The 144,179-nt window shown below is 38.2% G+C and overlaps 7 protein-coding genes and 1 pseudogene across 14 annotated transcripts; 5 read left to right on the top strand and 3 right to left on the bottom strand.

Annotated features, from left to right (window-relative positions):
* Positions 1 to 8,239: 8,239 nt before the first annotated feature.
* On the top strand, positions 8,240 to 10,165 carry LOC143858584 (putative GATA transcription factor 22). The gene is made up of 3 exons (XM_077369256.1): positions 8,240 to 8,528; positions 8,639 to 9,004; positions 9,571 to 10,165. Exons 1-3 carry the CDS (start codon positions 8,337 to 8,339, stop codon positions 9,883 to 9,885), a joined length of 873 nt encoding a protein of 290 aa, XP_077225371.1. The 5' UTR covers positions 8,240 to 8,336; the 3' UTR covers positions 9,886 to 10,165.
* Positions 10,166 to 24,708: 14,543 nt separating this feature from the next.
* LOC143858688 (cytochrome P450 90D2-like) lies at positions 24,709 to 30,377 on the bottom strand. Of its 6 annotated transcripts, none has more exons than XM_077369397.1 (10): positions 30,239 to 30,377; positions 29,791 to 30,044; positions 28,958 to 29,282; positions 28,202 to 28,351; positions 27,867 to 28,112; positions 27,172 to 27,261; positions 26,905 to 27,090; positions 26,654 to 26,775; positions 25,799 to 26,014; positions 24,709 to 25,030 (listed from the first exon to the last, which is right to left on the bottom strand). In XM_077369397.1, the coding sequence occupies exons 2-9, from the start codon at positions 29,991 to 29,993 to the stop codon at positions 25,861 to 25,863; spliced, it is 1,476 nt and encodes a 491-aa protein (XP_077225512.1). In that variant the 5' UTR covers positions 29,994 to 30,044; positions 30,239 to 30,377; the 3' UTR covers positions 24,709 to 25,030; positions 25,799 to 25,860. The 6 variants fall into 6 exon arrangements, with proteins under 6 accessions (XP_077225512.1, XP_077225514.1, XP_077225515.1 ...); XM_077369399.1 differs by having other exon boundaries at positions 30,219 to 30,333; XM_077369400.1 differs by lacking the exon at positions 30,239 to 30,377 and having other exon boundaries at positions 24,709 to 25,042; positions 29,791 to 30,190.
* Positions 30,378 to 38,559: 8,182 nt separating this feature from the next.
* LOC143858421 (signal recognition particle subunit SRP54 2) lies at positions 38,560 to 48,192 on the top strand. Its single transcript, XM_077369076.1, has 9 exons — positions 38,560 to 38,858; positions 41,111 to 41,210; positions 41,442 to 41,595; positions 42,368 to 42,518; positions 42,615 to 42,763; positions 44,408 to 44,508; positions 44,647 to 44,804; positions 46,770 to 46,884; positions 47,636 to 48,192. Exons 1-9 carry the CDS (start codon positions 38,628 to 38,630, stop codon positions 47,956 to 47,958), a joined length of 1,482 nt encoding a protein of 493 aa, XP_077225191.1. The 5' UTR covers positions 38,560 to 38,627; the 3' UTR covers positions 47,959 to 48,192.
* A 1,687-nt stretch (positions 48,193 to 49,879) lies between these two features.
* LOC143858422 (thioredoxin-like 2, chloroplastic) lies at positions 49,880 to 54,881 on the top strand. Its single transcript, XM_077369077.1, has 4 exons — positions 49,880 to 50,249; positions 52,121 to 52,306; positions 53,025 to 53,189; positions 54,484 to 54,881. Exons 1-4 carry the CDS (start codon positions 50,079 to 50,081, stop codon positions 54,622 to 54,624), a joined length of 663 nt encoding a protein of 220 aa, XP_077225192.1. The 5' UTR covers positions 49,880 to 50,078; the 3' UTR covers positions 54,625 to 54,881.
* Positions 54,882 to 56,328: 1,447 nt separating this feature from the next.
* Positions 56,329 to 100,210, bottom strand: LOC143858572 (DENN domain and WD repeat-containing protein SCD1-like). Of its 2 annotated transcripts, none has more exons than XM_077369238.1 (31): positions 99,739 to 100,210; positions 99,128 to 99,221; positions 96,046 to 96,247; positions 90,114 to 90,255; positions 89,824 to 89,924; positions 88,355 to 88,418; positions 88,001 to 88,114; positions 86,509 to 86,729; positions 84,676 to 84,730; positions 84,509 to 84,589; positions 84,041 to 84,236; positions 83,654 to 83,783; positions 83,215 to 83,275; positions 83,074 to 83,118; positions 79,503 to 79,578; positions 79,294 to 79,367; positions 79,156 to 79,206; positions 76,171 to 76,328; positions 72,634 to 72,681; positions 70,845 to 70,902; positions 70,652 to 70,735; positions 69,569 to 69,830; positions 69,263 to 69,471; positions 67,038 to 67,102; positions 62,817 to 62,940; positions 59,785 to 59,966; positions 59,592 to 59,663; positions 58,809 to 58,969; positions 58,599 to 58,640; positions 57,942 to 58,150; positions 56,329 to 56,644 (listed from the first exon to the last, which is right to left on the bottom strand). In XM_077369238.1, the coding sequence occupies exons 1-31, from the start codon at positions 99,910 to 99,912 to the stop codon at positions 56,549 to 56,551; spliced, it is 3,651 nt and encodes a 1,216-aa protein (XP_077225353.1). In that variant the 5' UTR covers positions 99,913 to 100,210; the 3' UTR covers positions 56,329 to 56,548. The 2 variants fall into 2 exon arrangements, with proteins under 2 accessions (XP_077225353.1, XP_077225354.1); XM_077369239.1 differs by having other exon boundaries at positions 69,599 to 69,830; positions 99,739 to 100,209.
* LOC143858742 (multiprotein-bridging factor 1b pseudogene) lies at positions 73,014 to 74,935 on the bottom strand (annotated as a pseudogene).
* Positions 100,211 to 104,028: 3,818 nt separating the features above from the next.
* LOC143858573 (CRM-domain containing factor CFM3, chloroplastic/mitochondrial-like) lies at positions 104,029 to 114,790 on the top strand. Of its 2 annotated transcripts, XR_013238980.1 has the most exons (10): positions 104,029 to 105,197; positions 105,840 to 106,287; positions 106,393 to 106,523; positions 112,052 to 112,402; positions 112,889 to 113,045; positions 113,146 to 113,438; positions 113,525 to 113,584; positions 113,728 to 113,814; positions 114,157 to 114,544; positions 114,642 to 114,790. XR_013238980.1 is itself a non-coding variant. In XM_077369240.1 (9 exons), the coding sequence occupies exons 1-9, from the start codon at positions 104,088 to 104,090 to the stop codon at positions 114,253 to 114,255; spliced, it is 2,736 nt and encodes a 911-aa protein (XP_077225355.1). In that variant the 5' UTR covers positions 104,029 to 104,087; the 3' UTR covers positions 114,256 to 114,790. The 2 variants fall into 2 exon arrangements, 1 of the variants encoding a protein (XP_077225355.1); XM_077369240.1 differs by having other exon boundaries at positions 114,157 to 114,790.
* An 18,258-nt stretch (positions 114,791 to 133,048) lies between these two features.
* Positions 133,049 to 137,692, top strand: LOC143858608 (ent-kaurene oxidase-like). Its single transcript, XM_077369300.1, has 8 exons — positions 133,049 to 133,231; positions 133,809 to 133,969; positions 135,721 to 135,882; positions 136,053 to 136,193; positions 136,283 to 136,537; positions 136,648 to 136,809; positions 136,892 to 137,086; positions 137,177 to 137,692. The coding sequence occupies exons 1-8, from the start codon at positions 133,105 to 133,107 to the stop codon at positions 137,492 to 137,494; spliced, it is 1,521 nt and encodes a 506-aa protein (XP_077225415.1). The 5' UTR covers positions 133,049 to 133,104; the 3' UTR covers positions 137,495 to 137,692.
* Positions 137,693 to 144,179: the final 6,487 nt, after the last annotated feature.

The following is a 144,179-nucleotide window of genomic DNA, read 5'->3' as shown; positions in this document are numbered from 1 at the left end:
GAATTTGCATGATGTCACACTCCATTTTCAGATCATAAGGCAAAAAAGAAAGGTGATAGTGTATTTTAGTGTAACTGGTGTACCTGTATGTGATTGCTAAGAGTTGGTAGTTGAATGCTTTTACCATGTACATGACTTTTGTGAGTGTGTATCTATGCATGGATTGGATGCAACTCTGCAAATTTTGGGCATCTCTATGCAGCTGCAGCTACTCGACCTGTAGGTTGACTAAAATTTTAACTGTCAAGAGTGTAGATCTCTGTATGGATTGTCTTTGCACGTCAAAATTCATATTTACTCTTTGATGTATCAATGCAGAATAAATTGGCAAGTGTTATTTCCATACTAGGAGGTGTGGCTGATAACACAGCGATAAGAATTGCTCGTGGCTTGGGTAAAGTCATCTGACTGTATGGTACTTATGAGATTTTTGATCCACTGCTCATACATTCACAACCTTCTTTTCAGTAATGAAGAGTGATCTTAATATAATTCTGGCTTGCAATATTCCCAAGAACAGCCCCATGCTTGAGTTACTCTCTCTCCTCCCTCCCTCCCTCTCTCTTTATAGGTGTTTATGTGTCTATTATTTCAATGGTACCATGTGATATCTCTTTTTCAGGCAGATGCAGAGCGAAAGCTGGTTCAGAAGCTAAGAAGTCTGGGGTACATCAAACCAATATCTGGGGGTTCATCCCATACATCTTCCGCGCATAACGATCTTGCGATAACATAGTAAACATGAGACAAACATTGCCTTAGTTGATTTTTTGAGGGATCAATCAAACTAATGTGTATTACCATCTTTTGGCCTTTTAGGTTTCTTTTGTACCATAATTAGCAGCAGCACTATATAGTCTTGGTTTAATGAATTATTTGGATACCCATTTGGATTCCCTAGAATCATTATCCATAGCATAACTATAGTAATGTTGTCTGAAAGTGTTATATCAAAATAAAATTAGGCCACGTTTGGATACCTCATGTTTTTGTATTTGCATTTGGATTTGAGTTTTGGATACAAAATACATCCATTATCCTCATGCTCATGCTGTACGAGGGGGGAGGGATGGACGTCTTGCTGTTGCTGCAGCAAGGTCGAGGAGCAGCGAGGGTGAAGGTAATTGCCACAAATATGGATTTCCAAATAATGTCTCGCAGAAAAGATTTGAAAATCAGATTTTTTTCCCATCAAGTTCCAAATCTCTAACTGCAAATGTGAGATATCCAAATCCAAATCTTGTGGTATCCAAACGTGGCCTTAATTCATTTCTGCCTGTCAACCAAACATAGTGGGCAGGCATCTGATACGTGCCATTTTCATCTACATATACCTGTTGTTATGTTCTGATATTTGTGCTTTCGTGTACTTTAAAAGAGTTTGAAAGAGTGAAACCCAATTGTAAGGAAGGACACCATAATGATAAAATTCTGCCTATTCAAGTAAACTCAAGCGGGTTAAGGAAATATGACTGATGAGACACTGGGCTGTGGCTTATCCATGGTAAGGCCCATTATGAATAGTCCACATAAAGGAGTTGGGGTTGTACATAGTATTTCTTCACTTAGTATCCTATTTTCTTGTAAGTTTATAGGTTGGCACTTGCCTGCCATTGACGTGATAGAGGGTTAGAGATGGTGGAGTGGGCTGAATGTAGGGTCAGAAAGTGAGCTGGGCCAGCCTTTGGGTTCAGTTGTAGGCCCATCGGCCTGAACTAGACTGGAGTTTCAGGCCTGTCTAATAGAGTTCGGGCCCCACATATGTTGATCAATTTCATGCTTCAATAGGGCCCAATATGGCATATTTGATTGATCGTAACTGTATATCTGGTAGGGTTCAATATCCCATAGTGGGTCCCACCATTGATTGATCATAACAGCTACATATACACGTTATCGGATGGTAGGGTTCCATGATTGACATAATTTTTGGACCAATGGAGAACCGACGAAAGGCCCATCAGATGGATGGTTCGGATCTGTCAAAGGTGGGTCCCACTGTGTAGTAACTGCACGTCATTAACTCATTATATTATCCATAGCCGTTGATTGAATGGTTAGGATTGATCGCTGGAATGGAAGGTCCCGCGGATTAATGGTGCCACCGCCAAACACGCAAACCCAATCTAGGCACACATGCCACGTGCATGGTGGAAGTTGAAAAGGCTACTAAAATCTTACTCACGCGCATGCCCTTAGCATTTCTCACCCCAACAAGCCTCTTGGCTTTTGCTAAAAAAATGAATTTGAATCAACAGTTAACCGATCCAATTAGGGGTGTAAATGGATATTCGAAAATTCGATTACCGTCCGCATCCGAATCCGTTTCAAGCGAATATTATCCGGATCCGTTTCAAGCGGATATTATCCAAATCCGTTTATGAGATATCCGGCTCTAAGCGGATGCGAATCTGGTAAATGGTATATCCGATCCGTTTAACATCCGAATCCGAGAAGTAAATTCTTTTTATTTATTATTAATAATATCATTAATATTTATTTTTAGTAATGACACACTATCTTTTGTTTCTAAAAGAAAAGTGAATTTTCTGTTTAGAAAAAAAAAACAAAAAGTGTTTTGGGTAGGAAATGAAGTAATCTCTCAAGAGACAAATGGGTGGTGGTGATTGAAAGAAGATGTCATAGGTTCTAGAGAATTCTAAAGCAAAAAGGCCATCTAGGTCATTGATGGTAAATGGATGGCTCAGATCAATTTCCCAACTTATGGTTATATAAAAACCCAAAATGCAATTAAAAGAGGGGACTTCTAAGGTTTACAAAGAGAAGCAAGAGAGAGGAAAAAGGAGGAGGCTGAGACACAATCTTCGGCATTCCTTGGTGCCTCCAACCCACCAAAATCCACCGCCGCCCCTCTCCACCTTCTCACAGCTACCTCCATCACCGCCAATCACCTCCATCTTTAACCCAATCCCCATCTCCATCATCATTTCTCTTCATCTTCCACAATCAGCACTCCCACTTCCCCTCCCACTTCAAAATAGCCCAAACCCATTCCATCATATACAAAAAAAAAAAAAAACCCAAAGACCACTACCAACACCATGATCCATCCCCATCGCCTCTCTCTCTCTCTGCCTTTGTTTTAAAAGGAAGAAGAGAATCTCATATATTTTAGTTTGAGAGTTAATTTTGTGAAGAGAAAGTAGAGGTCTGGTTTTAGGGTTTGGAAAATTCATTCGAAGGGTAAGAAGGAGAAGAAAGATAAAGTGCTGGAATAAAATGTTTGAATTTACCGGATAAACGGATACGGATAATATCCGAATTCGAATAATATCCGGCGGATACGAATTCGGTAATAGATATTAAATATCCGTCAAATTCAAATCCGAATCCGAATTCGGATAGTCTATACTGTAATCGAATTCGGATATAGCCATATCCGATTCGAATTCGATCCGTTTACACCCCTAGATCCAATCTTATGGTAAAAGCTCAAACCGAATTCCCAAAACTAGACCCGAGTTGCACCCTATTGATTATCAGCCGATATTTTCATTTTATCAGCCAATATTTTTTCCTCTCAAGATAATAAAAATAGGGAAATGATTCCAACACATACATGTTTTGATACAAGACGCTCAAGTTTCTTGTCTTTTAGTATTTAAAGAGCTGTGGAAGGGTTTTTACGGTTCCCAAAAAACACTTACGTGACAATTAAATGCTAAAAGACAAGATACATGAGCACATGTATCAAAACATAGTTGTGCTGAAATCATTTCCCTAAAAATAAAGAAAAAATGTGAATGAGTAGATATCGGATTTATCAGTATCGGCCATGGGCCAGTGTAATTGAGAATTCAGCTCTTAAAATCTTTCTTTTTTCTCCATTTGTTTATGTTTATTCGTTACCATTATTTGACAAAAATCTATTTCTACCAGGACCTCTTTCAAAATATTTGCATATTTTGAAACAATTCTCCAAAAGCTTAAGCTTTTAGAATTGGTGTTATTTAATCATTTATACTTCAACACATATGACCTCATATATAAATGGTTTTGGAGTTAAATGTGATTATTTGCAAATAATGGGTATAATAGCTTTGGAAATAATGAAGTTAATAACTTAAAATGGTTTTGAAGTTCAATGAGGGTCCGTTTGGATACCTTATATATTGTATTTGGATTTGGAATTGAGTTTTGAATACAAAATGAATAGATCTGAGGGAGTGAGAGAGGGAAGGGGGTACTTCCTATGGAGGGGAGAGGTTGAGGAGCAAAGAGGGTGAAGGAAACTCCCAGATATGTGGATTTCCAATTTCTTATTTGCACAGCTTATTTGGAAATCTGATTTTTTTCACTGTCAATTGCTGAATTGGAAATCCAAGAATTTGATCGGATCCAAATTACAACGCAAAAAGGGCTGCAAATGTGAGAAATCCAAATCAAAATCTTCTCTGCATTCAAAATCCTCTTTGTAGTTAATGACTTACTATGAGCAATTTTGGTGTGGAGGCTATTTCACCTCTGTCGCCACTAAGCGTGTCGCCCAGAAATCAACCACTCACTCTCTTCTAAAGGGGTGACATTAAAAACCATGGAACCGTTTGGATACATTGATTTATAATACAAGATCGTAAAATCCTGGATTTTACAAGCTAAAACCTAAATTTTATAAGCTAAAACCTGGATCGAGTGACTGGTCAACTCATGAGTCATTTTTGTCAACATGGCTGCTAGTACTGGACTGGTTTTATGTGTTTGAACTGACTATGACCAAAGTCGTGGCTAGGAGATTCAGGATCTGAAGCCGTACTAGGTAAGCCCTATATTAGTAAGGGGCTACTCCTACAGTAATTGGGGGCTTCTTTTAAGCTAGCCAACCCCTCTATCAGACAATCCCGGATCTTACTTAATGAAAGCAAGCAAGAGCTCAAACTTCAACCATGAACGTTATAGCAGTAATGTAAGATCTAGGCAACAACATTATTAGAACATCTCGAGAAGGAAAGGAAAGCATTATCTCAACGCTTCTTTTCTCTGGCTTGCTCTTCAAAATCTCATTTTGGCCTGCTATAATGTAATCGAATTTCATCTCCTGAATGGCTGATTTCAGGGCCAAGCACTTAGTCACAAGACTCACAATGGGGTGAAAGGGGCTCATTTTGTTACCATCGCCCCTTATTTTTTTATTTTTTTTGGATGGCCAAAGAGTCCTACATTCTTCCATGTCATTTTACAGGCAAAAGTCATAAGATAAGCTGAAAACCATAATTCGAAAGTACATTTTTTGTAGTACATGATATTCACCCTTCTTAAATGACATTCATTGAAATTGTGTACTTACACGTACGTGAAAATGATGTAAACTCGTTCAGTTCATATAGTAAATGAACTGAACTCTACATTTTTTGTAGTACATTGTTTTTTATAACTTGTGCTAAGGAAGAGCTAGAAATATAATTAGCCATTTATTGAGTCATTCTAATTTAGAACCTGAGTACAGAGCAATTACCACACATTAGAATACTTGAAAAAGTCTATGTTGTAAAGTACCCGTAAGGAATCGACCATCCCAATAGAACCTGAAAGCAACGTCCCATATTCAACTAACAAAAGTCACAATTAACAGAAGGTTATCATCGTTAAATAACAGCCATCTATTTGCTATGGTTCATTCACCCATGGGCCCCATCTCTCTCTCTCTCTCTCTCTCTCTCTCTCTCTCTCTCTCTCTCCTCCCACTGGGGATACGTGTTTCTTCAATATCCATCCGTTTAGCACCGAATATAGTCCTTTAAATTTGTGACGATGTGAGCCACATAATCACAATCAAGAAAACGTAAGGGAAATTAATGTTATCAGCACTACTACTGTATTTTGATGATCACACTCCTCACTTTATTAAAAGAACGGTATGGCCCGCACCATAGGATGATCCAAACTGTCCATTAGATGGGCCACACCCTAAATATGTTGTGACCCAAAAATCATTTCCATAGGTTGATCCTAACCATGGTTTTAAATTTCGTCGGTGGAGACTGACACCGAAATCACCAACAACCAAAACGGTATTTTATTTCGGTCGAAATTTAAAACCATTAGATGGGACCGTGTCGTGTGTTGGGGAGATGGTGGGGCCGCGAATGATGGCCCACAATTACCCGTACTAGAGCAACCCAGAATAATAATAAAAAAAAACCTACATCAAATACATTCTTGTCCATGATTGTGTGTGGGGCTGAAGTATGGGGCCTTCTGCCATCGATGATACTGTCATTTAGCACAGTGCAATGGCCCTTTAGATCTGGAAGAGAAGCTGTGAAAACTACCCATCTTTGGACTTACTCTATATAATTGAGATGTACCTCATAAATTTGTGACACTGTCTTATCACTAGAAACATGCACGGGAGTGATTCACAAGCCGCGTACGTAGCCTTGCTCGTGATCGGAAAAAATCCGGTAATATTTTTTCCGATCAATGGATATTATTGAGTGTTTGATCGGATAAGGAACTGTCCAGCACGCAAACTGGTGAATTAAAGCTTTCTTCAGGCTTTCATCTATCCTCTCTTTTGCAACACTGGATATTTGTGTCTCTTATTTTATTTATCTGTACTAATTCACGCGATTACATGTTGATTGCTAATGGTAAAGTAATAAATGATATATAGATATTGGGTTATGAAAGAGACAGAAACTTTCATATATGGGAGAAATTTTAAGCTTTGGATCTTAGGAACATATAAAATCTCATGAATAGAATAGACACAAATTTGTACAATGTACCTGATCGCATACCTACGGAACGATCCTAATTGTTGAATCTATTTTGATAACATACCTATCTAACGATTCTAGCTAATTGTTCAACCAATGCGACTTTTGCACATTCATGTAATATCTTTGCTATTTTGGGTTATCCAATTATAGGCTTCTGATCATTATTAGAAGACCTTATATGGGCAATCATTAATCTTAGATCAATGGTCTAGATTGATGAATGATATTAAGTGGGAAATTATTAGATTTACCTATTGACCAAAGTGATCAGAGAGGGGTATAAGAATTACCAGTGCATCTTATCCTATTAAGACATGATATTTAGTGTAGTCCTAAGTTTAACTACATCAAGATTAATAGTTGATTAAGTTATTACAATTCTATTATGGGTAGAACTCAAAGTGGTATTTTTCTATACATAGAGGGGTTACGCTGCCATCTAATTGAATATAAAGAGATCTTCCCCATCAGAGATCAGATCAACCAGAGAGGCAATAGAAGATCCAGCTCAAATCCATCTCTACCTTGGCCGATCGAGGCAAACTTTTCATTCTTCTTTGTACTTTAGTTTATTTGTATGGCTAGATTACAATCTTTGAGTTGTTTGGGTAGTAGCCTATCCAAGGTGGGTCCTACCGTGATGGATGGTTCAGATCACCGTACAAGTGGGCTCTACATTGTAGAATAGGGTGGGCTTCTATCTTTGGTAGCCCCAGGATTAGTAAACACGGCCTTTCTAGTGATTGTTGGAAGACACGTAATCATTGATTTCTCATGTCTGCTACTCGGCAATTTTTTTTGAAAGAAGGTAAAACAGTTGAAACCTTAGTTGGTTCTATTCTACCACAGTAAAATTCCTAGTTCTTTGTCCAATTGGGCTTTCAAGGATCACAAGAAGCCATGCTTTCCTGATTTTGGTCTGTTTTGTTTGTCTGGTCTGGGTCAGTTTGTTTGCCATATTTTGAGTCTTGTTGGCTATGTTGCTAGGTTGAAGATAACCTATTATCTTTTGATTAGTTAGTTCTATAGTTCAAATAAGAGAAAAGAAAAGGATGAAAGAATGAAAGGCTGACAAAGTTCTGTAATTAGCTGAAGAAAAGCAGATAAATGATAAAGGTGTCGCTCTCACTTTGCCTGTCCAAGCATTGAATGCCCTCTGGCAAGGCTAAGGAGAGAGATGCTCCCATGCAAAATCTAGCCCAACTTCCCAATCTGCACATACCCCTAAAATTCCCCAATAAAGCCTCAAAATACCATTTATTGGATTGCAACTGATCAATGTGAAATTTGCAGATAAGGTTTTGTCATTTTGGAATATGCAGTAGTGTAGTACCCTCCCTTTCTCCTTTTCTTTTAACTGCAAGTGTTCGGGTCTCCCAGTATTAGTAGTCACGTGAATGCCTTTTTAGCATTTTTTCCTTTGTCCCTTTTCTATTTCCCTTCTTTCTTTCTTTTACTTATTTAAAGAGATATTTACAACCCTATTGATTGGGACTTTTTAGCATTTACACCTCTACATTCCCCATCTTATATTTAGTTTGTTATTTGTTGGACAAGACTAGTCTTTCTTGATCCTCTCATCCCCCTCTCTCCATGAATTCAATTTATCTCAAACCCCCCTCTTCTTTGCCTCCTCTAGAGGGCAATGGAGATCAAAAACATATTCTATTCAATCCAACATCCCAAACTACCTCATCTACGCGTCCCTTCTTTTTCAATCCAACACAAGAACTAGAAAAAGGAGATCATGATAGAAATAATCATCATCAACAACAACATCATGAGGTAAGAAGAAGTGGGAATATGTAATTAAAATTTAAAGCTTTTATTGATGGATTTTAGCCTGTATTTGCACCTCTTGGAATTCTGAACTATAAATCTCTTGTTGATTGTAGGGTGATCTGCAATTTTCAGCAAGTGGGTCACTTCCAACCATGGACTATAACAATAACAGTAATCCTAGCTTCAGCCTCAAATCTTCTATCTCTAAGGGAGATGATAGATTTGGAGATCAATTGGATAATGGTTCAGTTAAGTGGATGTCTTCGAAGATGCGTCTAATGAAGAAGATGATGAGATCAGATACTTCACTTGAAAACAATCAGATCAATAACACGCAAATGTGTCAAAATCAGCAGCGATCACCGCGTCCTTGTGAGGAAGACAACAGTAACAATTCACCCAGCGACAAGATCAGAGTCTGCTCAGATTGCAACACTACAAAAACTCCTCTATGGAGGAGTGGTCCTCAAGGACCCAAGGTAAATTCCCTGTCCACCTTTCAATCTACTTTTGTTTTTTGACAAAAAAAAAGAGCCATGTAAGCTCTAGTAATCATAATTTTCGTATTGTGATTTCTGAGCTCATAGTATGTTTTCTATACGATTTGCAGTCTTTTTGCAAAGTGAGCCAAAAAACGCCACAGCACACCCTACAGAGCACTGCCCCATGAGTTTTCAATCTACTTATTTATTGTTGGAAATAATGTACACGTCGATCAATTAATCCTTAAACCTTGAATAACACTTCTTATCATGGATGAGATAAAAGATCCGTGTTTGCGTGGTGTTTTTTTTTTTTTTTTTCCTCATTCCTAGAAGCATGAACGATTTGGCTGATTGTGTAGCCAAATCAGGGGCATCTAGCATCTCATTTTATATGAGGCAATCTTTACCACGCGAAATGCAGTTGTAATCTCTTCTTTTTAATGAATTTGGTATCTTTATCAAAAATAAAAATTAATACTTCTTATCTATAACTCAATTACTTCTTATCTATAACTCAATTACATCTCTCCAACTCCTAACACTACTACTTGATGGTGCAGTCACTTTGCAATGCCTGTGGAATCCGACAAAGGAAAGCAAGGCGGGCCATGGCGGCGAGCAGTGGACTTCTACCTGTTAACACATCTATGAGCAGTAAGAAGGTGATCAAGGAGAAGAGAACTGATACTGAGTACACCACTCAATACAAGAAGCAGTGCGAGCTCGACTCCCCTCGCCCGAAAAAGAAGCTTAGATTCAATGAATTGATAATTAGTTTGAGTAAGAATTCGGCCTTCCATCGAGTTTTCCCGCAGGACGAAACTGAAGCGGCGATCTTGTTAATGGCACTTTCTTGCGGTCTTGTTCAACGTTGAATTTTAGTTATTATTATTTTTTTGGTTGTTTTCTGTTTTTTTTTCAACAAGAGGGTTGTGTTCTAGTTAGTGTGGGGTGTGTGTTTTATTGAGAGAAGGAAGAGAATATTAGGATCTGATGAAAGGGACGACCCAATAACAGAAATGAATGTTTCTGGAGATTGCTTGAGTGTGTAGTAAAATGGTGTTGTTTTTCTAAACCAGGTCGGTAATGAAATTAACGATCACATAAGCTTGATTATAAACACCAAATAAGTTTTTGGGTACTCTTTTCAGCTCATTCTGGATTTTACTGCTTGGTTTCATCCCTCTCTCTCTCTCTCTCTCTCTCTCTCTCTCTCTCTCTCTCTCTCTCTCTCTCTCTCTCACTCACTCACTCACTCACTCACACACACACACACAGATATGCAACACTAAGAGTGCCTATACTTATAGTGCTTAATTACAGTTTCTAATGTTGTGATCTTGTAAGTCACAGTCAACCCTAAGCTTACATACTGTGCAGGCATTTTCTAATGCAGCAATCTTGAAGTCCTACAGCCTCTAAGATCAGATCTAATGAGATCTGACCATTGGATAATCAAGTATTATATGAGAGTTAGATGAGTGGTAGTTAGAATAGATAAGGCAACTGATGCAGATTAGGAGACTCTTTTTCATGTTTATCTCATCCTCCCTTACTTATCCCCCAAGTGGTCTGTACAAGCACAGTTAGGGCTGATTGTAATCATCAAAGATATCTCTCAATTCTCTCTCTCTCTCTCTCTCTCTCTCTCTCTCTCTCTCTCTCTCTCTCTCTCTCTTCCTTACAGTGGTTTCTTTTATACAGAAAATAGCAGTTTTCAGGAATGTTATTAGCTTTTTTTCATGATGTTTTAAGAAATTTGTATATTTCATTTCTAGACAAGAAGAGAGGAAATGATTTGTTGAATAAAGATATGAGAAGCTTGAATATTGTATCTTTATTGGAGCAAATACATGAGAACTTAGTTTTCAATTGTTAGGATTGTCTTAGTAAGATATGTACCAAATTAAGTTGCAACAATAACTATGGACTGTGTAAGTTGGACATGGAAAAAGCTTATGATAGAGTGGATTGGGGATGTCTGGATTACTCCCTTGAGCGTATGGGATTTGGATGTCTATGGCGTTCGTGGATGAAGAGTTAAGTGTCATCTGCTTGGTTTTCTATTCTCATTAATGGATCTCCAAAGTGTTTCTTCAAGTCGTCTAGAGGGCTTAGACAAGGGGATCCTTTATCCCCTTTCTTGTTTGCCATTGTGGCGGAAATCCTTAGTAGGTTACTCGCGATGGGAAGTGGCCTTGATCTTTTTAGAGGATTCAGGATCGGCTTGGAGGAGGTGGAGGTCTCCCACTTGCAATTTGTTGATGATACAATATTATTTTGTGAGCCGGAGACTGGGCAAGTGAGAAACTTTAAAGCCATTTTGAGATGCTATGAGCTCATTTCAGGCCAAAAATCTAATTTCCACAAGTCAAAATTTTTTGCTTTGAATATTCCTGAGGAGAGGGCTCAGGAAATTGCTGTGATTATGGGATGTCAGCTGGATTCGTTGCCTTCCTCGTATTTGGGCCTTCCGTTAGGGATTGGTAGACCGAATAAAGATTTGTGGGATCCTATAGTTGAGAGGATCGAGAGAAGATTGGGTACATGAAAAAGGAATCTTGTTTCTCGTAGTGGTAGGCTTGTGCTGGTTAAGGCGGTATTGTCCAATATACCTATATACTTCATGTCTTTATTTAAATGCCATGTTAGTGTCTCCCTTATGATCGAACAGATCCAGAGGAGATTCTTGTGGGGTGGGAATGAGGATAAGAGAGGAATTGCTTTGGTAAAATGGGAGGAGGTTTGTGTCCCCATCAAGTTGGGTGGTTTGGGTATCAGGAGAATTAGAGATTTTAATCATGCGCTCTTAGGTAAATGTTTATGGAGATTTGGGGATGAGCATGATCGTTGGTGGGTCAAGGTCATTAGTAGTAATTATGGATGCGATATGGGGAGATGGGAATCCTTGGACTTGTTTGCAAAAAAAGGGTTGTCGGTTTGGAGAGACATTCTAAAATTGTCTTCTCTTTTCAAGTTAAAGGTTAGATTTAGAGTGTATAGGGGTGATAGAATATCATTCTGGCAGGATGTGTGGTGTGGGGATGTGTCCTTTAAGTGTTGATTTTCGAGATTATTCAATATGGCTTCAAATAGGGAGGCCTTTGTTAGCGATTGCTTTGAGTGGAATGAGGGTGTTCTTGTGTGGAACCCTGGGTTTAGAAGATCATTTTTTGAGTGGGAGGTGGAATTGTTCTCTAGCCTGCGAGCCCTTCTTGAGGGTTATTACATTAAAAGGAATGGGGAGGATAAAAGGCTTTGGATTGAGGAACCTTCTGGACCTTTCTCGGTTAAATCTTTCTATAAAAGTATTATGCCCATTTCTAACCCTTCATATTCGGCAAAGGTATGGAAATTTCATTGCCCACCTAGAGTTTGTATCTTTGGTTGGGCGGTTTGTCGTGATAGAATACAAACTACTAACTTTCTGAGAAACCGTGGTATGTGGCTTATTGATCATTGCCCACTATGTCTGCATGATGGGGAATTTGTGGATAATTTGTTTATGCATTGTTCGTTCACTATGATCATATGGCAGTTCATCTTCATGAGATTTGGGATTTGTTGGGTTTTTCCAAAATCTATTCCGTCGCTATTGCACCAATAGGGAGGGGTTCCTTGGAAGGAAAAAGGAAAAATGTTGTGGAATTTTTGTTTACTAGCTACGTGGTGGTCTATATGGAAGGAGAGGAACTCTAGAGTCTTTGAGGAGAAAGCCATGAATCCTCATTGGATTTACTTGAAGATCATCACCTTGGTTATATCTTGGGTGAGATGCCTCCCATCATTCTGGTTTGTATCGGCTTTTGATCTTTGGGAAGGATGGCGGGATGTGTGCTTTAGTGTTGAGCGCATAGATCTTATTTTGCAAAGGTGGAAGCCCCATGCTCAAAACATGTATAAGCTTAATTTCGATGGTGCGAGTTCCGGCAATCCGGGTCCGCAGGAGTGGGATGGGTTTGTCACAATGATAAGGGGGATGTTGTGTGGGCATACTACGGCTCTTTTGGTGTGTCTGATTCCTCAGATGCGGAAGTGAGGGCGGCACATTTTGGCATTTTGAATATTGATAGAAGGTTGATGGATCAGACAATTGTTGAGGGAGATTCGTTAAATGTGATTTGTTGGCTGAAAGGTGGGGTGGCTCCTCCATGGAGATTTCTTTCCATTTTGATGAGATTGAGGACTTAACTGCGGGGTCCGCTATTGGCTTTCAGCATGTTAGAAGATCGGCAAATGATAAGGCGGATGCACTAGCTAAGCGTGGTGTTTCCGGTGGTTCAATTATGTGGTTCGACCACCTTCCTCCCTGAGAAGGGGTTTTCTCTGTATTTTGTTTTTTCTTCTTTCCTGTTTCTTTCTTGCTTCCTTTTGTAGATATGGGTGGTCCATCTCGACCTCCTTAATTTGCTATGATATATAATTATTGCCATTTCAAAAAAAGAAAACAATAACTATGGACTAGCAAAAATGCCTATGATGGGTGCATGAGAACACGACCTTCCACTACGAGAAAAAAATAATTAAGGATTAAAAAGGGAATATGCTACAGACACGCAAACCCGTAAACTAGAAAACCTTTCCCTCCTCTCTCAACCAAGACCGTACATGAGAGTAACCCTAGATAAAAACTTGTGAAGAAAACTCATGAGAAGAACCAAAGAAGAAACTCTCTATGACTCTATGTAATAGGGACATCCTTAACACGGCCGTGTTTATACACGCGATACACAAGATACATACACTTTGAAGCCAACAAACTATGCCTTTCTAAGAAGATATGCTAATAGTAATAAGAGACGCGGTGTTTTTAAGCAAATACGCATTTTATTTATCATTATTTATCCAGCCACATTGAATTATTTGCCTTCAGAAGACATAGGGAGAAAATGTGACTTAACAGTTCCTTAACAAGCTCTTATCTCCATCTAATGAGAGAGATAAGGGATCCCCTCTCTACCACTCAAGAGATGCCTCCACGTTCGATCCCTCCGCTACTGCCATTTCCCCCACGCCCCGATCCATAGCCACCTCCACTACCAAAACCAGAGCCAAAGCCACTCCCACCATGATCGCCACCTCCTCCTCCACCTCCTCCTCCACTACCACCACCTCCAGTGCGACTTCCCCCCTTCCCCACTACACCTGACCCACTACCACTACCAAAACCAGATCCTGACCCACTTCCACTGCGAGAACTATTGCCTCCCCCGCCCCCACCGCCTCCCCCGCCCCCACCGCCTCCAACACTTACATTGAGTGGAGGAGGAGTCCCTTGTGGGGGAAGTGGTCTGCCCGTTGGTCGGGCAGACTGAATGAAGGTAGCAAGGAAGAAGAAAGCAACACATACTAAGAGGAGACGCGCCATGTCAAGCAAGTAATGCCAAGCAAGTAGCAAAGCAAACTAGTACTCAAGCTTGGGGAGAGGAGTCAGGTATTTATAAGGTTAGAGTCTGCAATAATAGTGTTGGAGAGTGTCCTTAATTGGATTACGTGTTAAAAATGTTGCACAAAATGTGTGTCCTTATTTGGTTTTTGTCAATTGTATGATGACATAAGTTGTTGAGCCAGCTATGATCAGTATGCAACTTCAAGCTCGTTTCAGAGGGAATCCATGTTCATTGTCTTGATTTTTTCCCAATGACCAAATTACCCATCTCGATTCTTTGTGTAAATTGCCAATTCTTTTTTTACATGGATTGGGTTTGATCTTTGATGAGCGCTCTACGCAGAAATTTCTGATATTCCATGCCATGGTTGGATCTCATGTTTTCTTCCCCCATTTGTTCCTTTACTATTTTTTCTACTGTTTTTCTTTCTTTCTTTTAATGGCAAAGAATCATAGTGCAACAAAAGAGAATCTGGGGTTAGCCCGGCTATCAGGATGATCAGAGGAATACAACTAAGAAAGAGAAAACAAAATACAAAGCAAACACGCGTGTGTGTGTTGTTGGGGGGGGGGGGTTCAAATTTCTAAGGCCGCTCTAGAAACCCCATCTCAAGGGGAGACCTGCACTCCCAAATTTGATAGGGGCAGCAATTAGCTTTTTACGGCTGTTACAAACCTCAAGGTTGGATGCAATCAATATTCAATCAAAAAAGTGTATAACAAAGTGAGTTGTGCCGTTATCAAAATATGCATTTATTATGGCATGAATTTATAACAAGCTAAATACCACCTCCTAGGGGTTTAGGATTTCATATTTAGGGTTTAGGATTTCGGATTTAGGGTGTAGGGTTTTCTCCCATGCTCGTTAGCGTCAATTTTTAACCAATATGCGCCGTGCCATTGGCAAGATGCACATTCGCGCCCCCCCCCCATGAAATTTCAATTTGTTTATTGCATTGATGGAAATTTGTACACCAATCTGATATTTGCAGCCCCTTGTGTTTGATATTTGAACCTTTTTCTCTAATTTTTTTGAACTGATTGAAATTTATTCGAAAAATAAGCACACGTCCTATAGAGTCGTTGCAAGAAGGGATACAAAGGAGAGAAAAGCACAAAGAAGATACCAACACAAAGCACCTCCCAATATTATGGGGGAGAAAATCAAATAGTTCTAAAGCCACATGAGAGAGTACTCCCTCCCTAGCTATAACTAATTTGCCTCATTGTTTGCCGATCTCTTGACATGATGAAATTGGGCACGGTGTTCTTCCACACTCAACCGCGGATCTTATCAATGAACTCTAAAAATCTCCAAGGCCTGATAGGTCCCCTTCCAGCCATCTAATAAAGTTAAGGGAATCTCCTTCCACTACAAGATTATCCAAGTTGCCACCCAACATAAGTCGAACACCCTGCAGAACTGCTAGACCTCAGCCTCGTTTGAATCCCTGATTCCGATTGGACTAGAGAAGGATCACTTGGTGCAACTTTTTCCAACCCTAAGAAGCCCTCCAATACCTGTCAGACTCGGGTTGTCCATGCTAAATCCATCAAATTTTAATTTTAACCATCCGAGTCCAAGGGACTCCATCGAAGCGCAACAGAATCCTCGAACTCCCTGCTAAGGCAAATCTCCTTTCAGCATCGCCTAATATATGTGGCTAAGTAGAGGTTGAAGCTAGGAAGGACTTTGGCGCTAAAGATAACTAGAGATAATATCCTTGAGAAAGAAGATAAAAGACTTTTGACTACATTCTTAAAAGTGCGAGCATTTCTCTCTTTCTAAAGGACCCAGATAAAGGCTAGCAAAATCAACTTCATAATATCCTTCTCTTACTAGGGTCATGACATCAAAAACCAACTGTTAAGGTGCTCTTTGAAGAAAGCAGGAAACACCCATGAGGCCCAGAACAAATTTGGGATTCTACTCCAGACCTCCTTAGTATACCTACAATGAATGAACATACAATCTACTGACTCACTCACCTCATATATAGGGCACAGTGATCAACGATGAGCATCTGCAATGACGATTATGATCAATTCTTGTTTTAATTTTTTCTTTCTTAAGACACTATTTTTAACTAGCCATTGAAACAAGGGCGCAAGCAAGTGTGAACTCCACACTTACAATAATTGAGTAGAATTCGGGCAAATTAATGATAGATGGTTGAAGATAGGATAGATCGTGGACCATCGGTTTAACTAGCTACCTCTAAGTGACACAATAGTTCTAGGAACAATATTCAGCGGGATTCACTATGCAAGATCAAGGCTTACAAACAATCAATGGTTAAGAATTTCACTATGACACTTTCCATTAATCTTGGTCAAAGGACCATGACAGTTCTATAATTATGAGATAAAGGCTACTTTTGATACCTCTATAAGTTATTTACATATAATCTTGTATGAAAATGTTTTTTAAGTTAAATATATATTTATTTACAAATAATGTACATTATATAGTTCTAAAATTAAAATCTTAATTATATGCAAATGTTTTTTTAAGTTAATTATGATTATTTGAAAATAAAGGGTACAATAGTCCGAGAATTGATATAGTGAATGACTTGCAAAGAGGCCTTAATGTCTCATTTGAAGGATAAGATTAAAATACAGTAATAAAGGGGGGCGCATAATCCTACAGGGGGTGAAAAAATCATTTCCTTATTTTTCTAAAATAAGGACCACATCCACATTTGGTGGATGATCAATGCGATAAAAATAACACCTTGCACGATGTAGTCCCTATTTGTTTCATAAAAATCGGGTAATAAACATATGGGTCAATCCCTAAAATGAATAGGGCTATTTTGTCATTTCAAAGTGGTCATAGGTTACACTCATTGTCAACCAAGAGCCACTCGAATCCCGGGGATTCAAACGTTACAGATTTTTTTCGGTTTTTTTTGCTTTTGAATAAACAAAGGGAATATTAGAAGGGAGAGAGAACAGCCATGATCTCAAGTCTCAGCTGCCAAGTGCCTAATTTTATTATTTTTATTTGTTTTTGCAGCTTTGGCAGGGGAACAATTGATTCGGACGATGGTCAAGTCAGTCCTCTCCACTTATCCAAAGTGGAGAGGACTTTGGATGTAATGATCTATGCAAACTAAATGTGGTCCTTGGCAGCTTTCTTCCCCTTTCAAATTGTCCTCTCCACTTATCCGAAGTCATTTGTTCCCTGCAAACCAAATGTGATCTATGCAATCCAAAGTGGAGAACAATTGATTTTTGCAGCTTTCTTTCCGCTTCTCCAAAGGCGACCTAACCATCAGCCACACTCTTTTTGCACGATGTAATGATCTATGCATGATCTGCAGCAGGGATCATAAATTGCCTTGATTCATTCAAATTATGTTCTGGCTTAGAATTTAACTCCAACAAAAGCGAAGTCTTTTTTGAAGGTATCCAAAACAGCATCAAGAGAGCCATTTGCAACAACCTCAAGATTGAAGAAGGGAAGTTTCCCATCAAATACCTGGGTTTACCTCTAATTACTTCCAAGTTCACCTCTCGGGATTGTCAACCCATCATAGACAAAATAAGGCAAAAGATCTCCTCTTGGTCCACTCGTCATCTTTCCAGAGCTGGGAGAGTTGAGATGGTCAAGTCAGTCATCTCCACTTATCAAGTCTACTGGTCTGCAGCATTTCATATCCCCAAAGAAACTCTCAACAAAATAGAAAAAATCCTCAGAGACTTTATTTGGTCTGGTTCCAAGCTAGAGAAAACTTACCATCCAGTATCTTGGAACACAATTTGCAGCCCCAAATCTGAAGGTGGATTAGAGATTAGAAAATTGACTGATTTGAACTTAGCTTCCTAGATTAAACAACTGTGGCATATCTTATCCATGAAAGATTCTCCCTGGGTTATATGGTTTGATCGGAAATACATCAGAGGCAGAAGTTTCTGGAGCCTCCCTGTGCCTGTTGCTCCTTCTTGGGCAGCTAGGAGTATATTTAAAGCTCGAGACTTTGCTTCCAAACACATATGCTACATTGTTGGATCCCAGGCTCCTCTTAAATTTTGGACGGATCCATGGCACCCAAAGGGTGCCCTCGTCTCCCAGTCTTCCATTGGCTCTATCATTAATTTCATCCCTCTGAAAGCTACCATTGACGAAGCTAAATCTCAAGGGTGGTGGGATATGATACAAGATCATCCCTAGCTCTTTGATCTAAAGCAGTTCATTAATTCCAGTCTCTTCTCTGAATCTGTTTTGACCTATCCGATATGGAAGCCAGAATCTGATGGAATTTTCAGGCTTAAGAGTGCCTGGAACTCCATCAGGACTCTTAATCCTAAACCTCCTCGGACTTCTTCCATTTGGTTTGCAGGGCACACCCCGAAGTTTAGCATCACCTCTTGGCAAGCAATGTAAGATAAACTATGCACTAGAGATAAACTCCATTTCCTCGGTCCCAACCATGACCACTCATGCCTCCTCTATAACTCTATTCCGGAAAGTACCAACCACCTATTCTTCAACTGTTCTTACTCGGTCTGGATTTGGCGCTGGATTCTTCGCTGCATCTCTGTTAGGAAGAAGCAAAAGAAATCACTCTCTGATGAGGAAAGCTGGATCCGGAATAAATCTAAGAAGAAGGGGCAGACATATGCACTAATCAGAATTCTTCTCACTGCTTCTATCTACCTAATCTGGCTAGAAAGAAATGCGAGACTAATCTAACTCTCTCCTTGCAGTCATGGTTATTCATCGCCTGTGGCCTTATCCATGGAGGAAAATCCCATCCCTTGAAAAACTCAGAACCATCCTCAATTCTCTCGATCGCTGGACTCTAACTCACATTTGGAGAGAGGGCAACAGAGCTGCTGACTTCCTATCTAAACCAAATTGTATCTGTAAAGGGGACCCAATTCCTCTTTGTTTGGCTCCTGATGAGCTTTTAACCATTGTATCGGAAGATTTTTCCGGCATGGCTTATCCAAGATTGTAATTCTGTTTTATTTAATATAGCTAGTGGGGCTCTGCCTAACCCCAAATTACCGAGCAAAAAAAAAAACAATTGATTCGGACGGTGCAATATTATGAATTTAGGGGTGCAACTCGGCCGGGTTAGGGACTAGGGTCCAGTTGCGGCCGACCCTGACCCAATCAAAGGTGGCATTACCTCAACCCTAACCTGATCCAACTTGACTTTTGGGTTAAGAGGCTCAAGTCTAACCGAACTCGCCTTTAAATCTCTCAACCCTAACTCATCTAACCCGATTTTCCAAAGAGAAAAGTACGGAATGGTGGCTGCAATTTTGAGAAATTATGGATTTTATGTACTTTTTAAAACAATTATCAAACACAGGTAGAAAAAGACCCCAATACCCTTCTGACATGATCAGAGTCCTCGTATCTCACTTCTCTTTTGGATGAGAACAGCTACGTTATTGAATATTTTATTGTTTACACTTCTCTTTTGGTAGAAAAGAGCGACGTTATTGAATATTTTATTGTTTCTCACGTCTCTTTTGACTGAGAATGCCGCCGGAATATCGAGTACGCTACCAGATTTTCTGGGTTCAAACATGTGTTCCAAATTTATCGAATACGCCGCTGGAATATCGAATACGCCACCGGATTCTACAGTACACCGCCGGAATATCTAGAACGCCACCGGAATATCAAGGTGTACACCAGCGAAAATAAGGTGTAAGCGGAAATAGGGTGTATGCCGGCAGAATTCAAGGGTACGCGGTGGAATCTCATACAGAGAGGCGGTATTATTTAATAAGGCGCCACAGTTCCATATTGATGTTCACGTGTCGTGGATCCGACCGTCTATGCATATTGGTGACGACCTATATTTAAACGAACCCAAAGGACTCTGGGTTCAAAGGAAAATTTCAAATTCAAACCAAACCAACTGTGTATAGAGGCACCAGCGTTCCAAAAAGTTTTTTAACATGTGTAAAGCATCCATCCGTCTCTTTATTTCCGACGGCCAAGATAGAAACGAACCCAAGGTTCTGTCGGTTCAAATACACATTCAGACGAACCAAAAGAAGCCTTGTAAAGCGCACCAATTTAATGGCATTAAATACAGAGGGATTTTCTGTAATGAAAAAGGAAGCTGAAGGAGATTTCTGTTGATGTCAGAAGGGCATTGGGGTCTTCTTACCACCTGTTTTTGAAGAATCACCCGTGTTTGATGCTTGTTTTAAAGATACCCAAATCCGTAATTTCTCGAAACTATCACCCCATTCCGCACTTGTCTCTTTTCCAAATTGGGTCTTGGGTATTGGGAACTGGGGCTTTGGCGTCAAGTAAGGTCAAATCAGGATTGGGTCACAATAAAATTAGGAGGTCATGGTTGGGTTCGGTTGGCCATGGCCTCAATCCTAGCCCTACCCGGAATTAAATTGTTGGATTTTCCCAACCCGAGGAGAGGGTCAAGTTTTGGTTGGACTCTACCCAAGTTGCTGTAGGATTTATTTGGGCAATCATTGATCCAAGATACTTACTGTAAGATCCATGTCTAAATTGACGAATGAGAATAATAGTTAAATTACTGGAGTTGTACCCATTGACCGAAGTGTTCACTAAAAGGTAATTAGGGTAGAATTGCATCAAAGGTCAGGATAATGTACTTGGTTAAATGCATTAAGCCAATTAGAGTTCTTTTGTTGGTGGAACTCTAGGAGGTATTTTCTATTAAATACCGGGTTACTCTATGCTACCATCTAACTTACTAAAGCCCCCTCCCCCAAATTTTAAACTTTTGCAGCTGCCCTCTTTAGTATTTTCAAATGTGCAAGATGAGATTGATGCATCTCCTAAATTTTCCTTTTCGCCTGACCCAAAAAAGTTGCATAAACATTGGTCTCATTCTAACTATTTCCCTATCCATTTGCACTTTTGGATGGAAAACGTGACAGATTTTAAAGCTAAAACTCATTTAACTTTTTCTCACTATTTCACTCATCAAAGTCAGGATTGCTTACAGATAATTCATGACCCATTATTTTACCTTCCTTCAAACTGTCTATTTTTCCTCAAAGGCTCTGTGAAATGGGTGTAAAATAAAACAAATTTTACTCCTAAATAATGTCATAGGCCACATCAACTTCACCACCACAGTGAGAAATACGTGAGTGAACAATAGTAGAAGTGGACTTTACTGATGAATTATCGCAAAAGGAAGCAAAGTGGGTGTCCCTACTAATAGTGGGGGGCAGAACATCACCTTGCTTTAGAAAATTGGAAAGGCAATGCTCCTAAAATCAAAGGGTTAGAATAATCTCATGGTAGAGATTTTTGTGACATGGCTCCATTCTATTTTGACAGGATTGGAATAATCGGACTTTGGCGATTGTGTCTCTCAAACACGATTTTCTCGTTTTACACATTCTCCACACAGAAAAACAAGAGAATGTGTTGCCTAAAGGTTAGAGGTTAGATTTGGAGTGTATAGGGGTGATAGAATATCTTTCTGGCAGGATGTGTGGTGTGGGGATGTGTCCTTTAAGTGTCGATTTCCGAGATTATTCAATATGGCTTCAAATAGGGAGGCCTTTGTTAGCGATTGCTTTGAGTGGAATGAGGGTGTTCTTGTGTGGAACCCTGGGTTTAGAAGATCATTTTTTGAGTGGGAGGTGGAATTGGTCTCTAGCCTGCGGGCCCTTCTTGCGGGTTGTTACATTAAAAGGAATGGGGAGGATAAAAGGCTTTGGATTGAGGAACCTTCTGGGACTTTCTCAGTTAAATCTTTCTATAAAAGTATTATGCCCATTTCTAACCCTTCATGTTCGGCAAAGGTATGGAAATTTCATTGCCCACCTAGAGTTTGTATCTTTGGTTGGGCGGTTTGTCGTGATAGAATACAAACTATCAATTTTCTGAGAAACCGTGGTATGTGGCTTATTGATCATTGCCCACTATGTCTGCATGATGGGGAATCTGTGGATCACTTGTTTATGCATTGTTCGTTCACTAGGCTCATATGGCATTTCATCTTCATGCGATTTGGGATTTGTTGGGTTTTTCCAAAATCTATTCCGTCGCTATTGCACCAATGGGGAGGGGTTCCTTGGAAGGAAAAAGGAAAAACCTTGTGGAATTTTTGTTTACTTGCTACGTGGTGGTCTATATGGAAGGAGAGGAACTCTAGAGTCTTTGAGGGGAAAGCCATGAATCCTCATTGGATTTACTTGAAGATCATCACCTTGGTTATATCTTGGGTGAGATGCCTCCCATCCTTTCGGTTTGTATCGGCTTTTGATCTTTGGGAAGGTTGGCGGGAGGTGTGCTTTAGTGTTGAGCGCAGAGATCTTATTTTGCATAGGTGGAAGCCCCCTGCTCAAAACATGTATAAGGTTAATTTCGATGGTGCTAGTTCCGGCAATCCGGGTCCGGCAGGAGTGGGAGGGGTTTGTCACAATGATAAGGGGGATGTTATGTGGGCATACTACGGCTCTATTGGTGTGTCTGATTCCTCAGATGCGGAAGTAAGGGCGGCACATTGTGGCATTTTGAATATTGATAGAAGGTTGATGGATCAGACCATTGTTGAGGGTGATTCGCTAAATGTGATTCGTTGGCTGAAAGGTGAGGTGGCTCCTCCGTGGAGATTTCTTTCCATTTTTGATGAGATTGAGGACTTAACTGCGGGGTCCGCTATCGGCTTTCAACATGTTAGAAGATCAGCAAATGAAAAGGCGGATGCGCTAGCTAAGCGTGGTGTCTCCGGTGGTTCTATTCTGTGGTTCGACCACCTTCCTCCCTGATAAGGGTTTTCTCTGTATTTTGTTTTTTCTTCGTTCCTGTGTCTTTCTTGCTTCCTATTGTAGATATGGGTGGTCCATCTCGGCCTCCTAAATTTGCTATATATTATTATTGCCATTTCAAAAAAAAAACAGTTAACACAACCTAAAAGGGGATAGTTTCAAATAAAAGAAGGCTACTGATATTGGCACTACCATGTTTTAATAATTCCACTAACTTAACTTGTCTTTTACTATTTAAACAGCTGTCAAAGGTTATAACAGTTCGCACAAGGCTCTCATAAGCTAATACAGAAAAGACAAGATGAGTTAGTGCGATTATTAAAGCATGGTAGTGCCGATATCAAAAGCCTAGAAAAACACAACCTGAAAGGAGAAAATGTGGGCCTACATTGAATTTGTAAGATCACCAGCTCTAGAGATCTTCGCCTTCATCATCTAACATGGGCCACTTTACAATTTTCCCCAACTACCAAACCGATACAGGGACAGGTTTAACCCGATTACAGCTCTGGTTGGGTTGGCATTACCTCGGCCGGGTTGGGATAGCTTAGGGTTGGGAAAAGCCAACATGATATAATTTCGGATTAGATTAGTGTTGAGTGCTTGGGCGACCCGACCCAACCTGAAACCCGACTTCCGTGTTCAATTTCATTGTGATTTTCAAAACCTTTGATTTATTTATTTTTGTGCATTTTTTCGCATTAGGCTAACACGTACTCAACCTGGCTAAATTTGGAAAAAAAAAGGGGTTAGACAGGTTGGGTTAGGGTTGACCATCCATGATCCAAGGCTCAAATTGCGTCGAGTTAGGGTTGAGGGAATGCTATCTTGGGTTGGACTAGGTTTAGCCTCAACCGGCCCAATGTGGTCCCAGTCGCACCCATAACCATTGTCGTAGCCTAAATAATTACCAGTAAGGCTTGGCTTCTTTCAAACTAAAATGGGTGTGTCACACAACCAATTTGATTGTTTCACATGGTATCAGAACAAATTTTATGCCTATGCGGCGATGCACAAAAACAGAGATTTCACAAAGGAAAACGAAGGGGAAAAAATGAAAAATGTGTGCAATACAGGCACAACCTCACACATTTGCACACATTATAGTGCGATCTATGTTTCTCAAACATTGGGCTCAATTCATGTACACATGGTTTTCATACTACATTAATTGCAACCATGTGAAGAGCCCAATGTTCGGTTCTTAAATTAGTGGAAGACTCGCAATAAAGAATAATGATATGGTAACCGAGTTGGGGAACGGGAGTGGAACCGAACAAATAGGCTCTTCACACGATAGCAATCTTGTTTCTTGATTTTTGGCTTTTTTTTCTTTAAAATGACAGAACTACCCTCCCATGCCAAGTGGCAAGTGGTTCCATGCTCAGTCTCCTCAGCAGCACTCTTTTCTAAATAATAGAATTCTGAGTTTCCTCCCAAATCATGAGGAAAGGGAATGTAAATATGATTTTTACTTCTACTTTATTTTTACTTGTAAAATGACATCAATTTTCTTTTCTTCTACTTCTACTTCTACTTCTACTTAACATGCATCCAAACAAACCCCAACCTTCTAATTTTATTAAAAGGTGACATTGATACAATGGGCCCCACAAAGTTTTGTCTGTAAAAATGTCCTTTCCAAGCTTGTGTAAAGGCAACTCTATAAACTACAGTAATACAAAAATATCAAGATAATGAGACCTAATGAAAATTAATTACAGTATGATTTATTTATTTATCTACAACCATGGACAAAACTAATTAATAGCATTATTGTGTAGTCGTTACCCATCCCTTTTGAAGTGGGGACGGAGAGATGCGGATCAAATGCAATATCAGAAGCCAACCCACCTGTCTCCCCTTTATGGCTTTTGTATCATCTGCCAAAAAAGCTAGAGAAAGTAAAAACAAAATATATGAGTAAATTATAGGTGTGATTTTTTGCTTCTGATATCCGCACTACCACAGACTCACCTTATTTTTTTACTGTTTAACCAGCTCTTACAATTCCTAAAAAGCTCTCAGAGCCAATTAAAAAGTGTAAGATCGCCCCATTAATTATCAAAAAATGGTCCTTAGCATTTTGCTAGGTAATTTCATGGGACGCCATTTCGAGGCTAACTTTTGCATGAGAGTACATCCACACAAGCTCACTTTTTAGTAGATTTTGTTTTCTTCATTTGATTCATCTGAGGTGGAGATTTCTCTCATGCAAAAGCCAGTCGCAAAATGGCCTTCCACGAAATTGCCTAGCAAATATTCTACCGACGCTGGCATTACTTTGTTTTGATAATTGCACTAGTTCATCTTGTCTTTTATTATTTAAACATCTGTCAAAGGCTATTACAATTCCCAAAAAGCTCTCAGAATTCAATTATAAGGGAAAAGACAAGCTGAGTTTTTTGCAATTATTAGAACATGATAGTGCAAAAATCAGTAGCATATGTATTGGAGATGATCAATTGGAAACCTTGGTTTAGTAGGAGCACCCTCTTTAGTGTGTTTATAATATAAAAAAACATGGTTTAGTAGTGAGGAAAACATGGGAAGGCCACATTTATGGTTGAAAAGGGGTTGTATTTCTGATAGGATATTTTATATGTATGATAGAGAGATAGATAAGAGAGATGTAAGAAGTCGTGTAGAACCTTTGATGCCATCTTGTGACAGCTTGTCGTATGCCACACGTGTGGCAACAAACAAGCTTTTTCTAATCTTTTGGGATTTGGTTGTTATGCAGCTGCTGTTGGCTTTCCCTAAGCAAAAAGCAAGAGGGGTCCCTTCTCCTTTTAACCCTTATGGGCATTCTCCTCTTCATTCTTACTGTTGGGAAGTTGACAATGGAATCCTCCTCGGCTTCCCACCTACATGTGTCATCAATAAACAAAATCATACAATCATATCTGTAAACATAAGAAATCAAATCTTATATTAGGGGCCTCACGAAAGTCACTTCGTATTTGCAAAGAAAGACTTTCAAAAGATGTAGGTAAGAAATCAAATCGTAGAGTAGGGTCTCACCAAAGTCAGTCCGTATTTGCAGAGGAAAAGACTTTCTAAAGGGGTTCCATTATCAAACCTTGTCATCATGACTTAAAAAAAAGTAAAAATACCATTAGATACCTAACTAATACGGCAAAAAGCTACGGAACATTATGCCATGCCCTTAAACCACTCAGGATCGTAACATCCCTCTATGCCCCGCAGTTGACTTCCCCGACGACCCACTCTGTGATGGCTTTCTCTCTAGTTGTTCTCCAGGTTGCCTCTGTCACAGTTTACCCTTAACGTCAGTGGCCTACTATGTGATGGTTCTTACTATGGTCGGTAGCCCCTTAATTTCACAAGTTACCCAACAAGTTGGGTGATTATAGTTAAAAACCCCTAGCTTTTAAGGTACAGACAAGGGAAGTGGTGTTCTTTTAATGAACAAGGGACCCATATATTCATTTTTTCAATGTACACAAGTTCACATGAGAGAGAGAGAGAGAGAGACCCCTTACGTGAAACGAGTGACGAAATGGTGGAGGAAAATGGAAGCTTCCAGCCTGGCCAAGTCTATTCCAGGACAAAGCCTCTGCCCACCTCCAAAGGGAGTGAAATTACAAGTACCCACGTCTTTGTCCTGTTTAATTACAAAAGAAATTACTACACGAGAGTCATTGAATCATAGTCAAATTCAAAGATGCTATTGTTAATAATGCCACTCTTCTCTTCATTAACAATAAGCAAAGAGATTAGGAAGTGTTCTTACTCTCCATCTCCATGGGTTGAATTGATACGGACTCTCATAATGGTATTCATCAAGATGAACAGACCTAAAATAAGTGAAGACACACCATCCCTTAGGTATCAAGTGACCTTTGATCTTTACATCTTTCATGGCCTTGCGCATCACACCGACGATAACGTTCCCCATCCTCAATGTCTCTGTTATAACCTGCTAATCATGATATAAAACATGGCTTATGCCCATTTTTCCTTCTATATTTTAACTAAGGTCAATGCTATAAGTACTTACATCTTGAGTAAATGATAAAGAGGCATAGTCGCTCAAACACATCGGTTCGCCAAGTTCATCTTTCCGCCTTTTCAACCTCATGTTTTCCTCCTGATGTTCAAATGGGTTTGGTTAAAAAGAAGGGAATTACATATTTCTTCATATATTTGGCGCCTCTTTGGATACCTCTAAGAGTTATTAGCATATAATCTCATATACAAATAGTTTTCAAGTTACCATTCAAACAAAAGGACGATGATAAGCCTAAAAAAACAAATAGTTTTGAAGTTAAATATGATTTTTTTTTTGGAAAAAGATACCATTAATTAAATAAGAGAAGATTACAAATACACTTAGGAGGAGAGACTGCACCATATGCAAGTAAGTTCTAGAAGCTCTCAATTTGGCAAGAGGTACTTTTAGGAACGAGTGAAAAAGAAAAATCCTCAAGCAGACACAGATCTTTTATCTCATCCAATAGATTGACGAGTCTCCATTGACCAGTGTGCTATTCTTTTGACCCACGACAAAGTATTGGAAGAGTGCTTAGTTTCCATATGATAAGAAAAAAGTACTGATACATAATTATCGCGTTTCATTCAGTAATCACAATGATTTTTTGTCATATTTCCATCTTTTTGTAAAATTAATCGATTATCAAGGGAAAAAAAAAAGCATTTCAAAGAAAGATCATTAGTTATTAGTAGTGTAATTACCAACAAATGCTGAAGAGCAAGAGGGCAATCACTGAGATATTTTATTGCCAAGGTCATTAGGACCGGGACCGAGTCCTCTCCCGGTATCATCAAATCTATCATGTTGTCCGATATGAGATCGACTGTTAGTTCCTCACTAGTGTCGTTGAGCAAGACATCGATCACGTCTCTCGGACGGCATGTTGTGTTCCTCTTCCTTCTCTCTTGGATAATTTTATGTACCAACTTCACCATTCTCTTCTTTGCCTGGATTTTAAGAATGTTTTATCTTCATGAGTCAGTTGTAGTGAGAAGTAGAAATCATTTTAGTTTTTGGGATAGATTTCTAAACTTGCCTGTAATGATCTGTAAAGTCTACTCCCTGGTAGATTTATGGGTAGAGAGATCAAGCCTGCAATGAATTCTTGAAATTGTTGCTTTAGAAACTCCATTTCTTCACCTGGGTCCAAACTAATCAATGCTTTTACCAGTATTTGAAATGCAATCTGATGAAACAAATAGAATACCCATGAGATATAAAGGGCATGGATCATTGAAGTATTATTGTATGCTTCAAAAATAATGTAAATGACTAATTAAAGATATCAATATGTTTTGTAGATCATAGACATTAGAAACAAACTAGAAGGATAAAAAAGTGCCCAATTTTTTTTAAAAAAGGATTCAAGATGGAAGTAGAAAGCTCATGCCTGAAAGGCTAAACGTCTATAACTTCAAATCAAACCCCAAGTGGAAAAACATTATTATGCTAACAGAAAATGGGATTGGTGAAATTGAGAAACTGGGTGTGATGAGAGAACACAAAGTTTGAACAATATAATTATACTGTAACAAAAAATAAGAGATGGGTTACATGGGCTAAATTAAGTAGATGAACTTTGAATCTTGCAACATGAAAAAAGTGAAATCAAAACACTAATTTCAAATGATCGATCCCCCACAAATTAGCTACAATCAACCCCAAACACATAATCAAATTCTATTATAACTTCATTAAAATAAAAAAAATTAGATTGAAGTTTTATTGTCTTCCATTAAAAAAAAAATTAGACTGAATTTGATATAAAAGAGAGATAGAAAGGGTAACTGACATGTTTTGTTTCGTCTTGGATGTAGACAAGCTGGTCATCTTTCCAATTCTCCATGGTTTCTTGCACGTACTTTTGCATGTCTTGCGTGATCTGAACCTTTAGATGTGGGGATTTGAAGAAGGCTCCGATGAGTCCATGCACCCTTCTTTGTAAGCTCCCATTGATGAGCAGAATAGAAGAATTCCCCATCAATTCAGTGAGTGATTTTGGGTAGAAGGGCACAAAATTCTTAGCATCGCTTTGCAGAACAAATCGACTAACCTCCGCATCTATTGACACGATTGTCGGACTCCCAAAGATGTGAGACTTGAACACCTTCCCGTACCTGCATGCTTGAAAAATCCGAATCACCTTCGCATGTTCAATCCAGAATCAACAAACCCATATATTATTTTCATCTTTAGATTGATTGATAACCAAACGTTAAAATTTATCTAAATAAAGGATGGAGAATAAACTGACCAAAGATTGGTAAACAGAACTGAATTCTCGGAAATAAAAGACTTATGACATCACTCATTTGGTAAATAGGACCCTATAGAAAGCATAGCTTCATCTAGGCTCAATTGGGTTTCCTAAAATAACGAGTCATAGTTCTTCAGTTCTTCTACATGGAGTAAAAATTAAACACTTGTTTAACAAGCAAAATAGCAACAATTAATTCAGTAGCTTATCAACTAACCAAGCTTAGGTGAGAATTGAATTGTGTACGGATTTTGCTGAGAAAAACTACTAAAATTTCCGAAGCAAGTCTATATGAGAATTAAAGAATCAAAGAATCAAGAGAGCATTCAACAAATTGCATCAGTGATCTTTAAAGGAGGAGAGCTTACATGACACGACGTTTATCCATAAAGCTTTCGGGGCGTGGTGAGTAGGCACAGGCTATAAATTCTAGTGTCTCCCCAATCAAAGGCCATCCGAGAGTCCCCGGTGGAAGCGGATCTCTGCCACTTCTTCTGATTCTCCAGCTCCTGTATAGAATTATTGTCGCCAGAGAGATTATTGCCACGCACACGAGCCACGAATTGTCCATTCTCCGTAGCTTCGATTCGCGTTCGGCTTATTATCTCTAGTACTAGAGCTCCTAAATACAATTATCATTACGATAATCGTATATTAATTAAGAGTTAGAGATGATAGCCTAAAGATTAAGATATGATAATGTAGTGTATTTAACTATAAATCTACTATTTTCTTTGGCTGTGGAGAAAGTAAAGTACAGAAAGATTTTAATGGACTTTGAAATGTCCCCACATACGTTGCAGTGCAGCTGCTCACCTCGTGCATACATGTGAAGTCCATTCAATAAATCCAACCCACGCCCCATCATCATCTGACGCCCCTTTTGTCCCTCTCTCTATCTCTTTTCTTCCCCAAAATCATCGCCCAATCCACACTCCTAAAACTATCCTCTCATGTTCCTATCACTCCATCCTATCTTCTCTTTTTTATATTTCCACCCTTCTTTTTTTATATTTGCACCCACATGTGGCTACCATTTATTTATTGCATTCTTATTCCATTTTACAGCCCCCAACCCTCCTGTGTTTTTCTTTGACTATTCATCACTCATATTGAAACTCACGCTTGACCCTTTTTCTTCTTTTATTCACCATCACAATTTTGCCTTTTTCTTTTAAGTTTCCTTAATTATAACCCCCATTCCTTTTTCTCTTTGCTTACCTGTGGGAGATTTCCTAACTCAAGCTACCTTTTGTAGAATTATTTCTTAATCAAGGGTTAGGAAACCCCATCAAGCAAGCTAGCTGTGGCAAATGCCTTTTTCTTATGACCTGCTACTATATGGGGTCCCCTCATGTTCTTCCTTGAAAAAGGTGATGATAAGTAAACCCACTGTTTTGGCCACCTTCAATTTAGTATATTGTTGACTAAGATATCTATGGACCGAGGTGGTCCCATGGATCCAAAGGATCCGAATGTTAATTGACAGGAATTGGGCGCAATAGCTGGTACCGGCCGTGTCCATTGGATCTACATCCTAAGATTTGAAATCATTTTGGATCCTGACTTAGCCACAAAATCAGATGGAGCGACCTAGAACTGAATGGTTGCTAATGTACAAAAATTCCCTTTTCTAACAATTAAAAACCCTACTTAGAACTTCAAACAACATCTCATTTGCTCTTTGATGACAATTTTTTCTTTTTTCTAATCTTTCTAATCTTAGACATTCCTACAAAGAAAAGGAAAAGAAAAGGCTTTTCTAGGAAAGTCTTTCTACGTAGAGAGTCCTTCAAACCAAACGGGCCCTAAGCTCTTTGTGTACGGCGTTAGTAGGAACAAGGAACCAAGGTTTAAAATTTCAGTTTGGGTACCGGCTTCGGACCCTGAAATTTTGAAATTTCGGTCGAAATCTGGTACAAAAATGGAAACTAATATTTTATTCAATATTAAATTTCGGTAAGTGATATATTAAATTAATTAAAAAAATAGATTTTTTGGGTCAAATTTCAGAAAAACCGAAATTTCGGCCGAAATAAATGACCGTTTCGGATTTTGGTGGTTTCGGTGTAGGTCTCCACCGAAATCCGAACGGTCCGAAATTTCGGATTTCGGTCGAAATTTAAAACCATGGTAGGAACTACTCTGATAGATGGTCCACTTCACAATTAGAAAGTAAGATCCGAAAAAGCACCCCGATAAGGGATGTGAATGGATCGTGACCAAGACAGAGGTGGATCTGATCCGAAGTGGAACCATTGACAGCCCTATATCCCTTATATAAAACCACTACTAGGGGACGACAGCTAGTAAGGAGGTAGGTTTATCACTATATCATTTCCCCTTTGAAGTGTATTAAAGGGCAAATAGTATTAAGGTAATCGTTAGTTGCACAAAAACAAGTTCACATTTTGGTGCAGACTTTAGCCATACTTTGGGAGTTAGACCCCCTCAAGAGTAGTAATATTTGACTCATATAATCAGTGATCAAGAGTGTACAATCCTTCTGATGGGTCCTGTCAGAGATTGCCCAATGCCCATGCCCCCAAAAAATTTTGGTTGCCGGTAAAAAATTTTGTCCGTTTGGTTGCCGGTAAAATTTTTGTCCCATTAAGTTTTAGTAAAATTTTGGTCCCATCCCATGTTTGGTTGCCTTTTAGCACAAGAATTTTTTTAATCCTACTTTTGTAATGATTGCCTTTTCATCCCATCCCAAAATAATCCCAGGAACCAAAAATTATCTTGAGAAGAATTTTTTTCTTCCCAACAGTTTAAGCAACCAAACAAAGTTTTTTTTTTCCCACCATAGTCTGGTCAACCAAACATGGGATTTTTATTTTACCGGGATACTTCTAGGACTTTTTTTTCCCACCAATCTCCTGGGATTTTTTTTCTCCCACATAAATCCCAAGAACCAAAAAAAACCCGGCAACTTATGTTGGTTATTCTCACCAAAACTAGATTGTTAATTTTTCAAACACATGTACAATCCACAAATAGAAGGTTAGGATCATCTGTTGGGAAGATTTCCAGTGGCCATGGCCTATTCGTAACCATGGTTTTAAATTTCGACCGAAATCCGAAGGAGACCGAAACGGAAATTCACCGAAATTCCGAATTTCGCCAATTATTTTGGAATTTCGGAATTTTGGAGTCCGAAATTTCATTTTACCGCCATTGTTTTAATAAATAAAAAATTGCTACAAAATTTTGGAATTTGGTCCAAAATTTCGGAACCCAAATTTCGACGCTTAATACCAAATTTCGGATCGAAATTTCAGATTTCGCAGAAATTTCAGTTTTCTGTGGGGTCCTAAACGGTTACCAAAACCGAAATTTTAAACCATGTTCGTAACTAACAGATGGATGGTTTGAATCATTGAGCAAGTGGTTAGAGAGAGAGCATGGATATATAATAATAGAGAAATTATTTTGAGGTGGTGTCTATCCAAATTATTGATTTGGATAGGCGTGAAGTACTACCAGGCATACAAAAGTGACAGGCGAATGGATCTATATGTTAATTTAGTTTCCCAAAGTATTGCCTCCGGTCCCACCATGATCGGATGATCCTATTAGGGTTTGAAAAGAAAAAAAATAGTTCTGACCGTTGATTTGTGTCAAACTGATGAGAACTTTATCCAAAATGGGACTTGAGGGCCAGTTGTCCATCTTTTCGATGTTTCCAAACATAAAAAAAATGTGTGCCACGTGTATAATGAGCCATACCTATCGAGACTACTGTTGATTGTTCTAGTAAGAGGAATGATAAACAGAAGGGTGCCCTCGAAAAATATCAACCATGAGGGCGCCCCGTTGGATCCATGTCACCCAACTACAATTAGCATTCCTTTAATTTTGCATTCTTCAATGATGCTATAAATGCGGTTGGCTGTCGTAGATCCAATGGGGTGCCCTTGTAGCTGAGCTTTTGCATGGGTGCCCTTCAGTTTAGCATTCCTCAAATAATAATAAGAGTGACTGCACGATTTTACATGAAGCCTTCTCGCTTTTTAAGAGAGAGGAGCCACCTCAGAGCTGAATTTTTAATTCATAATGGATGCTAACAAATTCCTAGTAATAATTTTTATAAAAAAAAAAACGCTAATAAACATCTTGCACACAAGGGTTAGGTTATAATACATACGTACGCAATCCAAATGCGGAAGTTAGGATTTTAGCTTGAATTTACGAGCCCATTTATATCGCAGCCAATCCAATGATGATCTCAAACCGATGTATATTTCCATGTACATATTTGATCTTGTTGGATGTCGTAGGAGAGGCTACTAGAGTTTCACTCATATTCTTCACGATCACAAGTTCATGACCCTACGGATTATAGGTCGAGAGAGTCTAAAAATGGCTCTTGAGAGAGCGAAACATAGGAGATTTAATATCTCTTTCTCTTACGTATGGATTGTATATGTAGGCTAACAAATCACCAGAAGTCTAGGAGTCCAGAAGTCCAAGAGTCACACTTAACATGAAAATCTAGGGGTCCATGAGTCATATGGAAGTCTGAGTCCAAGAGTCCCACTTGAGTCAAACACTCTTTGTAATGGGGATTCATTCATTTAGCTGTTGGGGCACACCAACACATGTGGGCGGACCTTGGGTTCGGGTCCCAAAAACATGACCCATATTCCAACAACAACAACGCTGATTATGATGATGAGGAGGAGGAGGAACTTGCTAGGCAATTTCATGGAATACCATTTTGCAGTTCGCTTTTGTTGAGGAGAACAACCACCTCGGGTGAATTAAATGAGGTGGCTATTTGCCAAATTGCCTAGCAAATCCATTTAATTCGAAAGTGAACAGGGTTTTTTCTTATTCGTTTAATTCATTTGTTTTCCTGAAAAAACCGGCTAATGGTTTTTGGGTTTTTTTTTTTTAATGACGTACGATGTCCCCACCCCCTTCGGGAGTAGGACTAGTTCCTACGGATATACGTAACGACCCACTCGGGGTACTCATTAAGGTGCATTGGAAATGATATTTTACATCTGAGAGTGACGTTTTAATACTTTTACTTTGGAAATGAGTGTAAAATATCATTTCCAATGCACTTTTAAGGAGTGCCCTAATGGCGCTTGTTAGCAAAATCCATGGCTTTTTGCAAAATTGTCAAGCCAATCCCTAGCTGGTGATTGGCATTAAATGTTACGATTACAGTTTTAAAAATCCTAGCTACACAACAAAAAATCCTAAGAAAAGTTAATTAGAGTGACATTTCCCTTTCATACTACAAGTTGCATTAGATTTTATTTTTTTCTTGGTGTTTTTATATTGATATTTTGACAAGGCTGAGTGAAATTGTCCAATCCCTATCGGCATCAGCCATTGGAGATGCCCAAGAACTCTTTTATTTGATTAGACTCGACCTTGATCTACTTGTTGTTACTAGTTTTAATATGTTTTCCAAGGAACAATGCCAAGAAATGGAGCTTTCATGACTCTTTAGCTCGGTTATAAATTCTATACCCGCCTATTTCCAAGGAAAAAAACAAGGGCTTTTATAGTATCTTCACGTGCAATTCATCTGTGTATATATATATATATATACTAGCATTCTTGACTCATGCTATGGGTGTAAGACAATGTGCCCCATGCCATCAAAACATGAGGTGTAAAATGGCGGGTCCCTCCCTGTGCCACCCCATCAAAACATGAGGTAAAATGGTGTTCCCCTTATGATGCATGGATTTGAACGGAATTAGTGACACTCATGACCCACCCTATAAAACCATGGTGTAAGATGGTGGGCCACACCCTATGCACGGGTTTGGGTAGATGATGGTTGCAGCCTTGCAAGATGGAGCTAATTAGGAGAAAAGCTTAGATCAAGCTCTCCAATGTCCTTCTCCGAGAAGATACAAATGGAATCTCAGCTTCCAAACTCTATTCAAATTCAAATTCTTGCCAAAAGTATTAAAGTACGGGCCGATTGGATATGCAGATTTTAGAATCTTAGATTTCCTCAAAATTGTAGATGGGAGATCAGAGAAGAAAGAGACCAGCCGTTGTTTTCTGATTTCTCGCCCTTCTTTCTGATAGCAAGAGAGCAGGAGATCGCCCCATGTCCCATAAAAAGAATACATGTTTAGTATATTATGTATAGGCTACTAATATTGGCACTACCATGTTTTGAGTATTGCACGAACTCAGCGTACTTTTTCCTTTTTATGTGGCTTCCGAGAGCTTTTTGGGAATTGTAATAACATTTGACTCGTGGTTAAATACTAAAAGACGAGTATGTGTTTTTAAAAGAAATACAGTATAGTCTACATTGATCTAAATTATACATTTGTTGGGCCCCAAGTTGAATAGGCTTGCTCCAAAAATCATCTCCATAGGATGATCTAACCCTTTGATCTGTAGATCAGAATTATATGATGTGTCATCACTTTACACCGGGCACTAAATGGGTATGGGTTCGATTCTGATGTCGAATGGAGATCTCAATTGAAAGATTGAGGTGCAAAATAAATGATTTGAAGACATCTTAAAGAACTTTTTTCATCACGCTTGATCGAAGGTCTAGAATCATGTGATGAGAGTGGGTCCAAAGGCAATGGGCTGGATCTGTGATCGCCAAAAATAATTATGGACCAGATCACCCTATGTGCGGTCGTGGTCCTATGCCTTACGTGATCATTTTCCATGCTCATCTTAAAGTATTTTTCCATTTCGAAATGCACATTCAATGTACACAATTCCTATAATGAACGGTAAAGATTGTCCGATCAGATCAGTTTTTGGGCCATAGCCGATCCTGGGTGGGGCCAATTGGATGAATAGTCTAGGTCACCCTGCCGACACCGTAAACTCCTATTAATTCCATCACAAACAACAATTTAAAGTGCGTAGTTGTGCTAATGGTAGGTGAAGGAGGACATTTTAATCAATCAACCAAAACCGTTGCGTGATTAATTACTATTAAAGCTGTTTTAATCAAAATTTAATAAAAAAATAACAAAAGATCTTACTATTTTTTACAACCAAGCAGTATGAAAGAATATAACATAGATATAGGGAAATGATTAAAACATAGAACATAAAACTATAATATTCCACTGACAACCCTTTAAATACTACACGACAAACATGGGAGCGCATGTTTATCAATACATTGGAGTGCTGAATTAAGTTCCTTAGATATATGGAGTGTGTGGAGGGCGGCCTAAAATATGTGGGTGCCTTCTGCTGTGGCAACCTTTTATATTCACCCCCCTTCTTCTTCGCCGGACCACCTCGCACTTTAGTACTGTGACTCCTCTTTTCACACTACAAGGGAGTGGCAAGGGAAAGTAAAGGGGACAAATATATCATTTTCCTTTTTTGCATTAGTAAAAATAAGTGGGCCAATATTGACCTCCAAAAGATGGTCGAAGAGAGGACTTAGTAGCAAAGCCATGATGATTAGAAACCAACCTTGAGTCCTCAACCACATGGTTAAAACAATGCCTTTCGGTCACATTTTAAGGGCCCACTGGATAAATAATCCACCAGAGATATCGAGATATGTAGCTGAATTTCACGATCCAATGGTTAAATATCTACCAAATTTTGTTATCCCATCTCTTCCCTTCCCACCCTACTTGCATGACCTAGAAATTGGCAAATGTAGGATATGAAAATGGGAGAATTCCGCTATCCCTGAATTCTCTAATATCAGTGCAGAACAGTCCCATTAGGGTTGTTCTCTAAATGGATAGAAATCCTTGGATAAAATGTCTTTGGATTGCCTACCGTGCTTGGATAATTTTATCTTGAATAAACCCTTAGGCTTGTCTGCTTGTATAATATACCCTACCCTACTCGTGTGGACCGTTCTTGAGGTGAATCGAATGCCTAATCCAAGGATAGAATAAATCCCGTGCGGTATGCCATCCCATTGGAGAACAAACCCATCGGGGACCCCGCCGCGGATATAGAAATCCTTATATAAGTTGTTCTTGGGATTTGCTTAATTGCTTCCCTGCTCGGATAAGTTTATCTTATTGGTTGTTCATTTTTTTTGTGACATTTTATCAAAGATTACAGGTCAACGTGAGGATAGTGAGTCTATCCAAGGATAAGATAAAGACAAAGTTGCGACCCATAGTGAGCATCCCCATTGGTGCAATTGGTGAGACCCATGCTGCATAGAAGTGTTGGTTGGTCCATTTCATATTTACAAATCCTATTTTGTCACATTCTCACCCACTAAGTTAGGTGGATAGACCAAAATTGTTTAGATCTTTGAACAAGGTACAACATCAGTATAATACACACTAGTTGACCGGTTGTAGTGATATCTCTCTCCCCCCCCATGAACCTTCGGTGAGGCCCAACAAACTAAATTGTTTTGATCTCTGAACAAGGTAGGCCCCACCTATACTTATTCCAACAACTAGTAATCTCTCTCTTTGAACACAAATCCTCAGTGGGGCCGACAATGAATGGTTTAGATCTTTGAAGAAGGTGGCCACCAAAATCACTCGAGCTCACTTTGTTAGAAGATCCAACCCGTTCATTTGTTCCAACCCAATGTACATACACCTTGCAACCCGTTCATTTGTTCCCCCGTTAATTTCGCCGGTTTGCCAATTTTGCCCCTTATTCCATTCGTTTTTGTTTGTCGGAACAAATGCCGCGGCCAGAATTGGAGTCAAGTCCCGATTCCAATATTGGGTTAAAAACATCTAATGGAATGAATTCTGCCCGGTGACCTATCCTATCCATAGCAAGGCCTAGGAAATAAATGGTTCGGATCATTGAGATCTTTTGGAAGGCTCTTTACACATACAAATAGACACTCGTGTTTGGTATTTTGGACCGTTGATCTTGTGGGCCAACACAGCGTACTGCAAATCTCCGTTATAGGAAAGAAGATGATAAATTCGCACCCCCTGTAGGATAATTCGCACCCACTGTAACGTGAATTGTGGCAGACTTTTAACACTTTTCGACGTCGGTCAAATCACGTTACAAGCGGTGCGAATTATTCTGCATGGGGTGCGAATTATTCTGTATGTATGCATTCTCCTTAGTAGTATTTCCCGTAAAACAAAAGACAAAATTACTGAAACCCTTTTCCCCCTCGCCCTCCTCAAAGGATCAGATCTCCGTTACAGAAACCCTAACCCTAACCCTAACTTTAGAAATCTCTCTTTCATATCGAATTACAGATCTCTGATTTCTCCCAAAACCTGTAACAATGGTGTTAGCTCAACTAGGCGGGAGCATCTCCCGTGCTCTTCAGCAGATGAGCAACGCAACAATCATCGATGAGAAGGTTTTGAACGAATGCCTTAACGAGATCTCTCGAGCTCTCCTTCAATCCGATGTTCAATTCAAGATGGTCCGAGACATGCAGACCAACATAAAAAAGATCGTAAACCTTGATGATCTCGCCGCGGGCCACAACAAACGGAAGATCATACAACAGGTAATCAATTCATTTCGAAAACCGTAATTTTTTTTGCCTATCAAAATTAGATTTTTGCCAATTCATTTCGAAAACCCTAATTTTTTTGCCTTTCAAAATCAGATTTTTGACAGTTCGTTTCTGAAAACCTAATTTCCTTGCCTTTCAAAATCAGAGTTTTTGCAATTCATTTCTGAAACCCTTTCAAACTCAGGTTTTTGACAATTCATTTCTGAAACCCTAATTTCCTTCCCTTTCAAAATCAGTTTTTTGACAATTCATTTCCGAAACCCTATTTTTCTTTGCCTTTCAAAATCAGATTTTTTATTCATTTGTCTGGTATCAATGTGTTCTTCCTTCTTTACATTTTTATGGAAATTGGTGGATGAGTCCGGGATGTAGGTTAAATTAGAAATTGAAGTGTTGATTTAAATTTCAAACAGTAAGAGAATTCTGCATTTTAGAGGCCATAATACTTTAAAGCAAAATTAAGTTGTGTAAAACATCATATGCCTTTTTATCCTGAATTGTATCTGCAAATGAAAAATAATAGGAACCTAACATGAGGGTAGATGAAAATTTACAAATCAAAGAAGAATTGTTGCAGTAGATGCGTTACCCAGAAGAGGTAGAGAATATTTGGGTCCAAAGATTGTGTGAGACCCGTATAAAGTAGTGCTGTCATGAGTAATTCACCTGCCTCACAAGTTCTTACATTAATGAGCTTGATATTGTGGAGGTTTCTGATACCAGGACCCTTAAACTGAAGATGGTTTTACTTAAGTTAACTAGATGAATACAACTTGTATCCTTGCCGGACAACAGAAATTTCAGAAGACGAATTGCATCTCTGTTTGTTTTTTCTTTGACAGAAAACAAATTGCCACTCTAGATAGGGCAGATTTTATTCATTAAAAAAAAGAAGCAGAATTTAATGAATTAAATCATAAATCTAATCCAAAATGGAAAAGAGATGTTGGTTTCCAATTCTTTGAAGATTACAATAATGTAGATCATTTTTAGTCATCCAAGATGATGTTTGGTGATAGTCATTATTGAGGAGGGTGTATCTTTTATGTTTCAAAATATGAAGTTAGCCATGTTTAGCATGACTTAAGTAGTATATAAACTAAAAAAGAAGAGCGTACCTGGTTAGATGACCAAAGGGCACTTTTTGGATAGTTAAGGATCTATGTCATTTTCAACACCATACAAAGCACACCTGCTGTTAACTAGTTTTTTGACTTTCAAGTTGATCACTTGATATGGCTCTATTTGCCCATTTAACAAGATGCAACTATATTAGAACAAGGGAAAGATATACATAAAAGGGCCATCCGGCCATGGTTGCCCACACAAGACGGGAATAAAAATGAGAATAAACTCAAAAAACATCCAAGTACGAAACAAAAAGGCTACAAAAGGGGCAATCCTTCACCAATAACCAACTTAGTCATATCGACACCCTCCCTAATAGCCATCCAGGTGAAGGGAAGGGCTTGAACTGGGCAATGGTTGTTTTGGGGAAGTGGGGTGCACAAATTCTAGATCTTCTCTGGGACACTAGATTACCTCAATTAGAAGTTTCTATGTAGAAGAATCTCACTAGAAGACTCCATCGTGTTATTTGCCCATATTCTTGTATCCCTCAGCTAGAGGTTTCTATATATGAGAAACCTTATATATTGAAATGAAGAAAAACCATTCCCTCTTTTTTAGTTCTGAATTTTTGGTTGAGCGTGCATGATGATTTTCAACCATACAACATTAACATTCATCCAACACCCTCTGCACATGAATGGATATCTTATGTTGAGAATAATTCAAGATAGCGTAGACTTTGCATTCACAATTCTCCCCATATTTTATTTTCTACATTCCTAAGTTTGGAATGAACATAATTTTTTTCAAAAAAAAAAAAAAATTGTAACGGAAATATTAGATTGTCACTTGAACAAATCTCTCATCTGATGTCTTATGCTGTAAACAATGAAAGATAACTTACTTTGATTGTCACTTGAACAAATCTCTCATCTTATATCTTATGCTGTGAACAATGAAAGATAACTTACTTTGACAATTCTCCCATAGCATTTCCCATATTAGATTGCTCGCACCGAAGAACTAGGGAATCTCTGAGCGCTAGTTTGGGTGCATAATGTAATTGGATTTTGGCTGCAATTTGCTCCCAAAATCCAATTAGATTGGACACCCAAAATATTTTGACAGGCCTAAACGTGATTTTTTAAATAATGTCGGTTCTTTGTTTTCAGGCAATATTCAATGAGCTCTGCAAAATTCTAGATCCTGGGAAGGCTCCATTCACGCCAAAGAAAGGGAAAACGACTGTAGTTATGTTTGTGGGTTTACAGGGTATGTTGGTTGTGAAGTTAAATGTTATCATCACTAGTGTGGGCTAACTTATTTTCACATTATTTCTATTATTTAGTTATGGGTTTAAATGGTTTAACTGTTGAATGTATACCTTAGTGTCTTAGTGATTATGTCCTTGTGCTTGCTGATATTTAATGTGTAAACCATAATGGTTTCATTTCATTAGCTAATTTCCTTTTGAAAAAGTAAATTTGTAATTTTTCTGTACAGGTTCTGGGAAAACAACAACTTGCACGAAATATGCATATTATCATCAAAAGAAGGGGTGGAAGCCAGCTTTAGTCTGTGCAGATACGTTCCGAGCTGGTGCTTTTGATCAGTTGAAGCAGAATGCCACTAAAGCTAAGATTCCTTTCTATGGAAGGTATTACATCCATATCTTTTATTGGTTTTTTTTCTATCATGCTAGTATCTTAGAAGAAGCTTGATAGATGTTGATATCTTAACTGATGTTACTACTATTTATTCTGGCCATTGACTATTATCATGTATATCATAGTGGGAAACCTTACAATTTTCGCTGAGGGTTCCAAAGTTCTGACTTCTGATAGAGCTAGTAGTCATTGGTAGGATTTTCATTGCGGATCGTTATCCAGATTATGATGCTTATACATATAGAATCCATCATCGGGGTGTGCAGCAGAAGCAATTCCTGGCAGGTGGTTGGGTGGGGGCCCGTTGAATCAGTTACAATGCCAGCCACTTATTTATTTAGAGTTTCTAGAGGAGTTCGTTATGTGTATTATCCAACTAGGTTTTGACTTTTTTTGTGCCGAGGAATTCACTTCTTCATGTTGTGTTGTGATGGAAACTGCAGACACTTATTTGGCCCCTCCCTTGATTTCCTTGCAGGAAAGGAAAGTTGCTAGAAAACCTTTAATCGTCTTACCAGGCTCATATATGAAGTTCGCCATGGGAAAATTTATTGCACAATGTATAAATTGTGGGTTTACCATGGAAAATCCATACATAAAGTTTACCTTCAGTTTTCCATAATGTTTATGGCACACTAATTTGCAGCATGTTTCATTGTTGGGTTTATTTTTCTCAACCTATTTGAGTATCTATGCAATTGTTCTCATTAGATTCTGTGCTTTGGGATTTTCATGTGACCAATCATTTGCTTTGTGCTACAGCTACATGGAGTCGGATCCTGTAAAAATTGCGGTGGAAGGTGTAGAAAGGTTTAAGCAGGAAAATTGTGATCTTATAATTGTTGATACAAGTGGACGCCACAAGCAGGAAGCTGCTCTCTTTGAAGAAATGCGGCAAGTGTCCGAAGCAACGGTATCTAATACTATGCTCTAATTTCCATCGCGTATCATGTTTATCTGTTTATGTTGGTTCCAAAGTGCACTAACTTTCTTTTTCTCAATGTTCCAGAAACCCGATCTTGTTATATTTGTTATGGATAGTAGCATCGGCCAAGCTGCATTTGACCAGGCTCAAGCATTTAAACAAAGTGTTTCAGTCGGAGCTGTGATTGTTACAAAAATGGATGGTCATGCAAAAGGAGGTGGTGCACTTAGTGCGTAAGTGTTGATTTTTATATTCTTACACTTTTTCGCCATTATTTGTACAAATTCAATGCGTGGACGTAACTTTCCTTGTCACTGTTACTGAAATGCCACAATGCCTTAGTAAATGTATTGGGCTTTTTCATCAATGTTAAGCATCTTTCATTGGTTTAATTCATTTTGATGTGCATGAGAATGTCATTGTAGAGGGTTTATGTGTTTGTGTGTATGCCCACTTATTAACTTGGGCGGGTGGGAAACTTGTTTCCCCTAAAACTTGTTTCAGAAACTTTTCCGAAACATGATAGTAAAAATTGGGGAAACGTTTCCGAAACGCATGGGAAACTTATGGGAACTCATGCTAAACCTTGAGAAAAACATGTGTGAAACTAATGAAAATCATTGGAAGAAACACACCAAAAAATTGTGGAGTAGATATTTAAGAGGAAAAAAATAGCATATATTTTAATAAAAAATAAAATGAGAAATATTCTTTCAGTATGTTAGAAGATCGGAAAATGGTGTTGCCGATAAGTTAGCCAGGGATGTGGTGGTTAAAGACTCCCTGGAAACGTTCGATTCTTTGCCCCTTTGAGGATTTTCCTTCGGCCTCTGTTTTGGGCCTCTTTCCCTTTTTCTTTGCCTTTTCTTTCTTCTTCCTTTTCCTTAGTATTGACCATCTCGGACGTCATCTTTTTTCAATTAATATAATTTGCTGCCATTCAAAAAAAAAATGGAATTAACAAATTTGAAATTTACAAAACTGTATATTATGTGTTTTCATTTGTGTTTCTCTATCTTTTCTGAAATGTTTCACAATGCGTCTCTCATGCGATTTTCTAACATTTTCCCGTTTCTCTTTTCCTCTCTATTTTTTTTTGCGTTTTCCGTTTTCATTTCACGTTTCGCTTCCTGAATTCGTTTCCCACCCTGGTAACTATGCTTTTAAGCACCTACACGCACAATGTAAACAAAATCTGGTATGTTCTTTTTGTTGGATAGAACTGCAATTATTGGATTTTTTATTTTTATTTTTTTGGTAAATCGCCACATCGTCTTCCCATCATAGTATAATAATTTTGTATTGAGGTCCATTTATTTTGTTGATGAAAGCTCTCCAATCTGTGTCTCTACTAAGGTTCTTGTTTTTGGATTTACAATTTTTTGAAGGGAAATGATAAATGCGCCCCTTTTCATCACATTGGACAACCAACTGCAGTGTACGTGGCAATCAAATCCGTTGAATCCTTCTGACGTGAAGTACAACAGCCCCTCTGCAGTCATTGATACAATGCTGCTGGGTGTTCCAAGCGATGAAAAGAGGCGCATTTATCATTTCCCTTTTTTGAATGGCGCATTTGCAATATTTATCTATTGTCATATTGTCACTGACCCTACGTGCATCATCAGTCATATAAAATACCCCTACCCCTACTAAAGTAGAAAATTCTAGTACAAAATTTAACAAATTATTATACAAAATAGGATCGTTATAAAGTTATTTAAATAATTTTGTACTAGAATTTTCTACTTTAGTAGGGCCAGGGGTAGGGGTAGGGTTCTAAACAGTGTGCATATTGTAGTTAGAACCCTAAGCCCCCTTTTTTGTCAGTTTTTTAGTGGCAAAGTTTAAATTACTGATCAACTTTATGTATTCAGAGTTGCTGCCACGAAGAGTCCTGTCATTTTCATTGGAACTGGAGAACACATGGATGAGTTTGAAGTTTTTGATGTTAAGCCCTTTGTCAGCCGTCTTTTAGGTGAACTGTAACTCGCTTTGCTTTTTATTATACTGGTTTTTTATTAGTTTGTTACCTTTTAGGGTAGTTCTGAATACTTTCAAAAGATTTCTGTTGTGTTTTTTCAAGTATTTTCTTTTCATGTTTTATTTGAAATAGGCATGGGTGACTGGTCCGGATTTATGGACAAAATTCATGAAGTTGTGCCTATGGATCAACAACCAGAACTTCTACAAAAACTTTCTGAAGGGAATTTCACCCTACGTATAATGTATGAACAATTCCAGAACATACTCAAAATGGGTCCTATTGGCCAGGTAAAGTTCGTTATTTTAATCCTTTTGATGGTTCTATTTTTTCTTCATCCTTGCTCCATACTCCAAATGAGTTGCCAGCTTCCTCTTTTCCTTGCAATATTTGAATTTCTTGCGTATTTTGATTCAGTTACCCAAGAAACCGATATGACTTGGACGTTTAGTCCTTGTTACTCGCCATATTGGTGGTTCGGTTTTGGTGGGGTTTTAAATTGTGGTGTCGGATACTTGTGGAGATCTAACATTTTTGTCCGACACGACACGATACAATACCAATACTCATACCGAATACTCCATTGATACCTTTATTTGTACAAATAGATATCATGTTTCAAAAATATGTCACTAAAGAAACTGATATGACTTGGATGTGTAGTCCTTGTTGCTCACCATAGCGGTTGTTCGGTTTTGGTGAGGTTTTAAACTATGGTGCCCGATACTTGTGGAGATCCTACATTTTTCTCCGACACTATATGATACCAATACTCATACTGAGTACTCCATTGATACTTTTATTGGTCAAAATAACTATCATATTTTTGCATACACGCTTGAAAAATATGTCACTCTCTTTGAATTAACTATCATGCTTATCATAGCGGATACTTGATACTTATATTGTTCAAAATAACTATCATGTTTCCAAATATCACTCTCTTCGAATTAACTAGTATGTTTTTTTCTTGTTCCTATTGCATAATTGCAAGTCTAGGTTTATTATTCATTTCAGCTTCTAAGTTAAATTCTTAGTTTTATGATATTTTATTTCTACATATCTTATGTCTATCTCATGGTATGGGATACCCGTGTCCATATTTGTGCCATATTCTGCTAATTCATATCTTTGCTATTTAAAATCTGTCATAGGTTGTGAAGTTGTTCTCCATTAATGCTATCGAATTTCTTACTATTAAAAAGAAAAGCGAGAAAATGGCACAAATAAATTATCAAGTAATTTTTTTATTTAATAAGATTTTTTTGGAATAACTCAGAATTTATTTTAATAAAAAGGTATACAAATGGGTGAAAAGAAGAAACCCATCTCACTTATTTAAGGGTCCCACAAGCAAACTTCCTTCAAAATTCTATATTTTGTTACATAGTGTCTACATGATATCTGGGAGCTGGTACTTTAGGAAAAACAACATGTGTATTATTTAGTGCCGTATGGTGATGCATTGGTGTAGGTTCATCTGTCATGCTAAGAATAGCTAGGACTTCCAGAAGATATGGCATTCATTTGGTGAGAAATAAGTAGGAATTTTGAAAATTCCAGTGGCTGAACCTGAATCAATTTTTTTATTCAATTATAGATTTATATTATTTTATATATTAATATGTAAATTAAGAAGGGGAATTAAAAAAAATTCTAATTCCATTCAGCAGACGAATATTATAAGAAAAGGAATCAGCAGAACAGAATTGGGCGATTGGAATGCAGAAAGTTCTCTTATTATTGTTACAAGCATATGATTCATGGGGAGATAAAGAAATAGATCACATTGATATTTTTGCTTCAACATGCTATTGTACAATTTAAGATGCTCTTGTGGTTGAATTGATTGACACAGACTATACTTGCTCCCTTGTTTTTGTGGTAACATTAATTTACTTGATTGCTTCTTGTTCTTTCAATGCTCAGAATTTTGTTGATTGTGTCAATATTTTTACTATTTGAGCAGAAATGTGGGTCCCTTTGTGGCCTTGGCTGTGTGTGTGTGTGTGTGTTTTGTTGCATCGAACTTTGTATTGGTCTTAATAACGACTTAATCTACTGTCCTTTCGTACTTGAATTGCCTCTATTAGTTTTTCTTTGTGTTGTTCAAACCTTTATTGGAGTTGATGAGTATCTCCATGCATGCATCATTTTCTTATACCCCCTACATGTTATGTTCTTTCTATTGATTTTCAATAGTGAGGGGTGCATTTAACTTTCTAAATACATTATGAATGTTTGTTGCTTTGTAGGTCTTCTCTATGCTACCTGGATTTAGTTCAGAACTAATGCCAAAGGGCAGTGAAAAGGAAAGTCAAGCAAGGATCAAGCGTTTCATGACTATGATGGATTCTATGACAAATGCAGGTATTGGTAGTTAACAATATGTGGTTTTTGTCCGTATTATTCCATTTGTTATGTTTTTTCAAGCCTCTTAAGAGGCATTGCTTGGGGCTGTTTATAACTTTATATCCATCGACAGATACATTATCTTTGATATTCTTATATCTTTCATATAAAGCTGCTAGGAAGATGTGCCTTGCCTGGGTCAACAATTATTATGTCTAATAGATGGCACATAGAGGAACCTAAAGATGGGCCTCTAATACAACAGTAAGGCATCCCTTCCCTACTATTATTTGTAGAGAGAGTTGTGGTTGCATATCCCCCATGTTGAGTAATGAAGAAAACCTTCGGTTTGTAGTCTTTCTTGTTTGGGTAGATGATCACTGTGAGCTTTAGGGTTTGGGGAATGCACTAAATGGATTGAAGGAGGGAAAACCCACTTGTAGAAACTGAGTGCTGAGTCGATACACTTGATATCATCATATAATTGGTTTGGTCTGCCTTAGGAGAGGTTGCAAGAGTAGAAAAACAAGAAACATGATGTCTGTCCGGAAACCAAAGTATCTGAATGTTACAAAAACTGTGTTTCCATTCTCAGCCCAGTGATTCTTTGCCAGTATACTATCAAGTTTGTGAAATAAATTAACTGTTTCACTTTACTACTTCATGTTGACATTTGCACATCTTTCCGGGTTTTCCATTTGAATTTAGAAGAGAACTTTCTACATCATTCAAAGGTGCTTCTGATCTGACTGTTTTTCCAAAACTGTAGAGTTGGATAGCTCGAACCCAAAGCTTTTCAACGAATCCCGGATTGTGCGGATAGCAAGAGGATCGGGCCGTCCCGTCAGAGAAGTGATGGATATGTTGGAGGAGTATAAGCGCCTTGCCAAGATCTGGAGCAAGATGAAGGGGCTCAAGATTCCAAAGAAGGGTGAAATGAGCGCATTGTCACGAAATATGAATGCACAACACATGAGTAAAGTCCTTCCTCCACAGATGCTGAAGCAAATCGGCGGCATGGGCGGTCTACAAAACTTGATGAAACAAATGGGTTCAAAGGATATGGCTGGGATGTTTGGAGGGGACAGATAGTATTCGGTCTTAGCCGCACAGTCAGTTTCCGATCCATTCGAATCTGACAAGCATAATCTTTGTGTTGAGTCATTAAAATCATACAGGAGGTAAGTGATTATGTCTGAAATGTTCCTTAATTGTAATCTCATTGCTTGTTATCAGAATGCCCATGCAGCTTTTTTTTAAACTGTATTATCCCCTCCTATAATCTTCAGTATAAATATCACCATTTTTAGCATTTTTACTACTAAAGCATCTGTCATTATATATTTACTGTGAAATCCATGGAACAAGTTTGGTGAGTACAGATTGAAGCAGGCCAAGTATTGTGTGTACAGTGGGCCATCTTAATGAGAAGAGTACTGGTAACAAGCAGTCAAGCACCTTCTTTGAATCTTCAAACTTCATCTCTACCACATGTATGGTGATCGGGACCGTTGGTTTGGTGGGCCACTATCTGATCATGTTACTGAAATCTGATGGCCCCTCATTTATTGTGGAATTGTTGTGCTTTATCCTTACCGTCAGATGGTGTTAATCAATGATACATTATTCTCATCTCTATTGCATTGGGGAAAACGATATGAAGGCACACCTGTTTTAGGAATGCTCGAAACAGCGATCCTAATGTTGCCACGTGTACCAAAGTGGTATGCTTGCTATTTGTGAGAAAAAGTAAAGGATATTTTTTAGTAAGGGATTTGCTAGCGTACGTCGCAGAATTCATTTCGCTGAGCGTCTGCTGCATGAGAGAGCAGCCGCATAGGCTCAGATTTTGTCATATTCATTTAATTCATCCGAGGTCGCTGCTGTCTCATGCAACAGACACTCTGCAAAATGCCTTGTGCGATGGGCACTAGCAAATCCCTTTTTAATAATCGCTGCAATATAAGAGGGCTGTTTGGCACAGAACTGACACAGGTGTGTCTAAAATGGAATGACAAGGGAAACTAATGGCATGTTTGGTCACCGAGAAAACAATATTCCATGAAACATTTGTGGGGCCACTTGTGAGAGATGGGCAGGGGAGGGAGAGACTTGAGTAGGTGAGGGTTAGCCGAGCATGAATTCCTAATAATCTAAACCGGCATTTTTTGTGCTATCTCCACTCCCGCCAGCTTACTTCTCTCCCACTCCATCCTTCTCTGCCCCTCACACCATTGGGCCAAAATGACTAATTCATTTGAATAATTTCTTCATGGTTGCCAAACATGGGATATGGTTATGTCTAGCAGTCATTAAAAAAATTTCATGGAATATTTGTGGGCACAATTATCAGAGAAGTTGAGAAAGCAGGAGAGCGATGGTTTTGAGAGGGCAAAAAAAAAAAAAAAATAGAATAGGGCTGGTTGCTGCGGAGGATCGCCACGTGAATCATGGCCATTGATCTAGTGTGGGTCCTTCATTATTGGCCCCACTATAATTGGATGATCCTACAAGACAAAAAAAAGACCATTCCTTCTTCTGCAGGAGAGGGTTGTCGGATAAAACAAACCAAATGCTAAACTGAAGGTTGCCCTAGTAAAAAAAAAACCAGCATTGGATCCATGTTACTAAAGTGCATTGATTGTTTCTTTACATTTACATTTTTTTCAGTACCATTCTAAATTCACTTTTTGATTATTGGATCCATTGGGGCGTCCTTGCGTGTGGTTTTTCCAAGGGTACCCTTCACTTTAACATTCCCCATCTCCACAATGTGGCACCTCCGCTACATCATAAGAGTCTGCTACTGTCCTAAGTGGGGCCTGCCTAGGTATGGGACTTGGTGGGACCTATCATGGTATGGGACAGGTTTAAAGGGCATAGCCTCATGCATTCCATCAATTCTGGAGCTTTTGGCTCATAGATTAGGTACCTAACAGGGTCCCACCTTTGATTGATCTTCATCATTCGTTTGATATCCCTTGCTTTGGAAAAGAGAGTCTCTGAAAACTTTCCTCCAAGGCTCCAACTAGCAAAGGGGCCGTATCTACGAAAAAGAAGGGGGTGTGAATATCACTTTCCTTGTTGTTCTCACATTCCCGATTCGCTCTCTTAATTTTTTTGGGTGGTCACCAAGTAACTCAGAGAGAGAGGTCTGAATTGATGGGTGAGAACGTTTGAGTTCAGACCATCTTTTTTTTTTCTATCCATCAATGGCTGATGTTATTAGATTATTCCACACCTTTCCTCCACCCCTCATTTTTCCCCTTCAATCATCTTCTACCCAATTAGCAGTCCTTCCCAAGCAGAACCCAAATAGGAGAATTTGTTCGGTTGCAGAGGCCCTTGGTTTAAACCAGAGGAAAAGATTTTCTTCTTTTAAGGTATGTTCTATTGGGAAGCTCCGATTTCTGCAGTGTATGTGTGTTTTTTTGTGCAATTCAAGGAGGATCATGAACACCCATATCTTTAAATAGTCTGTTCTGCATTTTTTTTTTCTGTTGAAATTCTGTCTCTTATTGTTTAATTTCTGATGTGGGTTCTTCAAATTAAGTTAGTAGTGCCATTTAATAGTTTTATCTTAATGTATCTATTGCCTTAATTTATATAAGTGGGGAATAAAATCAGATCTCAATCAAATCTGTCATAGAAATCAGATCTTAAAATAAAATAAAAAACTAACCATGGCTATGGTTTTAAATTTTCACCGAAACCGACACAAAATAACGAAATGTTTTCGTTTCCATCTCCATCGAAACCAAAACCAAAACGACTGAAATACATAAACCAAAGTTGTAAGTGTAATAGGGGTATAATATATTAGTATGTGTTATATAATTATATTTATATGAATTGCATGCGACATGTGGTGTATGTATTACATTTATATGAATTACATGTGAATTTGGTATGTACTAAATTATCAGACATACGTGACCATGCATGACACTGGGTGTTCGACATTTTTAAACCATTATGGATGATTGTCTTGCTTATGTGATGATTTTAAGTGTGTAGTTGTGCTTATTCAAGCATTTCTTGAAGTCTCATCTGTAAATTCTATCATTTGCATATGTTTCCATTTGTTTATGTGATTTTACAGGATTTCCGCTGAAATTTCCAATCGAAACCGAAACATTTCCGTTTCCGTGGCGACTGAAACCATAACCGAAACCGAAATTTAAAACCTTGACTATGGCCTAAATAATGTCCAAGGGAGGTAAGGGAAATATAGGTAGATAACAGGATCAAGGTGGGGAAATAATGGTGACAAAGGTTAGGGAATGATGATAGAAAAGGGTCTAAATATGAAGGCAAGGTTAAGGGCTATGTAGGAAGAAAGAAAGGGGAAGGTTCAGAGGTGAAAATTTGGGGATGGGCTGTAGGAAAGTAAAGGGGATGGGATCCGTACCTGGGATAGCATGTCGTGCCTCAGGCCTTAGTCGTCTTGTTGGAGTTGGTCTCTGAGGGAGGGAGGGAAAAGAAATAGGGGAGATTGGAGAGAAAAGATGGTGCAGCTGTGAAGGGCTCAAAGCTGTGGCCTTTAGGAGAGAAATATGAGGAAAGAAGGGGGAAGAGGTGGATGGCTATGATGGAGATCATAGCCGTGGCTCGTAGGGAAAAGAAAGAGGGTATGAGAGGGAGGTGATGGCCACAACTGAGAGAGGGAGAGAGAGAGAGGTGGAAATAAAAAAGGGAGGAGAGAGGGGAGGTGGCGGCTGCACAATCTTACCGTGACGGGGAGAGAAGGAAAAGAAGGAAGGAGTGAGAGAGTAGGGAGGTGCCCTAAAGTGGGTGGGTTTTTTTTTTGGGTGTGTGTGTGATGGGCGGGGGGGGGGGGGGTGGGGGGGGGGTTGTTCTCTGGTCGATATTCCAAATCTGGGTGGGATGGGGAGTTGCCTTACTGTTGTCTTCAATGTTGTCTTGAAATGGTATTATAGTATGCTAGCTATAGCTTGTATACAATTTTAACCTCAAGTTTCATAATCTATTCTTGTTTTTTCTATCATTATCAGCTGATCTATCTGTAAGTAGTCTAGGGAAACCAAATGAAGTTGTTCATATGCTTAACACCTGCTTATCTGTTATTGAAATGGTATGTTAGCTATAGCTGCTATACAACTTTAACTATAAGTTTCATAATCTTTGCCGAAAGTTCCATTCGTGGATTTTTTTTTTCTGTAATTATAGAAAATTTGCTAATAGAGTGTTTCTTATGGCTTCTAGTTTTTGCATGTTGGACTTCTCATTTTAGGTACATTCAACTGTTGCTGAAAATGATGATGGGCCAAAATGGTGGGAAAGAAATGCAGCCCCAAATATGATAGACATTCATTCTACACAAGACTTTTTAAATGGATTACGTCAAGCTGAAGATAAACTAGTTATTGTCGAATTTTATGGCACTTGGTGTGGCTCTTGTAGGGCATTGTTTCCAAAGGTGACTTTTCTTTGATTCTTGGCTTCTATTATTTAGTTTCTTAATCACTCATCTTTGTTTAATTGATATTATAAAAATTATTTTCATTTTTTATTTCTTATACACATTCTGTTTTTGAAATAATTGGGATTTATATCTACACATGTACACTTTTATTTGTCAAAAATGCAACACAGTAATGCATATAACTGCTTTTATTTGGAAGTACATGTTGTATATGAGAGCTTAAAATATCATATTTGTCATTTTTCTTTTTGAGCAATAAAACCACTTGCATCATTAAAAGTTAACGAAAAAGACCTGTGCAGAATGCATATGCCTCATCAAATTTTGAAATGCTCAAAAGAACAGAACAGGTGTGCCTTAAATTCTGCCTTGTTCCTCTTATAGGATGCGGTGGAAAAGACACAAAGATGTCACAATTTACAAGCGTAAAAAAGCAAAAAATCTTTTTGGAAAGAGAAAAATTATTTGATAAGAATTTAATAAATGCAATTAGTATACATCGACAAAAGTAAAAAGGTGAGAACAGGAAAGAACTTTGAGTGGAACCATTGTCGTTATTATGGACAACACCATCATAATTTGTATGTGTCATGAGGCATGCCATGGCTCACTGATATGCATATTCATGTTGGCACAAAAGAAAACTAAGAAGTGGCCATGTATTGGTGTGTCGATATTTTTAGTGTGAAATAACTTTTTATTGATCTTTCAGCTCTGCAGGACCGCCGAAGAACACCCCAACATTATTATCTTGAAAGTAAACTTTGATGAGAATAAGCCAATGTGCAAACGTTTGAATGTTAGGGTGCTTCCTTATTTTCATTTCTATCGTGGTGCGGATGGACGATTGGAGTCCTTCTCATGTTCACTTGCAAAGGTCGGTAATTTTGTTTATAACCTCCTTTCTCTGGAATTGGATAAAATATATGTGCTTAATTTCTCTCAACATTATTGATGGACAAAATGCTGGTTGATTGTCATGATTGACCAACCTATATGAAAACTTGCTTCATCATATTGTTATTTACATTTTCTATCACTAATATTGTGATGCTGTTCCCATACTTCACCTCCTTCTATGCTTTAGGATCAAATACTCCAATTCATACCAATCGTGATTCAATTTTATTTCTTTTGAATTACAATTGTCGCATATAGTAACTTGAAAGAAGAATGGCCGCCACATGCCACCAGGATGAGATTCCATATAGAAAAACTGTGTATCTCTTCACGGTTTGTGCAGAACATGAATGTGTTTATCAAAGTCAATGGTCATTAAGCAGGTCACTGCAACAGCAAAACAAAAAAATGAAATTTACGAAATGAATGTCATTAGGACCAAATTAAATGAAATTAATTGACGAGCCATTAATTTCTTGGAATAATTAATTGCCCGGGATACCCAACAAAATGGTTGAAAAATCTGTTTCAGGGAGACCAACATGCAGTGGCACTTTGGAATGCCATTTGTTCATTTGCAATTTTTGAGTGACATTTTTTACTCTTCATTTTTACGAGCAGTAGTTTAAATTTCTTGATGAGTTAGAGAATTCTGTTTTTCAGTTCTTTTGCAAGTTTCCAGAGCTTGATTGCGAATGAAGCTTAAGGGGGACCTTTTTCTCCTAGAAAAACTAAATCATGTAGCTTCTGTTGCTTTTGAGAAGCCATCTCGTAGCATATAGACTTCCCCAAAAATCTTCCAGTTTCTAGCCACAAAATTCATGAAAATAAAACCCTCCATGTCTGGCAATAACAAAGTGCAAAAACAAAATATCTCCAAAAGCCTTGAGTGAAATAATTCCAGGAAATTTACAGATACCAACTAGAAGTTTGAAATAACTTCAAATGGAGGAAAAGAATGTTGAAGAAATATCAGCTCATTCTATGTTCTAGTAGATGGGTGGGTCCTAGGTTTCGGCCATTGGGTGTGGGTTGCATGCCACTTCCTTATGTTCTGGAATCTAGCAACTTGATGAATACCATATATTTTCTTTTTCTTGTGTGAATTTATATTGGCAAAGTTGGGATGATTATGCTGAGCTGATTAAGCTGAGCTTAATCATAGCCTTGTGTAACAAAAATTGAAACCTTGCATTCTCTTTTCTGTTTTATGTGCTTATGTTCTGTCAGTGATGGCTATTTCATTGACCATGTTCTCAAACATCCTGCAGTTTCAGAAGATTAAGGATGCTATTGCAACACATAACACTGCTCGTTGTAGCATTGGTCCCCCATTGGGCGTTGGAGAGATTAACCTTCTTGATACCACCCTTAATCTAACGGACAAGCCTGCAGAAGCCAGTTCGAGATAATCCCATCTATTCACTTTCTATTCTACACTGGCTATTGAAGCAGTTCTTTGTTCGTGCTTTCTGCTCTTTATTGTACATGTCTGATTATATTCTAAATGAATTTAGCAAGTTGTTGCAGCATTCTTATCATTCCTCCTGTTGCAACAGCTTCAGAACTGTAAGAAGAGAAGTTTGAGGGTATGGAAATGTTACTTGGTTCTATTATTCAATCATGTTTTAATATGCAAAGCTTCTGAATGGAAGTAATCAATTTCTTATTGTGGGTGTGTTTGAGAAGCATTGAGATTATGGTATTTTAAGTGTATCTTTATTTTTTAAACCAGCAGGGAAAATTTTATTTAAACAGCAAAAAGCAAAACAGACAAGATTACAAAGGAGGCAGAGATTGCCCCACATAACCCTAGTCACTCCACGCTTAACAAGACGATCAGTAAGGGTGTCAATTTTGGCTCGGGCTCGGAAGCTTGCTCGAGCTCGGCTCGAATCCTTAACGAGCCGAGCCGAGCCGGCTCGCCAGGCTCGTTAAGAATTTAATATATTTAAAAATATATATTATATATTAATATATACACTAAAAGGGTTGTCCACTTGTCCAGGGAGTGAAAGGGGAGGCAAAATATGTCACTTCATTTTAGGAACCCCATTTGTTACTTGGACCACCCCCTATAGTGTTAAAAAAGTAGTCAAATTACACTATATAGGGCTGTCCAGGGAAGATGAGGGGTGTGAACTTAATATAACCCAAGCTCGGTAAGGCTCGTGAGCCTGGCCGAGCCGAGCCGAGCCCGGTTCGAGCCCGAGCCGAGCCTGAGCTGAGCTTTTGAGCTTAATGAGCCGAGCCTAGCCTGGCCAAGCTCGGCTCGGCTCGTTTACACCCCTAGGTGTCGATGAGTGACTTCTTTTGCACTCTCAGGAAACAGATCTAGAAAGGAAAGAATCTTCTTAATGTGCTGAATACTATGAGGAATGCTAGACTCACACGGTAAAGGGTGCCCCCATTGGTCAAATTCCATTTAAGACAGTTGTGATCGTAATTTCCTGTGCCATCATAAATGGAATTTGACCAATGGAAAACACCCCCCCCCCCCCCCCCCCCCTCTTTTTAAAGGGCGCCTGTGACTGTGAGTCTAGCAGCATTCCTCAAATACTATAATCTATGCTTTTTTATCAGAATCATAAGGATTACAAAAACCAAAGAGGGTTTATGGGCTCAGTCTGATCTTCTTGCTGTTCTGGATTCTCAACTCTTTATCCTTGTCTCTTACTATGTGGTAGCGATGAGAGAAAAGATTAAGGAAACTGAGCCTGTGAACCTTATTAAGAGCCAACTACGCCAACTCCCCAATGGACAATGGTAAAGGTATAGACACCGTTACAATCAGGCATGACAATCAATTAGGCAGTAATTAATTGCTTTCTATCTACAACTATAAATTCCATGGAATACTCGTTTACCCAGGGCACCTAGGAGGGCCTGTGAGAGATTTGAGAGGGGGATGCGTGAGGAGAGCATGAGATGGTGCAGATACCTTAATCAAATCAATCCATTAGATCCATATCCCAAGGTCCGAAATTATTTCGGATCGGGATCCCAATGGAGTGCCCTAGATCTGAATGTGCAAAAATGCCTGCATTTTTTCGTTCATTATGTATATTCAAGAGGGGTATTTTCCTAACATTTAAACCGTTTCAACACCTTCAAAATCCAATCAAAGAATTTTCTATACTTAGCATGAATTGTTGACATAAGTTTCACCACTTCAATACAGAGAAGCAAAAGGAAACACAAGAACAAGTAATACAAATGTCATTAGTTGCAAAAAAACTGCCATATGGGTGCCCTGATACACAGTCCTCATTCATCAAAACATATTGTCCGGACTGGACTATCCTACCATTATAAAGAGAAGAAATCTTTCAAACCCTAGATATTGATGGTGGCTTCCCACAGCCGAAGAAGTCCATTACGGCCACCACTGCATATCCTTTTCCTGTCAAGGTCGGAAGCAACGCAGCGCACCTGAATTGCACCAAAAAACAAGGGAAGAAATGTAAACAAACTGAACAATTAACAATAGCCAGACATACATACACCAAAACCAACCAGTAGAATTTCCTGCAAATAACTCCTCATCAAATATCAATGTTAGGCACCACATTTCCATATGTTTTATCATATTCATACAAATCAAAACGCTTAGGAAAAGGCCCCTTTTGGGCACCTAGGCCATGGGCCACAGAACAAGACTTCAAAAAAAAAACATATCTTTTAGTGATGTACAAGGGCATATATACTACTTTTGCATATTTATCATTTCTAAAACCATGCAAGCACAAACACAGAGATATGTAGTCACTGATACTGTTCATTTTGACACAATCAAGGGTTGCAGGGATTTCTTAATTGTTTGACAAGTGGCGCATTTTCTCTGGAAGGACCTGCTTGATCTCCTCCAACCCAGATAACAATTTTCAACTGAAGGGCAAACCAATTCGGTGATACCAGTTGGTCTACTGAAGTTACCTTAGTTCTAAACAAGGAATGTTTGATGCTTTCACCAGAGAAATGATGCAATGACCTCCTAGTACCAGTTGGTCTACTGAAGTTACCTTAGTTCTAAACAAGGAATGTTTGATGTTTTCACCAGAGAAATGATGCAATGACCTCCTAGTACTCTGCACCCATTTAATCATATGTTCTTTCTTGCAGGTATAGGCAAGATTTTCATTAGATTTATGCTAGTCTATGCAGGCAAGAGTTTTCATTGGGTTTATCTGAATCTATCCAGACAAGATTTTTTATTAGCTTTGTCACTTTTATAAATCTACAACCATAAATGGAGAGAGAAGTAATAAGAGAAGAAAGGGGTAGAGAAGATAGAAGAAAAAAAATTGTGGGAAAGTTAGGCCCCTCTCCACAATCTGAAACCTTTATAATAACCACTTAAACATATTACAATAATGCCCTAAGGCATCCAAAGTGGGCCTTCATTTACGTATAAAAGAACACTTAAGCAACGAGTGTTTGGCCCTATCAACTTCTTTCTGACCCCTAATGATCCACGGTATGACTACCATGAACTGGCTGTAAACTCTAACGGTAAAGGAGAAATGAGGACGTGTAATTTGGTTTTTCTTGTCTAAATCTTGATCTAATAGTGGAGTTTGAGGAAAATTATTTGAGGAAGGGAATGAAATTCAAATTTTATTGTTAGAAAGTGTATGTTAAGATGGAAGAAGGCAGAAACAGTAAATAAGATGCATACCAATAGAGCATGGACTTAAATATTAAAAATTTAGGAGAAAAAGATACATACCATAGCTACTGTTCTTTGTGGAGTTCGATACAGTTGCCATCCACCCATCTTTGATCCTGTGGTAGAGAGACTGCCAAGTCTTTCCTGAGGCCGATGGAAGAGGGACATGGAATTATCTGCCGCTCCAATTCCAAGCCAATGTTCTCCAGCATTGATGGATAAAATTGAAGCTGAATGAACAGTTACATTCTTCACACATCGTATGCCTCCTGCATAGTGAAAACAAAAGAGGATTATGGTGCTCGAAAGGGGTCATGACTTCTTATCATCATAACACATTTGATGCCGATACAGGTGTAAAGAAAAACTATAGTAACAAGTATATAATCTTTGGTTATAGCTGCAAATTAGATTACATGGATGAAATATGAAATGTAAAGTTGCACGAAATAACCTTTTCATAAATTTTCTTGCAATATCGGTTAAGAGTTTTCCCTTAACCAAAATGTTTAGTAGTTATGTAACACTCAAGTTGCACGAAATAACCTTTTGTTTCAAAACCACATATTACAATGACCTGCATATCCTGGTAATAAAATTCTAACCTACCCTTAAATGAAGGGCAGTAGCGTACACAAAACATATCTATAACACTCAGGACAAGAGAAAGTCAAGTGAAATTTAATAGTTGTATAATAAAGCAAAAGTATTTCTCACCCTCTTCATTTCCCCAAAATCGAAGCAGTCCATCAGCTGAACCTGAAAAGAACACACAGGCGACTATCAGAAAGCCTACTTTTAAATATTCAATTAATCTTTTGCCTAAATTTAATTATATAGTATTAAGCAAAACAAATAAAAGAATGTGCCCATGTTGTGGATGGAAAACGATCTTCTTACAACTTGATGGGAGAGATTAGTACGAACCGGTAATTACTCCTCTATCTGATGTTGAGTACTCCACACATAAAATTGGGCCAGCATGGCATGCTAGAACGGCATCACATGTCCCTCGAGAAACAGACCACATTCTAGCTGTCCAATCATCACTACCTGTAACTAAAGTGTCTCCGACCATCCTTATTGACCTTCATGATTAACAGAGAGTGTAAGTCTGGGTATCAGCAAATAAATAAATATAAAAATTGTTGGGAAAGTTGCCTTATTTCCCATCGCTGGTGGTGGGAAGGCAGAAATCCAAAATAGGCCAGGAGTAAGTATAAAAACGTCCCAAAAGCCATGGTGAAAGTGTGGCAGCTTTCGGCTTCGTTGAGGCGTGAAAACGAGAAAGGAGAGAGAAGAGAGAGAAACAGGGGAAGAGAGAGGGAAGGAGAAAGTGTGTTACTTCTTTGGGTTTCTTCCTGGGTTCCTCTTTGGTTTTCTTCTCAGGTTGTCTCTTGGTAAGGGGTTTTCTCTTGAGTTACTCTCTTGTACAGTCTTGGGTTGAGAAGCAAGGAAAGGGTTGCGGATTTGTGGGTTTGTTTTAATCCATTGTAATTCTTGTATATTGTTTTCTCATAGTGGAAGATCGTGTTCTCGCCCGTGGATGTAGGCTTGGCCAAACCACATAAATTTCGGTGTTCATCTTGTGGTTTACTTCTAATTTTACTTTTCCATTAATTTGTGCACGATCCGATTGTATTTGCCAGGCGGATTTTCTCAACAAAAATAATAAAGAGTGAAATAGTATACCCAATCTTTCGAGCATACCTAATCCATTTTGTGTGCCCTGAAAGCTTGTGCATCTGCCTACCAGCACGAATATCCCAAATATATGCAATCCTGAAAATGAAAATATTTGTAACTTTTAGGGTTATTGCTATCAAAATCAACATTTAAAGAATTGATATTTCAAATAATAATTAACAGTAACACCCATTTGTATGAGCTTCCATTTACATACGCATCTCTTCCAGCAGCCGCCAAGATTCCTGTGGAGTCATCATATTCCATACACAAAACTGCACTTGAGCAACGGCCAACAGTGGCAACACAAGTATCAGTTCTCACATCCCACATCTTTACACTACCATCATGAGAAGAAGTGAGAACACGCTCTCCGGATAGCATCCGAACAGAGCTGACCTGCAGAGAAATCAATCACTAAATTCACATATCTCAAAAGGATCAGATATTTACAGAAATTGTTACTGCAAACACATCAGCCAAGGTTAGGGAAGGGTGGAGTGGAACCAAAAAATTGGCGACCTGTGGTGCTCCCAAATTTTGGATTGAAAGAGACTTGATATCATAAGATGGCTTAAGAAAAAACATTTATCCTCCTTAACATCCTAAGAGAAAATTTTGAGAATTGAAAGAAATATTGTTAGAGTTTCTACGAGTATTCCTTCAGTCATATTCATTGTGTGAAGGTAACTCGGCTAATAGGCTACTAATTTTGGAGTTTATTGTCAGATTTAATGGTGTTGCACTATATGCCAATGTTGTAATCTTTTTATTTTATTTTTCTCCCTTTTGCATTCTCTCGCTTTATGGCCAGTTCTTTGTTTCTTTTGATTGATGAAATTTATCCTTTGGATTGATGAAAAGTCATGCAAGTTTATAAATATGTAAATTTAGCCTTTTGATTGATGAAATAAAATTTAAGTTTTCGTGGAAGAAACATTCAAGTCTTCACAAAACTAGTCCCGTGGAAGATTAAGTTTTGGTTTTCAAGAGAAACCAGTCCCTGTAATAGCCATGAAGATCCCTGTGATTTGCCACAAGTTGTGCGCCTTTCCTGGTATGTTTTGATCCCACAACCCAGTCCCTGTTCTTCTTGTTTTTCTGCAAGTCTCTAGCGTAGAAACCGGCCCAAACCTGCTCCTAAAACCCAGCGACAACCTGCTCTTATACCATGTAAACTTGCTCCTAACCCCTCTTTGCAAAACCCAACTAAGCGATCTCAAGCCCATCTACCTTGCCGCCTTTCCAGAGCCTGTGACAGCCAGCCACCTTTTTCGCCTGGGATTTAGCAGTCAACAACCTACCCAAAATCCCTTGCAAAGACCTTCTAAAATCCTACCCGAAAGCCCCAACATGCAGTTAACCATCATCCAACTCCAATCACAACAGCCCCTCCAAAACCAGTTCCCAACACCTTAAAACCGCCCACAACAGCACCCAGTTTCCGCCGATCAAAGTCCTTCTTGTTAACCCAAAAACCCCTTTATTTCCTTTCATTCGACCACCCAAGAACTCATCCTAAGTTAACCAATTAAACCATCCTTCTCTTGATTCTTGTTACCCTTGACCGATTTTACAATGTTCTTTTATCAGCCCATTGAATCAACACTTCTTGTTTCTTGTAAGCCGAATACCCTTCCATCTTCTTGAATCTTGAAACCATTTGAAAACAACCCAAGATTCAATCTTTCTTAAGCGACTCCTTCTCAACCAATTCTTGATTCCATTAACCAACTCAAGAACCCTTCTTTAACCAACCAAAGAACCCTTTATTCCCATAACTAAAATTTTCCCTTCCTTCAACCTTTGATTAATCTCCATAATTTGCCCATACAACTTTCCTATAAAACCACCTTCCCTTCGAATCAGTGAAATTTTTTACATTTTACATAAAACCAATTGCGCTTTCAACCATTCCAATCGCCCTTTCCACCATTCCAACTGCCATTTCAACCCTATCAATCTCCTTCCCTCCATCAACACCTTTAAAAGCTTCCTCTACACCTATCCTGCGTCATTTGGTATCAGAACTTCGACTACTATGCTACAATGCATCAATTTAGCCTTGGGTTTAAGTGGTGGTAGGCCATGGGGGAAAGGAATAAGATTGGCCATAGGCGGACATGGACATCCCCTACATCTAAGTTGAAAAGATGCAATTAAAACCAAAATAAATCATATATAAAATGTAAATAATCAGGTCTCTCAGTAAACTACTCCTAAAATTGAGACTAAATCACATCAAAAACTGATAAATTTCATTAATTTGTCACCCAAACAGCAAAAATACATTTACCAGGAAAATACAAGGTTTCATCCAAACAGAGGATGTCACCAAAACAGCATAAATAATAATCCAGGGATTTTACACTCAATGTTATTTAAAAACAAGTGAAATTTGAAAATTTCATCGAAAGAGAAATCAGTGCATCCAAACATATCCTAGATAACCTGAAAGCCTCCTACAAAATCCTAGCAAACTATCATCGTCTGAAAACACTAAAGAAACCTTCTTTCTTAAACCTAAAGAAAGAAACATTCATTCTTACACCTAAACACTATTAAATAAAATTACAGACACAAAACCCCACTCCAAATCATTAACAAAACATAAAAAGGACAATTTATTATTTTATAGACCTTACTGAACCATCCTAAAGAAACTAAATTCAATTAAGATGATTAAAAATCTTCTAAAATAATAATGACCATGACTTTCATGTTTCTCAACAAACTTCCCCCTTCTTCGTCCATGAGATTTTGTATTTGATGGGGCCAATGCCCAAAAAAACTAGGACAAGAAAGGTGATGGTTTGACTAGGGTAGTATATATCTAGGTTCCACATATGGGAATGTTGATTATGAAGCATACTGCAAGATGAATCTTTTGCCAATCTCGAAATCATGGTTGTCATTTCACCTAGAGACCCTTGGCAACAAGCCCTTGAGCACCTAGGCAATAAATTTTGATGGAGAACATCTACACTAAACTGTTATTATGATGAAATGCAAAGAAATAAGTTTATCAACGTGAATAATGCAAAGAGTGGTAACTTAATATGAATAATGAAACAAACAAATATGTTGTCCAAGAGGAAATGGCAGTTTTAACCATGTACAGGGAGATGCTTTCACACCTAGTCACACGCAGTTGACAGGGCCTAGGCAAACTCAAATGTGATTATCAGGCAAAAACTCGATCACCAAATATAATTATGGGAAGCAAAAAGCACATGGTTTGAACCAGACCTGAGCATCGTGACCCTTCAGCTCCTCTAGAAGCTGTGATGTTTGTTTATCCCAGACTATTATAGACTGGTCATCAGATCCCGATACAACCTTACCTCGATCAGAGCTAATTGCACGAACAGCCCTGCAGATAAGGAAAAGGTAAGTACTAGAGCTTAAGTATATTCATCATTATGCTCAAGTTAATGATCAAGAGGAGGAAAAACAAACAAACATAACCCTAAATTAACATAAAGTATAACATAATTTCAGCTTCTTTGAGGCCTAGTAAAGAACAAAATAAACAAAAGTAGTATCACCTAGATCCTTACAGATGTTGGCTCGACAAGCTGATAGAAAGTAGAGGGTTATTTCCAGGAATTGAATATATGGCCAAACAGTCAGGTTCAACATATAAGAAACTATGTTGAAGAAAACTAATATATATATATATATATATATATATATATATATATATATATAGAGGAATATGTTGGTGCGCTTAAGTGGTTATAACGCCTCCCATTCGTTTAAATGTTTGGGTCCCACTTAAGCGAACCAATGGGAGGCGTTATAACCAGTTAAGCGCACCAAAAAAATGGCGCTCAACACTTCTCTCTCTCTCTCTCTCTCTCTCTCTCTCTCTCTCTCTCTCTCTCTCTCTCACACACACACACACACACACACATATATATATATATGAAAACATTTTCTACACACTAGTTTAGATAAGTTATCTACACACTACCTTAAAATACAATGGGGACCACATTGTTTTGTTTGATCCAAACCATTCATTTGATTGGCCCTCACATAGATTGGGTGTGCCCGAAAAATCAACTCCATAGGATCATTCTAACCATTCAAATAGTGGAGGCAAAAAATGGACAGATTTGTGAAGGTTTATACACATCCATTTTACCTCCACAAATCGTAGGATTGGGATGATCCAATGGAGCTGATTTTTTGGGCACACGCTATCTATGTGAGGGCCAATCAAATGAATGCTTTGGATCACCCAAACAATGTGGCCCCCACTGTATTTGAAGCTACTGTGTAGATAACTTATCTACACTAGTGTGTAGAAACTGTTCTCTCTGAAACTGTTCTCTCTCTCTCTCTCTCTCTCTCTCTCTCTATATATATATATATATATATATATATATATATAAAGTATGTGCAACTGCACAGATAAGCTATATGTGCATGGGTATAGAAAACAGCCCTATTGGCTCATTTTCAGTGTCTATCCAATTTCCCCTCCAACTTTGAGTGGGTTAGGATGATCCTATAGGGCTGATTTTTGGTACACACCCTATCCATGGAAGGCCTTCCAAATGAATGCTTTGGATTCCCCCAAAAAAGTGCCCCCCCCCCCCCCCCTCCCCTGCTTTGGATCCCATGCACAGATAGCTTATTTGTGCAACTGCACATACTTTATTCTCTCTCTCTCTCTCTCTCTCTCTCTCTCTCTCTCTCCATATATATATATATATATATATATATATATATATATATATATATATATAGAGTAAACAGTTCCTGAGGTGGCGGTAGCGCTACCTTATATGAGGTGGCGCTCACAAAACATAGGGGGGGCCACTTTGTTTGGATGATCCAAAGCATTCATTTGATAGGCCCTCACATAGATAGGATGTCCACAAAAAATCAGGTCCATAGGATCATCCTAACCCTTCCATTTGTGGAGGTTTAAATTTATGGAGGTTTATACCCATCCATTTTAACCTCCACAAAATGGTAGGGTTAGGATGATCCTATGAAGTTGATTTTTTGTGGGCACCCTATCTATGTGAGGGCCTATCAAATGAATGCTTTGGATCATCCAAACAAAGTGGGCCCCTATGTTTTGTGAGCGCCACCGCCACCTCAGGAACCCTTTTCTCATGTGTGTGTGTGTGTCTATATATATATATATATATATCGAACAATTACAATTGGATTATGATCACCATCAGAAAATGAGGATAGTCATACAAGTTCCATAAGATTAACTTCTTGGCATATCATTAATTTGACCCAAAAACAGTAAGGGATATAACATTTTGGATCTATGTAGATTCCCTAGATGAACGAAGACTCAAACTCTTACTCCTTAGGCTGTCCAAATATCACATGGGCCACCAATACTTTTACTTCTTAAGCTGTCCAAATATCATAAGGGCCACCAATTGGAGTGTGGATCATCAGAATGGGGAGGTTTTAGGGGCGTGCTCATCTATGACAGATCAATGAATAGTTCGGATCATAGGCTAAGTTGGGAGTGCTTGTTCAATGATCAGGGTCAAGGCCCTGCTACTGTTGCAAGTGTCTACAATGATGCATATGCATCAACAATTTATTATTGTGTCTAAAAATCACATCTTGTAACTTCTACAATGGATAAAGAGGAAGTTCCTCAAACAACATTCAGTATTTTTTGTTAAACGGAACATCCTCCACCCTCATGGGTTGAAGGTGATTCCTGCTACATCATTCATTGATAGTAGATTTATTTTTATTTTTTTGAAAGATGACATATTATATTAAAGATCATACGAAACTTACATGAAGTAGGGACCAGGAGTCCCCCTTTAAATACATCGAGTTGATTCTAGAAAAATACTTCCTAGATACAGACCCCAAAAGTCCTTAATTCATTCCACTCCCATCCCATCATAAAAAGAAAACACCTAAAACTACCTCCAAGCTTTTTCCCCCTTTGTACGAGGAACACCAAAAGTCAAGGGAGAATCTACTTCTGAAAACCCTAAAATTTCTTGACCCATTATATATTTATCACCGCTTCACTATGCCACTGACCAATACATAGTAACCAAGCATCCATCCATACTCCTTATAGCGTGTACAAGATTCATCTTGCAATAAATATGCATTTATGTAGCCGTAGTGGTCATTCGATCTGACCCAACTCAAAAGTGCTTCTTCGCCTCCCAAAGATAAAAATGATAATGAATAGAAAACTCTATTCCAATGGCAAATACTTTTATAGTACTAAGGTCTGGTTCTGTCAGATCTCTCCAATCTTTGTTCCAATCTGTCACCAGATCGCGCCATCTTTGCAGCAACAACGTCAGAAACTCTCCAGAATTAAAACTAATCTTTTTAAAGAGATAACCAAAACCGCACGCCACCTAGCTCATGCCTTATCAGAAGCTAGAGGCGCTCCAGAACCTTCACCCTAAAGCGGTACAGGCCATGGGTAAAGGAGAGGACCAACAATAATTTTTAGAGGCCCTGACCACAATCTCAGATTTATCCTTTGTCCTTTTTGGGCGTAGCTTTTTGGACCCTTCTGGCTTTTTATTCTGACATTTTTCTCCTGGGTCCCGCCAACGCTGAAAATCAGATACGAATGCATTCGAGCTTCTATTCCAAGCTAAACCAAAAATACGCTTTCGAGACCTGAGTTTTATCCCAGAAAGGAAGGACATATTGTTGGGAAGAGCGCCCTCCACTTTTCTAGCCGTTGCCCCAAACAATTTGAAATTCGAATACGAGGAAGAGGGCCCCGACGGGTCATCATGTCTCCTCGCCTGGCTTCCCCAAGAAGGCACCGGATGGCTCCCAGCCTGAGTCACCGGCGGTCTGTCCAAATCCAAGAGAGGCTTCATCCCAAATCCTAAAGGGGCGGACACCGGGGAAGGCAGCAGCCCCAAGAGGGGGGGAGGCTCACAACAACCGGTCTCAGAATTCGATTGAGGCCCCAGAGCGTCATGTATTACAATTCCAACTGTGTAACAATGATCAGAAATCCATAGTCAAAACATTCTTCAATAGGATTGGAGAATGAACAGCTAGGGATGTTTCCAGACCTTCTAATTCTTTTCAAGTCTTGACAATGTTTCCAGACCTTAATGTGTGCAAGGGAACACACTTGGAATTGATAAGTTGGCAAAGAGAATGAGAGAGAGAGACAGATGAGAGAGAATTTATGCTAGAGCATAATTACCTACATGGCAAGGGATATAATGTCAGTACAAACATTGTAATATAATTTATAACAATTACATGATCAAAACATTCTTCAACAGGATGGAATACAGTTAAAACTCCAAAATTGCAGATCAAAGATTTTTTGAGCCTTTATGCTTACAATGGATGTAAGTGAATAATTTTAAAAAGTAGCAACATTGTAATGAAAGTGGGAGGTACAATACAATTAAACTAAGCTTCGCAACATCGCATATAAATTGTAAGAAGTAAAAACATAATATTGAGCACCTAGTATGTCCTTTCAGTGTTGCCCTAAGTTCCGAACCTCGAAGACTAGGATCCCAGATTTTAACCTGTGAGAGCATATACAATGATGTACATCAAAAGACTGAAATCGAAGAAAAGGAATAATAAAACAAATGACTTTTATATCAAATTATACCACCAAAAAATGAAGATAAATGGCTAACATGCACATTTTAATGCAACCAACCAAGGCTGCTTCTACTTTCCAGACACATGCATTCATTTCATGCTTAATTGATCACACAAACTCCCCAATCAAATGAAGCCAATCCTCAAGACTAGCCCATCTATTTGCTCGAGTTCACAACTTAGCAAGCAATGGTCTGATGGCCACATCATAGCATCCAGCAACTACTTGAAACTCAGCAAAAGACCACTAAAATCCCAAATTAAAACCCAAGAGATGGCTTCCGGTATGATGAAAATTGCTTGGTAATGCATTGAACATATTTTTTTTCTCAAAAACAAAAAATTCCAAATAACAAGAATGAACAGCTAGGGATGTCATTTCAATAATTCAATGCAAGTTGATTTCTAAATCTTGATAGGATGTATAGTTCTCTAGGAAAACTTACTCCTAACAAACTATGAATAATTAATGGATGACTAAATTTAGCTAAGGGAAGTCAAACCCCACAAATTATAGGTTTTGGAGTTTTTTATTTTTTGAAATGAGTTTTTGGAGTTTGTTTATGAAAAAGAGAAAGCTTTCTCTCCTTTGTCTTTGCAACCTTCATGACTTCATGTTGTGGATTTTGATGGAGCCGTTGCTGGATTTTGATTATGTCTTTCCTAGTAAGCGATTATTCTCTAAGTTGGATTATCTTTTGTTGTTTGTGTGATTCTTGCATAACAAATGATCTTCCCGGTATCTATTTTTCTTACTGATGTTCCCTATATCTATTATTTGGTAGTTTTGGGAATTGTTTCATGCCTTAATAGTCCTATGTTAGATTATTTAAATTTGTGATTGTTTGGAAAAGTTCTAACAGTCATCTTGGACTGGGTGTGTGAATCCCTGTGCACACCCAATTTTGCTCCCACAATCCCTCACCAAGTACTGTGATTGCAACCTGATCAAAAAACAGCCAATCATCCATAGTGCACAAGGTTTTTATGATTGAATATCAAATTATTAGTCAAATCAAACTCAAAACCCCAACACAAGGATTTTTTCAACTCAAAACCACAAGGCCCTGGTGAACTAGTGCACAAGGTTTTTATGATTGAATATCAAATTATTAATCAAATCAAACTCAAAATCCCAACACAAGGATTTTTTCAACTCAAAAAAGCAAGGCCCTGGTGAACCGTCATAACAAGTGAACAAGTGTAAGCGTCGCTGCCCAACAGTATGGAGTACTGATCACACTGAGGGACAGGCCCTGAAGCGAAGGACGGGAACGAGCGGAATCAATGTGTTCCAATTTCTGGCCTTGCACCGACCATCCAATGGACCATGGAGATCTAAAAGGTCCCAAGTATCATAACCCTTTACGCATCTGAGATATACCAAGTCATTAAATATAAAATTAGGAATCAAGGATGTGTCTAGAAGGCATTGAATGGGACCTAAAGATGGGATAATTGATACCGTATGGAGCCACCATCACAGTCGCGCATGCCAATAGAATTAACTTCTCCCTCTACATAAATAGTAAGGGAGCATAAATAGGGTGAACAACATTCCTCGGTTTCAATAATAGTGACCCTATACTCCGCTAGGAGTATACTCTGCTAGGAGCCGCTTTGAAAGCATTTTTCGATCGTAACATAACATTTATCGGCGAGCAAAAGCACTAGAGATTTGTTCTTAAAAGCATCATTTTTGGGCTCTCAATCGGTTGTTTTTATTTACCCTTATAGGTAAAGATTAGGCGAGAATAGATTTAAAACAGGCTTTCTCCTCCAACCTCTTGCTCAAAAGGTTGAAGGAAAAAGACAGAGAGGAAAAAGGAAGGAATTGGGATCCGAAAATCAGAACAAGAAATTAAAAATTATATATATTATAGATATCGTCTTATTTGATATTCTAGACATGAATAGAATTACATTGAAAGAATCATGAAATCCCATTTAATTGGAGAAATAAACTGCAAGTAAATAACAGCTTAGACTCATCACAAGATATTTTTCCAAAAAAAACACATCAAAAACAATAGTGGTACAAGATATAGAACTACAATAAATTTATAGTACATGTTTACCGTGCAGTCAGTGCTTCCACTTATAAACAACCCTGCATCTTCACGGTCACCCACCAGGTCCCACACTTCCCTTCTTGTTACACAGTGAAGAGCAGTAACGGCACCCGTATGACCCCGCAGTATTCGCACACTAGACTGGACTTTCTTCTGCCCAGCAGGTAAGTCAGGTTTTCGAGGAGAGGCAGTATTTTTGGTGTTCTCATTTGCAGCTGAATAAAAGACAATAGAAGAGCAATATTTAAGATAGCCGAAACTTGGAAACTAATAAAAATACCACTAAAGGTATTCCTTAGGATACTAAGATACCTAAAGTGCCACTATCAGAAGTCCACTTACGGACACGGCTGAAAGAGTCCATTCTTAATGATGCCTCTCTGCTAAACATACTTTGAACCCAGCTCCGTCCCACCCCCGAGACCTCAGCTGGTTGCTGACTTTCATCTGCTACAACTTGGGAGCGTGGGGATGGCAATCCAAAAGAAGAAACAGACTGGACCTTCCCAGTAGAAGTGCCCCAATAACCAATCCGAAGTTGTTGAATATGAGACAACAACCCCCTAAGCTTTATCTGCGACATATTAGAAGGTTTAAATTTTCAGCAGTCATTATCAAAAGATTATTGTATAGGACTTGGAAAATAGTAAAACAAAAAACTAAGATTAAGAGTCAAGATTAACAATGGATTGCCTACGAAATTAGAGCCAAGGGTAAAGTTCAAGGAAGAAACAACAGCACCAAAAGAACAGCATACATTTCAAATAGGGAAATGTTATCAACACTACTGTATTTTGATGAGGGCACTCCTCACTTTATTAAAAGTACGGTATGGCCCGCACTATAGGATGATCCAAACCGTCCATTAGATGGGCCACGGCCTAAATAGATTGTGCCCCAAAAATTATTTCCATAGGTTGATCCTAACCCGCCAATCTATAGAGGGTTAGGATCAACCCTCTAACATTCAGATCGAAGGGTTAGGATCAACATAGGGAAATGAGTTTTGGGGCACCACCTATTTAGGATGTGGCCCATCTAATGGACGGCTTGGATCATCCTATGGTGCGGGCCATACTGTACTTTTAATAAAGTGAGGAGTGCCCTCATCAAAATACAGTAGTGCTGATAACATTTCCCTTCAAATATGGTCAAGAATAATTTCTAAATTTAGCATTCCATATTGCCGTAACTGAAACAATGCCACAATTCATATCAAAACGATTAGGATTATATTTGTGTAAACATATGGAATATTTAGAACTCGTCATACATGGTGAAAAATGGTTTCGATCAAAACCGAAATTTAAATCCATGAATAAAACAGATGCATTGAGAACTGATCTATAGCAAGCTTTATGCAGATTTTCAACATAGGCAAAAGAATTAACTTACAAATTGCTTGTATCCAATGTTATTCTTCTCTGCAATCGTCTCAATCATGCACCAAGCATCAATATCAGGAAGTCCCAATCCAGCCTCCATTATGACATGAAAATAACAGATAGTTGCAAACTAAGAAAAGCAATAAATATTTATACATATTCATAGCTAAGAAAGAGATGGACAAAGAACAAAACAACCCTACCATATGTGATGCCACTATGATGAGCTGTGCAGTCACAAGAGTTACGTAATTGGCCATTCTGACACAAGATAATCATCCACAGAACATAAATATCATGAATATAGCATGATGGATAGTGCAACACCAGATAAGAAAAACTTGATTATAAATATGATACATGTATTCTTTCGTAAAAGAGTTAGCACATTAATTAATTTAGGATGACACCTTAGATCGGTTTATTTCTAAAGTATAAACTCAATTTAAATTACGCTATTGAATTCAACAGTAGAACTTTAGTGAGATCTGCCAGTGCTAAAAATATGAAGCTAATATAAACATCACCCCCATTTTAACTCTAGCGGGCAAATAAAAGCAGGTTATATGAAGCAAGCAAGAAACCTTTCCAGTAAGGATTGTAGGATAAAGTGAAGTTGATTTTTCTCGGATATGATTGCAATCAATGTTTCAGGTTTAAGTTTCGATGTGTGTTTCGGGCATGATGGAAATGGAATCACGCTAGTTTCAAATGAATTTTTTTTGTGGAAATCATGCAAAATTATGGAAACATATGGAAACATATGCAAATGCTGGACATTTAAGATGGAACTTCAGAAAGTACTAGGCTATGTTACATGGATTCTTCTGAATGGGTAACGTACCTGTGTCGTACCGGTCTCAGAGACGTATCGGATTCCAATACTGTAGGATTCACTATGACAATTTTAGATCTCTTTTGTCTATTCTTTTCTAAATATTACTATAACAATTTTACAATAAGCACATGTTTTGAATTTTATCTTCTTCTTCTTTTTTGAATTTTATTTAATTATAGTATGGTTTTTATATGAGAATAAAAAATTATATTTACTTCACCTACTAAAATTTGCAATATATTACCTATTATAACCTTATTATTATGTAAAAGAAAAAATTAGCATTGATTAAAATATATTGGTGAATACATGAATCCTTAGATGAATCCTTTTTCTAAGGTTAGCTGAATCCAACACTCAATACCCGTGTCGGTTTCCGACACTCGTACCCATACTCATGCAATATAGGTGCTAGAATAAGCACAAGTACGCAATAAAAAAACATCACATGAGAGAGAAAAAAAACCACTCAATGATTTAACAACATCAAACACCTAGTGACTTTCATAATCACGCATGTCTGATAATTTAGTCTATACCACATTTTTCATGTAATGCATATAAATATTTATATATAATTACCCCATTTCAAATGCATTTACACACCATTTCAATGCAAAGAATCCTCACAAATAGAGTGATTATCTTCTATTTCATATAAATATTTATACACTATTTCAAATAAATATGTATACACCATTTCATATAAATATTTATATATAATACATAAATACCTCAAAGCATCCTCACAAATAGAGTGATTATCTTCTTCCATAAGATGTAGGTGACCATTTTACAAGGAAATATTGCCATAATTGAAATGGGAAGAGAGGCTTCCACTAACATCAATTCTAAGTATAATCACTAACTTTAAGAAGTGATTTTACTGACTTGTAGTTGCCATGATCATCATGAAGCCTCCAAATTCATTGAGAGCATTGTGACAAAAAAAAGACAAAAATACAAGAAAAAAATACTATAGAACCATAGTTATCAAAGAGAAGAAATTAAAATTTGGAAACTAAATCCACCAACCCAAGAAACAACTCTGGAAACGTGTAGTAACAATGGCTAAACTATTACGCTGATATAACAAAACCAATGGTTGCTGGAAAAGTTGACATAATATGCTTCTAAAAGAATTCGATTCATACTTGTTTGAAGATTGTTCCATTAAGTATTCAAAGTATCCTTCCCAGAAGCTGCAAAACAAACAGAGAGAATACAGGAGAAAATAAGAACTTAAATGCAAAAGAGTATAAATAACTCCTGAAATGTCATTTCAATTGAAAAGAGAAACTAACTACAGGGTTCAAGTTTCAGATTTGCCATTCATGCGAATAAGCATAGTAGAAACTGGAAAAAATATAATTTAATTGGAAGTTACAACTATTCCTAACTTATGATGGAACGATCCATACAAATACCATTTGTATCTATAAATCCAATTCAATCCTTTTCAATACAACTCGAATCTTAAGTTTTTTCAATATTGAGAACAGAAAGTGTTTTTAGTGTTTTAAATTATGTTTTTGTGATTGGTTTTATGGGCCATGATGTGGATTATGATAGGACCCATTAACATCAATGGCATTATCACAATTTTTGTTTCTCGAACCCTTCATGCACACGCACATACATAAAATGCTATGGATTTCGTGGCGTTAGTCTACCAAACTCTACAACATACTTTCTTTCCTCTTTTTTTCTACTTTCATTCTTCTTCTCTTCTCTTCCCTCTTTTCAAAGATGTAACGTATGTAGGAAAGAAGTTGATACGCAAAACAATTCTGAAATGGAAGAAGCAAGAACTTATGATTGAAAATATTTCCTTTAAATAAGATTTTATTATGATGTGCAGCACAGAAAACCAATAGACGTTGAGGAATTGGGGACTCTAACCCACTATAATAGAGAGATTTGGATTTCATGAACAGTAAGGCATGCCAACTTGACACTCAATTTACAATTAAAATGTACAAATGGCCCTCAAAATAGTGAACATGCCTAGGCCGGTCTCATTTTCTTCTTATGAAACAACTTGGCATATTTTGGGGAAGTATTATATATTCAAGCATATCCTTATCTCTATCTCACACACGGAATTACGTGCCACTAAGCAAGTAAGCAACAATGCAACATAGGTATGATTGAAATTGCTTTTTTTTCAAATGGAGACCATTAAATCATCATAGTTCAGGACAAGATAGCCCTCATTAACAACAAATGACCCATTTGAAAAATAAATAAATAAATGACCCAGATTCCCCAAGTTTAAAGAGACAATAGTTTTTCACAAGTATTAACGCAGTCAGTTTAGGGTCACACCAATCTAAGACTACCCAACCTCAAATATAGCCGTCCCTACATATGCAAGTAACTTGGCTTCCCTGTACTGACTTGCTGTTACAGACTCAAGTGCCATTTAATTCTTCCCTCGCAGCTTTACACCCAGACCCCTCTCCAATTTGTTCTGTTGATTAGGAATGGCTTTCCCAGACTCATATTCTTGTATGATTTGGGGCTCCTCATTGATCATTTGTGCAAGTCGAGCCTGAGTGAATTTCTTATTCATTCAAGCTTGTATGATGTTCTTCTTTAGTTCAGTTGGTATTCGTTCATGGGCAAGATTCTCTGTTTCCTCATCAAGCTTATATGTATTCAAAGTGGTGCTGTTTGAGGAGGCTTTGTTTGTACCAGCAGTAGCTTTTCGATCTTGGCACTGCTCCAGCGAGCGGTGTTGACGGCTTTCTTGTCTTTCTTGGCGGCAGATGTAGGAGCCTTCTTGAGGATAACGACGAGCTCCCATTCCTGCATCAAGGGACCGATTTCGGCCATTTCTGTTTCTTCCTTCCAATCAAAGGTCTGCTGAGAAATCGAGCGTTTGTCTTTCTTTCTTTCCTAGGGTTGCACTAGAAGTGATCTGATTGAAATTGCTTTTATTACCAACAGAAAATTTAAAAAAAAAAGTTGTTTATTGCTTGCACATGGCCCTAGTCCATGGCCTTTATCCAGTTAAAGGCCAGTTCCCTCACCACCATGTTACATGGATTCTTCTACATGGGCGAAGAATCCGTGTCAGACACGTCTAAGATTCCAGTACTTCGGGATTCTTTGAGACACTTCTAAATCTCGTTTATTTGTTTTTTAAATATTACTAGCACAACTTTACAATTACCGCAAGTTTTGAATTCTGTTCATCCTAATAGTAAGTTTCTTAAATGGAAATAAAACATTATTTCTACTTTGCCTATGATTTTTTTTTTTTTTTTTTTTTTTTTGTATTGCTTGTTATAATCATATTATTATGCAAACGAATTAAAATATGAGAATTGATTAAAATATTTTGGCGAATCCATGAATCGTTCTTTTTTAGGCAAATGCAAAGAGATATGGAACAATCTCACATTGATATTTCCATAAGAGTAGCAAATACATGAGATTTTATATGGTGAATGCCCATGTAGATCGGTATTAGAGGTACTGCCATTGATATTTGATCCATCAGCAGCACCTTTTTAAGGTGCTGCTGATGGATCAAATATCAAGGGTGGTACTTCTATCGTACCAACAATACCGACTTACATGCGCATTCACCGTATAATTTCTCGCAAATACATATAGGTGCTACGATTGCAGGCCGAAAGACATAGCCATAACATATAAAAGGAATACAAGTATGACCATGTGGAGTAGCATGCAGAGCAAACATAATATATGCAGAAATAACACTAACATATAAGAAGATTAAAAATCTTAATATATGTTGTATTATCTAATGAGGTACTTTATATATTTCCAATACCCCCTCCCTTGAATATGAGTCCTGCCAGTGCCAACAAAGTACACAATGTATGAATCTGAGTCCATGAGTAGTTTACAATGAAAAATCTTAAAATGATGTCGACCGTTAAGCTTTTTCCTAATGATCACCTTTTGGCCCCACATGCACCAAATGGACGTTACAGGTCCATTGATCTGACTGGAAAACACAAGTCCAGCCCATTGTTGTTGGCCCTGTCTTGATTGGATAATCCCATCCCCTTGATTTATAAAGCATTTTTTTAGGGTTCCGACGAGAGAAGATGAGCATTGATTTTTTTAGGCCCTACTGGATGTGGTGTCCATAGGGCAAGGACCATTCCATGTGTGTCACCTAGAGATGGCTTACCAGATCAATGTTCTCGATTACATACACGTCCCCGTGTGGAAAGCAATTGTTGGTTTTAAGATTGATCCTAACGGTGATTGCCCGCAAAGTCAGACTTGCTTACCATGCATGCACATTCCTTGATATAGATTTAAACACTTTGAGAGAGAGAGAGAGAGAGAGAGAGAGAGAGAGAGAGAGAGAGAGAGAGAGAGAGAGACCATGAGTAGAGAGTTACTCCAATTATATGTCAATAAGACCACACAACAAGCAATTCCTACAAACATGCATGTCATGAGAGAAATGATCATATAAATTGATTTTAATGAATTTAAGGAATATCATGTGAAACTGTCACGTCAAAGTACCATACTCATCCGGTTTCACTTAAAAATGAATAACGCTGAGAATCGAAACTTAGAAGAAACCCATCAGTATTTCAGAGAATGATTCATGCATGCAAGCATATGAACCTAAAAATAGATGCTCCGTTCAAAAATGACAAATCAGAAGTCAGAAATAATAGACATTGAATGCATACCGCAATTCATCCCAGATAGATAGAGCAAGGAGGTGTCTCTGAACATAATCTGGAACATTATTAGAGTCTTTCCTATACATTTCAGCAGATACTTCAAGTGCATCTCTTATAGTTGACATGTCATTCCGAGAGGTGGCACGACTGATTGCTGTTTTGAGCTGAAGGATATATAGATTCAAATAAGACACGTCATTCTTCCCCATAAAATACTAAAACAAAATAAATTTCCGATCTAAGAAAATAAAAGGCAACGCCACAAAATGAAATAGAAAACAATTGAGGAATATTTGAAAACAACAAAAAGGATACTAAAACAGGAATTACAAAGAGGGGTTCTGAAAGTATTTGATTCAGGGACATCCTTTCATCTTTATAATCGTAACTAAGATGGGATCAAGCCCAACATAGACCTTGGTCGTAGAAACTATGCAATGACAACCAGAATTTGAACCGTTCGATCTTCGTAATCATATTATCCTACATCTAATCTTTACATACGTAGGCTACCAAAGATGCTACTTTCATTTATAATCCCGTCCCCATCTCATGTTTGCATACCTTTTTAAAATGGTGATACTGAGTCAAGTCACAAAAAAAGTTAACTCTCTAAAGTTAACCGCAAAATGCATGATTTTTAAAATGGGAGTACTGCAAGCGCCACAGAACGACCACACCACATGATTTTATGTGCTGGAGAACACACCATGTGGGAACCATGCCACGTGACAGCATGAACATGCGTTACCCTCTCCATGGCGTGATAACCATCTGCGTAAAAGGCATCCTAACATGGCACTAGTCATCACCTCAAAGTGTTAATTTAGATGCTAGTTTCCAGCAGGAAACCAAAAGAGAAAAAAAATGAATATTTGGTTTGTCCCCATGACCTTCGGGTAGTCATTTGGATTAGTCAAGTAGCATCTACAAATGAACAGATACAAACTATGCTATTCAAGAAAGCCAAGAAATTGTCTCATGCCAACGAACTAAGAACTAAGTAATCTGCTAACATCTATTGCTTTTCCCAAAGTTCAATAAAGATAGCAAATCTTGAATCCTTTTTTGAATGGCAAAGAATTATATCAGCGAGACAAAAAAATAACGGGGAACCCCGCGACGGAGATGGTCAGTACAATAAAAAAGAAACAAACAAACAACAATAGAAACACTCAAGGAGGGAAAAATCAAATATCTCTAAACTCTCTTAGATACCCTTGCCCTAGCTAGCCTGTTGAAGTCATTGTTTTGTCAACATTCTGACATGCTGGAAGGAAATAGATGAGTCAGCCGCTGGAAGGAAATAGATGAGTCAGCCACTCGGTCCTGGAGTCTCCCTCCACTATCACTTGATCTATGAGACAGCTCTTTAACATCCTGATATCTTGGAGAACTGCTCTAACTTCCACCTCCGGGCTCATCAAAGTCAATGATCCCAATGGGAACCGATAAAGCCCACCTTGTTAATCCACTCGTCTCTAAGAACTCTCCCTACTCCAGCTGACCTAGGGTTCCCCATGCTAGACGCCTCAAAGTTAAGCTTCAACTGACCTGGAACAGGCGGCTCCCAATCCCTGGGAAATTGTGATCACCTGCACAAAGCTGGCACAAATCTCCTTCCACTCGTTCATAAGATCAAATACTGATACAAACCTGGAGCTGAGAAGGATCCTCAGTCACCCAAGTAATAGTTAAAGCTATCACCTTTAAGAATATAAATTGTGCGCTTTTTACCAAACCTCTAAACACCCGAGCATTCTTCTTCTTTCCATAGTACCCATATCGTAGCTAGCAATGTCACGTTCCAAAGAATCTTCTGTTTCTTCCACCAAGGGACACTCCAAAAGGTCAATGAGCCTGGAGGGGAAAACTAAAGACATGCCAAATCTACACAATATTCTACTCCATACTTCCGTGCCCAATCTGCAAGGGATAAACATGTGCTCCACTGTCTCACCTGCCTCAATGCTTAGTGTGTAACGGTCAATAATTAGCATGTGTCGATTGCGTAGGCGATCCAATGTCAATATTTTGTCGAGTAAAGCAGTCCATCCAAATGCATGAAGGCATGGGACAAGGTACGTTCTGATGGTAGAATGATTTGACAGTAAACTCCCCAGAAAAGAACTACTAACTTCATTTGCAGCAGGTACTTTCTCCCCAACCTCGCGAGGAATTGTTTTCTTGAGCAGATTTAAATCTTGACAATTTCTTGGGCTTTGTGGAAGGAGCATAGTGCTAGAATCAATAAAGAATTGGAGGCAACATTTTTGGATTAACTATTTGGGTTCGTAAGGAAGTGGACGGAACCCCTTGTATCACTCTTCAAGATTACTATGATGACAATTCACACATCAACCCATCCAGCTTGAGGATCAAAGACTTGTACAAGAATGACAGAAACAAGGTGAAGATAACCTTTGCATGTCTTCAGGAAACAATGACAAATGAATCCTAGGAATGCACCTTGTTGGGGAGTCCCAAAAACTGTTTAAACACATCTACTAATTTAATCATGGAAAGTGATTTTCTTAAAGCCATTTGTTGGCAAGTGAAACCCTGACCCTTTGCTAATCATTGGAAGTCCCTTCCGACCATGCTGAGTGTAAAGGGGGCGGTAAATTCTAAGGATCAAGAAGGCCTTCATTGTGCATAAGGTTTCAAACTTCCTTTAAATCATTCTTGTTTATCGGTTTCATAAATTAAGCACCCTTTTCTCTTTATCAACAAAGTACCTTAATGTCAATATGAGAGAGAAAGATAATACTAGACTTTAACATAGTTCTTACAACATTACTCCCCTAAATTCATCCTTCACCTACCATATATGATATATCACAATCCGCAAACACAAAATTGTAATAAATTTGACCTATATCAACAAACAGAAGTCAAGCAGTTGATTTCAGGAAAGTACACACTCAAGCAACATCAATGGAGCTTCTTGTTAGCTATTAAGCAGTGCTTTTTTCGATTTTATTGACTTACCAGTTCTTTAACTGCAATAAACTGTTCCTCGGTCAGACGGCCAGCCCATCCCTGTGAACAAAACTTTATGGTTAAAAGGGGAAAAAAACTATCGCCACACGCATACTGAAGACAAGTTAAATTTTTCGTGATACGCACAGAATGAATGTGTTCCCTAATACACTCAACAAACCCACTGCCACCAATCCCCTCTGCATCAGACTCAATCAAAGCTACAAAGCAACAAATATAAGTCAAGTAGCTAAGAAAGATGTACAGCTTAAAGTATTAAAGTTGTGCATTCAGTATCAATCTAAGAAAGACTCAGAGATATAAAATGAAAAACAGGGTGCCATTCCTAAGCATACCAAGAATTGTGCCGTACTCAAACGACGAAAGTGGATCATCGGTTGCCCCTAGTTTCAGAAGACGCAACCATAATCCCTGTCAAATAGAAAAATAACCATGTGACCTCAAAATTAAAACAATGGCTAGGGGCAAGAAAAGGAATTAAATCATCAAAATATTGTTAAACGATCAAATATTCATTTTATTACTTTGCCAAGTGGTGTATACTAAAACACAATACATTCTTGTGGATTCAACATTCAAGACGAGTGAACTCCACTAGTTGGAATTGAATAAAGTAGAGAAGGACAAACATTTCAATGTCATTTAAAGACAGCGAAACAGCCAAATCATGCAACGACCAACATGGTTGAAATTGGACAAGGTTTAGTACAGCTGCAATAAGTTTAAAAAAGTTCATACTATTAATATACATATTAACAATTTGCTCTATATATGGAAGCAGACATTCTGTGTGTGTGTGAGAGAGAGAGAGAGAGAGATGATATACATACATACATACTTATACCCCTCGGGTGACTCCAATAGTCCAATAACATGATTGTAGCGTCACAAAAAAGCTTCTCACCTAGCAGAAATACATTAGCGACGAATTGCCCCAGCTAATAGAGAACTCCTCCCTATTTATGGACTTGGAATATCTTTGCTAACAACCCCAAGCTCCCTCCTTTTCTTTAAATAATTTCTTTGTTGTTCCTCATCTCTAAGCAAACTTAATCTTTGTAGGACAATTAATTGAAAACAAGTGCTCTATGCCATTCTTTACTTATAGTTGTGCCATACAAGACTTCCGCACGAGGAAGCTGATTGGGATGAGACATTAGCATGGATATTTTTACTTTCTTGACATTAGTAAGGATAAATTCCTCACTTGTTTGTTTTATTTCTTCATCTTCATCTAATAACATTTGGTCTATGTGGTCGCACACATTTAGATCATCAACATATAGAATGACTGAGTTCTATGTTAAAAATTGGATTAAGTATGAATCGAAGCATTTTTTTTTGTGTTTCTACTTTCAATTGTGATGTGTTTACATAGTAAAACCACAACTACGCACTTATCCTTTCCTCTACGTCATCATGTCAGCAAGGCACCTTTCGAATTGGTACATAGCGATGTATGGGGACCAGCACGGATACCAACTAAGGTAAGACCACCTATGGGAGAGATTTTTGACAAAAAACCACAGTTATGAACCTTTGGGAAACTGTTCGTGGGCTGTTAAATGAGTTTAAACTTTGACGTAGGACGGATATACGGAAGAGTCTGGATATGTAGCTCTAATACCAATCTGACACAAGACAGCCAACTGAAACAATCTCTTCGAGGTTACAGGTTCAGATCTGGGTCAATTAGGTTAATAGGAATAGGTTATAGGAGCTGTCGTGGGGTTGAAAAGTGCACTGTTAAATGTTTTCCGGTGATGGAGTTATGTGACAATTGACAGGAAAGATATTATGGGGCCAGTTTAGTGTAAATATGGAATGGAAGTGTAAAAGGGTCTTAGTAAGGTTGCAGGGAACTGATATCGCAGCTACAGGCAGTACAGACCTAAAAAGGTTACTGTAACACCACGGTTGTGTTGCAGGTTTAATAACAGGGTGTTGGGCTAAATTAGGTCCATGAAAAGAAGGGTATTGGTAGAGGTTTAGGCATGTAATAAGTCTGTTGCAGGTCTGGGTAAAACAAATAGTGAAGAATTTTGTGGCATGCTTCTAAGGTCTGGTATCATGCAGAGGAAATTGATTATAACTTTGTCCGTGAAAAGGATGAGAATGGTGAAATTTATCCTAGCTTTGAAAATTGTAACTAATGGGTATCAGCTTGCAGACATATTTAAGAATGGCCTTACTCCGTAACATCACTAAGACTTAAACAAGCTAATCATGTTCCAAGAAACATGTCAGCTTGAGGGGATTGTTAGAACCGATTGAAATCTTTAGTAAGGGTATTTTGATCATTATGGATTTTGTGTAGCATTATGTTTTATTGAAGATGAATGGATCAATTTTGACAACTCCACGTGACATCTACGCCCTCTACTTCTACATTCCAATCTAAGATAGTTTTTACAATTAATTTAATAGAAAGTTACATTATTACCTTCAAAGATTCATAGTTTTTACAATTAACTTCATAGATAGTTACATGATTACCTTCAATGATTCATGTTTGCTATAATATAGTTTATGTTGATGGGTGACAGTTTCTAATCCAATTTTTTACTTAACATCTACTTAAATTGACTAACTTTATAATTTATTATTTCATTATGGGGTATTATGTGTAAGTCGGTGTTAGCGTATGTTATTTCATTATGGGGTATTATGTGTAAGGCGGTGTTAGCGTATGATATAGTAAGACACTTTTTTTTTTTGAATGGCGATAATATATTACTCAACTCAACTCAACAAAGCCTTTGTCCCAAACTAGTTGGGGTCGGCTAAATGAATCCTTTAGAAAAATTTCATGAAGAAGGTGAAAGGAATCTACCTGGCTCAAATTGACTACGTCTTATCCTGGCCCTAGTTGGGTTCGTCTATGTGGATCAATGGCTATCATATATTAAGATACTAAAATTTAATTTTAGTATAATCATTACTATGGATAATGTGGCATGTATTATGTGAAAGTATTTCATCCATAGAGTAGCAAATAATCTTAGATCCAAAGGAAGACTCGTCCTCAAGATTTAGAGCATTAACACACAAAGTCATCCCTCTCTCTCTTTATAGGGCAAGAGTCCGCCTATGAAGTTGTTGTCCAAAATAACTGCAACCCTGTTTTCGTAAGCAATTGAATATGTGAGGTAATAAAGGATCTGCAGGTCTACAAAGATATGAGAACTACATCAAGTAACAAAATTATCAGACAACTGTGAGAATATGTAAAGATGCAAGCATGAGTCAGCCATGCACCAATGCACTAGAGAAGCATAGACTCGCACATTGAGAGTGGAAGTTAGCCTCAAGTGGATGAATCTGGTTTGTAAGAACGAAATAATAGAATATTCCCTGAAGAAACCTTATCTAAGAGGTGAGAACTGTAGACTATTGGCAGGTATTGCTAAAGTGATCAAGTAGCACTTATGTTATGTTTGTGATGCTGGGAACTGACATTGAACCCTACTCTGTGCTAACCATTAAATTTGAGGAGCTAATTTTTAAACCCCCTTGGCTGGTAGATTCAACCTCTCTCCATGGTGTAAGTTTTATAAATTAGTTTCATAATGTTATCCAACCTCAAAGAGAAGCCATATCCCACTAAGGAAAAAATACACAGCTCTCACCTATACTATAGGAAAAGAGCAATGAGTGCACAGAAGTTCACATGTACAAGGAAGCAAATAATGCAAGCAGTGAAAGGAAATTAGTCAAAATTAACAATTATGCATTTCCACTAAAAAAAAATTATTTGTTGTAACAACGTAACCCCAAAAAATGAAAAATCAAGAAATGGGCATGATATTCATATGATTATGCTGAATGCTCATGGAGAGGTGAAATAACATGCTTATCACTTTCTCTGAACATCTCCTAAATAAAAGAAGTGCAGAAAAACTTCACCTGCAGCTTCACTTTTATGTCCAAAACCATCCGTTCTCGTTCTGCCTGTAAATGGTTAAAATTTAACATGGTTGAAGACTTGTGAAAGTTAACAATACAATAAAAACCAAATGCATCGCACTGCCTGTCAAGAGAACTTACAGCTCGTTCCCTCGGATCGCTTTCTGACTTTGAATCCCTAATCGCTAGCACAGAAGGTGAGCTGGTAACATGTGAAAATGCATAAATACTCGCTTAAATATGAAAAGAAGTCAGTCTCCATACATATTATATATCTAGATAGATGGAGAGAGAGAGAGAGCTGCTAGCCACTTTCTCACGGCTTGGATTACCTAGAGTGCCTATGTATGTGACAGCCACCAAATCATCGCACCCGAAAAAAAATCCAAAAATTTAGCAGATGTGGTGGTTCTTTTGTGCAAAAGCACCCTATGAAATTATAGGTTATTAAAGGGAAGTGGTTTCTAACAATATGAGCTTTCTTTCTTTGTGTGTGTGTGTGTGTGTGTTACAATCCCAAGCACGGTAGAACTTTGTGGTTCCATTTCAAAACATACCAATACAAGTAAAAAAACATTACCTAGGAGGATGCTTTCCTGAATATTCTAGAGCTCCACTTGCTACTGCAAGAATTGCTCTTCGCTTTTCTTCTTGCTCTTCCGTTCTAATATTTGAAGGAAATCGATCATAACAGTACTTGGCACCAGATCCTAATAGACCAAAGAAACACAAATAGTTACAAATTAAAATAAAAGATCCATAACACGAGAGCTACATATAGTCATTTCATTTGTGTGGTTCTTTTTTCCCCCTTTTTTTTGAATGGTGTCATTTGTGCCATTCTTAAGAGCAATTCAAAAGTGGCAAACAAAGAAATAAGTAAGAAATGTGAAAAGATAGGTAGTGATTAAAAGATATATTCAGCGACATCAATTTCATCCCATTTTTGCAGAATACTAAAAAACACCTCCAATTCCTTCACCAGGGTCCGATATGGTTATGATCTCAGGCTCTTCCAATGGAGAGGGAAGAACTGTAGCAGGGTTTTGACCTCTCCCAATTGCATCTTGCAACTTGTCAAGAACATTGTTACCAACCTCATCTGAATTTATAACTCTCTCCAGATAATCCAAGAAACCTTGAGAATCTAAGAACTGTGTCATCTGTTTGAAAACAGAAAAGGAAAGAAGTTGTCAATCCAAATAAAGCTGAACTTAAACTCTGAATTTAACTTTCCAAAACCAAGAGATCCCTTGAAATGAGTTTTAGAAAGGAAAAAGAATAAGAACATATTAACCAAGGTAAACCACACCTATGCTTCCTGAGGCGAAAGAAAAGAAAAAGAATAAGACTAACAACTTCTATAATTAACGAAAATGAGATACTAAAACAAACTGCAGCTGTAACAAACTGTTAAAAGGACAGGTGACTATACCATGGAATCTAACGGTTGATTAGTTGAGCGTGAACGTTTCTTCAAAAATGCTTGAGAGTTGAATTCATGAGTAGTATTTTCCTGAGAAAGAATGATAGCATCAATGGAAACAGGTAAAGGTCATAGCCACCAAAATAGTATGAAAAATGAATAATGTAAATTCTTACAATGAAATTCCGGTAGCCCCGTAAAATTGATGCAAAGAATTTCAGGAATATCAACCTGCATCCATGTATTCCCCAACAGATATAATAATTCCAAACAAGCTAACAAAGAAATATAGGAGAGAATTCACATGTTCAAAAGAGAAGAGTACAAATCTTTTTTACGTCAGACTCTATCAGGACCCACATTGTTTTATCAACATAGATCAAAGTTATACGGAGATTTCATAGTTTTGCAAAGTGGATATGATGAGGTCCAACAAAACCATTTCATAAAACAGAAATCAATTTGCATGAACAAAACAGATCAGGAAGCAAGTACGCCAGCCCAACGACATTTGAGCACTTGTCACCTAAGGAGTGCATATACCAATTAAAGCAATAAAGTCAAATTATTCTAAGAAATTGGTGCATGATAAGGAACAATGCATGGTACCCATACTATATGGGGAGCAAAGTTCCATTTGGCTGCAGTTTATTACAGCAGGAATAACAGGAAGGAAAATTCAAGATCCACTTTAATAACTAGTGTTATGAACTTCTTTCTCCAAACAACTCTGTAGATACTGAATAGGGATTTGCTAGGCAATTCCGCTGGCATCCATTTCACAGCTCACTTTTGCAGGGAAGAACATCCACCTGAGATGAATTAAATGAATAAGACAAAATCTGCTAAAAAAGAGCCTGTGTGGCTGTTCTCTCCTGCAAAAGTGAGCCACGAAATGGCTTCCCGTGAAATTTCCTAGCAAATCCCTACTGAATAATATCTAAGACCATATAGGAAATTGTGGAGAATGATTGCAAGAAGAAGCATAGTGTTCTAGGCAAGGGGTGACCACTGAGAAGACCATGAAGCATGTCGTACAGTGAGTGCAGGTGACTTCCTTTTTAGTTCTGCCGTGAAGCTCACTATGAGAAGCACTTTCATTGTGTGAAGCTCACCAAGAAAAAAGATAAAGATCGCTGAGAAGGGATCATGAAGTTAAGTTTAAGGTTTCAGCTCACTACTAATTCCTTATATTCCAAAACAACATTGCAATAATTTTTTTCTGAAATGAACAACATTGCAATAATTTGAATATTATTTCCTGGATAACTGACATTTTTTATATTCATTCTCAATAAGAAGTATTGAAGTATCCATAACAAGTCACCGCAATTTTTCTAGCAATAAATAAAGACATACTAGAGGAAACAATATCATTACCACTAGATCATGATCAACTATCCACTTGACTTCTTGGCTTGGAAGATTCTTGACCACATTGGAAATCTCCTTTGTGGCATTTAATGGCCTAGGGACTATGTTTTGTTTTTTTTTGAAATTGTGCTAGTCATTTACTTTTCATGTGATAGTGTGTTAGTGGTATTTAGGGAAGCTAAGATTAGTTAAGTCTTATTAAATTCGGATTTGGAATGTAGGTTATGTTTTAGACTATGTATCTTCTTCATTTGTAAGTTCTTTAAGTGAAATTTGAAGGGTTTTGAGTAGTACAACAACTTGGGTTACTTTCTTTGTGTGTTTTGATATCAAGAGAACAATCTTCTTCTCTTGAAACTCATCTTCTCCCTCCAACCTCGTTGGTTTCATTCCAACAAAGTGGTAGCAAACCATATCAGAACAACTGGTTCAAAATTATGATTATCAAATACATATGATTAGATTCCTTTTGTTAATTCAAACTACCTATTACATTACCAGAGATCACAAGCCTGTGTAAATTATGCAACTCACTCAAAGCTTTCCCTAAATTTCAACTGAAAACAATATTGACTAGATCCAAGAAAACTATTACCACTTCCTAAAAATTTATATGAAAGCCATTAGAGAATCACCTAAGTTCAATGTCATGCTCCTCTCCCCAAGGCTTGCTGCCACCTCTTAGAGATTGTTCAGACATGCCACCAAAATTGAATTTCATCTGATCTATGGTTACCATTTTTGGATACAATAATTTCAAAATCTCACCACGCAAAAGACCAAATTCTGGCTCTGGTATAGGAGGTACTTCTTCTGTTGTTGTAATGCGGTTGTACTCAAGGTCCACAACAACTACCTGCAACAGAGGAAGACTGAACAATCAATCCAGTTTTACGAACTAAGAACATTGAACAGTAAAAAACAGGTCAAAGCACAATGGTTACCAACGTCCTTGTTTACAGGAATGCCATGTCAAATAAATTTCTAGTAGGCAATGCATTTATCAAACATTCAGTAATTTCCCTTTAAAAGATCCCCAAGCAAAAGAAGCTCCTCAATATATGCATGCCTAAGGAGTGAATAGTCATTAGATAATATAAATCTGAAAAATTAGTACTGGTAAGTTATCCATTGTAGGGGTGAGCCCCTAGCTCAATTGGTAAAGACTATGTTCTTCTACACTGAGGTCGGAGGTTCAGTCCCAGCTTACCTAACAAAGAAAAAATTATCCATTGCCTTAAATACTTTCAGCTTTTTGTGTTCGTTCATAGTAATCATTGAGTGATAAATTAGTTAGGAGTCTTTAAACTTCGTGATGATCACCCATGCCCATATTTGCATAGAGAAAAGAAGTGATGAGAAGAGAGAAAAAGAAGAGAAAGAAGACGAAAAGATGGAAGGAAAAGAATTTGTGGAGGTTTTTACTGCTTGTTCATAGTAAGCATTGAATAATAAATTAGTTAGGGGCCTCTACCTTCATGACAGATCATCCACACCCAATTCGTATAGAGACAAGGAATAATGAGAAGATAGAAAAAGGAAGAGATAGAAGGAGAATCCGTGGAGGTTTTTACTCCAACACCACATCTCATATGCTTATATATAAGAGAACCTTTATAATTACTTAAAGAGACAGTAGAGCCCTCCAATGATGGGCCTATCATTGAATATATATAAGAGAATCTTCATAATTACTTAAAGAGATATTAGGGCCATCCAATGATGAGCCCCATCGTCCTGATATACATGTATAGGGAAGTGATACCAAGTGAAAAAAGGGGTGAACATATCATTTCCTACACACACACATGTATGTATGTATATATGCATGTATATGTCCGTGTCTTCATATACATGTCCATACATATATACTAATACACACGTGTGTGATAGCATGGGCATAACATAATCATTAGAGCAGAGCAAGTATGTCTATTATCAAGTTGACAACCCAATGAAAATAAACAGATTGTCATTATGCTTTAAAATAACTATTCAGCAATCGTAAACTAATGTCTATCGAAGAAATCAAATTTATTGCTATCACAACATTACGTTATGAAACAATACAATGAAGTAAATTACTCACAATTCACAATCCAATTATTCATTGGGTGGGGAACTTACACCATCCATAGCTAGACCAGATGTGTCAACACCTGAATGAAGACCCATCATATATGGTGTAGGAGCATCAATATAGTCTACTCCACTGAAAAATAGCAGCGGAATGTAGACATGCTTCAGCACAACAAAAGTAGAAAGTTTAGAAAGAAGCATCTAACATCAATGGCATCAATTGGGCAAAAGAATAAAGGCATTCAAACAGAGGCTAGAGAGATCACTTAAGCAAACATAAAAGAGAAGTCACAGGATTGTACTTCCAAGGGGAAGAGGTTCGATGTGTGCATGCAACAGGGGGACAAGCAGTTCTTTTTTATTCAAGCAAAGAGAATATTAACCACATTGGTAAGAGCTTACCTGCCACCGGAATGGATATATTAAATGGCAGATGGCCTCTGATACTAGGGTTAAAAGTGAATACCTGCAAGGAGGAGAGAAAAACCAAGCCATTAAGAAACTTCTATAATTGCATGAGAACAGGAAAACAATAATCAGAATTGACAAAAAAATTGAAGTAACTGAAAGATTATATTCAGAGGGAGAGCCCTTTTTCTCCCTCTCCGTAGGGGACTCGATGGCTATCCATAGTTGAGTAGCAAAATGAAAGAAGAACTGGAGATGGTGCCTGGACCTTCAGGCATTGGGGGCCTCCATAGAGATGAATCTAGAACTCGATGACAAAAATAGTTGACTATCCATAGTTGAGTAGTGATGTGGGGTCGAGTTTGGGGAATCCTGGACCTTCAGGCATTGGGGGCCTCCATAGAGATGAATCTAGATTGGTAAGGTGGGCATTTTTGGGTCCCATAGGGGTGGAAGACGCTAGTGAAGCAGAAGTGCAAGCTGTCCTTCAAGGGATCAAGCTCCTAGACCGAGATATCAACTTATTGGTTTTTGCGAGGATTATTGTGAGGTTTTTGCAGCACAAGTTGAAGTGAAGTTTGATGGGTATGTTATCTTTCAAAAAAAATTGATGGGTATGTCACAGGATCGACTGCCGGTTTCCTCTCCCACGCGTATGGACCCCTCACAGCCTCACCTTCCTGAATTTCTTTTTCTAAGAGTTAATAATAAACACATACTCTATTGTTGATTGTGTGAGAGAGATTTTCAAGTTGTTATTGTTTTTTCTCTTTTCTTGCATGAATCTGTATATGGGGATTTTTTTCCTCTTTTTTTTTGTTGCTTTGGTTACTTCAAAGTCACATGAATCTAGGTTCATGTGGTTAGGTTTATGTGATTGATGGAGTACTAGCTTCATTTGGGACATGGGAAAGTGGTCGCTGGAGTTTTGTTTATTGTCTTAGGTATCATTAGAAGGCTATTAAGAATAATTGCACCCACAAGAGAAAAAGATCAGTTGGTGTTGAATGGAAGAATCATTTTCCACCCATCCATAGCATGGGCCAGGAATGCTAGTATTGGTATAAGGGAAGATGTCCAGTCAAGAAGACTCTGTCTTTGGTTCGAATATTCTAAAGAAGAAAACAACAGGATTCAAGTATTCTTGACCATACATCTAGCCAAAGAAGTGGGCAAAGCTTGACAGTATACTATAGAAGACTACAACATGACTAAAAATGACCGGAACTAAACAGTAAAAGCAACAAGCAAATCAGCAGAAACCTTCTTCAGACTTTTTGTTACAGAATACATGTCGGAAAAAAAAATGTTCCTGCTTTCAAGCTACTAACATGATAGCTTAGGAATGAATACATTGTAAAGTTAAAATGCAGAAACTAAATAAAAGAATGACAGCATTCACAAGTTCACATGTTCCTACTGAAATGTAAAAGTGCTTGAATGGTTCCATGTCAGAAAGTTACTTGTTTGACCGAAGCAAAACCCGTCTTTCAAGCAACACAGCAGTAAAAAGCCTAATTAAGTTGTCGACATCCAGGCACTGCACCAATGGTTGAAAGGATATCTGCACATGGAGAAAGAAATGACAGTAACATATGCCATGAGTTGGATATATATACACATATATTTATATATACATACATACATACATACATATACATATCCCACTAAATTGCACTCTCAGAAAAAATGGGAAGCTGATTCAGAAAAGGCAACAGTGGAGCCTCTAAATTGCACTAAATTACATACATACATCAGCATGAGGAAGTCCATCCTTTGGTGGAGCCTCCACAGAAAGAAGGCAGTTCTCAACAGCAAAAAGAACCCGATTCTTTCCAGGAGTAGGCAGTGGTACATTCAACACCATATGTGCTATAACATCCCATAATGGCTTGCTGAAATTGCAGCATAGCTAAAGTTAAGAACAAAGGATCATATAATGAAAAAAAATTCTTACCTAACTCTGTATATGTACTATTATATAGTAATCAAAATATAACATTTACACTCCAGCCTACAACAATGATAAGTTAAAATCTTAAGTTTGGAAAGTTAACAGGAAACGCCCCCTTCCAAAAGATTGCACTTCAATCCCACAATCTCAACTTAAGATCAGAACCTTCAAAACATGTAAACCTATTAAAAGGCTTCCAGCCAGATCATGGAATCATATGTTGTGGCGGATGTGGTTCAAAAAGTAGTTCAACAAAATGTAGGTTCAAGCGTAAATTAACGCATAATTATCAGGAAATAATATGCACTCCATTACAACAATGATAACTTAAAATTTGTACGTTTGAAAAGTTAACAGGAGACACCCCCATCCACAAGATTGTACTTCCCTCCCACGATCTCAACTTAAGATCTGAACCTTCAAAACATGTAAACCTATGGAGAGGCGTCTGTAGACACCCCATTTTGACCGGACCCAAGTTCGTTGTGTTTATGCGAAACCACATATCAATTTTAGGCGGTAACATTAAGGGTCAAATGACCTTCTCATATATATATTTTTTTTACTCAAGCCATCACCCCTGTAGTGAAAAGAAGTGATTAAGTTGTACAAGAGTGTGCCCTTACCAAATTTCTATGTACATCTAACTAAGAGAGGGAGGGGTAAAATTATCAAGGTGAGTGGTGTTAATAATATGGATGTGCCAATATGAAATGAGAAAGAGAGTGGGTGCCATTACCATTTGACCGCCTATAAGGCAAAATAGTAGTACAAAATACACATCAAGGTGGCTGTCCATGGTGTAAAAAGTGGTGAATTGACTAGATGGAGGGAATAAGGGGGTGCCAATTTAGCACTTCCTATAAAGCCATCCGATTAGAGTTGAGATGAGGGGGGGTTTTCATTTGGAGATAAAAAATAAAAATAAAAAAAGCTAAAGGAGAAAAAAGCACGTATGTGTATTGGAGGGATACATTTCAGCCATACACCCTGTTTTGTGAAAAGGAGTAGTCCATCAATATAATAGGAAGGGCTGTCCAATAAAGAAAGAAGAGGACCAATACATCATTTCTTTTTAGCTACTCCTTCCATTACCGAGCCACCTTTTTGCAAGTGAAATAAGTAGTGTCAAACATGTAGAAGAGGGTTGAATTAGGTAGATGGGGCTGGCTCTTGGCCACAATAAGACATGATAAAACAGTGGTATGCTAACATCAGCCCCTATCTATAATCTTACTCGATTAGAGATTGAAAAAAAGAAGAAATTTTTTTTTTAGTCTCTCATTTGGGCGAATTACATAGAGAAAGAAAAGGGGAGTGAATTATTCATAGAGAGAGTTGTCCAAGTGGAAAATGGGTTGCAAATATGTCATTTCCCTATAAAAGAAGGGTGGAGGAACTCATCGGGGGATTTTTTTTGTTTAAAAGAAATGAAGGGGAGTGCAATTACCAGTGTATGGGGGTGCTAATATTAGCACAACCCCTCTTGCCTATAAATAGCCAACGATCAGGCATACAAAGGGGCTTTTTCATTTTTCCAAAATCACAGAGAGAACGAGAGAGGGTTTGAGAGAGAACAAGTAGAAAAGAGGGGTTTCTTCACTATTTTTCACCGGCAAGGCCGCCGGAATTCCATTCATTCCATCATTATTTCCGCTTTGGAGCGATTCTCACCATTGGAGATCTAGAGAGATCGATTGGGAAGAGTAGAGAGGGTTTGAGAGAGAGTTTGAACAGGGAAAAGAAAGATCAAGAGATTGAGAGAAATTTTCAAAGAAATCTGAAGCAAGCAGAGAGTGAGAGTGGCCGTCGGTCGTCTCTTTTCTGCGGGCCGATCGATTGCAGTCGGCATTTCATCTCCGGCTAGTCTTTACTCCGTTTCACCTCCGCCGTCGGCCATTGTCATCTTCCCCGGCGAATTTATTCTTTTTTTTCGGTCGGATCCGCAACTTTCGCCATCATTATCTCGATTTCTGTTGATTCCAGTGTATGCAATTTTTTTAATTCCGATAGATCTTTCAAAATCCAGCTAGATTCTTTGCTATTTTCATTTTTCCCGGCGAGAATCGCCGGAATCCGTCAAAACTGAGCTCTGGCCCAAAGCACTCTCAACATCATCTCTCCGATCCCTAACCTTTGTCATCACTGGATTGGATCTCCACCATTTTCATTCGATCCAGCGATCTTACGAAGATTCGACCTCTTCCATTTTTCTCTTCATCGGTCTGATCTCAGAGTTTCTGATCTTGTTTAGAATTTTGAAAGAAGCTAACTCCGCATTGAAAAGAAGGAAGAGTATTATCCTAATCCTTGAAAGAGAATTGACGAATTACTCGCTCAATGAGTAAATTTAAGGTGAAGAGAAAGCGAAGGGAGAAGGTAATTTTCTTTCTTTCTTATCTTATCCTTTTGAAACTGTTCCTCTGCTTAAATTTTGTTGTTCATGGTTTGGATTAGCTGTCTTTTTTATTTCTGAATTGAGTCTCTTTATCTCTAATTTTCGTTGCAAAATTAAATTCATTTTTTTTTTACTTATATAATAAGGATAGATAGAGACACGTCGATAAAGATCGTTTTCTTTTAGTAGAATTATGCAAGTTACATCTGTAATACCTCAATATTTAGCAGATTCTTGAGATGGATAAATTGTCCCAAGGGCCATTCGAACTCTACATTTTGACGTTTCCAAAGGAATTAGGGGTGTGAATTATAGGATGATGTTTGCTTATATATGCATATAGAAAATATTTATCAATTAAGCATTAGGATAAAACTATTGTCTGTTGATCAGTAGATGAAAATTGTAACTTCTTAGGATGACAATTCTCTGAGAGGGCGATGAAGGAGTCATCCCAAGCCCCCTCTTTTAGGAGAAATTGTTTAAGTCCTGTAGCATTCATTTCTCTTCATTTTAGAAGACTTTCCAAGTCTTTCAGATATTCCCTTTAGACATGTTTCATCCGATTGGTGTTTCATTTGTTTTGTGATCATGCTAGTTTACTTGTTTGTGACCACGCTGGTGTACCTGTTTGTGAGCACGCTAGTTTACTTGTTTGTGATCACATTACTTTACTTGTTTGTGGATCACGCTGGTGTACCTGTTTGTGAGCACGCTAGTTTACTGGTTTGTGAATCGCAGGTGTTTACTTGTTTAGTGTTTTTATCTCGGAATAGTTCGTTCCGAACTACGTTGGTTTGATCCTCTTCCACGAGGTACGTAGTGCAGCTTGAGATCCACATCTCAGGTCCAGCCAAACCTTTTAGAAATAAACATTTTAAACCTTAAAAAAAATATATATATAATTCTTCAAAACCTTTTCGAAAAGATCTTCCCCTAGAGTTAGGAGTATGTCATAGCTGTTTAGGGTGTTTTTGAGTTAGGATGCTGTCCTGATTTGTATTGATATAGTGTGTCCTGTCGTGTGAGTGTCCCTAGAGTTAGGAGGCCTCGAGTTGATCGGTTAGACATTTAGTCGAACCGGTGGCTAGACTAGGAAGCATATAGTCAGCCCGTGGTTTTCTTTAGGATGCACAACCTAGTTACACATAGGATGTAGGGCCCACCTGCATTAGCTTAAGGCTAATCAACTTGCATTAGTTAGGGCATATAGAGAGTCCTGAAATTTACAATTCACATGAACTTAAGCAATCGTGTAAAAAGCTTTAAAAATCAGTCGAGTCTAGTGGATCGAGTCTAGGATAGCGGTTCTAAATGGTTAGGCATCGTAGTTAGAATAGGACATCGAACTACGTTGACTCCGATTCTTCCCGATGCCGGGATACGTAGAGCAGCTGGGATGGACGGTCATCTTGGTCCGAGTCAAGTCGCATTAGAGTTAGGATTTGTTTTGTCCTGTCATATATAAGATTGATTTGTGTTTTATGTTTTGATGTGTCTTCTTACTTTCTTGTACTGATACTATACCTTTAGCTGTAGCCTGCATGTGTATGTCCACCAGAACTTAGACACCCATTAGGCATGTCACTCATAACCTAGCTTTGCTTAGGTGACACATTTTTCATTTCATTTTGTGTATGCTTATTTCTTTATCCTCAGGAAATGCATGCTTAGGTAGACGATTCCTGAGAATTGTTCCTATTTCATATGATTTTTACCCAAAATTCTTTGGATCTAATAATAAATGGCATAAGAGACCAAGTGCTTGCACTCGGACGAATTGGAGGCGCTCTTCGGACCTTCTCCATTCGTAATCAGGCACGAACCCATTCATTTCTGGTTATCCATGGTATACAGAGCATATTTTTTTAGGGATCCATGGCCGTATACCATGGATGGCGACTCTGAGTTTTTATTTTTGTTTCGAGAGTTCCTTGGTAGAGCTCTCCTTCACGTGTGGATGATCCAAGAGGCCGCTGGGGGCTCGTTCCCCCACCTCTCTCTCGGATCGGGGTCCACAGCGTCAAGCCAGATCATGGAACCATTTGTTGTGGCTGATGTAGTTCAAAAGGTAGTTCCGGAAAATGTAGGTTTACAAGTTATGCACTCCATTACAACAGTGGTCAGTTAAAATCTGTAAATTTGAAAAGCTAACATGACTTGTTCGGATAACATGAACTCCATTACAACAAAGAGTAGCCAGTTAAGAAATTAATAACAAGTAACATCAAAAGCTCAACAAGTCCATCTTACAAGAATGGTTAAATTACAAAATCATGTTTTAATAGACTCTATGTCCATTCGTATACAATTCTTTTATATTTAGGTATGTGTTTCAATCCATAGCTTATGAGATGAGAACAGAAACTTATTGTTACTGGATGGAACAAGTGGAATTGTAAGAATCTACACCTTTTCCCCACACCAACTGAAGATTAGTGGTTATTCGCTTTATCAGCTTTCTCGGAATCATAAATTAAAAAGCTCCACGAAGTGGTGAAGTGGCATCCATGAAATTTAGCAGAAACATGAGCAGTTCTATTTTTTTTAATGGTAAACATAAGCATCTATATTATTCCAATGTACTTCAATTATCTATTATAGGCCCTTATGACCTCTTAAAACTAGAGACAGAAGCATCTAAGAAGCTCATCTCATGGAGAGGAAACTAGAGCGACCACCTTTAATTGACATCCAGACTAGGATCATGAACTTCAACGACTTCACAAGTGATGTATTGTATGTTAATGAGATTAAAAGAACTCTGGTGCCAAATGTACCGTATTGACTTTCTATGGTTCCTGCAGAGTGAACTTCAATCTTTCTAACCATCAACCTAAAGTCTCAACATGTGAAGAGCACATCAACCAATATGTTTGGTAACTACTCCATTTGAAGCTTTAAATTTCTAAGATTTCTTTCAAAATATAGCAACTGGCTGTAAAAAATTAAGACAGAAACAAAACATGTGTTCATTTCAAGAAGGAAGTTGATTTGAGCTATGAATTCAGACATCTCATTAAAAAGGGAAAGGCATATATAAAGAGTAACCCCCACAAGGTAAAAAATATTGAACTACTACTAGAGGCGTATTTGATATAAGCAGAGGTAAATTTTCATGGTAACATCCTGCCAAATTTGTACTGCTAAGCCATTCTACAGCTGAACACGATTTTACTCCACAATGCATGGAAACATGGACCAAACTGTAATGACATATTAGAAAACCAACCAATATAAATAATTTACATGGTTTACAAGCACTTAAACATTGATTTAGTGATGTATCCTTCGATAAGAGATAAACAGGTTCATAGCTCTTAAAATGCTTACCTACTGCCAGTTGACAAAAAGCAAAGAATAAACAATTCTTCAAGTGCATCCCGAAGGACATAAAAAATGGGTGACCGGGAGACAAGACAGATGCATTTATCAGCGAACGAATTTGGTGGAATGCGATAAGCTTCAGCAATGTCCTCACTGACTGGATCTCGAAAAGCAATGCAGCTAACATATATTTTAGAACCATCTCCCTCTGCAGCAAATTTCCAGGTCAAAATATAATGCAAAATATTGAAGAGTTGATCAAAAGAACAAAGAGAAACTCAGGACTTGTTTTCTAATAGTTGAATCGTTTTAATCATTCAAAAGAGAGAGAGAGAGAGAGAGAGAGAGAGAGAGAGAGAGAGAGAGAAACTCAGTACTTGTTTGGGTACAAGATCATATAAAATCACAATAAAACAAAACCGCAAATTTCCCCTTGTAATATTAAACGAATTTCATTTTACATAATCGTAATTATAACGAGTTGTACACCTGTTTGTGGCTTTTGTTGTTTTGGTGATTAATAAGAAAAGAAAAATAAGTAGCAAAACCAAAGAGTTGTTTTCAATGACAGAAATGCCCTTATTAAGATGATTGTCTTTGGTTGATGATGAGGGTATTTTGGTCCTTTCCCATCTTTTTTTTTTTGAATGGCAATAATTTTATTGATAAACAAGGAGGCCGAGTAGTCAATACAGAAACAGGAGAGACAACTGAAAAAATACAAAGACATAAAACAGAAAAAGAACGCCAACAAAATCAAAGACTCAAGGGGGCAAGGAGTAAAAAATCTCAAGAGATTCCTTAATGACCCATCGCTGGCCAATCTATCTGCCACATCATTTGTAGATCTCCTAACATGACGGAAACCAATCGAAGAAGAAGCCGCCCAGTCCTTAATCTCGTCAAAAAAAAAAAAAACAGTCAAAACTCCACAGGTGATGGTGAGAACCTCTAAGCCACCTAATGACATTCAGAGAGTGGCCTTCAACCAAGATATTAACAAGGGCATTTTTATCCAAGAGCTTGATGCCTTGATGAACTGCACGGACCTCCGCCTCACTTGCATTGGCAATGCCTATAGGGCCCGCAAACGCCCAAAGAACCTCCCCTGTTTCATTCCTTTACCTCTATCCTCTTCAATCGATCGTCATAAACTGCCTTTGTTAAAGATAAAAGTGACCAAGATGGAGCACAATTCGTAAGAAACCTTATAAAATTGGTTAGGATCTCAACTCGGGGAGAGAGAGAGAGAGAGAGAGAGAGAGAGGCGCGGGGGGAGCCATAGTTAAGCTCTCATCTTCTTGTCAAGCAATTACTAGTTGCATGATACCATTAATGCTAGTTTCTGCCGCCTCATTGTTCCAAAGGCCTAAACTAGAGACAAGTGAGAACAAGATGAGATGCTCTCATCAACTACACAACAACCAAGAAACAGAGATGGCACCACAAAGAGAACCATCTTTTATAATTTAAGACGTGAAACAGCTCAAATTCTCCTCTATTCACCAAGTCAGCGGAGACAGCATTCAACGGTGCCCCCACAACGAGTCAACCATTTTCCCAGACCTTTATCTGTCCATGCTTTCGCAATCGTCCGATTCATGTCCTCATCCCTGTCTTCATATATGCTCTGCAAAATGCCGCAGCTTTGGATTTGGGGAAAGATGGATTGAACTAGACTGGATCCCAAGCTTGCAGTCGGAGAACAGAAAATTCTGAACGGCATTCATTTCAAGTCTACTCCCTTGCTGGATCCAGAAACACCCATCTCTTCCTCTTCTTGGAAAACGGTTTGTGATTTCCATGTTCTCCAAGTCGTCGTCGTTTCTCTATTTTCATATTCCTCCAACCGTATAAATGATGGGGTGCTTGCTTGCCATTCTTGGACGAAAGGGCCTTTCTCTGCTCCTGAAACTAGAGCAGACACAGCAGCAATTGAAGAACAAAATATCTTTGAACAAAATATCTTTGAACAAAAGTGAGGGCATCTATGCCTCCACAGTCTCGGATGATGAAGGCAGGTTAGAAGCTATTTCCGGAAACCCTAAATCAGGAAAAGTAGTGGAGGACACTAGCGACTGTCAGCAATGAAGGACCATTTGTCAGAGAAATAGAAGAGGAAGAGGTGGATGTTTCTCTCGTGGTGGGAAGAGAAAGCAAAAAGATTAACGTGATGAGAGAGAGAGAGAGAGAGAGAGAGAGAGAGATAGTTGTGCCCAATGAATCATGAATTTCAAAATTTGTAGTGGAGGAGAAATATTGAAAGTCATGATCTAGGCTTAAAAAAAAATTGAAAAAATGGTAAGCTGGTTTTCCAAATGCATGATTCCCAAAATTTGAGCTTATGTTTTTGAAATTTTAGAAATTTGCACTGAATCGCAATTTAGGGGCGTAACCAAACGGGAATTCAAACGTGAAATCTTTATAACACAGCAATTAGCCATATTCGATGTAACTGTCAGAAATCAAGCTGCAAATGCAAAAGAATAAGCATCAAAGAAAATACACATGTTCTTTCGAACATGATTTCAATTATCCTTTTCCTTTTCTGTTAGTGTGTGAATCATTGTACTGTCGCACAATTCACCAAACGGTAAGCTGGTTTTCCTATAATTTGACTGTGGGAATGGGAGAAATGCTGCAGTGAGCCACTATACTAAAGTTACAGCAATTATCTAACATTAAACTAACCATTAGGCAATTATCTAAAATTAAACTAACCATTAGGGTTAAATATTACCGCAAGCTAAAGGCTTCAATTATAAATTAAGAGGGCGAGAAGAAAAGTTTCACTAGAACTCATCGAGATTTACTATATAATACATTGGTTAACCAACTATAAGCAGATTCTGTCTTTCTATCAAGAACGAGATTACAAAAAGCGGCTTCCCATAACAGGGAAGAAGTAAAGAGCTATAAATATGGCAAGCAATGCATTTCATAACAGGCAAATAACATAATACCACGGGAGCCAGTTGTCAATATGCCCCGAACCATATAAGTACCATTACCATAAGTTTTTAAATAAGTACTTCTTCAAGTAAAAAGACTAATGGCCAGTACAGCGAATTAAAATCAAAAGAAATACCAGTTAAAACTATTGGATAGCTCCGTGGGTATGTTGTGGCATCATTATGGTCGAGACCAGAAGTAAAGAATTCCACACCAGCTGGCAAAACACACTGCAGATGTAGGGTCATATCAGAAAACAAAGAGTATGAGATTCCCAGATTCAATTTTCAAGAAGCTAATTACAAACAAATCCATATTAAGCACCCAAAATCAATTAAGCATCCAGCGACATTGGTGCTTAAATTAGCAAAAAAATGGAAGAGAAAATCATTTGACTCCCCAAAGTGAGAGTGACCGTTAGTCCAACGATATCAAATGACATAGATAATGATGCAGTGCAAATGCATAGTCGATGGAGAAATTGAAAGTAGTACTATATCTCTCGCTTTTTTGATAGAGGAATTGAAACAAACAATTAATTAAAAATATTGAGGATTGACGGAAATCAAACAAGCAATTAAAATAATTGAGAATTGACAGAAATCAGAGAGAAGGGGAAAAATCAATAGTCACTCTAAAAAGCATAAAAAGTAGTAGTAGTAGTAGTAGTAGTATATCTCTCTCGCTTTGGATAGAGAAATTGAAACAAACAATTAGGTAAAGCAAATGAAGAAGAGAATTGCTTACAGTGGGGAGTTGAGGAGGAGGAGGAGGGTAGAGAGTGTGATTGGAAGGAGGGAATTGATCGAGGAAAGAAGGCATGTACAACACTCCTGATCCTTGAAATCCCTTGCTCCCATCCAACGTATGGATCTCCGGTCCGATCCCGCACACCACGAAATACTCGAAAACCCTACCCATTTTTTTCTCTCCTTCTCAGAGAGAAAGGGAAGAAGAGCACTCACAGATCTACTATCCTCATCAATCTCTTCTTACAGATCTACTGTCATCGTCAATTTCTTCTTTACAAGGGCTTTAAGATCGGGGTAAAGGGGTTTAGGGATTTGGAAAAGGGGGGTTTTAGCGCGGGAGGGTGGTGTGATTTCGGTGGAACCGTTCGCCGGGAAGGAAATGCGAGCTTTGTTGGGCGTGGAGCCAAAAATACGTTAACAGTGGGGTGAATGCGTACTGCAGGGGGGTGAAAAATATCATTGCGCCAAAATAAAATAGAAGAGCTGGCGTAAGAAGAAAGAAAATGCGCCCGCGTTTCTAGAACGTTTATAAAACCGGTCTTTCTGGTAAAATTTAAAACCTAGGATTTTTTAGTAAAATTTCCGTCCCATTCACTTGAATTTTTTTAACCCCACTCTTGTAATGATTGCTTGTGAGTATGACATGGACTCCTTGTCCCCTCTTTTTCCTTCCCAAGGAATGATGTTAGGGGTGCAACTTGGGTCGGGTTGAACTCGAATTTGGGTTGGGTTGGGTTGGGTTGGGAAAAATCAACCCGAATTGGAAATCGGGTTGAGTTGGGTTGGGGTGTCGGGCAACCCGACCCGAAACCCGATTTCAACTGAACACATTTCCCATTGAAGCTAGAAGTGTGCTTAAATTTCAACATAAATTTCTCCTTCAGTTCAGTTGCAGAGTTTTTATATGGTGGATGCCTGTGTGGGAATGTGAGCAAAAAAAAAAAACAGTGGGGCCCACAAAAACATGTGCATAAATTGGAAATCGCGTTGAGTCGGGTTGACCCAATTGCAAATCAGGTTGGGTTGGGTCGGGTCCAGCCAAGTTAGAAATTGGGTTAGGTCAGGTCGGGTTGGCAAAATGGGTTCCTCTGGTTGGGTCGGGTTGGCCTCAACCTGACCCGAGTTGCACCCCTAAATGATGTCCTCTCTCTTTCTCTTTCTTCCCTCTCTCTCCTCCCTTCCCATATTTGGTAATAACACCCCTAAATTTTGGCGGGAATTTTAAGAATTGTAGGAAAAAAAGAAACTAGCAAATCCCATTGACTTCACTGTTGGGATTAAAAAGCTCCAAGGATAAAATATTTACTGGCAACCAAACGGAGCAGTTTAAACCGGTGCGAATTATCCTCCAGGGGTGAATTTATCATTGCCCGAATTTTATTTTATCTTAGAAAGAATGAACTGTTAAAATCCAGGTTTTAGCTTATAGAATCTCGGTTTTAGCTTGTAAGACCAAAGATTTTAAAATCCTATATATTTTTTGAATGGTATTTTAAAATCCTAAATTATAAAATCCAATATCCAAACGACCCCAAATTGTTTAGAGGGGCTACTTAAGTTCATTGAATATCAGCGAAAGGTATTCATCTTTAGTTAAATATCTTGGATCTTTAAAGTTCACTGCTGAGGCTCTCTTTGTTTTGGATTTTGATAGTTTTGTATTCACAATTGGTTTTCATAATCCAAAGCAAACTAAAGTAAAACTGAGTCCAATAATTACATTATGACTTACAATCGGTTCTAAAAAGAACAAACGGGCCTCATAATTTGATTAGACCGAGATAAAACACCAAGTGGTTGCATAAAAATTCTAAACTTTTTTAGGATTGGCACCGAAAATGAATGTCATTGAAAAGCGGTGTCCTACATTATTTTGCAGTCCAAAAGACAGTTTTACCCTCGAGTGTAGATAATGCACATTAAAATGTCATCTTCTTCTCCCTCTCTCATTTTTCTAGTTTTATCATTCAAATCCGAAGAAGAAGAGGAGGATGAGGAAGAACTTCTTCTCCCTCTCTCATTTTTCTAGTTTTATCATTCAAATCCGAAGAAGAAGAGGAGGATGAGGAAGAAAGAGAAGAAGAAAAAAAGGGAAGGGAAGTGATACGAACCTCATCAGATCGTTCAGCTGAAAACTACGGGAGATAAGAAGAAGTAGCAGATTTTGAGAGAGAATAACTAAGAGAAGAATAGGGAAAAGAGATTTGATTTTTCTTTCATCATTGCTTCTTTAGATCCCTTTACAAGTATTTATAGACCGCTCAGACGGTTTTTGTACAACTGGTATTTTAGTGAACAACTAATATTCCCTTTCTGTGGTTCCTAAAAGACAATTAACTAATCCTACACTTTATTCACTAATTGCGAAGTTGATCTTGAACCCTGGTTAGTTACTAAAATAGTCTTTTAACCATTTTGCCTTTCGTTTCAGCCTGGTTCTACTGATGTCTTCTTTCTGCTCAACTTGATCTTCGAGTATCATTCATCGTCTTCACCTTTTATTCTCTGTCCATGTTGTTCTGTTTCATGTGCTGCTGCTGTCTGGTTGCTATCATGAAGAAAAAAAGAGGAAGAGGAAGAAAAAAAATTGAAGAAGAAGAGAGGATGAAATAAAAAGAAGGATCAATGGGGGAAAATTAAGGGTGTCAATTTTGGCTCGGGCTCGGAAGCTCGCTCGAGCTCGGCTCGAAAAAAGCTCGGCTCGAATCCTTAACGAACCGAGCCCGAGTTAGGCCAGGCTCGGCTCGGTTCGGCTCGTTAAGAATTTAATATATTTAAAAATATATATATATATATATATATATATATATATTATATTAATATATACATTAAAAGGGTTGTCCATGGAGTGAAAAGGGGGGGGCAAATTATGTCACTTCATTTTTGGAACCCCATTTGTTACTAGGACCACCCCCCATAGTGTAAAAAAAGTAGTCAAATTACACTAGTAGGGCTGTCTAGGGAAGATGAGGGGTGTGAACATAATATAACCCGAGCTCGGTAAGGCTCGCGAGCCTGACCGAGCCGAGCCCGAGCCCGAGCCGAGCCTGGCCAAGCTCGGCTCGGCTCGGCTCATTTACACCCCTAGGGAAAATGAAAAAGAAGATGAATAAGAAGAAGAAAAATGAAGGGCTTGAAGAGGGCGAAAAGAGGTCCATGAAGAAGGAAAGAGAAGAATCAAAACGGAAAGAACCGAAGGTGCCAGCAAAATGGAAAAGAAGAGGAAGAAGGAGAAGATTCAACGCTGATAAAATTGGAAGGCACTGAAAAATATGGAAGACATTGAAGGCGCTGGAAATTATGAAAGTCGCTGAAAAAATGGAAGATAAAAGGAAGAAGAAGAGCTCATGGTCATCCTAGGCTAACTCAGGGTCACTGCTCATCTTGTTATGATTCGAAGGGTCATCTAAGTCTAACTGGGGGCATTCCTAGAACGACCCCGAGTTCGACCAGAATCACGGCAAGTTCAACCAAGGTAAGCGATGCCCCCATACAAAATAACGTTTCCCCGAATAAGACTGGGCCGCGTTAGACTGGGATGAATCTAAGTCATCTGAGATTACACCTTGAGTTAAACTGAGATGGACACGAGTCGACCGAGATGAGTGACAACCCCGAGTCGGACCCAGGTGACACCGAGTCAAATGGAGATATCCTAAGCTCTTATTTTCTATTTTACCAGGTGTTTCCATTTGTTCTGGCTTCTATTCTTCCTTTTTTTATTCTTCATATTCTTTTTCATTTTTTCAGGCGTCCTTAATCTTTTGTGGGTCTTCCATTTTTTCCAACGCGAGTATTATTTTTTTCCCTATTCTTTCTCTTCTTTTACATTTTTTTCAACGCCTTCCATTATTTTCCACTATAGATCTTCCTTTTTCCCTCAGTATCATCTTTTCCTTCCTTTCAAGCACGGCCTCTTCTTCTTCCTCTTCCCTTCTCCTATACTTTTTCCCCGTTATTTCGAGGTGCAGATATGAAAAAACTAGAAAAAAAAAAAAAAACTGAAAGAAGCAATGAAGATGACATTTTTCAGCTTCATTTGCACCTGAGGGTAAAAATGTCTTTCGTTACTCCATGACACCACAGGCGTCATTTTTCAATCACCTTATGCCACTCAACCAAATTTCAGAATTTCTAGAAGCCCAGTAAAAGATGTTTTTTGAACGGGAAATCCTATTCCCTCGCACGCAGCACGCGTTCACACGTGCTAATAGGGTCGCAATTTAGCATTTCGGAGTTACTGAAATCTTATTTAGAGACTCAGATAACTTGTACTCCTCTTCTTCAAAGGCAGAGTATTTCTCTGCAATACAGTGAAACCTCTCTCTCTCTCTCTCTCTACATATGAATTTATCTCACTCTTCTCTGCTCAATCTCTTCCCGTCTGCTTTCTTTTCACCCCACTACCCCTCCAATCCTTACTACTTTCCCATTAAAACTAATAAACCCTTACCAACCAACATCAATTCCTACAAATTCCAAACCTCCCACACTCACCCAACAATCGAATTCGAAGATGAAGAAAACCCAGAAACAAACACTACCTTCAAGACAAAAAAGAAAAAGAAGAAACTGAGGCCCGGTTTTTACGACCAAACCCATGAGCGATGGTCCCTCAAAATTGCTTCTCCGAGAGAGAAATTTCCATGGCAAGAAAAACAAGAGAAAGAGAAATCCATAGAATCTTCTTACCCTGTTCTTCACCCATCTATTCCCCTCGAATTCTCGGACCCAAAAGGCGAAACAGAGAACCCTCAGATCAGAAAATCCCTAAATTTCCCTTTGCGAAATCGCGTTATCTCGGCTCCTTGGGTTCATGGAACCAAAGAGAGGGAAACCCAATTAGATTCCGAAAGTCAAACTCCGGTTATTGAAGGCGAAAAACCAAAGAGTATTGAATTTCATGGAGAGAGTGAGAAGACTATTGTTGGGGTGATAGTGAAAAAGTTGAAGGACTTTGATGGGGAACAGAATTATAAGTCCATTGCGAAGAGTGGTGAGTTTCTGGAGGGATTTGGTGGGAATGCCAATAGGGTTTCTTTAAAGGATAAGAGTACTGGTTCAGAAAGCAATGTTCATATGTTTGAGGGTCTTTTAAATGATTCTGAGGAAGAACAGAATTCAAATTACAATATCAACTCTGGTAGTTTAATGGGTTCGTCGGATTATGGTGTTTCGATTCGGTTTCCGTGGGAGAGAGAGGGAGGTGTGGATGGAGAGAGGTGGAGGAAGAGCAACACCGAGCTAGCGGAGAGGGCGGTCCCAGAACCGGAGTTACGGAGGCTTCGGAATTATGCTCTGAGGATGAAGGAGAGGATGAAGGTTGGAGCGGCCGGCATTACGCAGGCGGTTGTGGATGAGATTCATGATAAATGGAGGGAGGAAGAGGTGGTGAAGATCAAATTTGAAGGACCTCCAGCACTTAACATGAAGAGGACGCACGAGGTCTTGGAGGTTAGTGTTTTTACTGATGCTTTATACTTTAGTGATCATTTGATGTGTACACATGGGTTTGAAACTTTGAATTTCCTTGTCTTTTGATCTTTTTTGCCTTGATCAGTTGTGGGTATCCTCCTCTGGTCTTGGACCCAATAGAGTTAGCTTTCTTTGAATTGGAATGGGATATTCTGAATGCATTGTATTGAGCCAGCTTCATGAATTTGAAGCTTTCATTTTACTTGTGAACATGATTTCTGAAACCAAGAAGCTAACCTTGAAGGGGAATCTTCTCTCTGCCATCTACTTGGGTATGGGCCACATAAACCATGAAAGACCATTATTCTGAGTGAGGAAGTATTTGGACTGGGTTGATATGCATCCCTTGGCTCAGAAATCTTGACCTCGGGAAAAATGGATTTGACAGAACGCATTAAGATTATTTTACCTTAGATAGACATCCTTGTTCCCATTCCAAGTGGTTTTATTCTTTGAGTCTTAAAACCATGGTTTTAACCTCTAGGTACTGTTCTTGCCATATTATGATTTTTATTATTTATTTTTCACAAATATAGATCACTGTGTTTCAACAGTTCTGTATGGAATTTTACTGGTATGCTTCAAGTCTCTTAATGTGCAATGCTTTTTTATGCTCATTAGAGGAGAACCGGAGGTCTTGTGATTTGGAGGTGTGGCAGTTCCCTTGTGTTGTACAGAGGAATGACATACACACTGCCTTGCGTTCAATCATATACAAAACATGCTCAAGCTAATCACAATATTGTTCCTCATTTGAAAGAGTCATCTATTGATGTTAGATCTACAGAGGCATCTAACGCCGGTTTGGTGGGAGGTTTAGACGGTCCGTCCCATGAATTTATGGATATAATTGATGTTAACAATATGTTAGATGAATTGGGTCCTCGGTTCCAAGATTGGTCGGGCATTGACCCGGTGCCTGTTGATGCTGACTTGCTTCCTTCTGAGGTTCCCGGCTACAAACCTCCATTCAGGCTTCTTCCATATGGAATGAGGCACTGTCTTCGTAACAGGCAAATGACATCTCTGCGGAGGCTTGCAAGAAAAGTACCTCCTCATTTTGCCCTAGGTATGTAATAAGTGATGTTTATGTCTTATGTCAGTATTCACGTGATTATGTTTGCTGTTGGGAGTATGCTTTTGCTACAAACTCATAATTTTGTCATTTGTATAGGAAGTAATAGGCAACGTCAAGGCCTGGCTATGGCTATGGTGAAGCTATGGGAAAAAAGTGCCATTGCGAAGATAGCCATCAAGCGTGGAGTTCCAAATACCCGTAATGAGAGAATGGCAGAAGAACTCAAGGTGCGAACTATCAGACATGGTTGTATTTGTACTAACTAACAATGCAATTATAGCCTCTTGATGTATGAGTAATATTAGGCCATATTTAAATTGCTGATCTGCATGTTTAAAGCCCGGTGCCATATCTTACCATTCAAAAAAGAAGAAGAAGAAGAAGCCTGGTGTCATATCTTATATTTGATGCATTTCTTTTGTAGCATGTCCCTCAAGGCCCATACAATTTTGCTTTCTTATTGTATTGTATTCATCTTAAAATTACAAATCAGTTCTGAGGTAGCAAAATACACGACGACCTTATTGTTCTTGCTTTCGTGAGCTTGTAGTTACAATATCAGAGATTTTGTTGTGGATTCCACAAGGAAGTTATGGAGAGTGCATCTCAAATTAAAGAGATCCGCTCCCACAACAGGCATAGAGAAACATCACAACCTCTTTAGTCTTGCATCCAGGCATCCAAGTTACAAGGTTATGGAAACTAAGGGGATCTAGTCAGTGGGAAACTGAAGAGATCATACCTAATCAATAAGAAAAATGTTCCTTTTAATGACCACCAAAAATTAAAAATGTTTGAATGCTGTACCACCTAATATAGACTATATCTGAAGATGACAAAATTGGGGTGGGGATATGATGCCGGATAAAACACACGGAAGCTTCGGATTTCCGGCAACGTTGAAATCTGGGGCAAAATTTTGAAATTTGAGCTCTTTTTGATGGATTTTTGATGAAAAAAACTTGAAATTCAGCAAGGGGATGCCGGATCTTCAAAGAACTTGATAGAAACCTTGATTTACAAGGCTAAGATAGTAGGAATTAGAAGAAAAACTGAGATAATCAGCTTGCAAGCTTCCTTTTCCATGAAAGATACACAAGAAAATCCTCTTTGCAAGAGGTTTTCCCTCCAAAACCCACTAGATCCAAGATCTAGAGAAAATTATCTATTTTTTATTTCAAAATCAAATCAAAGTTGTTACAAATGGGGGAAAAGTCCCTTTTATAGACCACTTACAAGTAGAAGGACCTAACTATCCCTAAGTGAATGAAAATGACTAAAATGTACATGAGTAGCTACAAAACAACCAAACTATCTCCAATGAAGTAAAATGACATAAAAGGACTCAACAACTAGTCAAATAACTGAACTGCCCTACTACATAGAAAAAAAGCACAAATGAACAAAGACACACAAACGAAACTACACTAGTGAAGAAATATGGGCTGATGTAGTGAATCTAGGGGATGCTCCTGCATCAGGATACCCTATGTCATAATTTTTTTTTTCTGAAGATGACCGGTTGGCGCATGATCAAAACACCAAAATCGAAAGTCTGGATGCCAAAATCTCCATGTCTGAGAGAAACGAAGGAGAAGATGGCAAACTGAAGGAGAGAATTGAGGATAATGGGGAAAATAAAAAATTAACATCAAGACATTGCTTTTTGTTGGGTGAGGTAAATATTATTTTAAAATAATAAACTTCCATTGAAATGCAGAAAGAATCCAGAGAAAACCATTTTCTGTTTTTCTGGGTGCTAAAATCTGCTTGTTTTGCAAAAAGTGGTCGATTCAGTCATCAGCATTGTAACTGTGTAAAGAATTTGCAGTGTCAATGAACAAGTCATGAGCTTTTGTTATTATGAATTGCCAATTGATTCAAAGTAACCTGAATCGACCCTATTGATTTCCAACCTGACTCAACTGAGTTCGGTGTTGATTAAGAGAATTTTCAAAAACATTGTCAACATCCTACTTGTGAAGCTATTTTCTAGATTCCCTTGTTTATCAGAAATTAAGGTCACATGTACGTACCTACTGCTGCTTTTGAGTTTTCTCATGTTAATCATCATTCTCATGTTGGATTTATTGCACTCTTCTGTTATTAACTTAGTACATTATTTACTCCGACATGTATGTATATTTATAAGATTACATAGTGCATGCATTTTAAACCCAGTCCTTGCAAGCCTTATTAATTTTATGTGGGATTTCTTCTCCAATTTATGTCAGTGTGCAATGACTACCCATAGGAAGAATACGATGCTATTTGCGTATTTCTAGACTAGTGTAGAGGTGAGATGCAAGAAATGCATTTGAGCTGTAGGTTAGATGTTGTACTCGCACGAATTATTCGAGTGGGACCTATGACGCTTCCTACTCATTAGAATAGAATACTGATATAGTAGCTTATCCCGTAAACAATGAAGACCCAAGAGAAGAACCAAGGCATGAGAGAAAATATCAAAGGGTACTCAAAGAAAAGGGAACACATGTGTCACGAAGTTAGGGTCCACTCTCTTATTTCATTGGAGTTTGTTTAAATTGATAGGACTCATACCTTTATTTCTTTTAAGTGACAAAATAGGATGAAGCCCGTTATCTCTTATTTCTTAAGTCATTAGGAAGTAGTAAATTAAGTGAATTTTGAATAAAAGAGGGCCCATTGCACTATTCACACAATGTTCACAACAGTATTCATACATTGTTTACGTCACTATTCACATGATGTTTTTGTAGGTAGCTTGAGTATCTGTTTTCGTTAGGAGTTACCCTAATTAGGGTTTTAATAGTGGGCATCAACATGGGTGGTTATAAATATGATGTATGCCCACCTTTTTTAGCATCTTGTATCGTGAAATAAAGAAGAGGATTTTGACTTTTTTTAGTTTGTTTTGCTGATTTTTTTAATCTGAACGTGGGAGTTTATTGGAAGAGATTCAGTTGAAATATTTCTTACCTCAGATTTCTACAGGATTTGAAAAATCTAACCTATGATTGTAATCAACCCAGGTCTGATCTTTGGGATGTTATTTACAACATCTAGATTCAGAGGATATTCAATGAAAATAAATAAAGGGAAGTGATAAATCCGCCCCTTTTCATTAATGGGACAGCCGGCTGCAGTGTACGTTGGCAATCAAATCCATTGAATCCTTCCCATGTGAAGTACAACAGCGCCTTTTCAGTCATAGATACACTGCAGCTGGCTGTCCCGAGTAATGAAAAGGGGTGGATATATCACTCCCCTAAATAAATCTTCTTGTTGTAATCTTTTTCCTCTTCTTGGATGGCGAGAGATTTGAAATAGATTAAGATTAATCGTATTGGGATATTTATATCAGTTTTTTTGGTTCACAAAATTACAACTATCTGTCTATTCTTGCTGACTAACAAAAATCTTATCATATTGGTTCTTATTTTTTGAAGATTATATTTATAATAAATTAGTATCAGACCTAACATCATTTGGTATCAGAGCATCCATATTAGATTTTTTCTACATAATTGGTATCAACACCATGCCTCCTAGAAAGGTCACACATCTTTAGGTTAGTGAAGCGTATGAAAACAAAACCCTAGATAAGGTTAGGAAGTTAGTAATGCTTATTCAATTCGTATGTGATCAATGAGGCCAATTGCGCCGGGACGTGTCGAGATCAATATGCGAGGAATTCAAGAGATACATTGAGCTCTGATTGCTTCGGGATATGTCAGTACAAGTTCGGAAGAAGTGGAAGATGAACTCCTTAAAAACGAAGGTGATCACATCTATGATAGTGATGAAAAAGAGTGTATAAATGATGAAAAGGATGTGAATGATGGGATGAAGCTAGGGTTGTTTTTCCAATGCTAATTTTCCCTCCTTTGTGCTTGTGCTTGGACTTGGCTTGGCCTGTTTCCAGCTCACTAAGTGTTGTGTAGTGTCATTTGATCTTTCGATACCTCTCGTCCACACCACCTAAACGGGCAGCACATCAGTCTTTCACTTCCTCAGATCGGTGTTGTGATAGCTCAAGCTGTGTAAATTGGCATGGACTGACGAACTGTCTTTACTTGAAGTTTCATTCTCCTCGGGAGTGACAGCCATCTATTGGCCCACTCGCAAATTCACCTCTTCATTTTCTCAAAAAACCCCGAGTATGATTATTGAAGAAAAAGTATCCAATGAAGAATATTTTATACGTTTTACTAAATTTTATTTTTTAAGGTTCAATATGTTTTAGCCCATAGAGGGCGAGCCTTGGCGCAACGGTAAGGTTGCTCCATTGTGACCTGGTGGTCACGTGTTTGAGTCACGGAAAAACCTTTGTGCAAAGCAAAGGTAATGCTGTGTACATCTAGCCCTCCCCAGACCCCGCAATGGCGGGAGCCGCGTGCACGGGGCTGCCCTTTTTTAATGTGTTTTACCCTATGATTTGTGGACACGGACACAGAGTGTCGGACACGGCAAACTCCCAAAATTTAGAAACGGAGACATGGCTAAAATAGAAAGTACATATAATCTTGATTTGTGGACATAGATTCGTGTGTCGAGTTTTGACACAGATACGAGGTATCTAACATGGAAACCCCTAAAAATCTAGAAATAGTGGCACACTCATACAAGTACATACATATAAAGTTACTGATACTTCTAGCAGTACACTTTGAAGTGTCTAAAGGAGTGTCGACACGGGTGTTGTGTCGGACACGACACGACACGTGTGTCAGCAATAAATTCAAAGTGTCGGCCAAATCATAGGTTTTACCCCATCTTGAAAACATTATTTGAAAAGTCGATTTTGGACAATTAGATTTTTTGGTAGAATGATAGAATCTGTCACTTTCGGTCAAAATATGCGAAACATGCAACTTTCCAAATAAAAAAAATAAAAAAAGATATTTCTAAAAAAAAAAAACAAAAAAAGAAAAAGAAAAACCAGTGGCGAAGAATCTTATCTGGAATTTGGGCGTGATTTCGTACCTAATCGTTTTCATGGTTTTACAAGATTTCAGCAGAAATTTCGTACCAAAACCGAAATATTTATGTTTCGCTGATGACCAAAACCGAAACTTAATACCTTTCTTTTTAAAGCATCTTGTGAAGTAAAATAAAGAAGAGATTTTGGAGTTTTATGAAATCTTTATATTGTAGGCGTGGTTTTGATCATTTTTGGATACATATTCTCAACTTGAAAACAGAAGGTGGGAAGTAATGTTTGTTTTTTTCATTCATAACAAGGGATTCATTGAACCAAAGACCTACATTAACTCATGCCCTATAGCTAACTCTTGCCTAGAAACACCTTTAGGTAGATTGTTTGCCATACTGTTGGCTTTTCTTAAAGTTCAAAAAAAGTAAACATCTTGATATCTACGGAAATGTCGATCATACCCACTCTAGCTCGATTATGATTGTATTAAGTACCTGCAATTGTTAAAGAATAAATATGAGTATTCAAAAATACAGATTACTTCCAGGAAATAAAACGAAAATCAGAAGGATGTACCGAAGGGAAAATCATATAGCATTTAAACCTAAGATGCATTTAACAATGTTCGTTTCATTAAGTTTATATAGTAGGCAGGATGCTCTTGTATTTTAATTTTTACCATAGAACATTCTTTCTGTTAGATCGTAAATCTCTGCTGTGTCTTTTGTTGGACCTGTTCTCTTCTGGCATGGACTATTCTATATCAAATTCTTATACTGCATATTTGCAACAATTCTTGGTATCGGCTGAGAACCGGCTTCACCGTCATCAATGCAGAAATTGACAGGAGGAACACTTGTTTCTAGGAACAAGGATTATATCGTCTTCTACAGGGGAAATGACTTCTTGTCTTCCACCATGAAAGAGGTATTGGTAGAAAGGAAGAAGTTAGCGAGGCTTAAACAGGATGAGGAAGAGCAGGCGCGGCTCAAGGCATCGGCTTTGATTGTTTCGAATGCCACACCTGCTAAAGGACCGTTTGTTGCCGGTACCCTGGCTGAAACTGTAGAAGCAACCTCTCGTTGGGGAAGTCAACCAAGCAGTGAAGATAGAGACAAAATGATGAGAGATGCAGCTTTAGATAAACACACTTCTCTTGTCAGATACCTAGAAAAGAAGCTATCGCATGTATGTTTCTAAATTCCGAAAGGCGCGATGTTAAACAACATATTGACTAAATGACACTACCGCACATTCTAGAACTATGTCACAAATATCTCTGATATTTTCGAAATATCACGTTTTTATCACGACATTTTGATAAAATGACAAAATCCCGAAATAATCCCAAGAATTTAAAAATCTAGCAATATTTTCATTTTTAACATAAAATATTGTGATAATGTCACGATATTATCCCAATATTTTTACGTTTTTTTTATTTTATATTTTTTCTTAAATTTTATATTTAATTTTTTTTTTTTATTATTATCATTTTCCCGATATAAACTTGAAAAAAATAAAAAAAACAATATATTTTCCCTTGCTGAGAAACTCCCGAGAACAATATTTGTGACATGGTTCTGGAATAACATACAACAGCCTATTTCGCAAATCAATGACTGCTTTCAATTCATTGCTTGCTCATTGTTGTTTTATATAATTAATTATCAGGCAAAGGGGAAGTTTAAAAAGGCAGAGAAGGCTTTACAAAAAGTGCAGGACTATCTAACGCCAGCGGAGCTTCCGACTGATTTAGAAACGATAACTGATGAGGAAAGGTTCCTGTTTCGTAAAATTGGTCTGAGTATGAAACCTTTCTTACTTTTAGGTAATTTACTTCCTTGATTTACAATTCTTTTCTCGTTGCTTAGCATTTCAAGGATGGCATAAGAAAAGACCATTTCCCATACATATATTTTCTATATCAGGGAGGCGGGGTGTTTTCGATGGTACTGTAGAAAACATGCATTTACACTGGAAGTACAGGGAGCTGGTCAAGATAATTGTAAAAAGGAAGAGTTTTGCACAAGTCAAACACATTGCAATCTCTCTTGAGGCTGAGAGTGGTGGGCTATTGATTTCTTTGGATAAAACTTCTAAAGGCTATGCAATTATTGTTTATCGCGGGAAGAACTATAACCGCCCTCACATATTACGGCCAAAGAATTTGTTGACGAGGAGGCAGGCGTTAGCACGTTCTATCGAGCTTCAAAGACGAGAGGTAAGATCATAACATAGAAAACCCTCACTGTTTATTTGTTTCTTCTGGGGCTGATATCTTTTTCTGTTGCTGTTAAAAAATTTCAGGCATTGACTCACCATATCTTGGATCTCCGGAAAAGAATTGATATGTTGAAAGCTGAACTGGTATGATCTCCACCCGGCATCTGTTCGCGAGTAATTTATTTTACATGATGGTCACAATGAGCAATGAATCTGTCCAAGTTTTCTGACAACATATGCATTACTGTCTCTCGGTAATACCACATTTTCGGCATTTTCTTTTGCAGGAACAAATGGACGCTGTTAAGGAGATGGGTGATGAAAACTTGTACTCACAGTTGAATGATGCTTATTCTTCTGACGATGACTTGGAGGTGAGGATGTATATTCATCTATGTTATATAGATATACTTTTCATATGGTGTGATAATAGGCTGTAAAGCTTGACAAAGCTGACATTCGAGATATGTGGATATCTTCAATGAATCTTTCCCTAAAAATCGAATGATCTCTTAGAACTTGGGGTTCCTCTATAAGTACGGAAATATTTATCAGTGTTATACTCATGGGGGTTCCTCCATAAGTATGGAACTATTTAACAGTGTTATACTCATAAAAAAAGTACCCGGCACACTTCGAGTTTGGATTTGCTGAGTCGATCGAAATATCCTTTTAAGTTTTTACTATGTCAACTGATACCCCGCATTTGTTACCAGGATGAAGGTGAAGAGGCATATCTTGAAATTTATCACAGTGGCGACGAAGATAGTGATAGTGATAGTGATACACGAACTGAGGAGCTTTTGCCAAAATAGAATCAATTCAGTAACTTCCTAGATTAATTTGGAAAACAGTATCACAGACTGATGGATAAAGAAAAGGCAGGTTATCTAAATGTTCTGAGTTTGTGAAACGTGACAACCATTTGAAGAGACGTATGAAAACAAAATGAAAAATGAAAATCTGTTGGCTACGTTGTTATGGGTTTTTCTCAGTTGAGTTGCTGATGGTCTCCACGTATGTCCTCATAGCTTTTATGTTATCTATCCATGGGAGTTTTGGTGGAAATCTTGGAGACTGAAAAATCGAGGTCTAAACCAACAGGTCTGCATTCGCAGTCCTTGGTCCAAGAAATTATTTAAATGCTTCAGTTCACACTATCAAAGCTTGTCTTATTTCTTGTTTTGCATGTCACATACAGTGCCGTGTTGTATATAGGGGTGAGGCTTGGATGAAAGCTGGTTGGCCTCTTATGTTGATTGGCTTTTTGTTCCAATGTAATTTACTACCAACCATGCAGAGGTGATATCTATCTACTTGAATTTTAGTTCAGACTTCAACAGCCGAAAATCAGAATTGGTAAATACATGCTGACTAAGTTATCTAATGTTTCGTTGAACGTTATTTGAATCCTTGAAATGCTTAAACAATGTTTTAAAGAGAACATTACTAGAATCTTTGAAATGGTTAAACGATGATTTAAAGAGAAATGACTTCTGCCCAAGGCACGAAGCAGAAGCTCGCTATGCTTGAGCGCCATCAGAGTCTGTATGGAAGCCCCCTTCTAACCGATACTCACAGCGGAATTTTGGTATGTGCATTTTGGACTATAAAATCTGAAATTTTTGTACAAGTGATTGTTAGTGTAATGGCAAATTACAAATATGGTTTTGTTAGGGGAACTCACTGGTGACGTTAGTATTTTCTAAAGAGCTGTTGCATGGTGTTTGTGACGTGGGCCACTCCTCTTGGCGGTCGTGGACAGTGATCTTGGCCATACATCTGGGGGGCCACACTGTGGATGAGCTATGTGGCGATAGTTGCACTCATCAGAGATCCTCTTTGCCCGTTATAGGTGCATTAAAATTGACAGTTGGAACGATCTCTGTGATGAGTCCTTTGAAGAACTGGTTTGGGTGTAAAACATGAATGGGCCGTTGGGCCCAGATCTGTTCTGACTCAAATCTTCGAAATTTTGGGTTCTATTAGCCAGTTGGGCTGACCCATTTACCCCCTTTAGGAATGGCATGCCCGATATTGCATAGTGGGCCTCCACCTGAGGCCAGTTGGGCTGACCCATTTACGCCCTTTAGGAATGGCATGCCCGTTATTGCATAGTGGGCCTCCACCTGAGGTCAATCCCAGCTGTTCACTTGGGTGGGCCCCTACCTTAAGGAGGTGATTGAATCTAGGGAAAAGAAAATTATGGAAAATAATAATTTCCTTGAAAATAAAATTCCAAGCTTAGGTCTGCTGTTTTACTTGAAAAAACAAGGAAAATTTTCAATTTTTGAAAAAAAGAAAGAAAGCAGTCAGTGGAAAATTTGTTAACCGGAACCTAACAAGGTGTCCGCCTAGTTAGGGATCCCAATGAGTAGGGAAGGAGGGTTTTATTGTAATTAGGTGGGCTTGGCATTGGCCCATCCATTTTTCGAAAAAAACAGGGTGTTCACCATGGGGATAGAAATCCTGGCTTTCATACTTGGATAAGTTTATCTTGAATCACCGTGGGATTGGTTGTTATGCTTGGATAAATTTATCTTGAAATTACCATCACCACTGTTCACCAATTTTGTTCTGTCACTATTTTAAGAACAAGGCAGACTTGAACATAGGATAGGTCTATCGATGGATAAAATGAACCCCTGATTGCTAATCCCATGGCAAGGTTCCTAATGGCCCTCTTATTCTGTCATGTGTCAAACTAAACCCCATGTTAGGGAGCTTGTCATTAATGACCCAATATGTTGTTTGTTCTCCACAGGGATAGAAATCGTTGGATAAGCTATTCCTGGTATTAGTTACCCTACTTGGATAAGTGTATCTTAAATAAACCCGTAGGATTAGCAATAGTTGGATAAACTATTACTCGGATTAGTTACACCCGGCCTTCCCCTTTCTCACCACTTGAGAAACTATTATCAAGAAAAAAAAAATGTGGAATGATATCAGCACAACCATGCTTTAATAAATGCACAGACTGCTTGTCTTCACCTTTTTAATTGGTTTGTAAGAGCTTTTTGGGACGTGTAATGACCCTCAGCAGCTCTTTAAATAATAACAGACAAGATGGGACAGAGCAGTTATCAAAACATGGTTGTGTTGATATCATTTCTCAACAAAATTAATGGTTGCCATGTCCTTACAATTTTCAATACTATTGGATCCAGAGAAAAGCACAGCATGTGGATAAAGATTGCAAACTAATACCCAATGCGGCCGGGTAGTTTTGGACTTCAGTTGAAAACACGTATGAATCTTGAAAAAGTAAAGGTACAAAGACCCTTTTGCCCTTTTTAACACCATCAGAGCCCAACCCCAATCATTCTCTTTGCAGTCTCATTTTGAATGTTTTATTATTTCATACAGTCTCTTTTGGTTAGCATTTAATACACATCGATTCCTTTTCAGGACCTGAGACTCCAATGGAAACCCTACCATTAAGAACGGCTATGTTATAGTTATATTGACAACGTTCCTCGACCGGTCGTTGCCAACTAACGAAAACACTAAACTAAGAACGGCAACGTTATTAAGTATACCGGCATCACGTCTTCCAGTTTATCCGAATTGATTAAGATAGATAGTCAATTAGTCATAGATCAGAAATGACAACATTATTAAATATACCACCAACATTTTTCCCACTCCCAACTGTTACATCCACTGATAATCGGAAGCGGCAGCGTTATTAAATATAGTGCCCCACTCGAATCATTATATCAACTAATCAAACCATCGTTGATTGAGGTGGTCAATCTCCCTTAAATATGCCGCAAGAATTTTTACTAGTCAAACTTCGAACGTGTTTTTACCACTTGAACTATTATATCCACTCTTGGATAAAAGGGTTGGGCCCCGCAGTGTTATGTTCATGGCGCCATGGTGGTCCATGGTCTCGAGGAGGCGCATATTCCCAGAAAGGTATATAATCGTGGCGCATATATTTTGATTCTGTTCTTTGTTTCAGTCTTACACGCCGAATCACAATAGCCCCATTAAACTCGTGTTTCCAGCTCGCTCCGGGAGGAGAAGCAAAAACTGGCTCGCCCGAGGCTCTTTTCACTCAATCCTACAAACCTTTGCAACCCCAATCTCTCTCTCTCTCTCAAAGACAGGCAGTGATCTCTTCCATCTCTAAGGTTTGATTCGATTTACTTTTCATATGTTCATAGAATCGCCCATTTCCCTCTCGTTTACAATTCATTCGTATCTTTTTTCCTCATTGCTTCCATTATTCATTTAAATATCCCTTTATATCTCTAACCCAACCTTCAATTTCAGATTATAATTCGATTTTGATATACCCATATTCATACAATAATCACACCTATCAAAACAAAAAGTGAACCACACCGATCAGGAACTGTTGGTATATTTTTAAAATAAGTTAAAGAGGATTACTTTTTAGAGTGAAGAAAAAGTAACTTTGACTATTGCTAAAAACAAATAATAAAAAAATTATAAAAGACCAAAAAGTATGAAGCAATGTAAAATGTAAAAAAGCACTTGGACTTTTTAGTCTCACATAGACTTGGTGAAATTTTTAAGGAGAGAATGAAGGTTATAAATATGGCCATTACCTCTCTTCTCTTCACACAAGTCCTCACATGAGAGGCCCCATATATGCCTAGCCTAGGGAATAGTTTATATATATATATATATATATATATATATATATGAGAGAACATTTCCTACACACTTGTGTAGGTAAGTTACCTACACACTACCTTAAAATACAGTGGGGGCCCACATTGTTTGGGTGATCCAAACAATTCATTTGAATGGTCCTCACATAGATAGGGTGTCCACAAAAAATCAGATCCATAGGATCATCCTAACAATTCAAACTATGGAGGCAAAAAATGGACTAATTTGTGAAGGTTTATACACGTCCATTTTACCTCTACAAATCGTAGGGTTGGGATGATCCTATGGATCTGATTTTTTGTGGACACCCTATCTATGTGAGGACCATTCAAATGAATTGTTTGGATCACCCAAACAATGTGGGCCCCCACTGTATTTTAAGGTAGTGTGTAGGTAACTTACCTACACAAGTGTGTAGGAAATGTTCTCTCTCTCTCTCTCTCTATATATATATATATATATATATATATATATATATATATATATATATAAGAAAGAAAGAGAGAAATAAATAAATCAATCAAAAGATTAAGGGAGGAGACGAGATGACTGTTATAGTCGTGTCTCTTCAAATTAAACTTAAACTTTACGGGTTTTACCGTTGGTTCCCAACGGTCAGAACTCGTTTACAACAAAGGGGTGCTAACGGTCGATGACGTTGCACCAACCGCCCAAGGGGTGTCTCAAGGGAGACTTGGGGGGTTGCATTTAGTGTCTTTTAGAGTTCTATAAAAGAAGCTTGATGACCCAGGTTTTAGACACTTAACCCATAGCAATTTCCAAATTTAAGATTTGATATTTCCACCTTTGTGTTTTACTGTTCCTTTACACTCTTCTTATGTTTTTCTCTAAGTACGGGCATACTGGTTGCCTTGAACTAGGGGTGCAGCCCATTGTTCTTGGCGTAGGCATTGTATCCTCGGGACTTATTTCCTTGTAGCCACCTGCATAAGTGGGGAAATAAAGTCTATAAGAGAAAGCTTCGGCTTGCCTTGCCTACTTGTCTTTCTCTTCTATCATTTGATTTCTTTGTTCAAAACAGTACCCTGTTCCATTATATCCTACCGATATTCCAACAATTTATAGACTTTATTTTTCCCTTAATGGCAACCTCAGTTGGAAAAATCCATACTTCTGAAATTGAAAAACTCCAACGATTCGACGAACCAAGTTTCAAATGATGGCAATTAAAGATCCACTTCTATCTTTCTTTACAACGAGTGGCATATGTTCTCCAAACTCCATATCCAGAGGGAACAAATAATGGAGGAACGAATAGTGGTGGAGGAACAAATGGCGGTGATGGATCAAATGGCGGTGATGGATCAAATGGCGAAGGAACAAATAGTAATGTGACGAGTGGAGGATACACTAAAGAACAACACTAGTGGTTGGAAGATGACTACTTATGCCGAGGTATGATTTTAAATGCAATGAGTGATGGGCTATTTGTTCTATTCACGAAGTATAAAACTGCTTTAGAATTATGGAATGCACTTCAGGCTAGATATGACACTGAAGATGCAGGGAATAGATCATTTCTCATTAATAAATTCATTGACTTCAAGATGGTAGATGGAAAACCAATTCTTGACCAAGTTCAAAATTTACTTCGAATTGCTCAAGATATTGAAGCCATTGGAGAACCAATTTCTGAAACATTTCAAGTTTCTACAATAATTGGTAAACTTCCTCCTTCTTGGAAAGATTACTGAAAATTGTTGAAACATAAATCAGGTTTACAGACATTGGAACAACTTCTCCAACATCTACAAATTGAAGAATAGGTAAGAGAAAGAGATATGTTAGAAGAAAAACAAAATAAAGTGGATAAAGTGAACTTAGTAGATACATCTGTTCCTAGTAAGAAGAATAAGAGAAATAATTCTAAGGGTGGGAACTTTAAGAGCAATAAGAAGAACTTTAAATCAAAAAACAAGAAGAATGGGAAAGGTCCTTGCTATGTTTGTGGCAAACCGGGACACTATGCAAGAGTGTGCCGACACCGTAAAGGCCAAAACAATGAAACAAACATTGTTGAAGACAATCATGTGGCTGCGGTGATTTCAGAAGAAGCCTTCATTGTTGATGTAGATGATGGATGGTGGGTCGACTCCGGTTGCACTTGCCATGTGACTCATAATAGGAGTGCTTTTAAATCCTACAAGACTATTGAGGATGATGTAAAACTTTACATGGGGAACTCCGCTTCAAGCAATGTGATCGGCATGGGAATGGTGGACCTTGCACTTACTTCTGGAAAGACGCTTTCTCTCAATAATGTTCTTCATGTTCCAACTCTTCGAAAGAGTCTTATTTCTATATTCTTACTTAGTCATCATGGATGTCGTGTTGTATTTGAAGCCGATAAAATGATCATTACGAAAAATGGATCATTTATCGGAAAGGGATATGCTAAGGACAAGATGCATCTGTTAAGCACTATTAATAAAGTTGGTGATGATTCCTTTTACTTGTGTGACTTAAGTAATGTTTGGCATTATAGACTTGGACATATTAATGTTAATACATTAAATGATATGGTTAAGTTAGAGCTACTTCCTAAAGTTAACCATACCATGCCAACATATAAATGTGAATGTTGCATACAAGCAAAATTAAGTAAGAAACATGTTAAAAGGGTAAAAAGGAATACTAATTTATTAGAATTAGTACACACAGATATTTGTGACAATAAAACTATTGAAACAAGAGGTGGTAAAAGATATTTTCTTACTTTTATAGATGATTATAGTAGATATTTAATTAGAAATAAAGATGAAGCCTTTGAAAAATTTAAGATATATAAATCAGAAGTAGAAAACCAACTAGGAAGAAAAATTAAGATTCTTAGAAGTGACAGGGGCGGAGAATATTTATCAAATGAATTTAAAACTTTTTGCGAAACTCATGGAATAATACATCAAGTAACCGCTCCTTATAGCCCTCATCAAAATGTAGTGGCTGAGCGGAAAAATAGAACTTTACTTAGATGGTTAGTGCCATGTTAATAAGTTCAAAGTTACCATCTAATTTATGGGGTGAGGCAATGCTTACCGCTTGTCATATTGGTAACAGAGTTTTGCACAAAGGTTTTAAGAAACACCATATGAATTATGGAAAAATAGAAAACCAAATTTAAATTATATGAAAGTGTGGGGGTGTATTGCTTATGTTTTAGATCCTTCTCAAAAAAGATCTAAAGTTGGTTCTAAAGGAATAAAATCAGTATTCTTAGGCTATGCTCAAAATAGCAAAGCCTATAGATTCCTAAACTTAGAATCTAATTCTATACTAGAAGCTATAAATGCTGAGTTCTTAGAACATTTAACAATTAAAGATATATTTTAGAGATTGAATCAGATTTGAGGAATTCATTACAAGATGATAATGTTGAACAACAAATTGAAAATCCACTAGCACATGACAATATAGAACAAAATAATCCACAAGAACTAGTAGAACTTAAAAGTAAGAGAAAAAGAGTTGAAAAAGACTTGGGACCGGGTATGTTTACATATATTCTAGAAGAACCTAAAAGCTTCCAAGAAGCTATGTCTTTTCCCGACTCAAATTGTGGAAAATTGCAATGGATGATGAAATCAAATCTATAAAAGAAAAAGGTACTTGGACACTAAAAGATTTACCACCAAATACAAAAACCTTAGGAAGTAAATGGGTTTTAAAAAGGAAACTCAATCCTGATGGTGGTATAGATAAATACAAAGCTAGATTGGTTGCTAAAGGATTTAAACAAAAAGAAGGCTTTGATTACTTTGAAACGTTTTCACCCGTTACAAAAATGACAACTATAAGAACTATGTTAGCTTTAGCCTCTATATACAATCTAGAAATACATCAAATGGATGTAAAAATAACTTTTTTAAATGGAGAACTAGAAGAAGAAATCTATATTGATCAACCTGAGGGTTATGTTGAAATTGGCCAAGAGAATAAGGTTTGTAAATTGAACAAATCATTATACGGTCTAAAACAAGCACCTAGATAATGGAATAAGAAAATCAAACAAGAAATTAAGAAGTTTGGTTTTAAGAGTAATAAAGTAGAAAGTTGCATGTTTACTAAAGGTATTGGTAGTTCATGTATTGTTATAACTTTTTATATTGATGATTTATTAATCTTTGCTTCAAATATTGAATTAATAAATGAAACCAAACAGTACATTTCCCAAGTGTTTGAGATTAAAGACTTAGGTCCTATAAATGTGATCTTGGGAATTAAGGTAATAAGAGAAAATGGAAAAATTATTTTAACACAATCTCATTATATAGAGAAAGTGTTAAGAAAATTTAATTGTTTTGATTGTGAACCAAGTGGTATACCTATTGACTTTAATAAAAAGTTAGAGAAGAATAATGGTAAACCTGTTAATCAACCTGAATATGCTAAAGTTATTGGGAGTCTAATGTATGCAATTACATGTACTAGACCCGATATAGCATATGTTGTAAGTAATTTAAGTAGATTTACTAGTAATCCTAACTCTGAGCATTGGAATGGAATATTTAGAGTATTAAGATATCTGAAGGGTACAATAAATTATGGATTACAGTATTGTGGTACTCCTTGTATTCTTGAATGTTATAGTGATGCAAATTGGATATCTGGTAAGGATTATAAATCTACTAGTAGATGGTTGTTTACTTTGGGTGGTGGAGTTGTTTCTTGGTCATCAAAGAAACAAAAGTGTATTGCTATGTCTTCCATGGAATCAGAGTACATTTCTATGTCTCTAGCAGGTAAAGATGTTATATGGATGAGGCGATTGTTAAGGAATATACCATTCCTTGAAAAATCAATACAACCAGTTACATTATATTGTGATAATAAGTCGGCAATATATTTTGCGACTAATAAACGCTTTACAAGCGAATCAAGACATATCTCAATAAGATATCATATTCGAAAATTAGTAAAGAAGGGAAATGTGTTATTGGAATATCTTCCAACAAATCAAATGCTAGCAGACCTTCTTACTAAAGCATTACATAGAGATCGAATATGTCAAACCTCGAGGGGAATGGGGTTATTAACGGTAAGTGGGACATTTGAGTGAGAGCCTACTCTCTAATGGTGAAAGTTTTTTCAAATACAGAATGGTATGCGATCACTCTTCACATTAGGAGTTCAAAGGATTTCCACTAAGTGGTGTCTTTTGAGAAATTTAGCAAGAGGCTATATTTCCGGTGCATTAAACTCTATAATAGTATTAGAGATGACTCTTATTAAAAGTCCCATTCCTGAGATAAATGCACTGTTTCCTTTCGCAACGTACGGTGAGGCTGGACTTTTAAAGTTCTTAACAGGCTTATAGATCTAGTGGGGGTGAATAAGTTGTTGCGAAAGCACCCTTGATAAGTCTGCCTATTCAAGTGAAGAAGTCAGGGTCGCTTCCTATGGACTAATCTGGTATAGTCCTAGAGCACTTGCGAAACGAGGTAAGCGCATGACCTAAGTAAATAGAAAGCGCGATCGTCGCGTGAACCAGTGCCCACAGTATATTGAGTATCGTAACTGTCCTACAAAACTCCAACTGAGAAGATTCATGATAAATGTTCTCTTCTTAGTTGCAGTGGCAAGTTCAGTTCTACTTGATATATTGACTTAAAATTTTTTTATTTTTTATTTTATTTTTATTTATTTTCTTTTAAAAAAAGTGGGGGATTGTTGGTATATTTTTAAAATAACTTCAAAGGATTACTTTTTAGAATGAAGAAAAAGTAATTTTGACTATTCCTAAAAACAAATAATAAAAAATTATAAAAGACCAAAGAGTATGAAGCAATGTAAAAAAGCACTTGGGACTTTTTAGTTCCACATCGACTTGGTGAAAGTTTTAAGGAGAGAATGAATGTTATAAATATGGCCATTACCTCTCTTCCCTTCAAACAAGTCCTCACATGAGAGGCCCCATGACTAGGCCTATATGGCTAGCCTAGGGAATAGTTTATATACATATATATATATATATATATATATATATATATATATATATATATATATATATATGGGGAAAGTGACTGTGAGTGGCCCCTCATATAAGCTTATATGAGGTGACCGCTAAAAACATGGCGGGCCCACATTTTTGGGGTGATCCGAGCCGGTCATTTGATAGGCCCTGACGTAGATAAGGGGTGCCCAAAAAATCAGCTCCATAGGATCATCCCAACCCTTCGTACTGTGAAGGTGAAAGAGGGGAAAATGGACGGGTAAGTGGGCAAATTTATACCCACCCATTTACCCCTCTTTCACCTCCACAGTTAGTAGGGTTGGGATGATCCTATGGAGCTGATTTTTTGGGCATCCCCTATCTACGTCAAGGCCTATCAAATGACCGGCTCGGATCACCCCAAAAATGTGGGCCCACCATATTTTTAAGCAGTCACCTCATATAAGCTTATATGAGGGGCCGCTCACAATCACTTTCCCCTATATATATATATATATATATATATATATATATATATATATATATATATATATATAAGAAAGAAAGAAAGAAACAAATAAATCAATCAATCAAAAGACGCTTAATGACCCAGGTTTTAGACACTTAACCCATAGCAATTTTCGAATTTAAGATTTGATATTTCCACCCTTATGTTTTACTGACCCGGGTTTTAGACACTCTTTTTCTGTTTTTCTCTAAGTACGGGCATACTGGTTGCCTTGAACTAGGGGTGCAACCCATTGTTCCTGGCGTAGGCATTGTATCCTCAGGATTTATTTCCTTGTAGCCACCTGCATAAGTGGGGAAATAAAGTCTATAAGAGAAAGCTTCGGCTTGCCTTGCCTACTTCTCTTTCTCTTCTATCATTTGATTTCTTTGTTCAAAACAGTATCCTGTTCCATTATATCCTACCGATATTCCAACAGGAACACCCATTTATGATTGATTTTTTTTTTCCGATTTCTATCTCCGTTAGTCCTTTGTAGATCTATTTATGTTATGCACCTTCATGTTATTTCATTAATCAGGAAGATCCATTTCTTTAATTTTTTCTTTAGGTGTTTCTCAGGCAGATATTTCAAGAAATAAACGGGTGTGATTTATTCTCGGTGTCAAATCATATAGTTTGAATGCCTCCCTTATAGTCTAGTTTCAAGGCATTGGAAACAGAGAATCTGTCAAATATCAGACATAAAACAATGGTAGTTAAGCAGGTTAAGAATCTGGTTAAGATGTGGGGAAGGAGCTAATATGGTTAGTCAGGTTGTCAAAGATTTAATCTTTTTTTTTTAGATTGAATTAATAGTCTGAAAGGAATTGTATTTATAGGTTGCACAACCAGTTTTGAACATGTGCTAATAATAAATTATACAGGTTTCATGTGAATCCATGATTCCTAATTAGTATGCAATAAGCAAAGAGTTTGAATTCCAGCCAGTGACTAGATTAATTTGATTACGTAAAGGGTTATCTGTGTGAGATAGAAGAGAAGAAGGATTTCTCCCCCTCACATAAAACGCTATGAAGCTTCATCTTTCTTCTCTACTCTTTTTTTCCCATCTCACCTCTTATTTCTATCTACCTTTCAATCGATCCCTATAAGAGTTTAAACCTAATACAACTAAGGTCCCTAATTTTTAGCTTTCCTTCTAGAAATTTTTGCTTTATTCTTATTTTTCATTTTTTTGATGAATTCAACTAAATCCATTCGTTCATTCAACTTGGCCAAGTTTTTATTTTCAAGTTAATCTGAGATTGAAACCACAACCTTGTGGTTGCAACGCAAAGCATCTTCCAACTGAGATATGGGCCAACGCTTTAAGTTGACCGTGTTTGCTCAAAGATACATTCATTTTGACATTGTTATCTGTTGGATTTTGTGGTGATTTTTCTGCTATGGGAGCCAAAATAAGAATCAGATCTACATATTTTATATTGCTTTGAATTACTGTAAGTTTCTGCAGAATTACTGTTTTTAATTTTCCTGCTTGGAGTTATGATTTATTTGAAGAGATCTTAGCATTGAAGAATCTGCAACTGTGTATTTTCTTGTTTACTTCATCATGAGGCCATCTTACATGCTCTTCCTTGGCTTTGCCTTTCTCTTTGTTGTAGAAGCGACCGATCTTAGTAAAGATGTTGACAATCACATATGACCTCTTATACATGTTTATTATTTTGCTATTTATAGCAGATTTTCTTTCGTTTTTTGAATGGCGTAGAAATATTTAATAGAAAGCAGGAAAACCCCAAGACCGAGATTGTTAAATACAAGAATTTGAAGGCAAAGCGCCAAAAAAAAAAGAGAGTCAAGAAAGCAAGAACAGAGATGGGTCAAGGAGGGAGAGCATCAAGCAACTCTAAATGAATCCTCTCAACAAGTCAACACCCACTTGAGCTAACCTATTGGCTCCACAATTGGCTGAACTCCTAACATGTTAGAAAGTGATCTCCTGCTCGCTCAATCTATCCCGAAGTTCTTCAATGTCATTAGAAAATCTCCAGGTTGTAGGCTTCTATTGTCCATCCTTCTGCTCACATTCTTAGAGTCTCCTTCCACGATCAAATGATCAATGTCTCCTTTTATGAGCTTAATATTCTGTAAAATAGGCATCACCTTGACCTCATTGGAATCAGGTTTCCTTGTCTCGATGCGTCAAAGTTGAGTTCCAATTTCCCGGGGTCCGACATGGTCCACTTAGGAGAAGGTGAGTCAATCCTTTCCAAGCTCATGCACACAACTCTTTAGAAATGCCTCATGGTGTAGCTAGAAACATCCCTAAAGCACGTGAGAGCTTGTGCCCATCTACACATCAAATACAACACCTTTGTGTACATGGAATGAGGCCCCTTGGAGATGATTTTGAAGATCCACTATTTATCTCTTTCCAAATTGCCCAAACAGTTGCCAAGAATCCAAATGATTCTACCTTTTTGAGCCAATAAACTGCCATCCAACTCTCTAGAAGATCACTAAACCAATCAGGAAAGACCCAAGACATACCGAACCTACTAAGAAAACGATGTCATACCTCCCTAGTAGTTCTGCATTGAATGAAGATGTGATCAACTGTTTCCCCTGCTTCTAAACACCAAGCACAATGGTCTACAATCAGCACTTTTCTATTCCGAAGATGGTTGACAATTATGATCTTGTCCAACATAGCTGTCCAACCAAAGGTACCCACTGTGAAGCAAGAATACTCCAGACTACACACATTATCAGAGTTGGTGGAACCGGAATGAGATGATGGTAAACAAGATTTCAAGGTGAAAACCCCAACAGAGTTCCAGATTCAGATCTTTTTTCACTGCCATACCTCATAATGTGTGTGCCCTCCAACCATTCCAGAAGTATGGCTGTCGTGTTCAATCTCTCTGTCAAAGAAATTCCGCAGGAGCTGCACCTTCAATGTTACCTCCTCTCCTTTGTGTATCACTCGAAGGAACCTTTCACCCAAGCTTCCATTTCCATTGCTACTATCAAAGAGATCAGGATGCACTCCATCAATGTTCTCTCCTTACACCATCCATCATTCCAAATTTTGATTCTATCTCCCTTATGTACAAATCTGATTCCTCTAGCGAAATTAGCTAACTGCATCAAGATGTCTCTTCATACCGTCATGGTTTTAAATTTCGGCTGAAATCTGAAATTTTGGCCGAAATATTTCGGTTGTAGCCAAGATTAAAACAAAATACAGTGAATCAGTTTTTACAGGATATCATTGAAATTTCAGCGACGAAATTTCATTTTCACACTTAATTAGAAGATTTCCTCTGAAATTTTAAAGATTTCTACAGAAATTTTAAAGATTTCCACCGAAATTTCCATCCAAAATTTAGACATTTCCACGAAGTTTTTAAAATGCTGAAAGTTTTAACTGAATTTTACATGATTTCGGCTGAAATTTCCACCGAAACTAAAATGTTTCGATTTCGGTGGTGGCCGAAATTGACACCGACCGAAATTTAAAACCTTGCATACTGCTACCCCACTCAATCTGTAGTAGTTACCTGAACTCCATTCCTTTGGACAATTCCCATACTTGTGCTTGATTATTGCGTCCACAATTGGTTCCTCTCCTCACCAAATGTCCACAATCACTTACCCCGGAGGGCTTTATTCATTACTCTTAGATTGTGGAAACCAAGACCGCCGGGGTGTTTGGGCTTGCATGCCTCTTCCCACTTTACACGGTGAAATCTCTTCTTCTCATCTGAATCACCCCATAGAAAAACCCTGGTAGAAAGGATTAATAAGGTCTGTTTCCTTCCATCATATGCCCCAACCAACCAGCTTTGATAAAAGGCAGGCAAATTCCAGATGGAGTCCTGATTGCTGATGATGTGGTGGAATATGTGACAAAATCTCAGCAAAAAGGTGTATGCAAGTTAGACATGGACAAGGCTTATGATAGAGGCCATTCAAAGAAAAAAAAAGGCTTATGATAGAGTGGATTGGAGTTGCCTAGATTACCTGATCGGGCTCATGGGCTTTGGATGCAGATGGAGGGATGGTTCTATAGATGTGTGTCTGGCTTGGTTCTCCATCCTGAATAATGGCTCCCCCAAAGGCTTCTTCATAGTGTTTTTTTTTTTTTTGAGGCTTCTTTAGAGCTTAGAGAGGTTTTAGATAGGGAGATCCTGTATCGCTATCCTTGTTCACGATTGTGGCACAATTTTTCAGCAGAATAATGATAAAGGGAGATCTGACATCATTGAGGGTCTAAGGTATGGAGACCCTAGAATTGAGGTGACTCATTTGTAGCACGCAGATTACACTTTGATTTTTGGAAAGCTGATGATGTTAATGTGATCAAAATGAAGGTTATCATTCGGTATTATGAAGTGGTGTTTGGCTAGAAGTCAAATTTCAGCAAATCGAAGTTGATGGGCTGAACATTTCTGATGAGGAGAGAGATGGATGCGCTTTTTGTCTCGGGTGTTCAGTTGAGAGTATATTCTGGCAAAATACTCGGGCCTGCCATTGTGTGTAGGGAGAACGAAGATGAGCACATGGGATGCAGTTGTTGAAAAAGTGGAAAGGCATTTGTAAACCTGGAAGAGGAATTATACTTTCGAGCAAGATCACGTTAATCAAGGCAGCATTAGCCAATATTCCAATATATTGCCTGTCCCTTTTCTTGTGCTCGGCGGCATTCATTAAGCAGATTTTGTAGCTCAAGAATGATAAATAAGAAATTGAAGTCAATCATACTCATTCCTTGACTTTTCAGTCTAATGTTTCAAGGATGTATGCAATTCTCGCTGACACGTTAATAACCATTTCCAGTTTGTAGATTTTCTCCAATTCTTCCCACCTTTAATTAAGTAGCAATTTTGGGGATTGCAAATATCTACAGTTAGTGATCCATTGAAGACAACATTGAACCCGACGAGTCTCATACCATGCTAACCCCATGATGCAGCACCTCTAACCTGCACTGGAATTGTACAATGAAGATTCTAGATGGCCTACAAATTTCGTTCTTATGGCATGACATATATTTCTGTATGCTAAATAAACTACTTTCTTACCATAAAACAAGTTCTCATATAAAATTGGTGGTCACAGGTTCTAGAAAATGGAGATAAAACCAACGGTGGCATTGAGGGCTATGCTTGTGGGAGGAATAGCTGCATTTGCAAAGGTTGCTGGTGCAATGAAGGCTGCAGGCAGTGTGAAGGTGGGTGCAGCAGCTGCTGCAATGACAGCTGCTGCAACTGCAGCTATTTCAGGAACCAAACAGGAACCAAATGAAGCTTCTAAACAGGGTTAGGTGTGCTTGGTTCCTATCACACCTTGTTGTGAGCTATAAAGTAGTCTAAAAATTTACTATGAGATTGGCTATAACTAAGCTGCCTCAAAACTTCTTTTTTTTTTGTCTTTGTTGAATTTCAAGCATGACTGCAATTTGCTTTGTTTATAAATTTAGCATTTTATCTGTGCAATTTTTCTGTGATAGACTGAACCTAAAGAAGATCCCGTTTTACATGTCAATTTATGACTTCAAAATAAAGAGAAGGGGGTATGATGTGAAAACAAGAAGGTATGACATACATTTCTCTTGTTTGAAGAAGTTGGAATTTTTGAACTTAGGGTCTAACACTATGTAACAGATAATGATTTAAAACTTAAGGATGACACTACAATAACATTAATCACGATAATCTAATCCCCATACATAATCCCGTGACTGGGCCGTTGGGAAAAGGGAAGAAAACATCTAGATGAAAACCACAGGCATCTCACTTTATTAAGCTGAATTTTGATGGGTCTATCTGTTTGAAATCCAGGTCTAGCAGTGGTTGGCAGTGTTTAATTTTTGTAATGACAAAGATGAGATTGTGTGAAGTTATTTTTTGGTCCATTAGGTATCAAGAAATCAAAGGAAGCTGAGTTTCAAGCTCTTTGTATCATATTTTTTTTTTCTTTTCAAGAGTAAGGGTTGAGGGCGATTTATCTGGTGGACGTTCACACGGAGTCCAGGTCCATGGCGATTGGTGCTCATTAGTCATTAATTAGCAGCATTTGTTATCATTGTAGAGGAAAGTGCATCATACTCTTTACACAAAGGTGCTCACTTCACTGGTTCCATGGAAAAATGATTGTGTTTTTTTTTTTTTACAATAATTAGTTAAGTTGAGCCTGTTTGTTTGTGAGAGCCCCTTACACTGCATGTATGAATTGGAGCAGACTATAAGTTTGGTTCCATCCCAACTTCTTGTCTGCTGTTCACCATTTTTATTCTAGTAATACATTAGCCGAAAATAGAGGCTGAAGTGAACAGAGAATAGCAAGTCTATCCAAGGATAAAGTACACCTTGACTTGTTATCCCTATGGAGAACAGCCCCAAAAGAAAAAAGAATCACTGATTGGAAATCTTGCATGCGTTTTAAGGGTTTTGGCAGCTCAGGTTTTGGGAGAGATCTCATGTTTCCTTTTCTGCCGCATGGGCTTCAAACTCTCCTTTTCGCACATCAATGCCCCTTTTTTGAAATTGAGACAGTTAACAAAAGCAGTAGCATTATCGACAACTAAAACCTCAATGCAGGACATCAATATTTAGTAGTGCGAATTTTAATTGGGGAATTTTATTGTAATCAAATTTATGTTGATTTTTCAATCCACATACGTTTGAGGGGCCATGTTAATGGTCAAGTTGTATTGTATTGGGTTGGGATTCAAAGTTTGATCATCTTGGTGGTAGATTAGGCAAGTGGGTTAGATGAGGTAACCTTAGATAGATTAGGTGACCAGGTTGGATTAAGATTATTATCTCTTTCCTTAGTTATCTAGATTCCATTTCATGTTTATCTTAATCGAAATTAACTGATGTTGGTAGAAATCTTTCTCTAAGTGCTCTATATAAGCACATGCTATTGTTAATGGAAATTAACTGATATTAGTAGAAATCTTTGATTTTATCAAAAAAGAAAAAGAAAAAGAAAAAAGAGAGCTCAATATAGTGTTGGAGGTTGCATTGGCATCTTCTAACTCAAAGTCAAAATCTATATAAAAACTACCCGTATATCTGGTACATTTTCTTCTCTCCTATAGCTTTTGAAAAAATAATATGAGGCCAACCTATGGAGAATCCCTCTGCTGTTTGGCCCACATATAGACACGGGAATGTGAATATCATTTCCCGTTTACTTAAAAGAGCATATCTAGGCCACTAGCTCAATGGTTGAGCCTTTGTTTCTCAACCTTGCTTCACTTGTTGTTTGATCCGATGATCACCTTAATCAAGGCTGTTATCAAAGGATATACAAAATCCTTGAATGAGCTGTTTTTGGGATTGGCTACCTTGTTCGGATAATTTTATCCTAAAGAACCCCTTAGGATTGGCTACCCTGCTTGTATAGTATACTCTTATCAAATGAAATGGTTCTGGACATGAACGGAGGATAGCTATCCAAAGATAAAATAAACCCTGGCTTTCCATTCTCATTCAGGAGAACTTAAACGGTGGATGGCCGTGCGGGCTAAAAATACAAATAGGATCATCCTAAAAAAACAAAGAGGCCCACAATGTTTTGGAGACCTTAACCATTCATTTGTTGGGCCCTGACGTAGATAGGATGCACGCACTCAGAAAATCTTCTTCATAGAATCATCCTGACCCTCCGATTTGAGGTGTTTAAAAGGTCGGCACAGTATAGAAACCTCGATGGATAGAGGGTATCTACGCTCGCACTCAGAAAATCTTCTTCATAGAATCATCCTGACCCTCCGATTTGAGGTGTTTAAAAGGTCGGCACAGTATAGAAACCTCAGCGGATAGAGGGTTAGGATCATCCTATGGAAAAGATTTTCTGGGTGTTCCTTATGTCAGGGGCCCATTGTATTCTTAGCCGCTACATGTGGATGAACGGTCGTCCACCGTATAGGCATTATGCCTTATCCTTCATTTTTATTTTTGCATGTCTTAATCTTATGGATGGTTGGGATATCCCTCCTTATAAAAATAAAAGGAAAGAAGACAGATTCCCATCTCTTGACTTTCCTTTTTTCGAATCTGAAACACTAATATGGCAACAAAAACCATGTCCTTTTACTTTGATTTCCCCATTTTTTCTTTCTAAACCGAGCTTGAAAATGACCATCTTGCATTTGGGTTCTTCTCAGTTCTCATTTAGACAAAGTAAAGAACATGCAAGCCAATGGTTCCTGACTGAGACGTGATATTCATGGAGATTATATATATAATTTGGGTGATGATAAATTCGCACCCCTTTACGATAATTCGCACCCTTGTAACGTGATTTGACGTCAAAAAGTGTTAAAAGTCTCCCACAATTCACGTCATAAGGGGATATGGATCTCTTTCCAAATACACAGAATTCGAATGCTTTTGGCTCTTGTCGTTATTATCGTCATCGACCTCTCTCTCTAAGTGGACAAGTGTTGGGGCCAAATATAGAAAGAATTAAAAGAAATAGCTAAAGAATAAGTATTTTAAACGAACAAAACTGATCTCTTAATATATATAAGATGCAGAACTTTGATTAATCACATCCTCATTCTCTGCAAACATGGCAACATACTTTCTGCAATTCTTTTCAAGCATGGCTTTTGCCACCATTGTACTGGGTTTCTTGGTTATGTTTTTTGTTTGGAGGTTTCTCATGAATCAGAGAAGAAACTCCAATAGCCCACCTGGTATTGTTAATTTCCCTTTGTATACTCAAATAGCCCACCACATTGATTCTCTTTAAGTGGGGTTTTTTGTTTGATTTTGATGTTATAAAATGTTCAATAGATGGAATACTAGGTGGGTTTTTCTAGGAAAAATTGAAATGAAGAAATGGGACTTTAAGTAATCAAATTGTTGTTTTACTAAGTGGGTTTCTTTTTAATCTTTTCTAGTGGTTCCTGGCTTACCTTTTCTTGGGACTGGTATCGTTGAAGGGCGGGCATGCATGGATCAATATCTATGAGGCAATCCACTCCATCTGAATATATGATAGATAAACCTATTTCCCTAAGTGGTTTTATTGGTTTTCTATGTTGCAAATCATCTTTAGGTTTATTTGAGTGGGCCTTTTTGTTGGGTTTTGTTACTTTTGTAGCTGGTTTTCTAAATGGGTTTCTGTTGGTGGGCTTTGCAGCTATAAATCAATCAGCAGATTTTCCAACTGGGTTTTGACTTCTTGTAGTTGTGATTTGTGAAACATCAACATATGTTCTTTTTTTTTTTTTTTTTTTTTTAAATTTGGGATTTTGTTGAATTTTGTAGCTGTTCCTGGCCTACCATTGATTGGGAACTTGCTTCAATTGAAGGCTAAAAAACCCCACCAGACATTTGCTAAATGGGCTGAGACTTATGGGTCAATCTACACTATTAGAACTGGAGCTTCTAGTGTTGTGGTGCTCAACTCAGCAGAACTTGCAAAAGAGGTATTGCTCACATCTTTTGCCCTTTTTCTTTGATTACTATCTTTCTTTATTTTCTTTTTCTTTTCCCTGTAATTGGATTGTTGTGATTGGAGTCATATAAAATGCTATTCCACTTCTTTAATTCCCCCGCCCCCCCCCCCCCCCCCCCCCCCCCCCCCCCCCCGCGTTTTGGCTATTTGGTAAGAAAATTGAAAAGAGTTGAGCATAAAAATAGTAAAAAATGAATATTTTAAATTTTCACAAAGGAAGGGTATTCCCAAGATCTATTCAGATGTTGCTGAATCTTTGGAGCTTTGTGCCTTGGAAAAGAAAGGGTAAAATCTTATGGGAAGCTTGTTTGCTTGCTACTTGGTGGGTAGTATAGAAGGAGAGAAATGCTAGGGTGTTTGAGGGGGTATCCAAATCTCCTCATTATCTGTTTATGCGCATTATTGCGGTGGCTATAACATTGACGAGATGTCACCCATCGTTTCGGTGTATCGGCTTATGATCTCTGGGAAGGTCGGCGAGAAGTGTGCTTTAGCAGTGAGAGGGCTACTATCATTGTCCATAGCTGGGAACCACCTCCTAATGGGGTGCTAAAATTGAACTTTGATGGTGCTTATTTTGGGAATCCGGGTTTGGCCGGGGTGGGAGGCTTATGTCGGGATGGTAGTGGCAAGGTGCTTTGGGCCTTTTGCGGTCCGATTGGAGAGTGTGATGCAACGGAGGCGGAAGTCAAAGCAGCTTTTCAAGGACTAAAAAAGATTAGGAGGGATAGTTTGAAGAACTTAATTGTTGAAGGGGATTCTCTAAATGTGATCCGATGGTTGAAGGGTGGGGTAGTTCCTCCTTGGAGATTCTTAGCTCTTTTTGATGAAATGGAGGAAATAATAGCGGAATCAAATATTGAATTGAACCATGTTTGGAGGTCCGCAAATGAGAAGGCGGATTTGTTGGCTAGGAGAGGGGTGGGGAGCGATTTTTTGAGATGGTTTGATCATCTTCCTCCTTGAGGTGTCCTTTGCGTTGTTCTCTTTTTTCTGTTTCTTTTTATCTTTCTGTATTCTTGGGTTTTCCCTTCTCGCACCACCCCCCACCCCCCTTCAATATTATTCGACATTTCAAAAAAAAAAAAAAAAAAATTTCACAAAGGAAGAAACAAATTCCTCAGACATTGAATTATTTTATTGATCTCTACAGAAGCTTGGGTTCAACCACAAGGCTTAAAAATAATGAAACCAAATAAAAATATCAGAAAATAGACAAGAAAAGTGATCTTGGCCTTGGACCAAGAGAGAATTTTTTTACTAGTTCTTGTATGACAAGAATACCCTCATGTACAAAACAACCAACTTCCGTACTTTAAGCTTGGCCAAGGTTGATTGAATAGTTCCCCAAATTTATTTTTCATTTTCTCTTATTTTCCTTTGGGTTTTCCAGAATTATACATAATGGACACATTTACTTTTTTTCCTGTTGATCTAATGCTTGAAATATGGAGGCAAATTATAACTTCAACGTGATGATGGACTGTGGATTTGGGCCATAGTTTCAAAACTCCCCCACTTAATCATGGACTCCCCCGAGTCGACTCCCTCTTCCCTTAGCCGTGTTCTTGTCCTCGTCCTCGTCCTCGTTTTGCCCTACAAATCCAATCAAAACTCCTTTGCATCGGCCCCGTTTTGACCTGCATCCGCGTTTTGAGAAACACTGATTTGGGCTGCAGCTGTATGGAATCCTCATAATCCTCTATCGGTATGTTTTTGCAGGCTCTGGTGACTAGATTCTCATCTATCTCAACAAGGAAGCTTACAAATGCATTGACATTACTCACAGCTGATAAAACCATGGTTGCCATGAGCGACTATGGTGAGTTTCATAAGATGGTAAAGCAGTATATACTTGCAAGTGTTTTGGGAACAAATGCTCAGGTCTGCTTTTACTAAGTTCTCCCCTCTACAACCAAATATCCAGTAGAACTTCACATGATTATCTACTTTGTTCTCACTTCAGTGTGTTTTAAGATCAAAGTATTTTGTGTATTGGATTTCATTTGTGTGTCTGAATGGATATCTCAAGTATCTATTTTCTTCGATATCAGAAGAGAAATCGGTGTCACAGAGACACCATGATAGAGAATACCACAAACTGCTTGCACACAAATGTCAGGGAAAATCCTCTTCATCCAGTAAACCTTAGAGAGATATTCAAAAAGGAACTTTTTCGATTAGCTCTGAAACAAGTAAGTTTTCTTCTGAGATTTTGCAACTCTGTTTTGCTTTTAAATTTAAAGATTGAATACAAACAACGAAAAATGAATTGAATTTTCAGGCTCTGGGAAAAGATGTGGAATCCATTTATGTGGAGGAGCTTGGGACCGAACTGTCGAAACAAGAAATGTTTGATGTCTTAGTGGTTGATCCAATGATGGGTGCAATTGAGGTCGATTGGAGAGACTTCTTCCCATATCTGAGATGGGTTCCTAACAAGAGTATGGAAATGAGAATCAAGCGAATGGCTACCCGCAAGTTTGCAGTGACAAAAGCCATGATCCAGGATCAGAAAAAACGAATTGCTTCAGGGGAGGTTGCTAAATTTCTCTTCTTCTTTATTTCACTCTATCCAGTTCTTTCCCTTACTACTATAATATTCAATGTCTCAGTTTTGTTATATTTTATAATTGGGATCTTGAACAGGTAATAGACTGTTATCTAGACTTCCTGCTCTCTGAAGCAAAAACACTGAAAGATGAACAGATAACCATGTTGGTTTGGGAAGCAATAATTGAGAGCTCTGATACTACTTTGGTCACGACCGAATGGGCTATGTATGAACTTGCTAAGAATCCAAAGTATCAGGTGGGTCTCTTACTTAAACCAATTCTCATTCCCATCTTTACAAAGTTTTCCATATTTCTGATTGTTGTTGTTGTTGTTCTAGGATCGCCTTTACAGGGAAATTCAAGAAATTTGTGGGTCAGAGAAGATTACAGAGGGCCATTTGCCTCACCTACAAAACTTGAGTGCTGTTTTCCATGAAACTCTTAGGAAGCATTCTCCAGTTCCAATCATTCCTCTAAGATACGCACACGAGGATACACAACTAGGAGGGTACCGTATCCCTGCTGGCAGCGAGGTTGATATTTTTTTGTAAACCATTTAGTGGCTTCAAGGTTCTGTTTATAAGGTTTCATTACTAACTGCATAAAGTCAAAATTTTTTGCAGATTGCCATCAACATCTATGGATGCAACATGGACAAAAAGGAGTGGGATGAGCCTGAAGAGTGGAAGCCTGAGAGATTTCTGGTAAAGGGGAATGGGTCAATAGATTTGTTCCAGACAATGGCTTTTGGTGGGGGGAGAAGAGTCTGCGCTGGAGCTTTGCAGGCAATGTTGAATTCTTGTACAGCCATTGGTAGATTTGTACAGGAGTTTCAGTGGAGACTGAAAGAAGGAGAGGAAGAGGATGTAGACACTGTTCAGCTCACAACCCACAAGCTCCAACCAATGCAAGCTATCATAACACCAAGAGATGGAGCATGACTCACTTTGGCTGAATCCTTTATCTTCCTGATATTGCGAGCATCTGTCGGCCTCTACCTGTTGTCTGCCTATCCATTTTATGTGTCTGATTTTATGTAGATGTGAATGGTTTGACTCATAAACCAATAATAATTTCGGGTAGATAATGAAAATAAACATTTATGATGTGAAACTACCAATTACTCTAAAAATTGAAGCTTATTTAATCATTTATACTTTAACACTCCCCTTCATTGTGTGTCCCCTCTTTTTAGGGTTGGCCTACACGTGGCACATGTGGCCTCTCTTTTGGGTAGGCCATTACATTTGGATTTTCAATACCAAGTAGTTTTGAACCGATGACCTTTGCTCTAATGCTACCTGTCACGGGCTTTTTGTTTTCACAGTGGACAAACCCGTGCGGTGTCCCAACATACGCATATGCTAAGGCCGGCCTTTACCCGTGCAAGGCTATGAAGGCTCTACACGTCCAACATCTCTTGATACTTCACTTGTGCACATGATCAATGAGCTGTTCAACAGGCTACTACATTTGGATTTTCAATACCAAGTAGTTTTGAACCGATGACCTTTGCTCTAATGCTACCTGTCACGGGCTTTTTGTTTTCACAGTGGACAAACCCGTGCGGTGTCCCAACATACGCATATGCTAAGGCCGGCCTTTACCCGTGCAAGGCTATGAAGGCTCTACGCGTCCAACATCTCTTGATACTTCACTTGTGCACATGATCAATGAGCTGTTCAACAAGCTACTAGGCTAAGATCTTGACATTGACATGCACCTTTAGATACTTTGCTCATTGCCACCAAACTTTTCAACAAGCTACTAAGCTTAGACTTGCCAATAGTAACTTTGAACTCACTCTCGTCATCAGCCACGAGTACATCGAACACCAGACCATCAGACCCAATGCAAAGTTCATCCAATGCGAGTCATGATGATGCCACGTACAAATCCTCCAAGTCCTACACCCCGAAAATTCAAGGCACAGACCTATGCCATGAATCAATACACAGAGACCGAAGTCATGCAAAGCAAACTCCAACCTTCTTGAAGTGAGGCTAGGTCTCGCTGCACTCTGCTTCGCCAAGTCCAAAGACTCGGGCGCTCACACGACCATACATCGAGGGACCATTTGGATAGTCTGCAAGGTTTACACCTCGCGAGGGCAACTGAAGTCGCCCCGGCACGAACTCATGGAAAACCTAGAGTTTGGCCTACCCACAAGACATGCCGTGGTGCGGAGGCATAGTATAGGTGTAGCCTCCCGCACCATCCGCACGTGCAATACAAGTGGGAACCCAACCCAACATATATTGTCTTTAGCCCTCGTCCTCGGGCAAAGAAACTGAAGCATCCCTTTGGAAAACTCACAGCTGGTACCCAAAGCTCCCTTAGGGCATGCCCATGAGCTGTAGTCATGATTTCCCGCTGTACCTCATAAACACAAGCAAGTCATTGCACAACTTGCAAGCAAACCACCAAGGTTCTGGCCCACACCTATTGAGCCTAGGGGGATTTAGCATGTCACGGGGCCAACTCCCCTAAAAAATTAGTCAACCAACTAGCTTAGCCAGAAGTGCCCCTCAAAAGTGCTCTCACGCCGTACTTTTGAAGACGCAATGAGAAGGAGCCAATTCTAATGGGATTGGGGCGCTCAGTGCCAATTGCACCACGGTGACACTCCGCCACCTGATAACATCGACGCCCTCGTCGACCTTAGCACACTGTGAACTCAGTTCCACAATAGCAATGACTCAACTCCCTTGAAAACAGTTGCCACTAGTACTTGAACAACTTGGCCCTTCTTGACCTACTTGCCTCCTAATACCACACCGCCCCAAGCTCTGCAAATCACTGCCATATCAATCTCCTGTAGTTATCAACCACTTTGATGGTTTTCTCTGACTCCATCAAACTTAAGTGAAAGTTTTATGGCGATCGCTATAAATGCCGATGAAGGTTTTGTGTCGGTGCCTATAAACGCTGATAATGGTTTAGAGGACTCCACCAAACACCATAAGGGTAGAGTGACCAGACATGATTTTTCCTCTCACGCAACCCGCAGATTCCTCCATAGCTGCACCCGAGCATCTTTTGGAGCGGTCTTCCAAAACAGTCATCTTGCGCCCTGTCGTCTCCCCCTGAAATAGTACCACATCTTCTGGCACAGTACTTGCTACTCTTTAGCCAAGTGCAACACTTGTCACTAGGAAAGTGCACAACACTATAGGAAGCCACTAGGATTCCTGGACAAACAGACCACCACATTCGTCCCTCCTCCTCCTCTTCCTGAGGCTAAGCATCCCCTCTTGGGATCAACCAACACAACACACATGCTACTTTTATAAACAAATCTAAGCAAAGTCCTACTAATACTAGAACATTAGACTTATTACAAAACGTCCCTGCTATACTTCACTTGTCCTTCTCTCTTTGGAAACCAAAACAAAATCAAAACTGATTTGTAGTCAAACTACTTCCAATTCTAACTAACCCTCTCTAACAAATTAATCAAAACCAAAACAGTTATTAACCACTTATCTGACTCCAACAAATTATAAACTTATCTAACTACAAAATTAAAATCCTAGTTTAACTAGGGTTCAACAACACCCATGTGGGCCCGCACCGCCCCTTCGACGACGTGGAGAGTCTGCGATGACTCTCAACAGGGTTCTTGCAGAACAACTAGGTTTTGCACACAATGTGTTTGTGAAATTGCTTGGGAGAGTCAAAGTTGAACAAAATGGGGAGTCTTTGGTTTGAGGTGCAGAAGTTTGATGGGAAAACAAAAGAATCTTGAGTTTTGGAAATTGAAAATCCATGACTTGTAAATCCAACAATTGAAATAGTGCAGGGGAACCAAACATTTGGGGGATGTCTTATAGTTATTCTTGAACCGGCTCTTAAAGGTTATTATAGTTCCCAATAAGCTCTTGAAAGAAAATTAAAAAAAGAAAGGGATAATTACATTTACACCCCCTCTAGTTTCTGACACATCCACTTCAATCGCTATCGTTTAAAAGTGACAAAGACATCCCCTCTAGTTTCGTTTTGTTTAAAGTTTGCCCCCTCAGCTGAAGGTTCGTCCATAGATTGAAGGGTTAGGATGATCCGATGGAGCTGATTTTTTGGGCACACCCTATCTATGTCAGGACCCATCAAATGAACGCTTTGGATCATCTAAATAATGTGGGCCCATACCCGAATCCAAAGCGTTTGGTAGTGTTTGGATTCGGGTATGGGCCCACATTATTTGGATGATCCAAAGCGTTCATTTGATGGGTCCTGATATAGATAGGGTGTGCCCAAAAAATCAGCTCCATCGGATCGTCCTAACCTTTCAATCTATGGACGAACCTTCAGCTGAGGGGGCAAACCTTAAACAAAACGAAATTAGAAGGGATGTTTTTGTCACTTTTTAAACAATAGGGGCTGAAGTGGATGTGTCAGAAACTAGAGGGGGTGCAAATGTAATTATGAACAGTTAATCCATTATGACAATAAAAACGGAAGTAAAAGTTACTGACAATTTGGTTATTTTTATTGTGTTTTCAGCATTTGTTGGGATTAGAGCTATCTTCCTTATTTTTGTCGTGACAGAGTACCCCATTTTTTTTTTTTTCTAAAAATCATATTTCAGTTTTGCTAGAATCCCCCTAAGGAAAGACAAGCCGAGTTTGTGCAATTACTAAAATATGGTAGTTAAATGATTAAAGCCCCGGTGAATGGTGGCTGTAACTATAACTATCCTAATGTAGAGAAATTCCTTGTTGCGTAAGTTCTGACTTGCACGAAAGGAGTAATGAACTGGGCACTATCTTAGAGGGGTCTTAGTGAAATTAGGATCGGCTTTGGGCTGTTCCAAGAAAATCAGTAGGGGCCTGTTCAGTTGTGCTGTGAAACGGAAAAGAAACGGAAATGGAGGTCCTTTTCCGTGGAAACGAGCGTAAGTGGTCGTTTAGTTGGCAAAAGTCGGAAAGCGGTCGGATTTCTCGCGTCCCACCTGGAATCCGAATAATCTCGCGTGGCAGGGCATTTTCCGCCGGTTCGAATCCGTGAAATATACTCGGATTCCATTTTATTTTCCGCGACTTCCGTAAAAAAAAGCGACACCACGAACGAAGCCCTAAAACCCATCTTCCCCTTCTCCTTCTCCTTCGTCTGCAACTTCAAGATCGAGGTGCGATCTCCACTCCTCGCGTCGGCTACCACCTCCTCCCTTCTGCTATCACCTCCTCCCTTTGGGTAGCACAGGTAGGCATCGTCTCCTTCTCCTCTTTCCCTCGTTTTGCATTTTTTTTTCACTTCTTGTTAGATATGCTAAGATCTGTGATTTTAAGGTATGGATAGATGTATTTTTATTTGGAATCTTTCGATCTAACCCCTTTTCCATTTCTTCTCCATTTTTCTGCATTTTCTTTATTTTCTGTGTTATTTTTTCGATTTTTTCAGCAGAAGCTGTTTATTTTCTTCCTTTTTGTTCGGACATTTGGATTTTTGGTGTCTCAGTTGGCTGAATCGCATGCGCAACTGAACAGACCCATACAACTTCATCTTCTACCTCTCGTCGGCGGAAACTCCACTCCTCACGCTCTTCCTTGGCAAGAAACAGGTATGCCTCATATCTTTCTTCTCTACCCCTCTTTATTTTTATATTTTGTGGGCTATATACTCTGTTCTTATGCCTTGGTCTATGTTTTTTGGTTCTTAAATCTTTGTTTATTTTTTTCTTTTTGGTTTTTTGCTTCAATCTATCGATTTTTTGAGGGATTTTTTTTGGGGCTTGGATCCTTCGTGAGCTTGAATCTTTTTTTTTTGGCGTGATTTTGGGTTATCCTTTGCTAATTTTTTTACCCTAAAGCCAGGGTTATCCTTGTGGTTTTCGGATATTTGTAGATTTAAGTTTTCCCTAATTTTTTTTTGGGGCTTAGATACTATCACGTTGTAGACACCCCATTTTGACCGGACCCAAGTTCGCTGTGCTTGGGCGAAGCCCCATCTAATCACCAAGTTAGGATCCCAAATTGCACCCTGAGCTAGCTTAGGGTCCCACCGAGGTCCCTGTGAAATTTCGTCAAGATCCGACCACGTTTGCCTAGCGAACGAGCTAAGTGTAAACACCCCATTTTGACAGGACCCTAAACCCGCGTATTCGAATGAAATCCCGAGGTCAGGCGGAAAATGAATGAATGTGGGGCCCGCTGATATGGGACCCGCTTATGTGGGACCCATTTGTGTGGGGCCCGCTGATGTGGGACCCGCTGATGTGGGACCCGCTTGTGTGGGGCCCGCTGTTGTGGGGTCCACTGATGTGGGATCCGTTATATTCACGGAGAGAATAAGGACAGTAATCATTTCCCTTGTTTTTAAATTGCATGTAATGAGTATGTTTTGATTTTTTATGGCATCCAATGCATTTGATTATTGTTTTTTATTTTTATTTTTATTTTTGCAAAAATATAAGGGAATTTGGGGGGGACAAGAGGGGGACAAAAAAATTCTCATTTTCTCCCATCATGATGACTCATGATGGGTCTTCTGATCTCTCTCGCGAAGAAAAACGGGAGGAAAGGAAAAAAACATGAAAAAAAAAGAAAAAAAGGGACAGTGGAAAAAACGGGAGAGGGAGGAGGGACGAGGGTTTTTGGGTGGCTGGCCACCATTTTCTCTCCCACAGCCGTGCCACCTCCGATCACTATCCCCATCTCCGGCTTCTTCTTCTTCTTCTTCTTCTTGATCTCTTCCCCCAGCCGAAACCCATCTCTGCAACTCCGATCGGCCTTATTTTCTTCCTCTTCCCAAATTCTTCACCTCTCTCCGGTCAACCACCAACCGCCGATCACCTCCACCCCCATTTTTTCCGACCAAAACCCGTCCCCAACCATATCACCACCGGCTAGCCACCTCCACCTCCGGCAAACCCCACCGGAATCCAGCCGGACATCCAAAACCTCATTTACAGAGAAATCTCGGATCTCAGATCTGAGATTTCAGATCTGAGACAGACAGAGGGGGGAGCTCATTTGCAAAAAAAAAAGAAAAAGATAGAGAGAGAGAGGAAGAGAAGAGCTCATTTATTAAAAAAAAAAAAAAAAAAAAAAAAAACTGTGGGTCTTCATGTTTTCTTCTCCGATCGGATCTGCCGGATTTCGGTCGATTTCCGCCTTCTTCTTTTCCGATCATCACCACCTCCGACCGGCTGTGCCGGAATCCGGCCCCAACTCCGGCTACCATTACCGATCGCAGGTATTTTCATTTTTATGTTTATTTATTTATTTATTTTTAATTTTTTTTTTCTCGTTTCATTCGTTTCATCATTACTGTTCGAAGTTTTATTAATATTAAAATTGTCGAAATAGTAATAGCTGTTTGCATAGTAATAGGATTAAATTTTTATTTTCGTGCATAGTAAAGCTTGCGTGAACAGTACTAGGTCGATTAATATTATTAAATTATTATTTTCGTCGATTAATATTATTAAATTATTATTTTTGTCGGTGAGTAATTATTGTTTTTTGACCGTAATGATTATTTTATTTAAATTATTATTTTTGTCGGTTATTAATATTATTAAATTATTAATTTTTTTGACCGCGATGATTACTATTAATTAAGTATTATTATTTTTCTTTCGGTGGAATATTTAATTGTTATTTCGTTTCCAATTACCGAGGGACC

This window comes from Tasmannia lanceolata, unplaced genomic scaffold (assembly GCF_043159265.1).
Source record: "Tasmannia lanceolata isolate RefF3 unplaced genomic scaffold, GAP_Taslan_0.1 ptg000026l, whole genome shotgun sequence".
NCBI lineage: Eukaryota > Viridiplantae > Streptophyta > Magnoliopsida > Canellales > Winteraceae > Tasmannia > Tasmannia lanceolata.
The sequence above is the reverse complement of the archived record's forward strand: the minus strand, read 5'-3'. Positions and strand labels throughout refer to the sequence as shown.

What these genes read in the sequence shown, in the direction of transcription:
- LOC143858584 (XM_077369256.1), top strand. Translation starts at nt 8,337, where the DNA reads ATGAATTCAATTTATCTCAAACCCCCCTCTTCTTTGCCTCCTCTAGAG. An exon ending in ATCAACAACAACATCATGAG is followed by an intron (nt 8,529 to 8,638) that starts GTAAGAAGAAGT and finishes TGTTGATTGTAG; the next exon opens with GGTGATCTGCAATTTTCAGC. An exon ending in GTGGTCCTCAAGGACCCAAG is followed by an intron (nt 9,005 to 9,570) that starts GTAAATTCCCTG and finishes TTGATGGTGCAG; the next exon opens with TCACTTTGCAATGCCTGTGG.
- LOC143858688 (XM_077369397.1), bottom strand. Translation starts at nt 29,993, where the DNA reads ATGGACAATTCGTGGCTCGTGTGCGTGGCAATAATCTCTCTGGCGACA. An exon ending in TCAACCCATGGAGATGGAGA is followed by an intron (nt 26,776 to 26,904) that starts GTAAGAACACTT and finishes GTAATTAAACAG; the next exon opens with GACAAAGACGTGGGTACTTG. An exon ending in CATTTCGTCACTCGTTTCAC is followed by an intron (nt 26,015 to 26,653) that starts GTAAGGGGTCTC and finishes TGACACATGTAG; the next exon opens with GTGGGAAGCCGAGGAGGATT.
- LOC143858421 (XM_077369076.1), top strand. Translation starts at nt 38,628, where the DNA reads ATGGTGTTAGCTCAACTAGGCGGGAGCATCTCCCGTGCTCTTCAGCAG. An exon ending in AACGGAAGATCATACAACAG is followed by an intron (nt 38,859 to 41,110) that starts GTAATCAATTCA and finishes CTTTGTTTTCAG; the next exon opens with GCAATATTCAATGAGCTCTG. An exon ending in GGCAAGTGTCCGAAGCAACG is followed by an intron (nt 42,519 to 42,614) that starts GTATCTAATACT and finishes TCAATGTTCCAG; the next exon opens with AAACCCGATCTTGTTATATT.
- LOC143858422 (XM_077369077.1), top strand. Translation starts at nt 50,079, where the DNA reads ATGGCTGATGTTATTAGATTATTCCACACCTTTCCTCCACCCCTCATT. An exon ending in AAAGATTTTCTTCTTTTAAG is followed by an intron (nt 50,250 to 52,120) that starts GTATGTTCTATT and finishes TTCTCATTTTAG; the next exon opens with GTACATTCAACTGTTGCTGA. An exon ending in TCTCATGTTCACTTGCAAAG is followed by an intron (nt 53,190 to 54,483) that starts GTCGGTAATTTT and finishes AACATCCTGCAG; the next exon opens with TTTCAGAAGATTAAGGATGC.
- LOC143858572 (XM_077369238.1), bottom strand. Translation starts at nt 99,912, where the DNA reads ATGGGTAGGGTTTTCGAGTATTTCGTGGTGTGCGGGATCGGACCGGAG. An exon ending in ATGGACTTCCTCATGCTGAT is followed by an intron (nt 89,925 to 90,113) that starts GTATGTATGTAA and finishes CTCCATGTGCAG; the next exon opens with ATATCCTTTCAACCATTGGT. An exon ending in GCGGCTGCTGGAAGAGATGC is followed by an intron (nt 59,664 to 59,784) that starts GTATGTAAATGG and finishes TTTCATTTTCAG; the next exon opens with GATTGCATATATTTGGGATA.
- LOC143858573 (XM_077369240.1), top strand. Translation starts at nt 104,088, where the DNA reads ATGAATTTATCTCACTCTTCTCTGCTCAATCTCTTCCCGTCTGCTTTC. An exon ending in GGACGCACGAGGTCTTGGAG is followed by an intron (nt 105,198 to 105,839) that starts GTTAGTGTTTTT and finishes TATGCTCATTAG; the next exon opens with AGGAGAACCGGAGGTCTTGT. An exon ending in TAGAAAAGAAGCTATCGCAT is followed by an intron (nt 112,403 to 112,888) that starts GTATGTTTCTAA and finishes ATTAATTATCAG; the next exon opens with GCAAAGGGGAAGTTTAAAAA.
- LOC143858608 (XM_077369300.1), top strand. Translation starts at nt 133,105, where the DNA reads ATGGCAACATACTTTCTGCAATTCTTTTCAAGCATGGCTTTTGCCACC. An exon ending in AAACTCCAATAGCCCACCTG is followed by an intron (nt 133,232 to 133,808) that starts GTATTGTTAATT and finishes TGAATTTTGTAG; the next exon opens with CTGTTCCTGGCCTACCATTG. An exon ending in TTTTGGGAACAAATGCTCAG is followed by an intron (nt 135,883 to 136,052) that starts GTCTGCTTTTAC and finishes CTTCGATATCAG; the next exon opens with AAGAGAAATCGGTGTCACAG.